Genomic DNA, 139551 nt, shown 5'->3' with positions numbered 1-139551 from the left:
TCTTTTTATTCTATTTGAAAGAGAAACACAAAGTGAGAGACATTATCTTCCCTCCCAGCCAGGGTTGGGCCACGCAATCGCCAGGAACTGGGAACTCACGCGTGGTCTCCCACAAGGAGGCAGGGACCCTGAGCAGTAGAACCGTCGAGGAACCATTGAGGTGGAAAACAAGCCAGAATTCACAAACAGATCACAAAGTGCAGGGAACCAGTGGCTTACCACCCTAAGTCAGCAAAAACTCACTTCACAAAATGAAACTGTAACAGCTCCTCCAGCTGACTCCAGAGAAATACAAGTTTTCCTGTTCTGGCTCTTTTGCCCAACACCGTGACCTGCTACCTCCCACCTCCAGAGGTGAGTAGGAACACAAAGCTGAAATCAGAAGTTTAGCTGAGACTCAAACCCCAGCACTTGACTACGGGATGTGTTTATCCACTGCTGTGCCAAACACCCATTTCCATAGTGTAAATTTCTTGTTTTTGTTGAGTACTTTGGTTATGCAAGATATTGATATTCACTTGAAGCACACTGGATAAAAGACAGAAGTGAACTGTGACCTCAGCAATTTTTTTTTTGCATCCCTCTGTAAATCTCCAACTATTTTTAAAAAATTGCAAATAGAGAAGTTCGAGACATTTTCGGTTTGTGAAAAACATGGCTCTCAACTGTTTTTAAAAGCTGAGGATATTAAAAACTGTCACTTCTTATCTGCTAAGCTGTGTTCACTACTTCAGTAATTTCACACATCTGCTCGGCACCTACAAGGCCCTTCACACTAAGTCACAGGAATGAACCCCGAGTCCAGGAAGCACTGCCGTTGTGCTGTGGCATAGTGACTGGTGCTGTGTAACAGAACACACACCCCCGAGAAGGCCGGAAAGAACCTGGAAGGATGCCTAAGGGTGACAGGAAACACAAGTCCTCCTTCAGAACATTGTTACTGAAAAAAAAAAAGGCAAAACATCACATGGTAGGTTTCACTATACTTGCTGCACTTTCACTCTCAGAACACGTGATGTCCCAAAACTTCCCAGAAACCCTAACGCAACAAAGCATTTCTCCTGCTTCCCTTAGTTTACCGTCTAAATTCATTCTGATGTTTATCTTCAAGATATTCCTACCCTCAGTTTGCACTGGGGATTTTTTTTTTTTTTAATCAACATTTGCCTGCTGTTTCCTGGCACTAAGGTAGCCAGGGCAGCACGATCCCTCTCAGCGTGCACAGTCAACTCGGCACTGCTCACTCGAGGTGGCCCCACTCCCACATGACTGGACCACTCCCCGACCCCTTCAGCCTGGGGGTAGTGGCTCAGGGGGCCACGGTCAGTCCCTCCAGTCCCTCGGTGGGAACACTGCACTGTGTCCTGCCTGCGTGCTTATCTGGAAGCGGGCCACTCCTACGGGCAGTCAGTCACTCCTTGAACACTTGCATTAGGTGGAAAGGCAGACTCTGGGACACCAACTGCAAACGCCACGCCTTCGGCGCACTGTAATAACCATAATAAGAATGTCAGCACCCATTTAAACCAGACTGAGAGTGCGCCCAAAGGATTATAATTTTAAAAGTAGCGAGATTACACTTCACATCACTGAATCCTGTAGTTTTACATGGTAAAGGCATTAGGTGGTGTAGGATGGAGTCCCGAGTACTTTATCGCCATTCTGATGGCTCACCATCGTGCTAAGTCTACACAGGGCCGCCCAGAAGGCTCGGCACTGGTGCAGGGGTGTGCACGTCTCCAGGTCAAGAGGCCTGGACATAAAGACTTCCGTATCCAGGCCACTTTTACTTTCTTCCTTTTACCTTTATGATCTCATGATCTCCGACGAACACGCTTTATAAAGGCCTAACCGGATGAGAACAGAAAGCCTGGAGAAACCAGGCGCCGCCGTCCACCCCAGGACGCCCAGCCCAGGTGGTCGTGAAGACGACACCCACCCCCTTCCCCAAACCCTCTCGGCCCGTCGGGATCACGGCTCGACTGCCCGGGACCGGGACGCAGCCTCCGGGCCAGGCTGGCCAGCCCCGGGGAGCTCCCGCCGCGCCCACGCCCCTAAGGGCACTCACCGGCTCGCGCCGCCGCCCCACACTCGGTGCTCGAGCCGGCCGCGCCTCGCTTCCTCCCGGCGGCGGAGATCACGCATGCGCGCCGCGCCCCCCGCGGTCTCTCTAGGAAGCTGGGAGGCCCTGCGTCTCGGCTTCTCCTCGGCCCCGGCGCGGCGCTGAGCAGGTCGGTGACCGGCGCCTGCTGCCCCCGGGGGCCTGGGGACTCGGAGGACCCGGCCCTTGGACCACGCCGAGCCGAATTCCCACCCTCGGACCCACCCTGCGGCTCGCACTGCTTATCTCTGAGAACAGGATGCCCTCGGGGGCCCAAGTTCCTCCTCAGGCTAACTGGCCAGCGCCAGCAAGTCTCCAGGATGACTTGTCTCGGCCAGCTCCGGCCACCTCAGACTTCACTGTCATTTTTTTGGTAAATTACACAAGCACTGGTCGCCATGACAGAAAATGCCAGACCGTGACGGGAAGAAAAGGAGGTGAAATCCCCCCCCCAAGGAGAAGCACGTGTATTCCAAGGAGAAGCACGAACATCCCTCCCGTCCTAAGCCTATCTCAGCCCCTGGTTCCTCCTGGACTCCCAGAGACGCCCATGTGACCACGGGGCTCCTGCTGGGGAACACGGGACCGCTTCCACTCACAACAGTAGGTACTTCGATGTCTTTCACCGGAGCTCTTCACATGAGGCCGACCTGGGCTTCACCGGTACCCCCACCCTGAGGATACTCTCCCGCCCCTTGGCTGCTGCACGCAACACAACACCATTGGTAGTTGAAACTACAGAGTGTGGGATCGTGTCCTGCTCCACACCCTCTTAGATACACAGTTTCCTGAGGCACAGTCCTCCCTCTAGGAAGTAAAACTCTGCAAGTCTGCTAATCAGTCTGGGCTATCCCTATGGGCTCCTGTTTCCCCATTCTTTGGCCGTTTAGTTCAATAAACGGGTCATGTTGAGGCTCAGCCTTCAGTCCTGCTATTGGCTTTGGGACACCACTGGACAAGATTCCCCACAGGCCTCTCTTCTACGGTCCACAGGGCTACCCTGGATACCTCTCTGCACCCAGAAAACAAAAGTTATTCAGAGATCAGAATAGAAGCAGCAACACGCAGCTGACTGCTTCTGGACAGAAGGAGCGGTTACGGAGGCCACTCATTCCTCCCCGGACTTCCCTGAATGCAGGGAGCCACGCCCGCCAGGACCACCTCATGCCGGTCCACCACCAGCCCCCAAGAGCAAAAACTTCACACTGCCATGGGCTGTCGTCTGACTGCACTCACTGCTGGGTGGGCAATGCTGCAGCTGGTGGATGGACAGCTGTCTGCAGAAGAGCATCAGGAAAAAAACACCCCAATAGGTCAACGTGTCCTCTATTACTAGTACCAGGGAACCTTATCTGGGCACAGCCAGTGAGCCAACAGAGAGCAAACTGCAAGCAGTCACGGCCAGTGCCCAGAGAGCCTGGCAGACCTCAGCACGTGCCACTTGACCTTTCAGATGCTGTCCACCTGTGCCCTAGGCTTTGCTCCACTTGTTACTGAGTCCAAGCTTGTTTGCCCACCCTACCCCCCAACACACACAGTCATTAACTTGAGGGCAGGGTATTAAGAAAGAAATCAAGTTTATTCAGAGTGCTGGCAAATCAAGAGACAAGTGTTACAAAGAATCATTTTTGCGCTAGAGTTGTGACATAATGAGTAAAGCCACTGCTGAGCTATGGCAAGGCAACCTAAGCCTCTGCTTGCAGAGCCAGCCTCCAAACGGGCACCAGTTTGAGTTCCAGCAGCTCCCACTTCTGAACCAACTCCCTGCTTGTGGCCTGGGAAAGCAACTGAGAATGACCCAAGTCCTTGGGCCCCTGCACTCATGTGGGGGACCCAGAAGAAGCTCCTGGTTCCTGGCTTTAGATTGCATCAGCTCTGGCTGTTGCAGCTATTTGAGGAGTGAACCAGCAGATGGAAGTTCTTTCTGTTTCTCCTTCTCTCCGTAGATGTGCCTTTTAATATAAATAGAAAATATTTAATAGAATTCTTTATTTAAAAAAAAAAGGGAGAGAAAATGCTCCCACTAAGAATGGGCATCCCATGTGGGCACCAGTTCCTGTCACAACTGTTCCACTTCTGATCCAACTCGCTGCTAATGATCTGGGAAACATGCAGAAGCTGGCCCACACCCAAATGGGAAATGTGGAGGAAGTTCCTGCCTCAAATGGCCCATCCCTGATTGTTGTGGCCATCTAGATAGTGAGATAGCATGTGGAAGACTCTCTCTCTCTCTCTCTCTCACACTGTCTCTTCCCTTTCTTCCTCTCTCTCTGTAATTCTTTTTGTTTTCAAGCATTTATCTTATTTTTATTGGAAAAGCAGATTTACAGAAAGAAAGATCTTCCATTCAATGGTTCATTCCCCCCCCAACTGGTTGCAACAGCCTCAGCTGAGCCGATCCAAAGTCAGGAGCCAGGAGCTTCTTCTAGGTCTCCCACATGGATGCAGGATCCCAAGGCTTTGGGCCATCCTCTACTGTTTTCCAAGGTCACAAGCAGGGAGCTGGATGGGAAGTGGAGCAGCCAGGACATGAACCAGCACCCATATGATATCCTGGCATATATGCAAGGCAAGGATTTAGCTGCTAGGCCATTGCACCAGGCCCCCCCCCCACCTCTTATTTTTTTTCAAAAGCCCATCTTACCCATGTTCTCCAACAGGCAGTTTTTAAGTACAGGTAGCAGGAAAGGTTTGGGGGATGGGATTGCAAGGTTAAGAGGTAATGAAGATACAGACACCTGGGTACTAGTAAGGGTCCAAGAAGAACCAAGAAACTCCTCATCCTTGAACAGCTAATGATGTGAGTCTGGGCAAACTGATGCTATAAATCCTTTTTAAAAAATCTTTCATTCGGTGCCTAACTTCTGATGTCCTCAGGGTGAAAGACCCTCACCAAAAACCATGAGCTTTAGCAGCAGAAACGCCATTTTGCAAGGCTTTAACCACACCAAGAAAAACAGGATCTCTGGGGGGGGGGGGGGGGGACGTGCGAGGTCAGGACTAGCTTGCCAAACAGGATATCTGTGGTCGAACATCTGGCCCCAAAAGAGGGAAGAAACGTTAGGAAAGAGAGCCAACTCAGCGCCAACTCAGCTATTATCAGACTTCCTGGTACTAAGAAAAGTTGACTTCACAATAACCCTGGCCTCATTTAAATCCGCCAATCAGAACCCTGTAACTATGCATCTCGCTTCTGTACCGCGCTTTTTGCCTCCCTACCCTATAAAAACCCACCGCCCCAACCTGAAGGCGCACAAGTCCTTCGAGAGACTTTGTCGCCCCAGGTACCTGTGTATCTGAATAAACCTCTTGCTGTTTGCATCCGTACAAGCGGTTTCGCTGTTCCTTGGGAGGGGTCTCCTCAAGCGGAAGACACTCCGAGTGAGGGTCTTTCATTTGGGGGCTCGTCCGGGATTCGGAGACCCCCACCCAGGGACCACCGACCCATTCTCGGGAGGTAAGCTGGCCAGCGTCGGTATTGCGTTGTCTTTGTCTTTCTGTGATCTTTTGCGCCTGCGTCCGTACGACCCGGCCGTGTCGCCCAGTATCTGGCGGACTCGTGGAGGAGCCGACGGGCTCGGACTCCCGACCGCAGCCCTGGAAGACGTTCCAGAGGCATCTGGAGTCAGATTCTTGGCTCATTCACATTCTGTGAACCCTACCAGAGTCGGACTCTTTGGGGCTCCCCCATTGTCCGAGGGATACGTGGTTCTTCTGGGGGACGAGAGATCTGGACTCTCATCGCAGTCTCCATCTGAAATTTTGCTTTCGGTTTTGCGCCAAAGCCGCGCTGCGAAGTCGTTGTGTTTCTGTGCCTGCCTGTTGTTTGTGGTCTTCGTATTTAGCGTTCCATTATTCGGGATAATGGGGCAGTCTGTTACCACCCCTCTTAGCCTCACCTTGCAGCATTGGCGGGATGTCCAGGACACAGCTAACACTCGGTCCGTGGATGTTCGCAAGAAGAAGTGGATCACTTTCTGCTCATCTGAGTGGCCGACCTTCGATGTCGGCTGGCCACGAGATGGAACTTTTAACCTTGATATTATTTCACAGGTCAAGAATAAAGTGATGGATCCTGGTCCACATGGACACCCTGACCAGGTGGCCTACATAATTACTTGGGAGGCCCTTGCTTACGACCCACTCCCGTGGGTCAAGCCTTTTGTTACTCCTAAAGTACCTTTAACAACCGTCCCCTCTGTCCCTCTCCTTCCCACTCCGGCCACTCAACCCCCCTCTCAGTCTTCCCTTTACCCAACCCTTGTCAGACCCACACAGATTAAGGATGAGAAAAAGAAACCACCCAAGGTCTTACCCCCGGGAGAGGACCTCTTGATGGACCTGCTGACCGAAGAACCCCCTCCATATCAAGGACCAGGTCACCAGCAGGCAGCAGAAGCTGAACCAGAGAGGTCCCCAGCCGCCGACCCTGCGCCCTCTCCAATGGCAGGGCGGCTGCGAGGGCGCCGGGAGCAACCACCCGACTCCACTTCCCAGGCTCTCCCCCTGCGAGCCGGTCCAAATGATCAACTCCAGTACTGGCCATTCTCAGCTTCCGATTTATACAATTGGAAACATAATAACCCCCCATTTAGCAAAGATCCCTCTATGCTAACCTCATTGATTGAGTCTATTCTAGTGACACACCAGCCCACTTGGGATGATTGCCAGCAGCTACTACAGGCACTGCTGACGACCGAAGAAAAACAGCGAGTTTTCCTAGAGGCCAGGAAAAATGTTTTAGGAGACAATGGCCGCCCCACCCAGCTGCCTAATGAAATTGACGCAGCTTTTCCCTTGGAGCGGCCCGACTGGGATTTTACCACGGCTGAAGGTAGGAACCGCCTACACCTCTATCGCCAGTTGCTCATAGCGGGTCTCCATGGGGCAGCACGGCGCCCCACCAATTTGGCTCAGGTCAAGCAGGTAATACAGGGGTCTGAGGAAACTCCCTCAGCATTTCTTGAGCGGCTAAAGGAGGCCTACCGCATATACACTCCATATGATCCAGAAGATCCAGGTCAGGCCACTAATGTAGCAATGTCTTTCATCTGGCAATCAGCTCCAGACATTAGAAAGAAACCTGAGAGACTTGATAATCTCAAAGAAAGCTCTATCCAGGATTTACTTAAAGAGGCAGAACGTATTTTTAATAAGCGTGAAACTCAGGAAGAAAGGGATGAAAGACTTAGAAAGGAAACAGAGGAACGTGATGAGAGGCTAAGACGGGAGGCAGAGGAGAGAGAAAATGTCAGGGACCGCAAAAGAAACAGAGAAATAAGTAGACTGCTGACCACCGTAGTATCAGGGCAAAGGCAGGAAAGACAAGGGGGAGATCGGAGAGGCCCTGCAAAGAAAAAGGGCATTGGATAAGAGACTGCCCTAAAAAACCTAGGGGACCCAGGAGGCCAGGACCTCAGACCTCCCTACTGACCCTAGAAGATTAGAGAGGTCAGGGCCAGGAGCCCCCCCCTGAGCCCAGGATAACTCTTAATGTTGGGGGGCAACCTGTCACATTCCTGGTGGACACCGGGGCACAACATTCGGTGTTGACCCATGTCCCGGGACCTTTGAGCGACAGATCGGCTTGGGTCCAAGGAGCCACTAGAGGAAAAAGATACCGATGGACGACTGACCGAAGAGTGCAGCTGGCAACCGGTAAGGTGACTCATTCTTTTCTACATGTTCCAGATTGCCCCTATCCATTATTGGGGCGAGACTTGCTTACAAAATTGAGAGCTCATATACATTTTGAAACTAAAGGGATTCGAATAACCGACCCAGAGGGAGCGCCCCTCCAGGTCCTTACCCTCCAATTGGAAGATGAATATAGATTATATGAGACTCTGGAGCCAAATAATACAGAGACAAGAAACCCAGAAATGGACTCTTGGATAAAAAGATTTCCTATGGCTTGGGCTGAAACCGGGGGGATGGGTCTTGCGCTCCAACAGCCTCCTTTGGTCCTTGAACTAAAAACAACTGCAACCTCGGTCTCTATAAAACAGTACCCAATGTCCCAAGAAGCTTATCAGGGTATCAGACCGCATATCAAGAGACTTCTCGATCAAGGCATTTTGGTCCCCTGCCGGTCACCTTGGAATACCCCGCTTCTTCCAGTAAAGAAGCCAGGAACGGGGGACTATAGACCTGTACAGGACTTGCGAGAGGTCAATAAAAGAGTGGAAGATATCCACCCCACTGTGCCAAACCCCTACAACCTGCTTAGCACACTCCCGCCTACTCACATTTGGTACACAGTCTTGGACTTAAAAGATGCCTTCTTCTGCCTCAGGCTTAGCCCACAAAGCCAACCTCTGTTTGCCTTTGAATGGAAAGATTCAGACTTAGGACTTTCAGGTCAATTGACCTGGACCAGGTTGCCTCAGGGCTTCAAAAATAGCCCTACGTTGTTTGATGAGGCTCTCCATCGGGACCTCGCAGACTTCAGGGTTCAAAACCCGACTCTGATGCTCCTACAGTATGTAGATGATCTCCTGTTGGCTGCAGCCACCGAAGAAGCTTGCCGCCAGGGCACTGAGTCCCTGTTACGAACTCTGGGACAATTGGGCTACAGAGCCTCTGCAAAAAAGGCACAACTATGCCAAACCCAGGTCACATATCTGGGATACCAGTTAAAGGATGGACAGAGGTGGCTAACTGCCGTCCGCAAGCAGGCGGTAGCTAATATCCCTGCCCCAAAGAATTCTCGTCAACTACGAGAATTCCTGGGGACAGCTGGGTTCTGCCACCTATGGATCCCCGGGTTTGCTGAAATGACAGCCCCCCTTTACCCCCTTACAAAACAAGGAGCGACATTTAATTGGGGATTCGAACAGCAGCGGGCCTTTAATAATATCAAGCAGGCTCTTCTAACCTCCCCCGCTCTGGGCCTCCCCGATATCGCGAAACCCTTTGAATTATTTGTTGATGAAAAACAGGGCTACGCAAAGGGAGTCCTGACCCAGAGATTGGGGCCCTGGAGGCGGCCTATTGCCTACCTCTCCAAGAAACTGGACCCAGTTGCTTCCGGCTGGCCACCCTGTTTGCGAATGGTGGCAGCCATAGCAGTTTTAACTAAGGATGCTGGCAAACTGACTTTAGGACAATCATTGACTATTTTGGCGCCTCATGCAGTCGAGGCCCTAATCAAACAACCGCCAGACCGCTGACTCTCCAGTGCCCGTACGACCCATTATCAGGCTATGCTCCTGGACACAGACCGGGTGCACTTCGGCCCGGTTGTTGCCCTTAACCCAGCAACCCTGCTTCCCCAACAGGAGGGTGTAGAGCAACATGACTGCCTTCAGATCCTTGCAGAAGTGCACGGGACCAGACCAGACCTAACGGATCAGCCTCTCCAGGACGCGGACTTCACCTGGTATGCTGACGGGAGCAGCTTCATGAACAATGGGGAACGGAGAGCCGGAGCAGGGTAACCACGGAAACAGAGGTAATCTGGGCTAAGGCCCTTCCATCCGGGACTTCGGCTCAGAGGGCTGAACTCATCGCCTTGACCCAGGCGCTTCAAATGGCAGAAAGTAAGAAGCTTAATGTTTACACTGACAGCCGTTATGCTTTCGCCACAGCGCATATCCATGGAAAAATATACCGAAGGCGAGGGTTATTGACCTCTGAGGGCAAAGAAATTAAGAACAAATCTGAGATCTTGACCTTACTTAAGGCCCTGTTTTTACCTCAAAAACTGAGCATCATACATTGCCCGGGGCACCAAAAGGGACATACCCCTGAAGCAAGAGGCAACCGGCTGGCGGATTCAGCTGCCCGAGAGGCAGCACTTAGAACAAAACCCTCATCTTTAGCTCTCCCCCTAACATCCCAGGAGACTCATTCTAATTTGTACAGCCCCCTCCCATACAGCCCAGAGGACATAGAGCTATTAAGAAAAATAGGGGCCAAATATAACCCTGACACAGGATATTGGACATTCCATGACAAGCCTGTCATGCCCATGAAATGGACGCATGAAATGATTACTCATTTACATAAGCTAACTCATCTCGGCAGCAAAAAGATGAAAACCCTCTTGGACAGAGAAGATAGCTGTTTTTATTTACTAGAAAAAGATGATGTTTTACAAACTGTGGTGGATTCGTGCAAAGCCTGCACGCAAGTTAACGTAGGAAGAACCAAGTTAGGATCAGGAGCCCGAGCACGAGGACATCGACCGGGGACTCACTGGGAAATTGATTTCACTGAGGTGAAACCTGGACAATACGGTTACAAGTACTTGCTGGTATTTGTGGACACTTTCTCAGGTTGGGTAAAAGCTTTCCCCACAAAACAGGAAACGGCCAAGATTGTCACAAAGAAACTCTTAGAAGAGATTTTTCCCAGGTACGGCATGCCCCAAACACTAGGGACTGATAATGGACCTGCTTTTGTTTCCCAGGTGAGTCAATTAATAGCCAAACTTTTGGGGATTGATTGGAAATTACATTGTGCTTACCGTCCCCAGAGTTCAGGACAGGTAGAACGTATGAATAGAACCATCAAGGAGACTTTAACCAAATTGACGCTCGCAACTGGCTATAGAGACTGGGTACTCCTCCTTCCATTGGCCCTCTATCGGGCCCGGAACACCCCGGGCCCTCATGGACTTACCCCCTTTAAAATATTGTATGGAGCTCCTCCACCACTTGTTAATTTCTTTAATTCCAATGTTGCCGACTCTGCTAACAGCCCTTCTCTAAAAGCTCATTTACAGGCGCTACAAATTGTCCAGAGGGAGGTCTGGAGACCGCTGACCGCAGCCTACCAAGAACAACTCGAAAAACCAGTGGTGCCGCATCCCTTCCAAATAGGAAACACTGTGTGGGTCCGCAGACACCAGACTAAGAACCTGGAACCTCGGTGGAAAGGCCCTTACACCATCCTCCTGACCACCCCAACAGCCCTGAAAGTTGACGGTATTACAGCCTGGGTCCACGCCTCCCACGTAAAGGCCGCTCGTGCTCCTGAAGAAGCAGAACCCGGTGCATCACCAACATGGAAGATTCAACGCACTCAAAATCCTCTAAAGATAAGACTTACCCGTGGGGCTCCCTGATTATTATAGGGGTCTTGTTAAATTTTAAACTGGTTCACAGTAGTCCCCATATCTCCCGGTCGATGACTTGGGAAGTCATCTCCCAAACTGGAGATGTTGTGTGGTCAATCTCCCAAGTTGCCCCCCCCCGGAACCTGGTGGCCTGATTTAACCCACGATGTGTGCGACCTGGCAGCCGGACTCAAAAATTGGGACATCCCCACAATAGATCCCACAAAAGAAAGACCTAAATGTGTCCCCAAGCCTGAGCATGACTTATGCCCATGCCCACGTACGGACAACCTTATAGGATGTTCCCATTCCCGCTTTCGAGTAGAGTTACAAAAACTCCCATTCTATGTTTGTCCAAAAGATGGGAGAGATAGAACTCAAACACACACTTGTGGGGAGATAGATACTTATTATTGTGCTGCATGGGGTTGTGAGACATCTGGGACAGTCTATTGGAAACCTAATAAAAAAGACTGGATCCAAGTCAGCCGGAGCAAGCATACTCCGACCGGCTCAGGCCCCGGCGCTTGCCTCTTTAACCCAGGAGCAAGAAAGAGGTGGTGGGAAGGTGGAGACTGTAAAGATTTCTCTTGCAATCCCCTTAACATCTCCTTTACTCCTGAAGGGAGAAAAATAAGTGACCTGACAGAATGGCTTAAGGGAAGGACCTGGGGTCTGAGGTTTTATATGTCAGGAACAGATCCAGGACTTATTTTCACACTTAGATTACGCCTGGACCAGGGTCCCCCACAGCCCATTGGCCCCAACCCAGTCCTCCCTAGACAGAGAAAACCATCCTTACCGGCACCCCAAGCCCCACGGGTTCACAATATACCTATGAGGCCACTCCAAAACAAAATTACTACCACATCATCTCCCCAGACTAGCAATAGTGCCGTAGCAGCCACCTTCTCTCCCTATAGTTCTACAACAGGGGACAGGTTACTCAACCTATTACAAGGAGCCTTCTTGACCCTCAACTTCACAGATCCAGATCGGACTCAGGATTGTTGGCTATGTCTGATCTCTAGACCTCCGTACTATGAAGGAACAGCCATCTCAGGAAATTATACCAACCACACCTCTACACCCACTAACTGTGCTACTGTTCCCCAACATAAATTAACCCTGTCTGAAGTATCTGGGCAAGGTCTTTGTATAGGAACCATTCCCAAGACCCATCAGGCATTATGCAGCCAAACCAAATTATTAACCACAGGGACCTATTATTTAGCAGCCCCCAATGGAACCTACTGGGCATGCAACACTGGGCTGACTCCATGCATTTCCTCTATGGTACTCAACATGACTTCTGATTATTGCGTTTTAATAGAATTGTGGCCCAAAATTGTTTACCATGATTCCGAATACATTTTTAACCACTTTAAAAATAAGCCTCGAACCAAGAGAGAACCAGTGTCCCTCACTTTGGCCTTGTTACTCGGGGGAATTACCATAGGAGGAATAGCGGCAGGAGTAGAGACAGGAACTACCGCTCTCATACAGACCGGTCAATTCAAACAACTCCAGAGTACCATGCATAATGATATAAAAGCACTAGAAGAATCGGTTAGTGCCCTTGAGAAGTCTCTGACTTCCCTTTCAGAGGTAGTCCTGCAAAATAGGAGGGGGTTAGACATCCTATTCCTACAACAGGGAGGACTGTGTGCGGCACTAAAAGAAGAATGTTGTTTTTATGCAGATCATACCGGGCTAGTACGAGATAACATGGCCAAACTCAGAGAAAGACTCAAACAGAGACAACATTTACTTGAGTCAGAACAAGGCTGGTTCGAAAGCTGGTTTAACCGATCACCCTGGTTCACGACCCTGGTGTCCTCCATTATAGGACCCCTAATTATTCTCCTCCTAATCTTGTTTTTTGGACCCTGTATCCTTAATAAATTAGTCCAGTTTATAAAAGACAGGTTGACAATCATTCAAGCCCTAGTACTGACCCTACAGTACCGTCCGCTCAGACAATATGATCCAGAAATTACAGAGACCACCACCTAGCCGAATGAAAGATTTCATTCGGAGTTATAAGAAAAATGGGGGAATGAAAGACCCTCACCAAAAACCATGAGCTTTAGCAGCAGAAACGCCATTTTGCAAGGCTTTAACCACACCAAGAAAAACAGGATCTCTGGGGGGGGGGGGGGGGGGGACGTGCGAGGTCAGGACTAGCTTGCCAAACAGGATATCTGTGGTCGAACATCTGGCCCCAAAAGAGGGAAGAAACGTTAGGAAAGAGAGCCAACTCAGCGCCAACTCAGCTATTATCAGACTTCCTGGTACTAAGAAAAGTTGACTTCACAATAACCCTGGCCTCATTTAAATCCGCCAATCAGAACCCTGTAACTATGCATCTCGCTTCTGTACCGCGCTTTTTGCCTCCCTACCCTATAAAAACCCACCGCCCCAACCTGAAGGCGCGCAAGTCCTTCGAGAGACTTTGTCGCCCCAGGTACCTGTGTATCTGAATAAACCTCTTGCTGTTTGCATCCGCACAAGCGGTCTCGCTGTTCCTTGGGAGGGGTCTCCTCAAGCGGAAGACACTCCGAGTGAGGGTCTTTCAAGGGGAGGTAAGCGTCAAACAGAATTCCTCTAGTGACAACATGTCTACACACACAGGGTTAGGCAGCAATGGTCTGAAGTTAAGTTAGCAAGGTGGGGGAAAACACAATATGAAGATGGTGATACGATGGGAGGGAAACAGATGGCACAAGCTGAGTTCACCGAGGAGAGATCAGAATGATTGATAAAAGGTGGCCTTAGCGAAGGAACTGCAACCTGAGGTGGCACAGAATCCCATGACTATAAATATTTTGAATGTGTCACCAGCCTTGGGAGCAGACCATCTGACAGGAACTGTGGCCTTCGGGTGAGCAACATCACCAGCCCGTGGTCCAGAATGAAGGAAGAGGATAAAGTAAGTAGCCTGCGTCTCTCTTCTGAGCTCCAGCCAGGCCTTCCCACTGCCCCAACGCAACTGGATGCCAATGGGCTAGGAGGGGTGGATATAGAGGAGCAAAAAACTACACACAACACGAGCAAAATGGAAAGGTGGAAACTCATAGTCAACGCTAAACTTTCACTAATTCCTCTTGAAAATAACATTCTTAGGTAACTCAGTGTAGGCAGAGGAGTTGAATACTTAGAACCACTCATGATAAAGGGATTTAGAGTTTTGTTTAGGAAATTTTCTTGGGTTTGGCACAATGGCTCAATGGCTAAATCCTAACCTTGCAAGTGCCAGGATCCCATAGGGCCACTGTTTCGTGTCCTGGATGCTCCACTATGCATTCAGCTCCCTACTTATAGTCTGAGAAAACAGTAGAGGATGACCCAAAGCATTGGAACCCTGCATCCATGTGGGAGAACTGGAAGAATCTTTTGGCTTCTGGCTTTGGATCAGCTTCATTCTGGTCATTGAGGTCATTTGGGAGTGAACCAGTGGATAGAAAATCTCTCTTTCTCTCCGTAAATCTGATCTACCTTTCCAATAAAAATAAATAAATCTTCAAGAAAAAAAAAAACTTTTCCCAACATAGATCTTGAACAGGCTCAGAGGGATGTGTTTGCTGATAACACGCACCCTCATTGAGTGTGATCAAAAACATGAGCTAGGGTCTGCATTGTAGCATGGCAGGTAAAACCACTGTGTGCAATGCCAGCATCCCATGTGAGCTCTCTTTGAGTTCCAGATGCTCCACTTCCTATCCAGCTCCTACCAATGGCCTGGGAAAGCAGTGGCAAACCATTCAAGTACCTGGGTCACCTATCACCCACACGCTCGATCCAGAAGAAGCTCCTAGCTTCAGCCTAGCCCAAGCTGGTTCTTGCAATCATTTGGCAGGTGGACCAGCAAATGGACGATCTTTCTAGTAACTCTGCCTTTCAAATAAACAACAAAAAATCAGGTGGTGTTAGAGCTTACAAATTTCTAGAATAGCTTACTTAGTCTGTAAGCTGTTACTTTTAAAAAGACTCAAACCAAGAGATAAGAAATTCATTTGACAGTACACTTCACTCTATGGTTTACAAAGCAGAGCAAGTATTCTGACCTTTTTCAAGGACTGACTGTTAAGACATTCAGATTCTTCTTGAAGAAATTATAGCTGAAGCTTATCTAGCTGAGAGGTTTGATTTCACTGAATCATGCTGACAAGGAAACAAAGCTTTCATTTTGTGTCTACTTACAATCAGAGATAGTGTTGCAGGGAAAGCAGGGTGACTGAGTTTTGGTTAAATGGTTGTGGGGGCTAGCCTTGGGGTCTATCTAAAACCTGTGGCTTCCACTCTAAGTTTCCTTTAACAGTATCTACAAAAAGATAAGCAGCTTAAGAACTAAAACCATCCTGAAGGCTGCAATAACCAGGCATTCCATTTCCATTGGAGCCCAGCAGTAGGCTACAAGTTGGTGAGCAAAGGTAGTGTAACTGGTGACCAGAGTAATTTATATATCCCAATCCTGAGATGCCTACATAGTTTCTTGTTGCCACTTGCTCCAATTGGCATGGGTGAGAGTCAGCGAGATCTCTAATTACATAGAATTACAACTCCTTTGGCCCTAACGGCAGACTCATGCTAATGCATACTTGCATACTTCTGCTCAGTTATTACTGGGGCCCTGTTGAGAAATGGCTGCCATGCAGGTAACTTTGAACAACAGAGGTAAAATAATATCCAGCTGCAGTACATGTTGACTCCAACAGTCAAACATGCCTACCACTGCTGAACTTTTTGGTGGACAGGGGCAGTCAAGAACAACTTTTGATTTTATCAGAAATACTCCTCTGATGACTGGCGCAGAGGCTCCAGAGACTTCGTTTGCTGAGCAAGGTAGAATCTCATCAGGACTAACAGCCTGCATGTGTCAGAATGTCCTTAACTTTATGTAGTAACTTATTAACTTATTTCTTAGGTTGGCAATGAGAAACTCATCAACATAGTGAATAACAAGTTCTTTTAGCTGTAACTGGACATGTGCAGATCAGGAGAACTGAAGTATTGCTATGACTGAATTATGTTTCCCAGAATTCAAACACTGAAGCCTTAGTGCCACTGGAATGCATGTGGATTAGGTCCTGAAGCCAGGAAAGGGGAAGCCTAGAAACATGTACTGTTCAACGCGAGCAAAGAACAACCCTTCTCTTGGCTATCCAGAGACCATCAGAGACACTATCTGAGTAGATGAGAAGGCCTGCAAAACCAAAGCCAAGGGAACAACCTCTACCTGATAGACCGATAGGATCAGTCCATCAACCCAAAGATCCTGGAGGGGACAGCCCCAAACCACAGAGAATTATTTCTAAGTCTTAAGATTTCATAGGATTTGCCTTGTTAAGTTTTGAACATGGATGGGACCCATCACCCCTTATTTCCTTCCAAGTTCTCCCTTTTAGAATTCAAATGTCTATAATCCATTCCTATCTCACCACATCTGGTAGCTTCACAGTTTCACAGCTGGGGAGGAATTCTGAGTCAGAGAAAGATGTAGTTTCACCTCTCTAGGTGAGACATTAAGCTTTACCTGACACTAGAATGAGTTCAAACTTCTGAGGTTTGGAGAATGGAATGAATATATTTTGCACACAAGAACATGAACGGAATGTTAATCAAAGTAGAATTGTTAGGGAATGAATGTTTCATGCTCAAGTCCTAATCCTAAAAGTGATGGTATTAGGAGGTGTTTTTTGACAGGCACTTTAGGAGAAAATTAGGGTTAGATTTGGTCATGAGCCTGGGGACAAACACAATGAGATTAACGCCTTTAAAAGAAGGGTGAGGGGCACCAGTGATCTTGTTTTCTCCAAAACATAAGGACAGAGCAGAAAGGCATCATCCACACACCAGAGCGAATCCTTACCAACACTGGCCCACACTTGCACCTTCACGTTTCACTTTCAAATTTAGAGAATTGTGATGAACAAATAACCCAATCCATGGCATTTTGTTACAGCAGCATAAACAGACTACCACAGTTGTTAAAAGATACATCCCTCCCAGTTTTCTACCCATGGCCAAATAGAATGATGCATTATTTGTAAAATGGATTCCAGGAATAATGTCCTAGTTATGTAAACTATCTCAAGTAATAAAAAATAAAACAAACCCCAAACACCTTCTAAATTCATTTCTCAGAGCCTCCAAAACACTACCAAAATAAATCTAGATCTGTAGTTAACAAAAAAGAAGCATATTTTATTCAACATGTGTAGACATTTCAATTACGTACAAAGTTGTCAACAAACTGCATTACAAAAAAGGACACAGCTCATAAAATTATCACAAATGTAAAAGACTTACTAGAACTTAGCAATCATTCTTAATTTTTTTAAAGTATAATAATTGCCATAGTGTGTGCATATTATGGTCTAAATATGGTTTTTAAGTACCTTACACAGAATCTTGGCTTGCTCTTGGAGGGCTTGGAGGGCTTGGAGGTCTGGACGCTCAAACAGAACCCCTAACCTAATCAGCCACTTCTGCTGGTCAGGGTGGGATGGTGTGGTCTAGCCTGGCTACTTGGAAGTGGCTGGAGCCATCTTGGCTCGGGCAGTCAGAGTGCCAATCAGCGCCCGGCTCCATCCTCTGGCTGCCTAGGGGTGAGCTCTGGGGACTTGGGATTGTAGAATTACTACCAAGGACATCCACGGATAAGGTTACCATCCCTGTAGGTGAGTAATGAATCCTGAGGGACTCCTTATGACAGGGCCACTGTACTTGCAGGTAAGCAAGAGGACTGAGACCTGGTGTTTTGGAGGGGGAGACACCAGAGTTCTGTATGAGTCAGAACAATCACCTGCCCACATGGAAGTCATGAGAAGGGCTTGTCAACACAGAACATTGCTGACCACCACACGACAGTCTACTCGAAAGCTAGGGCTGAGGGTCTATCTAATAGGACTAGATCTCAGTACCTAAGGGCAGGAACAGGGGATGGGTCACATTAGGCAGGGCCATGACACTAACCAGCACGAGAGAAACCCAGGTTCGGAGATAGGTTCTGTAGGGGATATGTGGACCCAACCTTCTGGAAATACAAGTCCCACTGGTTCACTTAAGAGTTGGAGTGGTGATGGACTGAGCTAGGAGTGACCACAAATCCACCAACACTCACGGGTACTGGGAACAAGAATAGGCTGGGCAGGTCCAGGCTAAAGTACCTGCATGTATGCAACATTCATCAGCTCATCCAAAGGCCAAGATGGAGGGGCAGACTATGCCGGACAAAGGCCTAGTACCGACTGGCATGCGTAAGATCTGGGTCTGGGAGTGGGCCGAGCGGGAGAACTTGAAAAATACCCCTATGGTGTCATAGAGCCTACTGGTGAGGACGTGATCCAGGCCTGGGGTTTGGGCAAGCTGAGCAAAGCAGCTCCATCAGTTGGCTAGTGTTTGGGTTGGTTTTGGAAGGGGGTGGACTGGGCAGGGCCAAGCAAACCTTATGTCACTGGCAGGTGCAGAAACCAGACTGGAGCATGGGTCAGGCCGGGCTAGGCTATCACACCTACTGGTTTGCATGAACCAAGGATGGGAGCAGACTGAGCAGGACCAGTGTCCAGAACCTGCCAGCAAGAGTTGGGACTGGGACAGGCCAGATCAGGCCAGTCTACAGCATCCAAATGCAAAAGCCAAATCTCGTGGGGGCTATGCCAAGCTGGATCAGAGCAACCACTGGCACATGTGAGATATGAGGCTGGGAACAGGCCTGGTTGGGGAGCAAAGGGTACACCCTGGCTGGGTTGTGATTTTTAGTGGTGACTGCAAGAGCCAGAATGGGGGCTGTGGTCTGATCTGGAAATGATTGCAGTATCCCTCAGCACAAGTGTAGGCTGAGTCTGGGGTACACCAGACTGGGCTAGACTCCAGCAACCACTGATGCTTGTGAGAACCAGGGTGGGTGTAGGACTAGGTTTCTGCCCCTGTTGAGCCATGCATGAGCTGTGTCTGGGTGTGAATCAGGCTTGGATGGGATGTAGCACCCAACCAGAATCACTAAAATAAACTGCTTCTTCAAAAAAAAAAACCCGAATAAAAGGGAACTTCCTAAATGCAATGGTGTGCTTATCAGAACCCAAGAATAAACACATATGAAACTGCAAAATATTAAAAACATCCTTCTATTGGAGTAAGACATGGACTGTTCATAATCCATTATTCAACATTTTTTGAAGTTTTGGCTAATTCTAATAAAAGATTAGCAATGGAGATAAACCGATAATTATATAGAGAGATCCACAAAAGGTAGGACAAGAAATTAATATTAAAATATGTGTGTATGCATCAGGATCACTGGCTCCAGACAAAATTTCTTCAAAAGCAATTCCATTAATTCTATTTCTATTAGCAATAACCAAAAGGAACTAAGGTATATTTTTCAAATGCAGGCATTTTTTTTTCTGTCTCAGAGTCTCAGGCTTTCTCAGAATGCCAGGACATTTTTTTTTTTGAAGATTTGTTTTATTTATTTAAAAGGCAGGGTAGAGAGAGAGACAGAGAAAGATCTTCCACATGCTGGTTCACTCTCAAAATAGCCACAACAGGGTCTGGCTTAGGCCAGCTTGGACCAAGCCAAAGCCAGGAGCCAGGAGCTTCTTCCAGGTTTCCCACATGGGTACAGGGGTCCAACCACTTGGGCTATCTTCCATTGCTTTCCCAGGCACATTAGCAGAGACCTGGATTAGAAGTGGAGCAGGGTCTGGAACTGGTGCCCAGATGGGATGCCTGCAATACAGGTGGTGGTTTATCCCACTGTGGCATAACACAGGCTCCTAGGACATCCATTTCTACTGAACACCTACTTCAGACTGGTGGCAGCGGGCTAATACCATATGAATAATGCAGGTCTCCACACTCCAGAGGCTTAGGGGAAGAACAGACAAGAATCAAAAGGTAAAAGGCAGCAATCACCACAGAGTGTAGTCCTAATAAACACTTGACAGAAACACCCAACTCGAAGGTGCAAGGCTACAACTACATGCTCACACAGAGTTGGCCTCTTCTCTGGAGTCTGGTAGTTCCCAAACTAAAATTAGTCTTTAAAAAGTCCACCTGAATATATTTTAAATATGCTTATTATATATATATATCCTTATTTTTATATGTCTGAAAGGCAGACCAAGACAGATCCTCCAGCCACTAGTTCATTCTCTGTAACACCCAGGGCTTGGCCAAGACAAAGACAGAAGTAAAATCCTGTGATAAGATACCACTTCCATCTTTAAAACTTTCTTATCCAGTGACTATATGAGGGGAAAATCAAATTTTAAAAAATCATTTAACAATAAGTGATAAAATATTATCCACATGTTAAAATTACACCATCATCAATCTTACGAGGCTACTTAAGTTGATAGAGCAGTATACTCATACACATCAAGAACACTTAACAAGGCAACTTGAAAGAAGTATACAACAGTACTGCTAACTTGAAGAACTGAGGTCCAATCAGCAGAAGTTTAAGAGCAATCAAAAAGCATTCAAAAGAGTCTTTCAGAAATCAGATGGATTTTGGGAGGAAAAGAGATTAGTCAAAAGAGGTTTTCTAAGTAGGGAATACAAGAGAAGCTAATAGATTACCATTAAGTTTAAAAAGCAGTTGTGTTTGATCCTAGGTAAGAAGCTGTAAGGATCAGTGTTCAAACAGTGACGCAATCTGCTCCTACAAGTCTTGTGGAATGACTTCACATCTGAGGAGTAACTGCAACTGAACAAAGCTGTAATCAATGCACTAAAGAAACACACAATCTAGGTTAGTGGATTAGGATCCCTGAGGATGTCTGCATTCCATATCAGGTTGCCTGGGATTGCATGTCCCTCCAATTCTGATCCTGTTTCCTGCTAATGAGTTTAGGAGGCGACAGACGATGGGTCAAGCACTTGGTTCCTTGCCACTCGTGCTGGAGATCTGGATGGTCTCCAACAAGAACGACTGCAGCCATTTGGGAGTAAAAACGCAGATGGAAGCTCATTCCTTCCCTCTCTGTGCCACCACCTCTGCCACCCCCACTGCTTTCTGTAATTTGCCCTTTCAAATAAACAAATATGAACAAAAAAACACAATTATGGAAGGAATACTAATAAATGACAGATTTCAAAATAAAAAAAAAATGGAGATAAAAAGGTCTAAAAGTAAAGTAAATAAAATGTGAAGTCTCTATTTTCCTATGAGTAGGGAAGAGTTGTACTAAGATAATCCTACTCTCCAGTGATGTAACACAGAGCAGTTCAGAAAATGGTCCACTTTGCTGAGTGGTTCCAAGAGAAGCAGTGTGGGCATCCTTCTTACAAAGAAAGCTGAAGGCAACGTTTTTGTTCCCTTTCTCAAAGAACCATGGCTTAGGAAACTGACCTAGCCAGATCTGAGGACTTTTCTCCACTGTGAGTTCGCTGGTGGTAATTGAAAGTGGAACACTGACTAAAAGCTTTGGCACACTCAATACATTCAGAGGGTTTCTCTCCAGTGTGAAGCCTCTGGTGAATAATAAGCTGTGAGTTGTCACTAAATGCTTTCCCACAATCAGTGCATTTATAGGGCTTTTTCCCAGTATGAGTTCTCTGATGTAACTGTAAGCTCTGATGAAGCTGGAACTGTAACTGAAGACCTTCCCACACTCATTGCATGCATATGGCTTCTCACCGGTGTGAATTCTCTGGTGTATGATGAGATGAGAGTTATGATTAAAGGATTTTCCACACTCCTTGCACTTATAGGGCTTTTCCCCTGAATGAAGTCTTTGGTGCTAAATAAGACATTTACTCAGACCGAATGCCTTACTACACTCACCACATTCAAATGCTTTTTCTCCAGTATGAATCCGCTCATGGTCAAAAAGTTGAGAGATCTGACTGAAGGCTTTGCCACATTCACTATATTTGTATGGTTTATCCCCAGTGTGGAGGCTCTGATGGCGAGTAAGACATTTACTCTGGCTGAAGGTCTTGCCACACTCATTACGTGCATAAGGCTTCTCCCCACTGTGGATTATTTGATGGTCAGTAAGATTTCTATTGGAACAAAAAGCCTTCCCACACTCATTGCTCTTGTAAGGTTTCTTACCAGTGTGAAGAACCTGATGTCTCAAAAGACTTTTACTACGACCAAAAGTTGCTCCACACTCCTTGCATTCATAAGGTTTCTCCCCTGTATGGGTCCTCTAATGATCCAAGAGTTTGGAACTCTGGTTAAAAGTTTTTCCACATTGATTACATTTACAAGGTTTCCTCCCACTGTGGAGTCTCCAGTGTTGAACGAGATGGGAGCTGTGCCGATAGGTCTTGCCACACTCTCTGCATTCATAAGGCTTTTCCCCTGTGTGGGTTCTGAGGTGAACAGTAAGCTAGAGGTCTGCTGGAAGGTCTTCCCACACGCATTACACTCATAGGGCTTCTCTCCAGTGTGGATTCTCTGGTGGCCAAGGAGGTGGGAATACCAACTGAAAACTGCCACATTTACCACATGGATAGAACTTCTGGTCCTTCATGGCTACCCCAGCCATGTATTGGCAGTGAAAACCTGGGCAAACAGAGACTCTAAATTGGACCATGTCAGCCAGTGGATTCTGGAGAGATTTCAGCGTGCTTGGAATGGCGAGACTGGCAGCAATTCAGAACTGCTGAACTATCAAAACCACTTGAGCAGTGCCTTGGAGTATGCCCCACGTCGGGGACCTGGGATGGGTGAGAGGCTGGGTGGGGCTTCTCCCTTTATCTCTCCCCCTACCCCAGATACAGAAATAATAATAATGTGGAAACAATGGTCTTACCCACTTTCCTGTAGCCCTTGACCCTCTGTGCCCTAATAAACTATGTAAAGATTATCAAAATAAAATCATTACAAAAAAGGGAAACAAACCAGGTGTTCAGGTAGGTTTTCATATTTAATGGCATGAAGCTATTTAGTAGATTGGCATTCTCTTAAAATTTAAGTTATAAATATATCTCCTTTTTGGGAACACTTGGCAATTTTAGAAATATCCTTAAACTACAAACACTGACACTAGGAACAGCCCAAAAAAATCTACAGCAAACATGATACTACATGTGGTAAAGACAGAAAGAAGAAGAAAAAATTACCACCAGTAGACTCGGGAAGAACCACACAATGTCAACCTTGCCCATTGGATTAAGGCAAGAAAACTGAAAAACGCAGAAAGTTGTCAGGAAAGAACAGCTAATATTGCTGCTAACATTTATGGAAAAAAAAAAAAAGTTACAATCAACTCCTAGATGGTTAGACCCAGCGCAGCAAAGCAGGCTGAAGGTACAATCAGCGATGTTCCAATACAGCTAATCAGAAACCAACATGCTCAATACCTCGGGATCACAGTTTTCAACAGAACGGTAGATTTTTGCACATAGTACCGTGAAAGTCATGTGTATTTCATTATAAATCGCTTCCTTACAACAGAACGGTTAAAGAGCAACAGCAAAATGCGCCCCCACACGTGCCGTCGCGTGCCGATTTAGGCGCCGGAGGATGCTTTCCCTTGCTTCCACTTACCCCGGGATCCTAACGGTCTCGAACCCACACGCTTCATTTGCGTTCCTGACAGGAATCGCCTCAGTGAGCCACGAGGCTGCGGCTGACAGGATTCCCGGCCAGACCACCCTCCCCGGGGCGCAGCCTCCAGCCGGTCGGGCCGCAGAGCCGGCCTCCACCGAGGGTCTCCGCAGCCCCTCAGCAGTGTGGCCCCAGCGCCCGGCGCCCCGAGTCAGCTCCCTCAGGCGCCCCCGAAGCGGCTCCCTCACGCGCGCCCCCCGCCGCACGGCCAATCAGGGGCGCGCGTGCGCGTCGCCGCCCCGGCCCTCCGCGGGCTCTCTAGGATTGTGGGCGGGCCAACGTCTCGGTTTCTCCAGCTTGGCTTCATGTGTTCTCCCCATTGTCCTCCCCTTGTGCCTTCAGGGACTGTCCAGCAGGGCCTCCATGGGGAGGAAAGGAATCCAAAGCAAAGGGTCAGTATAAAAATGGGAAGCCAGAAAACATCAAACTCTGGAACAGGAAGAGATATTCCTCAGCAAAGCCATGAACCCATGCCAGGCAGTGAGGATGGGGAATCCCTTTGTAATGAAATGTTCCAGGCAGAGGCACGCGTTTGCCAAGTGTTCGCCGGAGTGTCAGGCCCTACACAACAGCCTTTCCCAAAACTCACACCCGGTTACCCACTCCAGCGGATGGAGCCACGGCTTTCTGGGGGGATATTCCTGCTGTCCACCTACAGCCGCATCTGCCAATCCCTGACCCCCACATTCCCTAGCTGCCTACTCCAAGGCCATAAAAGATGCCTCTTGCATTTGTTCTCTTTTTTCCTCCTGCTCTCTGTCTCTTTCTCTCTCTGCTCTGCTTCCTTTCGGCTCTCTGCTCTGCTCTCACCTTCTCCCTGGCCCACGCTACCACCCTCGCTGAAGTAAAGGCCTCTTGTGTGTGTCCGGCGTCTTGGGTTTCTAGAAAAAAGCTAGCAAGTAGAGCTTTCCACAATGAACAGCCATGTCTAAAACAGCCACTACTTCCTCACCCTCCTTCTTTCTTGCTTCACAAGCCAAACCGGTTTGCACAAGTGCCTGCAGTGGCACGGCTAGTCAGATCCACCTCCATGTGCCTACGGCACTTGTGAACACAAGTAAATCAAATCCAAACCACTGCATGCTCTGGCCCAGGGCCCTCATCCAATCCAAGCTGCCTCATATTCTGCCTGTTACCTCCTGAGAGGTATAAGCCGAGGAAGAAGTCAAACTGCCTCTGAAAGACCCAGGGTTCCACTTTCCCCAACAGACTACTGGCTCTGGGCTCCGCTCTGCATTCCTGGTCTCCAGTGACTCAGACAGCTTTGGTGCTCCTTGTTTGCACAACAACTTCACTGTGTGCGTTCTCCTCAGATCCTTTCTGTATTTCTGTACTGAAGGAAGCCAAGAACCAGGTAACACTCTCCCAACATGACACAACCACCGAGGCCAAGCCTTTTGATCTAGCCACTGTTTCCCTGCATTAATTCTCTCCTGTCCCACCTCCCTGTAGAGGAAGAGTGGGAGATACCCTGGCTCTAAGCCGGGATTCTGGATGCTGTGGGTTGGGAGGTCAGATGGGCTCAAGGACAAGGTCTCAAGAAAACTAAAATCCATGTCCACACTGGGCAGTGGGGGCTCTTCAGGCGCTCCTCAGCTCCCTGCAGACTAGTACTGGCAGTTACTATTTCAAATCTCAGCGCTGAGTGGAAGATGCTAAATTTGTTCCATCTGTCAGCTGGAAGGAAGTACCTGAAGAGGCTGATTTCCTTCCTGCAATTCCTCCTCACAGGTAGAATGAGACCAGGTAGGAGAAGAGCTCCTGCAGCCCCATCGCCAGGCCCCAAATTAACCCCTTAGTGAATCATACAAACGATTCACAGTTGGCCTCGCTGTAGAGCAAGGGAAAAGGAAACAGAATCCCTCAAGCTAAGGACAGTTGGTATCAAAGGACCTCATGCTCACAAGGTCACACATAGCCTCGCCAAGGAGAGTGAGATAAAAGAAACATGAGCAAATCAAATGACAAATACGAGTAAAGGGAAATAAACACAACCTCAATATGGGTATTTCAAAAAGTGTGTGGATGCATGGATATTGTGCATAGTGTATTGTCAGTGCTTGGGACATCCATATCACATACTGGAGTTCCTGTTCAAGTCCCTGCTGCTCTGCTTCCAAATCCAGCCTCCTGCTAATGCATCCTAGCAGGCAGCGGATGATGGTTCAAGTGCTCAGATCCCTGTCACCAGTTTGCAAGAGCTCTAGCCCCAGCCTGGTAGCCCTGGGCATTGTGAGCGTCTGAAGTGAAGTAACAGATGAGTGAGCTCTCTTGTATACACTTACACCCCTATCCTGATGGCCTGTTCTTAGGATCTTACACAATGCCTGGCGGTGCCAGCAAAAGGTGAGATCGGCAACTGTCCATAGACGGACGGTACGTAAGTCCCTTCTTTCCTCTCTGCGACTGCCCAGCCAGCAGTCTGAAAGACTGAAAGGCTGCCCCTCTTCCTCGTCCCCTCTCACCGGCCGGTCACCGTCCTATCCGTGTCCCTTGCCCTTTTGCTTCCCTGCCCCTCAGCGCTCAGGGCCGAGCCCGCGGTACCCTGAGGGTACACCTTGTCCAGGCGCCACAGTCGCAGTTCAGCAACTCGGACGCTCGGGCGGCTCCGCGCGGGCCTCGGTTTGGGACAAGCAGCTGCTGTGGGATTCAGAGATTAGTCGGTTTTCTCCTGGCCCAGACCCGGCGGACTGACTTTCCGCCACTCCCAGGAGTTCCCGGAAGCAGCTGGTTGCCATGGTGACTGTGTACACAGCTAGGCCGCCGCACCTGCCGACTCCCGGTCTTTTGCCAGGCTTAGGTCGCTGCCGAAGCTGCCCTGCGAGCTGTGCGCGGGCGGTGGAAGGGAGTGGAAGGGAGAAGGTTGCACGATGTCGACCGGGCGGCGGCAACGGCTGGGGTTCGAAAACCGCTCTCTCAGGGAAACCTCTACTGGATCGCTCATTTGCAAAACCTGGCACAGAAGGTCTCACAGGCGGCTACTCCATCCTTGACGGCGACTAGAAGTCTTCGGGGTTAATATTCTCAGGGCCCACGAGGGGTCCCACTTAGCCCCAGAGGCTGTGAGGTGGAGAGCACCTTTTCTGCGCTGGCGACTTCTCCAACTGGACGGGGCTTCGGGATTGCAGCTCCAAGCTTTTCGCCCTTACAGGTGAGACAAACCTTCCAGAGAGGAGACAGGAGGAGTGGCTTACAAGAACCCTAGGCACTCTGGCTTCATACAAGGGTCCTGCACGTTGGGTAGGCAAAAACAAGCTGGCTTATTGTGGATCCCAGGCTGGGTGAGGTTCGATCCTGAGTTTTGGACTCGGACAGTGAAGCTGCTGTCACTATGAGGGCTGTCACTATGGGGCTGCTGTCATTTTAATCAAAGGAGAAACCCGCGGGGCTCTCAATGTGCAGGGGTGTCTCATGGCCACTCAGATTCACTTTGTTGTACTAGAAAAAAAAAAAAGTAAGGATGGGATCCAGAAAGAGGGAGCACATCTCGCAAGGCTCTGGGAAAGTGTCACTAAAAGGGAAGGTAGGACGAGCACTTCTTGCAGCTGGCAGGACTGTGAGCTCAGGGCTGGAAATGGCATGGAGGGAGGGAGTGACATCATACACCCCTTGCGACTCTCTCAGTAGTGACCAAGGTTGGACACATACGTGGAAGTTCAACCGTGCTCCGACTTCCAACCATGCCCATCATCACCACCAGCCACCACTGCTTAAGCACCTGCTCTGGGCTGGACACTGTCCTGGACCTTGTGATGAAAGACCCCCGAAACGGGTGTCTTCCCTCTTGAGAGGCCCCTTCCAAGGAACAACGAGTCCACTCGTGCGGATGCAAACAGCAAGAGGTTTATTCAGATACACAGGTACCTGGGGCGACAAAGTCTCTCGAAGGACTTGCGCGCCCTAGGTTGGGGTCTAGGGGTTTTTATACGGTCCAGGAGCAAAAAGCGCGGTTACAGAAGCGAGAAGCATAGTTACAGGATCCTGATTGGTGGATTTACATGTGGCCAGGGTCATGGTGAAGGCAACTTTATTTTAGTACCGGGAATTTTCAACAATGACTAAATTAGCCTTGAGTTGGTTCCCTATCTTTGATAACAGCTGAATTGGCGCTGAGTTAGCTCTCTTTCCTAATATTTCTTCCTTATTTGGGGGCCAGATGTTTGACCACAGATGTGAGGTAAGCTTGTCCTGTCCTTGTCCGCTTCCTTCCCAGAGATCCTGCTATTCTTAGTTCTAAGCCTTGCAAAATGGCGTTTCCGCTGCTAAAGCTCATGGTTTTTGGTGGGGGTCTTTCAGTGGGGGGACTCAAAAAGGAGAAAAGACATGGCCCTTGCCCTCCAGCACCTTGTAATTTATTTCGGGAGCTGAAACCCACTCACATGAAGCGGCATAAGAACACTAAACGGAAGTACTTCAGTAAGTGCAGGTGCCTGGGTATTGAGGGGCCTCGGAGCAGCAGGCTGGTGGGAAGGTGTGGTTCGTGTAGAAAGCTTCCCTCCTGTGGTGTGTGTGGCTCCTGGCATGTGCATGCAGAGGGCTGTGGGGAGCACAAGGGTGACCCTAGGGGCAAGTGCATATGCATGTCTGTGAATGGCATGGGGAAAGGCCGGGGCCCTGGGGAGGTGCTGGAAGCCGGCCTGTGCTACAGTCTTGCTGTGTGTTGTCTGAGGCCTGGAAACCTGCTCTCAGAGCTCCCTAGCTTCTTCCTGGTCCCAGTCAAAGGACAACCTGAGGATGCTGTCTCATCTCTCCCGGGCAGCAGGCTGGGCCCCTGGGAATGCCATGCCAGTGTCCCTCAGAGCTTTCCAAACAGAACACTTGAGTCAAAACTCACCTCCCAACAGCCAAGATCAAAGTGAATGTAGGGTTGAGATGTTCCCCATTTGGAATTTGTGGCGGAACTAATTGTAGCATTTTATTTCCACAGTTGAACTTAACAGAAAAAAATAATGGGACTTAAGGTAGACATGCCATTTCCTTGCTCATCCCAGTACCTTTTAGGTGTATTCGCTAAAACCCAGATGTCTAAGGGATCTCATTGTAGCTAGGGGAAGACTTGCAAATAACCTAAGATGTGTAGGAAGGATATACACATACTCTAGGTCTCTCCTAATACTTTGGGCTGTCCTCCACTGCTTTCCCAGTCCACAGACAGGGAGCTGGATGGGGGAAGTAGATCAGCTAGGATTAGAACTATCATCCATATGGGATGCCAGTGCTACCAGGTGAAGAATTAGCTTGCTGTGTCACCAATCCTAAGAGGGCAAAAATTTAATTTAACCAAGACTAGGAATGGGGTATGTGGGTATAGGTTAGAGTAGAGTGAGGTCCCCATGATTGAATCCTGGCGGCTTTATGGGAGACCACACACACGAACACACACACACACTTGCTATGTGATGCTCTGGACCTCCTTGAAATCTACCAACAAGAAAGTCATCATCACTGGAGCCTACCTGATGTGCTCCTGGTGTTGAAGAATGAACCTCCAGAACCACAAGCTAAAAACAAACAGGCAAAAAAAAAAAAAAAAAAAAAAACACTTTTCCTTTATAAAGTTAAGTTGCCTTGGGTATTTCGTTATAGTAATGAAAAACAAATACAGAAAGCATTTTTTTCGCCTTGTAGCTTGGTCTCATGCTGTCACTGGTAGCACACTGATCGTTGAACAGTGTCTTAGGCAGAGCGCTGATGTAGTGAGGGGCAGGAAAGGAAGACAGGCCCTCCGAGGGCTCTTCCTGATCTCATTAACGAATGACTCCTCCCCCTCCCCCACCCCTTTGCCAGTTACTATCTTATGATGACTACTGAAAGTCTCATTGTTCTCTCCAGCTAAAATGGACACCAGGAAAAAAGTTCATGCGTTTGTGCGTGTCAAGCCCACTGACGACTTTGCTCATGAGATGATCACATATGGAGATGACAACAAAGTAAGTGCCGTGTGTTTGCTTTCCCCTGTGATGGGCATCTTATCTACCGCCTGGCAGGTGCGTTGCCCAGGAGTTGCATGAGAAGCGAAGGAGTTGGGACTTGAATCAGCACTCTCATTTGGTATGCGAGCATCCCAAGCATCCACTTCACCTGCACCACAAGTACTAACATCTTAAGTTGATTCAGGTTAAACCTACCCAATAATGGGACAAACTGACATAAGAACTGGAAAGGTTTATCAGCACCTGTAGCCTCAGCACTTTCCTGAGCATCCTCTTGAAGCCCCAGGCAGGTGCTGGTCAGCAAGAGAATGTGAGATGTTTTCATTTAGCAAACACTTATGACATGAGACATTGTTTAAAGGAAGAACTCCAGGGCAAAGTGCTGAGGCCTGGAAGGTCCCAGGATGCAGCAGAGAGGTCCAGTGCAGCCCTGTGAAATGTGCCAGCCTGGACACTGTTTCAGGGGACACAGACACACAGGGCATCTAAGGAGTAAATGGACCACACTTGTCTTTCTCAGTCTTTGTGTGTCCGAGGCTCAGCCACTAGATTAGAGCAGCCAGTGCAACACCTCGGTGAGAGCTTGTTTACATCAAAGTCTCCTCCTGGATGCTTAGAATCTGACGAATATTGACTTTACCCAGTTATGTCGCTAAGCCAGCTGCTGCCACAGCTGCCAGGGAACACGTGTGTAAGGATCTGCTGGTCATCATTTACTCTGATGCCAGCCAGTGTCTCTGGGAAGTTTAGGGTCTTTTCTGTGGCTCACACTGGCCACAGCGTGCGAGGCAGGAGCCCACAACAATGCAGAGCTGAAGGCAGCCTCACACCGGTGAGCAGAGGATGGGACTCTCCCCCAGACCTGCCACCAAGCTCACAGCTCCCTATGGCCTAATTCAGGACATCCAATGAGCTTGTCTAATTTAACTCTTGCTTAGTAAGAACAGGGCACGTTTGCTCGACCTCATATCCTAGATGGGGGAACCAAGACACAGTATATTCTAAACTGTGTTGAGGAGTACAGAAACCAGTGGGTGCCCCGGGCTCTTGGCCTGTCCACTATTGAAGATCGTGAGGCCTCCGTGCCTGAACTCCCATTTCCAATCCAAGAAAATTTATCCCAATCATTAGTCCATATGAGGGACTCAAGTTCACTGTTATCTTTTTAGAGGGTAGTAATTTTTTTTTTTTTGCACAAATTTCACAACACAAATAACCTTCTCTGTTTTTCCTAGAGTATTGATATTCACTTTAAGAAAGATACACGGAGAGGGATTGTCAATAACCAACAGACAGACTGGTCATTCAAGCTGGACGGAGTTCTCCATGACGCCTCCCAGGACTTGGTTTATGAAACAGTTGCACAGGAAGTGGTTTCTCAGGCCCTCGATGGCTACAATGGTAACTTGCTTAACTTAACTGTTGCCTTACCAGGAATCCTTCCCTGAGGAAGAGAGGCAAGGACTTTATGGTGACTAAAATACAATAAAGCCTCACTTATTTCTTAGCATCTGTATGCTTCTTTTTGTCTTCCAATGCCGTAGGCTTTGGTGACACAGTGGGCATAATGGGAGCCCATGTTATCTGGGGTCCTGATCTCCAAGAAAGACTGAAAGCCCAATCGAAGATTTCTTTGTAATGAGTTTGGTGGAGATCATTTTTTTCCCCTCTCAGCTACCTGCCGGGAGCTGTTGCTGTCCTACAACATTATCGACGTACTACTGTTCATGTTCTGTTGTAGTCTTTCCATTCCACCAAAAAGTTGACTAGAATTTGATGGGGTTTTTTAATCAATTAAAAGTAACTTTTGAAGTTAATTAAAAGAAACTTTTTGGGGGAACTTTTATAGACTTATGCCACTTAAGATTGTTTTAAAATCTTAAAAAAAAAATCAAAAGCCTTAGGAAGAATACATTGCAGTTTGAAGGTTTTGCTGTGTGGTGGTTGCTAACTAGAATGTTCCGTGGCTTTGCATATTGTAGATTTTCTACTCAAGTCTGTTGAGTGTGGGTGTACTGCATGTTATCCGTAGAGTCTCACTGACCCGTGGATACTTCGGTCGGTTTTCATGATGCTCTGAGGAGGTGGAGAGAGGAAGTATGGTTCAGGGAAGTTTAAAGTGTCGGAACCACAGATGGACTATGAGCCAGTAGAAGTACCTCAGCAGGAAGTGACTCTTTCCTGCAGAGTTTCTTGGGCTACTAGATACTGTTTGTGGTTCCAACTCAAATGCTAAATCCTGGTCTCTCATGTCAAACCCACTACCAATCCCAGGCATGAGAGCCAACGTGACTTCCACAGCCCACCGTGGCCACAGCTGGTCTGCTGTGTGAATGCCCAGAGGCAGCTTTGGGGATGGGGTCTGGCTCAGACCAGTCAAACCAGGAGGAAGAAGAGGAAGACCCCAGGGTGACTGAATGATTCCCAAGCCTGGTGGGGACATTGCAAGAGTAAAAGGAAGCCTTACAGGGTAGGCAGTGGGACCAGACCATGGCATGACCATAATGGTCCATTTCTGGACCAGGAGTCCTCTTTGCTTGTCTGCAGGGAATTCTCCCGGAGGACAGGAAACGTCCTTCCTGCTCCATCTCTCCCAAGAAAGCCTTTGCCTCTGGAGACAAGGTGATGTCTCTAGCCAACTTTGAGACCCTGGCAGTGGATGGCCTTGATAAAAAAAAAACGGCTCCTTCCTCATCCTATTAGGAAGCATTCCAGTTCCTGTGTTCCCTGAGAGTCCACAGTGAAGGGGGCAGTCAAATACTCCATGGCCCAGACTTAGGGCAGATTCTGTTTCTGCGTTGCAAATGTCCCAGCTCTCCTGTCCACCCACCACCCTCCATAGAAGCACTCCTGTTCTGCTGGACCCTTGCTGACCTCAGACTTGCTAGGAAAAGAGAGAACTGTCTTTGTAGCTATTTTCCTGGATGTCACTAAAACATGTTTTTGCAATGTTTGCAGGCACCATCATCTGTTACGGGCAGACGGGAGCTGGCAAGACATACACCATGACGGGGGCAACTGAGAATTACAAGCACCGGGGGATCCTCCCTCGTGCCCTGCAGCAGGTAGGGAGGGATGCCATACAGATGTCCCGTTTCTGCCACAGATGCTGCTAAAACAGTAACATCCGGTCCTCAGCAGGATTGCAGCGAAGCTGGTACCAGAGTTGGGAGACATAGGACCAGAGGTGGAGTTAAAGACATCAGCAAGCAGGGTTTCACACTCTCCCACACCCACCCTGAGCCTGTGTCCTGCTTCATCAAAGAGCCCTGCTGGTTTGTGATCCTGCAATTAAGGATGGGACGATCTAATTTTGCCGCTGGGCTTTTTAAAAGTTTTTTAAAAGTTATTTTTTTGAAAGATTTATTTATTTTATTGGAAAGGCAAATGTACAGAGAAGAAGAGAGAGAGGAAGATCTTCCATCTGATGATTCACTCCCCAAGTGACCACAACGGCCGGTGTTGCGCCGATCCAGAACCAGGAACCCGGAACCTCCTCCAGGTCTCCCACATAGGTGCAGGGTCCCAAGGCTTTGGTCCGTCTTCGACTGCTTTCCCAGGCCACCAGCAGGGAGCTGGATGGGAAGTGGAGCTGCCAGGATTAGAACTGGAGCCTATATGGGATCCCGGGGCGTTCAAGGCGAGGACTTTAGCCGCTAGGCCATGCCGCCGGGCCCAAAAGTTGTTTATTTTTATTAGCTTGAAAGTCAGAATGAGAACAAGAGAAAGAAAGAAATGGTTATCTTCCATCTGCTATTTGCCATCTCCCCAAATTCCCACAGCTGCTGGTACTGGGGTAGGCCAAAGCCAGGAAGAGCCTGTAACTCCATGTAGATCTGCTACGCACTGGCATGTAATTGATCTGTCATCTGTTGCCTCCCAGGGTGCACTCCGAGTAGGAAGCTGGACTGGAAGTGAAGCAAGAACGCGAAAGGTTCAGTACAGGCTCAGGTGTCCCAAGCAGTGGCTCCACAACTGTGCCAGAGGCCTGCCGTGCTGTTCCTGGTTCCAACAAAAGGAATATGAACCCTGGCCTATTGCTATGATTGGGCTGCTCTGGTTTCTTTCACCATCCCAGCCCCTGAAGGAACCAAGACAAGAAGCAGGGAGGGACTAGACCATTCAGGACTGTGTCGGCCTTGGGGTTCTAAAAGTACAACTGGGGTATGGTAGAAGGGCCTGACTTTGGCGCCACCTGGTGTGGGTTCTGAGAGTACCCTGTGGGTGGATGTAGCATCCTTGATTTTGCAGCCCTGTCCTGTAAGAACAGGTCTGTACGCCATCCAGGCTCTGATTTTTGAAATGCAGTGTGAGTTTCTTACTCGGAGCACATTTCGGTTTAGTCACTAATCATCAGGAATGCTGGATCTGTATTTACACTCCACGCAGTTTAGCGTTGAGGAAAAATTTACATACTCAGGTTATTCCAAACATACCCAAAAAACTTAGCAATAACCGAGTTGTTCATTTTTAATCAAGATATAATTAAAGCAAATACAGTTTAAGTTTGAGTTCATTGGTGCTGGTAACCAACTGCCCCCAGTATCTGTGGCTTTTACAGCGGGAAAGTGGAACTCAGGGATTTTACAGCCCAACTCCCTTCTTGACAGATAAGAAAAGTAAGGTCCAGCAAATGGGGAAACGTGAGTCCAAAGATGCTTGCTTGCTAAGTAATTGGGAGAGGATGAACCACGGGGGGGATTAAGAGGGAGAGATTAAATAAAAGATGTGAAGGAAGCACTTCGATGGTGAGATCCCATGAATCTAGAGACTTTCACACTGCTCGTGTCTGTACTTCTTGGGATTTCACAGATGTTAGCCCGTCTGTGAAAAGAAGCTTCCAAAGACTATATGATGAAAATGAATGCCAACAATAATGCTAATAACACTAATAATAACAATACTAATAACTGCAACACCACCTAGACTGCGGATGCCTGTAGGAGAACAACCATCTTACGCTTCCCGAATTTCCCTCTCCCAACGCCAGCTGGTCCGTCCTGACTGCTGTCCAATCTTTGGTCTAGGTGTTCAGGATGATCAAAGAGCGCCCCACACACGCCATCACTGTGCGTGTCTCCTACCTGGAAATCTATAACGAGAGCCTGTTTGACCTCCTGTCCACCCTGCCGTACGTGGGACCTTCCATCACACCAATGACCATCGTCGAAAAGCCCCAAGGAGTCTTCGTGAAGGGCTTGTCTGTGCACCTCACCAGTCAGGAGGAGGATGCCTTCAGTCTGCTTTTTGAGGTGAGGTCACCAAGTTTCAGGGACCCTCTGCTTCCTCTCCCTCCCTCCTGCCCTGTTGGCTTTTTTGTTTTCTTTGATAATCAGAATGTAAATGCTAATATATGCTCATCTGGCAAGTTTAGGTAGTGCTGAGAAAAAGTAGGACCAAAAAAGAATTCAATCTCTCTCTCTCGCTCTCTCTCTTTTTACATAAGACAGCACCGATGTATACTTTAGTTTGTCTTCTTCCAATCTTCTTTCATGTGCATTTTTTCTATATAGGATTGGAATCATTCTTTTGCTCCCATCTGCAGTTCACATTAAATCATGAGAACCTGTAATATAGAAAAATAAGGATGAACAGCCACAGTACATAAAGGATATGCTGTTTTCTTCAAAACCATTTTATACTGGAACTCACACATGGCTGGTGGAAATGTAAGCTAATGTCAGCACTTTCTTAAAACATTACCACCTAGCGATGGCTCTGGTGATCCACCCAGGAGGCATCATGAAGGACAACAGTGTGCACAAAGCCTTGACTGCTCTGTTCTGAACAGCCAAGGACAGGAGAACATCCATAACACCTGTCAACCACCGCATGGGTGAGCACAGGCGGGTCCACCCAGGTGATGCAAGGGAGTCAGGTACCGATACATGCTCCTTGGCGAATAACCCTGAAAACACACAAATGAAGCAATGCAGTCCCAGAAGTACACGTGTGGATGATTCTCCTGCATGGAGAACCCGAGCAGATCAGTTGCTTGGGGAAGGGAGCCCGCAGGGGGCTGAACCGGGTGATGCACCATTTCTGAAACAAGGACATGCTGGTGAGGGCACCGTTCTGTAAGGTGGTTAGAAATCATTGAACTGGACACTGAAAACAGATTGAAGGTGCTTGGATTATGCATTAATAAAACAATATCATTTAAAGTCATGCATAAGAGGACTTCAGAAGTGCCCGAAAAATAGAATTAAAGTTTATTGTGGTGTAGAAAATCTTGAAAACCATGCTAAGTTTTGGCATGATATATGTATTCCATGAACATTTTTTAAGAAACCAGTATGTCTGTCCTCAGAGGTGATTGTTGCCTGATCCTTGTGTTTATAGTGAAAAGCAGACCCCTTCATCTCCCACAAATGGCCACAGGGGAGCATCCTTGTCTTGCTACTCCTCACGGTTCACCGTGGACAGTGATGCTTGCTGTACGTTTTCTGTGACTTAAGGATGGTTAAAGAAGACCCAAGTGGGCCTGGTACAATAGCCTAGCAGCTGAGGTCCTCGCCTTGAACGCCCCGGGATCCCATATAGGTGCCAGTTCATGTCCTGGCAGCCCCGCTTCCCATCCAGCTCCCTGCTTGTGGCCTGGGAAAGCAGTAGTGGAGGATGGGCCGAAGCCTTGGGACCCTGCACCCGCGTGGGAGACCTGGAAGAGCTCCGGACTCCGGGCTTCGGATCAGCACAGCTCCAGCCATTGAGGCTGCTTGGGAAGTGAATCAATGGACAGAAGATCTTCCTCTGTGTTTTGCTTCCTCTCTGTATATCTGACTTTCAATAAAAGTAAAATAAATCTCAAAAAAAAAGGACATCCAAACCTGTGATGAGCTCTTACTATAAATACTCATATTAATTCTATCAGAATTAGCCACTGTGCTGACTTGGTTTTTATAGGTTTACCACCTGTTTACCTGAATTTTCAAAATTCTTTTTTTTGGAAGATTTATTTTATTTTTATTGGAAAGTCAGACATACAAGAGAGGAAGCGAAACACAGAGGAAGATCTTCCATCTGCTGATTCACTCCCCAAGCGGCCCCAATGACCAGAGCTGAGTTGATCTGAAGTCAGGAGCCAGGAGCTTCCTCCAGGTCTCCCACGCGGGTGCAGGGTCCCAAAGCCTCGGGCCATCCTCTATTGCTTTCCCAGGCCACAAGCAGGGAGCTGGAAGGGAAGCGGGGCTGCTCGAATTAGAACCGGAGCCCATTGGGATCATGGCACATGCAAGGTGAGGACTTTAGCCACTGGACTAGTGTGCCAGGCCCGAATTTTTTTCAATTCTTAAAAAAAAAATTGTGTAGAAGATGTCGTGTGGAATTAAACTGTGTCATTTTTGCTTGCTTTTTATGTGAATTTCAACCTTATTCATACCATACTTTTTTTTTTCATTTCATCATTATAGTCCATTGTGGAAAGTATTACAATGTGGCTTTCTGTTCTACTTCTGAAGGCATTTGGGTTTTCCCAGTTTGGAGACCCTGCAGACAATGCCACATGAATTTATATTAAGCTTTTTCTAGTGTCAACTGTTTTTAATCATACACTCCCATGCCGAACTGTCAGACTTTTCGTTACTCTGCCTTTAAAACTTTCACCAATCTGGATAGCATATAGTGCTTCCCACTATGATCTAGACAGAGATGGAGAGAGATCTTCCATCCAGGGTTTCACTCCCCAAATATCTGCGACAGCTGGGGCTGGGCCAGACTGAGACCAGGAGCCAGGAACTCAGCAGGTTTCCCTGTGGGTGGCAAGGACCCAAGAACTGGGATCTTCATCTGCTGCCTCCCAGACATGTTGGCAGAATGCTGAATTAGAACCAAAGGCAGGATTCTGTCCTGGGCACTTGATATTGGATGTTAGTGTCCCAAGCAGCAACTTAACCCACTGCAGCTATAACATCTGTCCCTGTTGGGCATCTTCGACCTTGGGCTTGCTAACCACCATTATAGGAAATTCTGCACCTGCCCTGTCTCCAGTATCTTCTTCTCCTGGTCTCTTGCTCATCTCCTGAACTCTTCTGAACTCTCCTGTTTCTCTAACCCACTTTTCCATTTTCCCTATGACTTTTTCCCTCTATTATTCATTGTAAATTCCTTCCTGTGATCTTATGTGAATTCATTCATTCTATCTTCTTTGTGTCTCACCTGCTGGAAATCACATCAACTGGGTTAATAATTTTGGTAGTCTAGAAGTTCTGTTTACTTCTTTTAAAGAAGAAAGGATTTACTTAATTGAAAGGCACATTTACAAAGAGAGAAGGAGAGAGAAAGAGATCTTCCTTCCACTGGATCACTCCCCAGATGGCCACAATGGCCTGATCCAACCTAGGCCAACGCCAGGAGCCAGGAGCCAGGAGCCAGGAGCTCCGTCTGAGTCTCCCACATGTGTGGCAGGAGCTCAAGCAGTGGAGCAACTTCCACTGCTTTTCTAGATGTGTTAGCAGAGAGCAGAGTCAAAAGCTGGGTCAGCCAAGACTCAAGCTGGTGCTTCTATGGGATGCCTGTGCTACAGGCAGTGGCTTCACCCACAGTACAACAAGGCCATCTTCTTAGTTTTTTTTTTTTTCACAAGTGCTAGAATTTGTAGTTTTCTGTTAAATAAAGATAACTTGAAGCTTCTTATTTAGATTTTTTTTTTAATGGGCACACATACATACATGGAAATGCCTGGGCCAGAATTGAGGACTTTCTTACAGCAACAGTGCCTACAGCAATACCGAGCCCGCCACCCACCCAACCCCGGGGGTCCCTCACGCCCGGACCCCGCAGCAGTGAGCCACACGGGAAGGGCAGGGGTCTGTGATCAGGGGGAGACGTTCCCAAGTTATGAATCTCAGAGTTCATAGAATTGATGCCGCACTGACCCTCCTCCCCTCCGTGGGAGGAGAGAAAAAGATGAAGGTTGAGAGTAGGAAGGAAGAAAAGAAAGAACAGAAAGTGTGATGTTGTTTGGGAGTGTTTGGCAGTTCTGTGTTGAGAAACTGGGGGAAGGTCCCCCCGCTGGGGCGGAAGCATTCCAAGCTCTGAGGGAGGAAGACAGACTTACCACCCGGAAGCAGCAATAGAGCGCTTGGACGAGCAGGGAGTCTGAAAGTGGACGGCTTGGGGGTGGGGACCAGTGGCTCCCAGTCTACCCCCACCCTTTAGAATATGAAACACAGAAGGAGGCTTCCTCTGTAATACGTCACTACCCAGAACACGAGGGGACATCTGGAGAGAGCTGCTCCACCACAGGTGGGCGCAGCTGCCCTCAGGGTACCGAGGGCCTTGGTTCTGGCCTTACAGTCCCCGGGTTCCTGCTTCCATCCCACAGCTGGTCCCCGTCTTCCAATTTGGCCATCGCCTTTAGGTGTCTTGCAGTGGTGGGGCTTCTGGGCACTTAGCTTGTGCCACTGGCATGAGTGAAGATGGAAGCCTGCCCCATGTTGTGGATGCAGACGCAGGACAGACGGAAGACTTAGCATGTGGAATGGGGGCTCATGAGGGCTCAAGTTCAGCCCTGAGCTTTAAGTCCATGAAGCTTTAGTTCCGAGCAGATCACGTCTCTTGGCTCAGTCCCCGTGTGCACATGTGTAAAAGCGAAGACACTGAGAATGCATGTCCCAAAAGGCAGTCCTGAGAATGGTGCGGGGGTCAGGCATTTTGCATCCCCTCCCCCAGGGCTTAGCACGTGTGAACTCTCGCTGCTGTTCAGGAGTGCGGCTGCTGTTGCTTGAGAACCTAGGGATGAGAACTGATATGAGCTCTGTATGCTTGCTGAGCTCCGCGGGGGAGAGGACACAGCTGAGGTCCAAGGAAGCAGCTGCTGTGGTACTGAGCTGGCTGCTGGCATCCACATAGGGGCCAGTTCGAGTCCCAGATGCTCCCATCCAGTTTCCCTGCTGGTATGGCCAGCAGGGGTTGTCCCAAGAGCTTGGGTCCCCTCACCCAGGAGGGAGACTTGGACAAAGCTCTTGGCTCCTGGGATCTGGCTTCAGCCTGCTTCAATGCAAAACTGCCAATCCAGAAATGACTGTCAATAAGATTTTGGCAGCAGCATTCTGCCTGTCTCTTCTACGGTTGCTTTCATCTCTCTTAAACCCTGCTACAAAAAGATTCTGGACTCTTTATCGTTGAAGACTACCTGTCAATATTTTCCAGGCTGTCTAATATTCTACTGCACGGACGGATCACGATTGTTGGATGTGGCGCTTGAATCCAACGCACTATTCATGAATGTTTTCTTGAGTCCTATAATCACGTTGCTTTTCCAGGAGCTGTACCTCTTCACACCTGTCCTCCAGCAGGTGGCAGCAGAGAGCCAGCCACCCCAAGGCATCTCCTCTGGTGGTTTCCAACCCGGTCTTGCGTGGAAGCCCAGCTGCTGGCAGTGACACAAGGTTCCTCTTCATTTTGGTTTTTCAAACTGTTGTCTACGTTTCCCTTCCTCTCTCAGGGAGAGACCAACAGGATCATAGCCTCGCACTCGATGAACAAACACTCGTCCAGGTCACACTGCATTTTCACCATCTATGTGGAGGTGCGTGTGAGCTCTCTGGTGAGATGGGAAAAGACAATCGACCAACTCCCATGGGGCCTGGAAACCATGATGGTCAAACTTCCGCTCTGGGTGTTTTTGTAGGCCCATTCTCGGACCTTATCTAACGAAAAGTACATCACTTCCAAAATCAACCTGGTGGACCTGGCAGGCTCTGAGAGGCTGGGCAAGTCTGGGGTAAGACAAGGGAGCCAGGGGAACCTTCTCACCAAGTTCTGAAACTGTTTCCAGTCACGTCCATGGTGCCTGTGCCCATCCCTGCTCAGCCACCTGTGAGCACAGCCCTGAGCAAGGTCAGGTGGAACCCAGGGAACGTACCAGGAGGCCAGAGTTAGCACAGATGCAACCTCGCAGCATGTCATGGCATGTCCTGCCTCACAGGGTTCCATGAACCTTGGGTGAAATGATGCCACCTGTATCTTTAGCAAGGTGTGCTCTGTGCCAGTCAGATTTGTCTCTGGGTGTGAGCATGAGCGTTGCACTTGCAAGAGCAATTCATGCACCTGCGCTGCTACAAGAAGCCTTAGGAGCGTGTGCATTGGTACAAGCACATTGGCGTGTTTGTAGGGTGATGCGCCCAAATATTCACCCATGTCTGCTGACACGTATTCACTCTCATGGGACAGTGATTCATATTCCCACAGCGTTCATATGAGCATTCCCTGCGCATTCCTCCGAGTTTGAGCAGAGCCCATGGTTGCCCACACTGGAATGCAATCGCCAATGTGGAGGGAAGACACTGCAACATGGTGGGAAGTAGGAGGGAAGCTGCCCTGCCTGCCAGTGCAGTTTGGAGTAAGTCGTGCTGGCCTCTGGTTTCTAGTCCGACGGCCGAGTCCTGAAGGAAGCCACCTACATCAACAAGTCGCTGTCCTTCCTGGAGCAGGCGATCATCGCCCTAGGGGACCAAAAGCGGGACCACATCCCCTTCCGGCAGTGCAAGCTCACCCACGCCCTGAAGGACTCCTTGGGTGATGACGGCTGGTGCCAGGGAGGGGACTGGGTTCCAGGGAGGGAGTCTTCTAGGGGCACCTGGTGGCCCTTCCTGCTCTCTGCCCAGCCTTCACACATTTGGCGTGTTCCTGCTGACCTGTCTTAGCGCTGATGCCAAGCACAGCAGACACTTCTTTCTGGTTGTGGGCAGTCCAAGGCGGAGGAGCCAACAGGTTCGGCTCCTGGTGAGGACCCCTCTTCCTGATCGGCAGATGTCTGCCTCCTCACTGTGGCCTCACATGGAACCAGAGAGAACTCCCATCATGGGGTCCACCCTCATGACCTCATGCAGTCCTTGTCACTTTCCAAGGCCCTGCCCCCTCAAGTGTTTTTGCACTTTGTTTGTGGGGATGAATATTTAGATCCCGTCAGCCCCTGACCCTGCAATCCACCCCCCGCCCCGGGAGCCACCTGTGAGAAAGCCCACATGACTCATGGCTCTCTGTGTCTCACTGCCCACAGGGGGAAACTGCAATATGGTCCTTGTGACGAACATCCATGGAGAAGCCGCCCAGTTGGAAGAAACGGTACGAGAGGGTCACCGTGGTGGCTGGGCCAGGATCTCACAACCCCAGGCGCCAGGGCAGCCAATGCCAGCTGCAGCTGGCTGAGCTGAACACCAGCCTGGGACACTGTCGGGGATGGAGGAACCCAGAGGATAAGGCCAAGGTCGAGTTTCTGAGGGGGTCCAGGGTCAGGATGCGAGCCCCAAGTTAACGCTGTGCCTCCTGGCAGGGGGAGGGAGGGATGCTCCAGTGATTCAAGGTGGTGAAGGCGGTTGGTTCCTTGTTCTTCCTGACCATAAGGATTCAAACGTATTGCAAAGCAGTACAGTGTCCAGGACACGGTTATGGCCTGTAGGAGGAAACAGATGTTAGCCACCTGCCACTGTAAGGGAGGGGGAACATCTCAGAAGACTTGAAAGGCACATGACCTTGGGCCCCCCAGAGTCCCCAGCCCAGGAAGAGAGAGAAGCCCAGGACTCTAAGTCCTGTGAGAGTCCCACATGGAAGCCATTGCCAGCTGGGTGGAAAAAGAGACACAGGATCAGCTGGGGCAAGAAGGCTGGTGATGGGGTGAATGGAGGTGCTCCCGGCAGGGATAACATGGGGCAAGGTGTGATTCCATCAGGAACATGTGGCTGTCATGGGGAAGGGCTGGAAGTGAGGAGAAGGGAAATTGCAGGGCCTGGTAGCTCAGTGGACAAGGGCCTTGGTGCCTGGGACCCTCGCAGGATGTGAGGAGGGGAGAGCTGTGGCTGGAGGTGTGGCTTGTGGAGTTGAGTGCAGGGGCAGGCAGGACACAAATGTGGGCCGCACCCCAGCTTGCCCCCAAAGAGCCTGTGTCTTTCAGCTGGTTAGAGCTGAGCTAGCTGCCTGCAGGGTGCCCTTCAGGCCCTCCAGGCCGTGTGCCCCAGGGTCCTGGCACTCAGGATGCCCAAGCAGGGGTGCCAACAACATGCTGGCAGCCTCCCCAGGGAAAGCTTTAGGGAGCAAGTCGGGGCTAAAAGGACGAAACATGGGCCTCCAAGCTGCCTTGCTAAGAAAGGCTCCCACATTCTTTTTGTCATCCACCACGCGCCCTACACCCTAAAGTGTTTTTTGGCTGGGCCTTGGAGAGAGCTGTAACATGGGATGGCAGACAGGGTATGGGGAGAAAAATATCAAACCAGGCAGCCCAGATACGGGGCCTACAGGTAGGCAACGGTCACGTATGACTGAAGAAATAGACATTGCACATCCTGTGGTATAGTGAGACCAGGGCTGCAGAGAGAGAGAGCGCTTCCTGCTTTCCTTGCTCCATCCACCAGAGGACAGCACTGCCACGAGCTGAGCTGTGGGCCCTGGGGTCTCACTGCTGTGGGGAGCCATCTGACGGGGGCCTGTTCTATGTTTCAGCTGTCCTCGCTGCGGTTTGCCAGCAGGATGAAGCTGGTCACCACAGAGCCCGCCATCAATGAGAAGTATGACGCAGAGGTAGGGAGGGGCTGTGGGCAGGCTTATGTGGGTTTGTCACTTGGGTTCATGGATCCATTCCTCCAAGTGCCCACAACCGCTGGAAGTGGGCCAGGCTGAAGTCAAGAGGCAAGAACTAGGAATTCCATCTGGGTCTCCCATGTGGGTGGCCAGAACTCAGTTCCATGGGCTGCTGTCTGCTGGCTGTCAGGTGCATCAGCAGGAGGTTGGACTGGAGGCCAAGTACCTGGGCCCTGATCAGTGCTCCCAAGCAAGGTACAGCCAAAAGCAAAGATAGCAAATTCATTTTTTAAAAGATTTATTTATTTTTATTACAAAGTCAGATGTACAGAGAGGAGAAGAGACAGAGAGGAAGATCCTCTGTCCGATGATTCATTCCCCAAGTGACCGCAATGGTCAGTGCTGCGCCTATCTGAAGCTGGGAACCAGGAACCCCTTCCAGGTCTCCCACGTCGGTGCAGGGTCCCAAGGCCTTGGGCTGTCCTCCACTGCTTTCCCAGGCCACAAGCAGGGAGCTGGACGGGAAGTGGAGCTGCTGGGATTAGAACCGGTGCCCATATGGGATCCTGGCACATGCAAGGCGAGGACTTTAGCTGCTAGGTCACGCCACCGGGCCCAAGATAGCAAATTCAAATCCAGGCGCAGGCCAGAGCTCCAGGGTCCACGACCGGGATCACTTCCCACATGAGGTTTGACTTGCACTTCACTCCCTCAGCCACGCCGGCCACATCTCAAGGATTCTGTAGGTGCACAAGTGGCCCTCTGTATCCATGGGCTCCGAGTCTGAGACTTCAACCCCTCCTTCATGGGAAACACAAGGGCACTTGAAAAATGTTCATGGAAAACAGAAAGTTAAAAAAATAAAAAGCAAATGGAAAGTTTCTTTGGTGCCAGAAATGTTGAAATCCACTCAAAGATTTTTCCTAGCATCTTCTTTTTCAAAATGCCTTGTATTTGGAAAATAAAAACAAGCAAAAGTAATGATGCAACTGTATGTTAGAATAGCTACTTCCATAGCATCTCTATGGTATTGGCTTTACAGGTGACCTGGAGATCACTTAACGTATGTGGGAAGTTACATATAGGTTCCATGTGAATACTAAATCACTTTGTTACAGCCTTGGTTGTATGGTCTTTGGTATCCACAGAGGTCCCAGAGGACCCAGTCTTCCATTGACCGAGGAACAAGTGCGTGTAGTTTGTGGCTGCTGTCATTGGACAGTATACATGTCCATCACCGCAGAAAGTTCTGGTAGACAACATGGGGCTGGAGTGTGTTAGAACATGATACAGCCACCTACTGCACTGGCATCCCATATAGGCACCAGTTCAAGTTCTGGGTGCTCCACTTTCGATCCAGCTCCCTACTAATGCACCTGGGAAAGCAGCAGAAAATGGCCCTTGCAAACCACGTGGGAGACCTGGAGGAAACACCTGAATGCTGACTTTGACCTGACCTAGCACTGCTGTGGTCATCTGGGGAGTGAGCCCACCTCCTAACTAAATAAATCTTTAAAAAGAAAGTGATATACACTGTGGGAAATATGAGAAACAAGATTTTTAGAGCAGTGCTGGGTGGTGCCAGGTGGTGGGGCAAGACTACATCTAATTTAGCAGTTTTTGAACAAAGATTTGAGGCGGTTTGGGTGTGAGCTATGGGAGCACCTGGAAGAAGATCCCTGGAGCCCAGGGGGCTGTGGGCAGAGGTGGGGACATCCCAGCCTGGTGGGAGGTGTGTCAGGAGCAGGCCCCTGGTAGGTCATCCTGCTGCTTCCCTTACACACATCATGAGGATGCCAAATTCCAAATGCAGGGCTGTGCCCATCACACTGCAAGCAGCCACAAACATCAGCAGGACCATCAGGATGGCTCTTGAGGGGCCAACTGTCTACACCATGGTTGTGCACAAGCAGCACCCTAGAGCCCAAGGGCCACCCAGGAGTGGTCACTGTCCTGGCAGAAGGGGAGGAGCCTGGAGCCCTGGGCGTCAGGGGTCAGGGTGGCCCAGGGACCAGTGTTCGCTCCACTCCCAGTCTCCCTGCAGGAAGTAGCCAAGGCCCCAGGGGGTGCAGTGACCCCTCTCAGACCCTACACTCACCCCATCTGGGAAGTGTGGAGGGAATGGCCCAGAAGCCAAGGGCACAGCCCTTGAGGTACCCAGATTTCAGGGTACAGAATGAGCAGTTGTGCCCTTAACATGGAAGGGGCAGATGGTATTTCTGACAACCCTGTCTGTCACCCCCGGCTCCCTCCTCACTGCTTCTGGGCAGCGGATGATCAAGAACCTGGAGAAGGAAGTGGCACTGCTGAAGCAAGAACTGGCCATCCATGACAGCCTGGTAAGATGCCCAGGTCAGGGGAGACTGTACAGCATGGGCCCGGGCACAGGCTGCATGATGGCTCAAGGTCGGAGCAGTAGGACAAGCTGAGTAGCTGGCAAGGGTGGAGGTGCTTGGTGGCCTGCCTGGCCTCATATTCACTATGCAGAGGGACTTCAAGGCAGAGGCAGCAGTGTCCCCCCACACCCTGCAAGCACACACCCTGCCTTACCCTGCAGAGTCTGCCAAGACAGGGCCAGTGGGCACCCCTCAGCAGCCAGCACCATGTCCTGTGGCTTCCCTCTCTGCCCGTTGTCCTCTCTGACCCAAGCGCCTGGCCTGGAGGTCAGGCCCTCTCCCTCAGCATGACGATGATAAAGTTGCGGAGCCACTTGGGCCTGGACCCAGCCTCAGAAGGGCCACTGCTCATCCACGTGTTCTCTGTCCTCATTCAAGGCCAACCGCACCCTCGTGACCTATGACCCCATGGATGAAATTCAGATTGCTGAGATCAACTCCCAGGTGCGGAGGTACCTGGAGGGGACACTGGACGAGATCGACGTAAGGACCACTATATCTAGCTTGCCCTCACCCCCGTCCTGGACACAATTCCTGTATGTGTGCGCACAGCGGGTGGGGGATGACACTGGTCCCCTGGGGTCAGGGCCCTTGAGCCCATCACAGCCTCAACTTACAAGACTGGGCTGCACAGAGCGGCCAGTGGCCTTAAACACATGCGTTACAAGAGGTGGTCTAGCCTTGGAGCCAGGCTGCCCAGAGTCAAGTACACACTGACCCCAGCTACCTCATGGCCAAGTGACTCCAGAACTTTGGTGGCATGGGGACAATGAGCAGAGGTACCAAGCTGGGCCCAAAAGGCAGCCACTAAAGTATGGTGGTGGCCCTGGCTGTCTATACAGCAGGTCCCAGGAGTGGACCAAGGTGGGAAAGGACAGCCTTGTCAGAGAGACACGCCTTGTTTCTGCAGGGCAGGCTGTGTGGACTGCCCCTATGCGCAGCTGTGTGAGATGGGCCTGAGATTCCTGAGGGGTGGGGCAGTTCCCAGACAACCCTTGATCAAGGGTGAGCCCCAGGGCTTAGGACCTTAGGGCCGATGAGCCCCCACCCACAGCTGTAGTCACAGACATGGATAAGTCCGTGTATACTCAGGCGGGGTCAGAAACGGGCTGCATGTGAAGATGGGCAGCTGGATGTCCAAGCAAAGAGGTTGTGTTTGAAGCTGTGTCCTTCGAATGTGTTTCCAGGCCTTAGAGCCGCTTCTCTAGGGTAGAGACCTTCCCTTCCGGAAGGTGGCCGTCACAGCCTTGGTGGACACTGGGAACCTGCCCCTGAGCAGGGCTGGGCTGCCCTCCACTGAGAAGCCAGCCCCAGGTGCCCCATCCTTCAGATGGCTCTTGCTCAAGGGGTCAGCGGGGCGGTCAGGGGAGGTCAGGGGAGGGCCTACTTTCCACACTGCCCCAGATGCAGCCTGGTCCCCGGTGTCTGCACACTGACCACTGCCTGCTCCCTCCCCAGATCATCAACCTCAGACAGATCCAGGAGGTCTTCAACCAGTTCCGGGTGGTTCTGAGGTGAGGACGCTTGCGCATCCCTCCTCACTCCCCACAAGCACTACCAACCTCCCTGCCTGCAGTCTGGGCTTTCGTATCCCAAGGCACCCCTTCTTTGCAGAACAAGAGTTGAGTCCTCAGGGTATGCAGAACCCTGGTTTGGGTGGAGGTTGGGGGAGGCCACTGAGTTCCCTAATTGAACAGTGTGCTCAAAGCAGGTCACACGAGTAACCCCTGACCCTTGGTCTTAGGTGAGGTCACGGAGCGGGGTGGGAGTCACGTGGTTCTGAGGGACCTGCTAGAGATAGAACCAAAGCAGGGACACATGATTCAAGCCAGGCTGACAGTTCCTGTTGAATGTCATCTTGGAGCAGGTGCCTCTGGCACAGAAGAGTGGTCCTGGCAGGTGGTGGGGCTGGGCAGTGGGTGTATGCCCTGGGGTGGGTGAGCCCTGTCCTTGGCTTTCCCTGCTCTACCTCATGGATACATCTCAGGGAGGCTCCCCCAAGCAACTTTAACTCCAGGATGCGGTTTTCGCCCCAGCAATTCAGCGCAGCCCCAGGAACAAGGCATTCTCTTGCTCTCTCCCAAGCCAACAGGAACAAGAAGTAGAGTCCACCCTGCTCAGGAAGTTCACCATCACGGACAAGAGTGACTTCACGACCATCTCTGCTGTCCAGAAGGTAGACATCGTCACCCCTCCTTGCTCCTTAGAGTCTCTGCTCCAAGACCAGCAGAAGGAGCAGTGTTAAGCATTAAAGGCAACAGGCAGAGGAAAAGTGCCACTGTACAAGAAAGAACTGCTTCTGCCAAGAAAATGATTTTCTGAACTTGAAGACTAAGTTAATAGTAAGACCCGAGTACTATACCCGAGTTAGCTTGGTGCCAAACGTTCCAATCCTTCGTATGTGAAGTCAGGGACCAGAGGACAAGGGAGTTGATGTGGACGGTAGACATTTGGTAGGCAGACCCAGGACAGAGCTATTGGGGACAGTCAGCAGCAGCAGCCAGCATGCGTATGGGGGTAGTATGCTGACCTGAAGGTTTGTGTAGGTGCAGGGTCATGTCTGCTTGTTCCTCGAGGGACCCAATCCCTTAATGTAACCCCCAGCCCTCCGGCTGGCCTCTCCAGGCAGGACTTGTGGATGTCGATGGCAACCAAGCAAGTGAGCCTGACGAGCAAGCCTTTGGACTCGGTGCTGCCCCTTCCTCCAGCAAGCCCGGGAAGAAGTCCAAGGCCAAGAAGACATTCAAAGTGCCGCCCAGGTGAGAGGACCATGCTGCTTGACAGCTGGTTCTCCTCAGGGAGGGGAGGAGAAGTCCTGAGCCCTGTCCCTCTCCCTTCGGTGTCTCTGCTCCTGGCTGGTCATGACAGGCATCAGTAACTGCTCTCCTGAGCCAATCTGTAGGGCCAAGGCTGGAGCCAGCTTGGAACCAGCTATAGCGCAGGGGTCACCTCTGCCACCTGTCTGCACACAGCAGGTTGAGAGGGGACAGCCACTCCCTAAAGTCACCCCACAACTGAGCATTCAAGCTGCAGTGAGAGGCCAGCTAGCACTGCAGAGCCCTTGGCTCCTGGTCCTCCAAAGGTTACCCTGCTTTGCTGAGAGTTCTCTGCTGGCTGGTGTCAGGCCACCGAAAACCCTAGTGCACTGTCATACCAGACTTGAGCCCACCGTGTCCTGGGGCTGCTGCTAGCAAAGGGCAGAACACCAGCCTGGGGATGAGGCCTCTCTGTGCCTCAGTCACAGATGGGTGACAGCCTGGTCCTCCAAGCTACACTCATTGCAAACGGAAGAGGGGAGGGGATGGTGGGAAGAGCTGGGGACATCTTCCTTTAGGTCAGTCTCACCTGGGGGCTCCTTCCTGCAAGGAAAACCCACGAGATAAGGGAGCAGGGGTGGGGCCTGGTCAGAGCTGCTGGGCACACACCATTTGCTGTCAGTGTCCTTGTAGGATCACTCTGGGAGGAGGCCCTGCCAGGCCTTCCCAGGGATGCCCTTGTGCCCAACCCTCAGCAGCTTTCAATCTGTGGGGGGCTGTGCCAAGACTGCTGAAGCCCCCATGTTATGATTAAAGGGAAGAAAGTGCTCCCCTCTTCCTCCCTGGCCACATGGCTCAGGTCACACTCTGTCCCCTGCCACCACCCCACCTTGACCTAGGCACATGAAAAGGACAGGGGAGCAGAGTGGGATGGGTGCCTGTGTCACCCATAACCACTGCCCACGAGCAAGTGTCCAGGACCTGCCTGCCTCCTCTCAGGTCTTCAGCAAAGAAGAAAGGTGCCAGCAGCCCCGTGAGCAGCCGGGACCTGGACCTGCCTTCCTCCTCCAAGACCCAGCTGGTCCCGGGGGAAGTCAAAGACATACTTATGCAAGACCATGAGATGTCCAGCATGGAGCGCCTTCCCTCAGACTCCCCGAAGGAGGAGTTACGCCCACCCAGGTAACCGTCATTAGCTCCCATGCTGGTCAGCTCACAGTGCAGGGTGAGTCTCGATGTGTGGCTGCGAATGGAAGAGAAATAAAAGAGGGGGGTGGTGTGCAGTGATGAGGAGCAGAGCCCAACACGAAGACAGGGCAACTAGTGTGCATGCCAATGACCCGGCCTCCACACCCCTGCACGGAGCCCCCTCTCAGTTCCATAGGTTTTCTTCTGCATTGTTCCTATACCTGCTGCATCCTGCGTCTATCCCACCACCTAACTCTTTGATGTGTTTCAGTGTAACACATTAAACCACTTTCCCTTCACCAAGGCTTCATCTAATGTGTCAGAAACTAACATTCGCAGAGATTTGTGTTCATTTGTCAAGATTTATTTTATCTATCTGAAAGGGCTACAGAGACAGGGAGAGCCCTCATTCATTCCCCAAATGGCTGCAACAGCCAGGGCTGGGCCAGCTAGGAGGCAGAACCCTGCAACTTCTTCCAAGTCTCCCATATGGATGCAGGAGCCCAGGCTCTCAGTACCTCTTGTTCTGCTTTCCCAGACTATAACCAACATAACCAGGGAGCTGTATCAGAAATGGAGCAGCCAGGACATGAACTAGTGCCTGCATGGGATGCCAGCACCACAGGCAGAGGAATAGCCTTAGCATCCACTGCGCTTGCCCCATTTTTTTTTTAAGATTTGTTTATTTTTATTGGAAAGGCAGATTTACAGAGAGGAGAGACAGAAAGAAAGATCTTCCATCTGTTGATTGACTCCCCAATTGGCCCAACGACTGGGGCTGAGTCGATGCGAAGTCAGGAGCCAGGAGCTTCCTCTGGGTCTCCCAAGCAGGTGCAGGGTCCCAAGGCTTTGGGCTGTCCTCTTCTGCTTTCCCAGGCCACCAGCAGGGAGCTGGATGGGAAGTGGAATAGCCGGGACATGAACTGGCACCCATATGAGGATTTTAGCCTCTAGGCCACTGTGTCAGCCCCCGCCCCCATTGCTTGCTATTTCTCATCTGCTCTCATGCCCTTGTTTGCTGAGAAACACACAATCTGTCTCATATGAGGGGCAGGTGGCACTGAGGGCTTCTGCCTCCTGCACACAGAAACCCAGGGAAGCAGGCTGAGGGCCTGGCAGCTTCCAAGTTCTCTCTCTTCCCTGGCCCCTTCTCCTGACTCCAGACCCAGCACCCCACCCTCCAAGGCCGTGGCCTTTGAGGAGTTTAAGAAGGAACAAGGGAGCATGATCAACTGTATCTTTAAAGAGAACAAGGCCATCCTGAACGAGCGGAGCAGGAAAGCCAGCGAGGTCACACAGCGCATCAACGCCATCAAGCGGGAAATTGACGAGACCAAGGAGGCTCTGGAGTTCCAGAAGTCACTAGGGGAGAAGCAAGGTATGTGGGGTGGGGAGGTGGCCGGGACCTGGTGTGTGTGTTGCGGGGCAGGGTCTCAGGTCCTCCTGCTCCACATGGGGCAAGCCCCGGGCCCTGGAGGTCTGAGAAGGCAGCAGGGAGGGGGCTGTGGGGAATCTCTGAGATGCCCGGTCCTTTCACAGGGCGCCTGAGAACCTCACTGTTGGCAGCCCTCCAGCATGGGTCCCAGTTACTGCCTGACCTCAGACCTGGGTGCTGGGTCCCCCAGTATGTGCTGCTGTCTGTGGGGAGCAAAGCTCTCGGTCCTGCAGAGATGTCCCCAGGAGAAGGGAAGCTGGTGATCCATACGAGGTCCCCTGAGTCCTGCTATGGTCTCCGCACAGCCCAGCGTGGTCAGACTTGGTGGGGGGCGCGGGGAGGACATGCTAGGAGGGACCATGGGAAATGAGAATGTGGATACTAGAAGGCTGAGGGGCTCACAGTCGGTCAGACCATGCCCCACACCGGACCCCTGGCACCTGTGCAGGTGTGCTGGGCCGAGGGGCCCCCGGCTTGCGTGTAGAGAAGATGCTCGCCTGGTTCCCATGACTTGTGGGCCAAGGCCTGTCAGGCTGCAGCGTGCAGAGGATGCACCTGGCAGGGCTGCTCGGGGCAGATGCCAGGCTCCAGCTGTGGCTCTGATCAGGAGCAGGACCTGGGACTAGCACTTCAGTGAGCAGGACATGGAGGACCAGGGGCCACAGTGCTAGCTCTGCCCAGGCTCACTCCCATTTCCTCCTTACCCCGACCCCTGCCCCGTGCAGGGCCCCTGCAGACCACAGGTGAGCAGACCAGAGGTGGCATGAGTCCCTTGGTCTCTCCTACTCAGCTCCCACGCGGGAGGATTGCCCTCCTTTACCCCTCAGAGGGCAGCTTTATTGCCAGATCCTCAGGACCCTTCTGATCCCAAGATGCGAGAGACTCTGCTCACATGTGACAGACTGTGACACTCCGCTTGTAAGTCTGCCGTGAGTGAGCAGAATGTCACTGTTGCTGTCTGTGTTGTAATAATTCTGTCACATATGAGCAGAATGAATAGACTGACAAAGACGCTCTGCTCACGTGCGACAGACCGAGTGTGACATTCATTCATACGTGACAGACTGTGGCGCTCTGCCCACACACAACAAACTGACAAACTGACCGTGACATTCATCTGTACATGACAGATCAGTCGTGACATTCTGCTCACATGCCACAGTCTGTGACAGCCTCTTCTAGACACTGCCCTTCGAGGGCCTGGGAAGCCAGAGAGGTCGGTGGTGTGGCTCCAGACATCCCTGCAGGGAGGGGACGCAGTGACCAGCGAGCTCATCTTTGACCCTCTGCCTGCACCTTGGTCCGTCATTACATGTTTACATACTTAAAACTGGATGCGTGCCTGGGACAGGCCACATTGAGGCTGAAGGACCTGGTAAGGGAACTCCGGTTCCCTCACCTCCACTGCCCACCAGAAGCTTTGCACCTGCAGCAGTACCAGACACCGTCACCCACCACTTCTGTTTGTCCCAAATTGCCAGTGTGGCTCCCCCAAACAGTCCCTACCCAAGGGACATGCCCTAGAGGCCTTGGCTTGGCTCCCCTTACCCGCCTCCTCGCCTGGCTCCCGCCCCCCGCCCTCCTGATGCGTCAGCACTGGGCCCTCTTTCTGGAACACCTTTCCTCCCCCCACCCTCACCCCTGTGGATATCGCCTCCTCTCCGACCTCCTCTGCCTCCCCCTCAGGCCAGTATGAGTCCAAGGGAGTGCTGGTGGTGGACGAGGAGGAGTTCCAGCTGATCCTGAAGCTCAAGGAGCTCAAGAAGCAGTACCGCAGCGAGTACAAGGACCTGCTCGACCTCCGGGCCGAGATCCAGTACTGCCGGCGCCTGGTGGACCAGTGTCGCCACCGCCTGCTCACGGGTACGTCCGCTGTGAAGGTTGAGGCAGGGCGCCTGGGTTCGCGGGTGGATGCACCCTCAGAGCTTCTCCCTGGCAAAAGTAGAGGCTGGGCAAGGATTTCAGCTGTGTGGTTTCCACAACTGTGGAGGGCCGGGGTGGGCCGGGCCCGGGTCGGAGCCTGGAGCGGAAAGTGTGCAGGATTCCTGGACAGTTGTGGACTTGCAGCGCTTCTCTTGTGCCCTCAGGGCTCCCTCATGCCTCACAGGGATTCCTTCCTGCCCCCTTGCAGAATTTGACATCTGGTACAACGAGTCGTTTGTCATCCCTGAGGATGTGCAGGTGGCGCTGAAGCCGGGTGGCAGCATTCGGCCGGGCATGGTGCCCTCCAGCAAGATCACATCCCTGGTGAGCAGCACAGGTGGTGGATGGTGCCACCCTCCCTGCAGGGCCCTCTGTTCTTTCCATGAGCAGGGCCTCGTGTGGAACACTCCCAGCTCCTCCCACAGCTGCCCAGGCAGGTGTCTCTGCTCAGTGGTCCAGGGAGGGGGACTTAGACAACGGCCACTCAAGTGACAGCTGCAGGGTCTCCAAGAGGAAACGAAGGTCCGGAGGCTGGGAGATGTCCCAGAAGGGGCTTTGCAGTCCCAGGAAGGGACTGTTGTGATAGCCAGCACAGGCCCTGACCCTGTGCTGGGTGGCTCTCACAGGGAGAAGATGATCTGGACAAGTTCACCCAACTGCAGCAGACGGTGCTGCCTGAGGGTCCTGATTCCGTTTCCTTCTACAATGCCAAAATCAAGACAGAACAGAAGGTAACTCGGGGGCAGAAGGCAGCCCCTGCACCCAGAGGCCTTCTCAAACAGCAGGTGGTGGGTACCTGTGGGGTAACTACTCAGTAAGCTCATCCTTTTAAAATTATATATATTTATATAATAATTACCTATGTAGTGTTTTTGAATAGGTGATGCGCTTGAGTGTTGTAAACATTGAGCAGAGTATGAAAAGGAAGTGGGTGTTTAGCCTGGTGGTTTCGATGCTGGATCAGATGCTCTTGGGCCCTACAGGAGTGTGCCTGGCTTCAGTGCCTGGCTCCGGCTTCCTGCTAATGAGACCCTGCTAATACAGAATCCCATCTCATCATGTGGGAGACTCCCAGCTGAGTTCCTGGCTCCTGGCTTCTTATCCAGTCCAGTCTTAGTCATTATGGACATTTGGGGGAATGAACCAGCAGGTGGGAGCACCTCCCCCAACTATGTCCCTCAAAGAACTCAAAGAGTTTTTGAAACATAAAAGCCCAAATCCTCTGTCCCTGCTCAACGGGCAGCCCCTGTCACTTGTTGCCAGTGTTCCCCTGCAGGTGTCTCTGCTTTACCCCTGTGACAGTGCTCACTGAGGAGGAATGAAGTCAACCTACATGCACTTCTTGTTCTTTCTGACCCCTGCCCGGTAGTACTTGATTGTGAGGACGTAGCTAACCTATCTCATCCCAACAGACATCCAGAAGGTTCCCTTCTTCATTAATACAAATATTGCTGCGGTGACTAACCTTGTGCAAAGGTGAACCTGTGCTTAATATGCCAGTTCGTGGAGAGTCGTTTTATAGAAGTGAATGTTTTGGTTAAAAGGATATTTGTCTGTTTGTGGGTGCTACCTGCCTAAAGCTGAACCCATCTGCACCCCCGGAGCAGTGGATGGCGCATGCATCCAGCATTGCCTGCAAAAATGTTAGCTCATTTTTAAATCCTTTTCCAGCCCAATATGGGAAAAATGGCTTTCATTTGAATTTCTTTTGTTATGAGTGAAATTGAGCCTCTTTATACTTGTAAGAGCCATTTTAATTTACTTTCCTATAAGCTATTTGTAATTTTTAATTGGTTGATTTTTATTTGCAGTAATTATATATAGGAGAATATTCAAGAAGTTCAATAGAAAATGCTTATTTTGAAAAAGCATTTTTGCACCAAAATAAGCCTGTCTTTTAATCCCATTTTCCACAAACTTTTTGAATTACTCTTGTATTAAGGAAAGTAATGGGGAAATTATGTAATTTTTTTGTTTGAGAGGCAGAGTGACAGAGGGGGGGAAAAACAGAGGCAGGGGGAGAGACAGAAAGAAAAAGAGGTCTTCAGTCTGCTGGTTCACTCCCCAAATGACCACAACAGCAGGAGCTGGACCAGGCAGAAGCCAGTAGCCTGGAACTCCATCACAGTCTTCCATGTAGGTGGCCACCTACTTGTAGTACTCAGGCCATCTTCCACTGCCTTAGCAGGTGCCTTAGCAGGGAGCTGGATCAGACATGGAGCAGCTGGAACTTCAACCAGAGCACATCCAGCAACAGATGAAATGAGGAGGTGTCAGGGTGAGGTAGACCTGCTCTGAGCTCCACAGTCTGGGAGCCTTCATGAGTTCTGTTCCCAGCCCTGTCCTCTGGTAGTTTTGTAGATGTGTCACTGCATACACAAGGCTGCTGAAACATAGGGTGAAGCAGCCCCACAGGGCCTGTCTGTCTAGATTCCCCAGCAGTCCTCCCTCAAGGGTGTGGACCAAGGAGCATCTTGGACCCCACTAAGTTTGTCTGGCCTGCCTGGGTGAGGGAGTGATAAACCAAGAGCTGCACACAAACACCAGAATCTAGCATAGCAGCACCCTTAATTCCACCCTTCCTAATTCCCCTTCTCTCCCCTTTCCTGTGTCCAGCACAATTATTTGAAAACTATGACAGGCCTGCAGCGGGCACACAGAAAATAATCTCGCCACCAGTACCTGGAAGGAGAGGACCAGCAACTCACTCCAACCTGCTCTTGCTTCGACCCGGCGTTGCCACCAAGCTGCCTGCTCAGAGCGCCAGCACTCTACTCCGAGGCTGGCCGCTGCCCGAGAACACACAATGGCCTGCCTTCTCAAAAGAGACATCATCGCTTCTCTGCACAGAACACTGGCTACTTTGATTTTCTGCCTTATGTGCCAGGACAGAATCAAAAAAAAGACTTTCAAGTATAGCGTTCATCCAAGAACTTTTTCTCCTGTTTGTGAGGACATTTGCCCTCTGCTGGAGGCGGGGTTGAAGCTGAGCTCTTGAACAGGGAAACAGAACCTGAGGCGGAGCCAAGCTCCTGTGGCAGCCTTCATCCGCTGGTCAGCCTCTTCCTTTGCAGGATGGATGCCCTGGGGTGGGCTCAGGGGAGCTGTGTCTGAGCAGCCCTGCTTCTCTCAGCCCTCTCAGACCCCAAGTTCTCTTGGGGTTGCTCCCTCCAAGTTTCAGTGAAGGCAGGAGGAAGCGACCAGGACACAAGCAGGTCTAGCCACTAAACCCAGGAAGGGGTGAGCCCAGCTGGGTCCCTACATCAGGGAAGGAGGAAACAGTTCCCAGAGCCTTCCCCACCCACCACAAACGTGGGCTTGGTGTCCCTCCTCCCTTTTGCTTTCCCCAGTGGAGCCCGGGATCACACATGGAACCGAACAGGTTGCTACACCAGCAGCCAGGACCGCACATTCAGCATTGAGCAGAGAAGAAATTTGCTCTCAAATCGTATTCTTGGTGGTTCGTGTTCTTGGTGATGCTATCAAGGGGAAAAAGTTCACTTGTTGACTCAGAGAATAAACTCAGGCTCTCTGGGTTAATCTTTCTAGACTGGTTAATCTGCCCCTCGGGTGCGAAAAGTAGCTTTCATTGCATGAAGTTTCATAGCTTTCTGGGGATCTTCCTTCTTGTCCACGAGCACACCCTCCATTTGACATCCTCAGCCAGCCCTTGGTGTTGCTGTGAGATTGGGGCCAATGGTGGCAGAGGGGACACTAGTCACCCTGTCGTGTGAAGTTCTATGAGAAAAAGCATCCATACCTAGGGAATGATGTCCACCTTTGGAGTCATTTTATAGGAAAACAGGTGGGAGAAGCCAAGTCTTCTTATCTCACAAGGAAGAAAAGATAACAGGACCCTGGGTGCAGCGGACAGATAAAAGTAAGAAGGGATTGGTATGTGTATGTGGTTCCCAAATTGGGCTAGATAATTAGGAGTAGACATTTTCCCAAAAAATAGAAATGAAACGAGGGTGGGCCTGGCAAGAGCCCCTTGGCAGCAGGCTAGGAGGGAGCTCACACCCAGGAGACAGCATAGTGTCTCTCCATGCAAAGAGCTCATGTTCTGTTTTCCATCCCAGAGGTGAGCAGATGCCTTCGGGTTTTGGTGATAGGAGGAAGCAGAAAGGTTTCCCTTGAGGTCTCTGCCCTCTCCCCTGTCCAGCGCCTTTTTCTCAAACTGAAGCAGCTCTCCAACATTCCCAGTGCAAGGCCTGAGATGGGGAATTCTGATTCCTTCCCTTCTTGGCTGCTGCTACTCTTTTTAGAACATGTTTGGGGTTTTTAAGCCTTTGGGGCTTTCTTAGGGACTAGGGCACAGCACAGAGCAGATACATCTATGTGTTGGGACCATAGTAAGCAGCTATATATGGCACCCCAAAGCCCTTCCCCATCACTGGCTCCCATCATGGGCTGGAATGGCATAGCCCTGATGGATGCCATGACCACAGGAACTCAGCCAGCCAGTCTGAGGCTGGACTGGCCGAGACAAACCCAGCCTCCAGAATGGCAACCAGTCAAGGGTGCTGCCACACTGCTGTCTGGTTCAGGCCTCTTTGGTCGGTTCAGGCCTCTTTGGTCTATGCAGGTGCAGACTGAAACAGGTGCCTCTCAGGATGGGTAGAGGAGGAAAGGAGGCTGGAATTCCACATAAGCTCCTCCAGGAGCACGTGTTTCAACACAACAGGGCGGAGGGGCCTGGCGCCCACTCAAGTGGGTCTATCATCCCAGCCAGCAGTTCTTCCAAGTTCGCCTGACCATCCACATCGCCTTAAGGGACTTCCACTCCTATGGGATGGATGAAATCATGTGGAATCATTCCCCCTTCAAGCAGGGATGCTGGCTCAGTGTATCATCATCATGCATGCCAAGTTAATCTTCAGAAAAGGAAAGGAACCGCCAAGAACTAGAGACAAAGGAAGAAGTGAAAACCAGAATTAAAAGTATATTAAAGGGTCTTAATTTCCAGGGACTGTGAGAAGGTGTTGGAGTATATTGTTTTTCTTGAGTGTTGACGTCCACACCCACGCAAGAAGGAGAGCTAAGATTCTGGCCCAGACCAGATAGGAAGTTGGGAGTCTTACAAAGATGGCACCATGAAGGGCCAGCCTTGTGGATGGCACCACCTGCACCACCAGCATACTTTATGCGCGCTGATTCAGCTGCTCCAATTCTCACCCAGCTCCCTGCTAATGTGCCTGGGAAAGCACATTAGCTTGGGCCCTGCACCTATGTGGGAGACCCACATGAAGTTCGTGGCTTCTAACTGTGGCCATGGCCCAAACCTGCTCATTGTGGCCATTTAGAGGACTGAAACAGTGGCTGGAACATCTCTCTGCCTTTCAAATAAGTTAGTAAATCTTAGAAAAGTTGGCACGACGACCTCTCCGCTCCACGGTCCCAGTCGGGTACACGACTACAGAGCGTGTCCACATGAGAAATGCAGCCAGGACGCGACACCTCACGGCTCCCTCAGCCAGAGCCGGCCACACCCTTTGACCAGGCTCCACCCCTTCCAGGGCCCTCCTCCTCACATTGGCTGAACTTCCCAAGTCCTCCCGTCCTTCCAGCCAATGGTAAGGCACAGGCTGGGCGGGAGGCGGGACCCGAGCGCACGCGACTCCCGGGGCGGGGGGACTTTCAGGGGGGCTGGCGGACTCCGGCCGGGGGGGCACAGAGATGCGGAAACCTCCGGGTGCCTAGAAGGGCCGGAGGGTCACAAAGGGAGCCCGAGAGGACTCACTGACGCAGTTCCTCCTGCGCTTTGTTCTGAGCTGGGGGTCTGGTGCTTTCGGTGAGGGGTGCGCCGCAGCGTGGCGTGGGGGCTCGGGCGGGCTGAGGGGTCCCAGGCCGGGTAGCCGGCCTCCTCCGCGGCTGCCCACTGCTCAGGCGGGCGCGACAGGCGGGGACCTTCGTGGGTCGCCTCTTTTTCTAGTTCCTCCATCCTCCCTCCTTTGTCCGGGGTCTGGTCTCCTGTCGCTCGGACCAGGCTGCTGGTCATGACCGATCCGGGGCGTCCCTGTCCGGGGCCAGGGGAATGGCGGCCGGCCTCTCACAGCCTCTCAGCTGGACGCGACCCCCGCCCATCCCCGGCTGTACTGCCAGAGGGGACCCCAGGACCCCGGAGGGGGACGGACTCGCCCAGGTTTGCCTCCTTCGTTCTCTTCTTCAGTCAGTCTGTGCGCGCCAGCTCCCGGGGTTATGCTTGTGTGCAATGGGCAGACCCAACACACCGTGTTTAGGCTGCAACGCCGAGAAATGGGTCCCCAGAGTAAACGATTCTCCTGGGGGACCTTCAGAGCCTCCTTTCCGTCTCTTCTAAAGACTGCTGACACAGCGAGTGTCCCACCCCCCCACTCCCACTTGGGTGAAGTCTTAAAGCATCGAACTTTCCAGTAGGAGGCCCTGAAACCTCACAGATGTCCACCCAGCAGGTGAAAGGGAGTGACTGTAGCGCAGTTGAACACAGGCACAATGGTCCTCCAGGAAGGGGGATTCTCGGGGCATGGCCCCTTCCCTGAGGGTCTCCTGGGGCTGGGCTCTCAGACGAGACTGTCCTTTATGTCCCTTTACAGTGATCGGAGACCCGTTAGGATGAGATGATGCAGGACCCTCGGTGTGAAGCCGCTGTACTCACAGGTGAGGGTGAGTCTCAGGAAAATTAGCCTCTTGGACGGCCGCGTTGAGACAGGGCTGCCAGAAATGTGCATGTGCTGTAAGGGGGTTTGTCAAATCAAAGAAAATGGGGTACCAACGGGAGGAAGGGAAGAGGTGGCGGTGCCAGACAACGGATTTCCCAGCCCCCGATCCTGTTGTCCTGAGGCGGTTGCTGGGCCGGCTTTGTGCCGGACACTCGTGGTGTACCCAAGCAGGGATCACGGGCCCTGGTGTCTGGAGCTTTAGAACCTAGTGTGTCCTTGCAAAAGCGGAAGGACGCAACAATCCTAGTGTGGGCCAACTCTGGCTTACTGGTTTGCTCTGTGGTTTTTTCTTTCAAGTGAAGAGACGATAGTACAGGCACTCGTGTCAGCTTTTCGCCTTTGTTTCATGCTGTAGGCTTGGAACTCTTCCTGAGACAGAGGGTCGGTCCCTTGCCATTTTCTTATGTTTTTTTTTTTTTTTTTTTTTCTCCCTTCACTTCCCACATCTCACTCATCTCTCCGACTGGCTTTCAGGTTTCTTCTTACTCCTCACTCCACTGCAGCTCATTGATCAGCAGGAACCGAGTAATCATTCCTCAGAGGGACCTGACGAAGCAGCTGTGATGCTGGCAACAGAACGCAGCCTCGCTGGGTAAAGCATCGCTCGCGCTTCTCACCCGGATCTGGTTCCCTCCCTCCCACCACCACTCTTTCTGGGAAAGGCCTCTCTGCTCTTTGGTTCTCACTGCCTGAAAGGGATGGTCCTGGGATCAAAACAGCCTGTGAGATTTAAGGGTCGGAGATGTGCGGGGCCTCATTCATCCGCATCCATTTGCCCGCCAGCTGAGTGCAGGCCTTTGTTCACAGTTGCCTGGAAACCTAGTGTCCTGGAGGAGGTTGCTTCACGTTCCCCTCAGCCTTCTATTGCCCCAACCCCACCTCTCTGTGCCCCCCAGGATATCTGAGGGTGTTTTCTGCTTGGCCACAGGACAGCAAACAGCTGGGCTTCGCTTCCCTGAACCTTTCTTTAGCCCAGCCCTCCCTGATCTCCTGTCCAGGCTGCTTCATCCTCAGGCCTTTCGGCACCAGCCTGGGCTTCCTCACAGCAGGCATCCTGGGTGCTGCTGTTTCTGCTGCTAACCCAGTCCCCCTCTCAGAGCGTTCATGCATTTTGTGACCTCCTCTGTCATCTGTCTCGCTGTCCTCATATTTGCATTCCTGACAGTCCCTCCCTTGTCCCACGTGCCTCCTGTGCCCCACCCTGCTCAGTTGCACCACCATTCTTGATGCCCAAGTGTGCATCTGGTGGCCTTGCACTGTTTTCCATCAGTCATATATCCTGTCTGATAGATTTGAATGCTTTCTTGGAAGAAGCTGAATTTCACTGTCCTCTCTCTCATCATCATCTTAGATGAGGGTCTTGCAAGCTCTGTCATTGTTTCAACAGCCGCTTACCGGACACCTGGAAAGTGCCAGGCTGTCCAGTGCTCTCTCATACTGCGTTCCTGAAGTTGTCTTCTTGTCATTTCCCTGCCTCTGTTGTCCTCCACATATCACCCTAAAACATCTGGGATAGTCCTCCTAAAGCACTGCTTTCCTAATCGTATTTTTGGGTAGAGTGGTGTAAAATGTATTGTACAAATTGGGATACTTTTGTAAGTTAAGGGGTACAGTATTAAGTCTGATACTAAGATAGCCGGTATAAGCCAGCATCATTATGGGGAAAAAATAGGGCATGTGATTATAGTGCTCCTAGGTGATGCCTCTGAGATGCTTTCCTTTTTTTTTTTTTTTTTTTTAAGATTTATTTATCCCAAAGAGTTAGAGAGAAAGGGAGAAAGAGAGATTTTCCATCTGCTGTTTACCCTCCAAATGGCTGCAACAACCAGAGTTGGGCCAAGCCAAAACCGGAACCAGGGGCTTCATCCCGCCTCTCATATGAGCGCAGAGACCCAGCGCTTGGATCCTCTCAGCTTCTTTCCCAAACGCATTACCTGGTAGCTGGATTGGAAGTGGAGCAGCTAGACTTGAACTGGCACCTATATGGATTGCCGGCATTGCAACCTTAACCTTAACCTGTTGTAACAATGCCGGCCTCTATTGTTTCACTTTCCTCAGTTTTCTCTGATGGGTACCCTCACTGGCTCCCTACTCTGCCTTCCGCTTCATGAAGCTAAGATACACATAAATGTTCTGAGAGATAACTTGGAGCAGGGTGTTTGTTAATTAGGGGAAGTGAATAAAATTTAAAAAACTGTGTTGTAGGGCCCGTTGAACTACTGCTTGCAGCGCTGGCATCCCAAATCAGCGTGCTAGCCCTGGCTACTCTGCTTCCGGTCGGGCTTCTCACCAATACGCCTGCTAAGACAGTAGAGGATGGCCCAGCTGCGTAGGTCCCTGCCATCCGTTGGGAAACTGCGATGGAATTCCTAGCTCCTCGCTTTTGTGGAGTGAACCAGCAGCTGGAAGTATCGTTCTCTCTGCTTGTCTCCCCTGTCACTGGCTGCCAAATAAGTAAATCTTTGTTTTTAATTATTTTTAAAGACTTATTTATTTTTATTGGAAAGCCAGAGCTACACAAGAGAGGAGAGACAGAAAGATCTTCCAAGATGGCTACAATGGCCGGAGCTGAGCTGATCCAAAGCCAGGAGTCAGGAGCTTTTCTGGGTCTCCCATATGGGTACAGGGTCCCAAGGCCTTTGGCCGTCCTTTACTGCTTTCCCAGACTACAAGCAGGGAGCTAGCTGGATAGGAAGTGAAGCAGCTGGGACAAAAACCAACACCCATATGGGATGCCGGTGCTTGGAAGTAGAAGATTAGCCAATTGAGCCATCGCACCAGCCCCCAAAAATCGTAAGACAGCCTATATTGACAAATAAGGAAGAGAAGGAAAGTAACAGAAAATATCAAGGTAGAAAAAAGAACATAGAATGGGGAAAGAAAATTAAGGAGAAATTTCATTCTTAGGAACTTGTTTCCTGTTGATCATCAAGTTATATCTGTATTTTTTGCCTTATAATTTCAGCATTCTGACTGGGATAATTTCAGGTAGCTTGATTCTTTTATTTTTTTTTTAATTCAATGATGAAAAATATCTGGATGTTTACTCCCTGTGTGGAACTGTGTTGGGTGCTGGGAATAGATGTGGGACAACAGAATGAACAGAATTTCTGCCAGTGCGGCGCTTGTACTGTAATCTGCTTATAGACAGCCTGCTTTGTAATGTTCACTTTATTTGAAAGGCAGATTGGCGAAGGGGTAGGGTAGGGAAAGGTGGAGAGAAATCTTCCACCTATGCATTCACTCCCCAAATGCCTACCACAGCCAGGGTTAGTCTTCCAAAGGGATGACAGGGACCCCAGAACTTGGGGTCCTCTGCGGTGTACTCTACAGGAAGCTAGATGAGAAGTGGAATAGCCATGGCCCAAACCAAGCACCCCAATGGGGGGCTGGGCATCTCAAATGGTCACTTCAGAGATGCATCAAACACCCACCCTGCCCATTTGTTTTCAGGTATGCCGACCCTGTGCCTCCTTCCTTTTGGAAACAGTCACTGCTCCTGCTTTGTCTTCTGGCTTTGTAAAGCCGTTTTCCCAGGCCTTGCAAGCCCCCATCATTAATTGCTTTTCCCTTCCTTAGCACCTTCTGCCTCATCTCCTGCTAGGGTGATTTGTGGGTTTGTAATGTCTTCTCTTTATTGTTTTGTCATATTACTACACTGTACATTCCTTAAAGGTGGGTATGCTATCTCAAGCTTGTACAAGTCTGCTCAGGCTGACAAAACACTGTACACTGTATGACTTACACTACAGAAACTTGTTTTCTCACAGTTTTGGAGGCTACAGTTAGGAGTTTGGGGTGACCAGCCAATTCCGTTCCTGTGGAGAGCCCTCCCTGGGCTTGTGGCTGCCCACGTTCTTGCATGCGTCCCTGCAGGGAGAGTGAGAGCCCTCTGTGTCCCTTCATACAAGGAACCTCACCTCGTGGGATCAGCGCTCATCCTTCTTACCTCATTTGTGTCTCCAAGTACAAGCACAAACCTTAGGACTTCAGCATAGGGATTTTAAAGACACACAATAGTCTGTAACAATGTTTCTTTAAATATTCCCTGTTAAGCCCCAGGCAAGGTATATACAGAACATGGTACCAGATAATTTTTAGTTTAAGAAATATATGAAGAAAAGAGAGGTCTCTGACAATAGTATAAATAAAAAAAATATCAGAAAGAACCCTCAGCTTTCTCACAGAAGTCTAAAAGTGAGTTCACTCGCTATGCCCTTCTGTCCTACACATGCACACACAATTTCCCCCAGAGCTTCCACCTCCGACTTCAGCCTGTGAGGTTGGGAGAGGTAGCTGCAGTGACTGCTGCTTGGCAAGAACCCGTCCATCCCACTGTCCTCTCTGCCACTGCTTTGTCTGTGTGGCTGCTGTGGATCCAGTGGTACCTGCCCTTCTGAGATGTGAATTCCAATCTTCACAGTTCCCTTCTTGCTAGTCTTCAACCCTATCACTGGATATGTTCCTCCTTCAGTGAGTGTGGCTCAGTTTATCAGAAAGCTGTGAGACACTGGAAAATAGTGGTCAAACCTCTGGAAACAGCAGAAATGGCTCCTACTAGCAAAATAGCTGGTAAATTAAAATTAATTCAATTAGTGATATGTTGTATAGCTTAAAATGATCATATGAAGATTAAGTAGAAATAGGGGAAAATACAAAAAATTAAGTGGGAAAGGGATTAGGGAAGAAGGTGGTCAGAATAGAAAAGTTCAGATAGAAAAAAAAGTTCAGTTAGGAGAAAAATGTTCAGGGAATCTGTGTACAACAAGATGATTATATTTTATAATAGTGTATCATAATACTTGAAACTTGCCGGTAGTAAATTTTTAGTATTCTCACACCCCCCAAAAAGGAAAGTGTCTATCAGTAATAGCATGTTGAAAACAGGCAGATGAAACTATCACACACAGCTGTGGCCAGCCACAGACAAGCCCCTAGGAAACAGCTGTAGTGTACCCGGCTTGTGTCACCCTCATCAAGGAAGGGCTTAAAAACAGATGTTGGGCCCTGCACAGTGGCCTAGCAGCTAAAGTCCTCACCTTAAGTGTGCCAGGATCCCAATGGGCGCCAGTTCTAATGCCGGCAGCCCCACTTCTCATCCAGCTCCCTGCTTGTGGCCTGGGAAAGCAGTCAAGGACGGCCCAAAGCCTTGGGAGCCTGCACCCACATGGGGGACGTGGAGGAGGTTCCTGGCTCTTGGCTTCAGATCGGCGCAGCACCCACTGTTGGGGCCTGTTGAGGAGTGAATCATTGGATGGAAGATCTTCCTCTCTGTCTCTCCTCCTCTCTGTATATCTGACTTTCCAATTAGAAAAAAAAAAAAGGCAAAGCAAACAAAAAAACAAAACACAGAGATGTTTGGGGCCTGCCACCTGGGCCTGGAGCACCCTAACAGAGAATACCTGTTTCTACTCTGCAAAATAAGTTTTGAACACCTATTACATGCTAGTCATTGTATCACTCACTAGCAGCAAAGCAAGAACCAACAACCAAAGCAACCAAATTAGTCATTTCGGCTGCTGAACGAAGGACCTTTTGGTTCACTGTTTCTAGGAACCACATTATCGTGTTGCCTGCCATGGGATTAGAGCACAGGCTGTAGGAAACAAGGGTAATTTTTCTAGTATGTATTGCTGACTCTGATGCTGGACGTCTTGGGCGCCTCGGAACCTCTGCTTCTCCTTCAGCTTTCACCGTTGTCCTCTGTCTCGCTTCTCTGTCCTGCTCGTTTGTCATCCATTGCCTTGTCCTGAAGCACCTGCCCGTGGTCGACCATAGCTTGTCCTTAAATAATCCTTGTAGTACAGAGAAGGGGTGACGTGCGCTTTCTGTTTCTCTGTCAGATGGCGGAAGTGGGACTGAAGAAGGTTGACTCCAAAGCAGCTTTCCTGAAAACTCGGCATCACACACTGTCAATATATCCCATAGGGGTGTGGCCAACGCAGTGAACATTTGGAAAGTTCCTTAAAAAGGCTCAAGAAGCCACTGGAATGCTTCAAGCAGGAGAAAATGAGAAGAAAGACCAGAAACTTCAAACCTAAGACAGTTAAAGACAGTAAAACCCTCTCAGACCTGACTGACCAAGAATCTGAAAAAGACGACAGCCAGCACTGTGACTCTCCAACATATGAGAGGGTTCGGGCTGCAAAGAAACAGTATGTATGTGCCGAGTGTGGCAAAGCCTTTAGTCAGAACGCAAACCTCACAGTACACGAGCGAATCCACACGGGGGAGAAACCATACAAGTGTAAGGATTGTGGAAAAGCCTTCAGTCACAGCTCCAACCTTGTTGTTCACCGAAGAATCCACACCGGCTTGAAGCCCTACACGTGCAGTGAGTGTGGGAAATGTTTCAGTGGTAAGTCACACCTCATTCGGCACCAGGGAATCCACAGTGGGGAGAAAACGTATGAATGCAAGGAGTGTGGGAAGGCCTTTAGTCGCAGTTCAGGACTGATTTCACATCACAGAGTTCACACTGGAGAGAAGCCTTACACCTGTCTTGAGTGTGGGAAAGCCTTTAGCCGGAGTTCAAACCTTACGCAACATCAGAGAATGCACAAAGGAAAAAAAGTTTACAAATGTAAGGAGTGTGGGAAAACCTGTGGTTCTAATACAAAGATTATGGACCACCAGAGAATTCACACTGGGGAGAAGCCTTACGAATGCGATGAGTGTGGCAAAGCTTTCATCCTGAAGAAAACCCTCAGTGAACACCAGAGACTACACCGTAGAGAGAAACCCTATAAATGTAGTGAGTGTGGGAAAGCTTTCACGTCTAACCGAAACCTGATTGATCACCAGAGAGTCCACACTGGAGAGAAACCTTACAAGTGTAACGAATGCGGGAAGACCTTCAGGCAGACATCTCAAGTTATCCTACATCTGAGAACCCACACTAAGGAGAAGCCGTACAAATGTAGCGAGTGCGGGAAAGCCTATCGTTACAGCTCACAGCTTATTCAACACCAGAGGAAACACAGCGAAGAGAAAGAAGCCTCCTAACTGGTCATGCGTCAGCAGATGGAAGGAGAGGTTCTGGGGAATACAGTGTTGGCTGATCCCGTGTAAACCCCACAGTGTCCTTAGCAGAAACTAAGGCGGTCACAGTGTCCCTGGGGAAATAATCAGTCGAAACCACTGTGTGGCTTGTCCATCATTGATTGAGAGGTCACTGCGCAGTGCTTGATTGAAAGAAACATTGTGGTTAATAGGGCTCATTACTACTTATTGGAAAAGCTTTTCAGTTCCATTAACTTTACTAGGAATTCAAACAGAGAAAAGTAGACCGGGATTGAAAAAAGGAATATTCATGCCAGCATCACATAAAACCGAAAGAAGAAAACTAGATCTTCCGTGGTGCAAGGTTCAAATGCTTAGTGATTCTTCTGTTTAAACAGCCTTCAGGAATGTTTAACGTCACAGGGAAATGATCCAGAAGAAAAAGCAAGGCATGTCATCCAGATTTTTTGAAATGTGTATGCACAGGAAGAAAAGGGAAGGAAGTAAACCAAAACTAAAAATGTTAACAGTGGTTACCTCTGGGCAATAGGTCAGAGATTACTCCTGTTTTCATGTGTATACTTTTCTATGCTTTGTAGGTTTTCTAAAATGAGAGGGCTCTACTTTTATAGTCAGGAGAAGTGTATTTTCTCAATGCATAAGTACCTACTCATTTTCACTGAGCATTGTTGGGAAAGATATGTGAGTTAGAGTCAAGTTCCAAGATTGCAAATCAATACAAGGGGGTACTTCAAAAGGTTCATGGGATGCTAAATGGAAACAGAAGTTTATCTTGGTATGAAACCACTCCGTACATAGCTTTTCCTTAGTATGCACATTCCATACTCTTTTTGAGCAGTATGTGGCCTTTAAAATGTTTCTGCACTCCCATCTTCCATGAACTTTTCCAAGCGTCCTTGTGCTGGCACTTAGCACCAAAGGAACCCTGAGCAGATCACTTGCTATTACCATGAGCAATCGCACATGCCGATCTTTGTCTTTTAAGATGAGCTGACTTCACAGTCGTCAACAAAATAGGTCATCACCGTCAGTTAAAAGTACACTGCATCCTTTCCCTGGTGTGAGATGATACACAGCTATTTGGGCATCCCTAAAAAACAGATAAAAGAAATGTGGTCTCGCAAAATTGAAGCAGTTATGTGGTCAAGATTTTTAAAGAGAATTACTTACCATCATACAAAGCTAGTGGAAGACTCGTGTGTTTTGTAGAGCTTAGTCGCTGAGTGTGCTTCTTTGGAGATCTGTGTTCTAACCCTCTGTCTCCCACGTACTGGCTTGTTTACTTCTGATGAGTCACTTAACTGCTGTGAGGCTCGGCCATGGCTCACAGGGTCATTGTAAGGATCCAGTGAAATAATGCAGGTAACGTAAAACAAGCCTGATACCTCAGCAGCAGTAATAGCTTAAATGTAGGACATTGGCACAGTGTTTCTGAACACTTTAGTGAGAGTGGTTGAAGAAAAGTTTTGCCAAAGGTAGCATCTTCGGGTGTAATGAACAGTGACAAGAAGTAGTGGTGTAGACCTTAATAGCATCTGACTATTCACTTAAGGGGAAGTACGGAAGTGAGGCACTTCAGATTTTGTTTGATGACTTGGCGACTCATCAAGCATCCATCTTTACCCCATAATTATCAGTACGTTGCCTTTCATTTTTTTAAAGGTTGATTTATTATTTGATTGGAAAGGTGATATATAGAGAGAAGGAGAGACAGAGAAAAAGATCTTCCACCTACTGGTTCACTCCCCAGAGGGCCGCAGCAACCGGAGCTGAACAGATCCGAAGGCAGAAGCCCTCATCCAGCTTCTAGGCCGTGGGCTGTGGGAGTAAGCCGTGACAACAGGCCCCCACATCGTCTCAGGGCAGTGTTTTGCTGTGTAGCTTGATCTGAAAGTCCCACTTCATGATGGAGTCTACCAGGACTAGCAGCTGTTAAAGCTGAAGTGTGCAAGCTTTACCATCCAAGCCCTTTCATAAATAACCTCTGCTTCTGACACTTTCTTGTCCTGCGGGAACCTGGCCGCTCCCTCAGGGCAGCGTCCCCTCTGCAGCCCCCAGTTGTTTTGTCTCCTCTAAAACCCCAGATGTTTTGTTGTGAAATTGACAACTATACCATCGCTGCGCTTGTCGGGTGCTAGCATTTATTCACTTATTTTTCTTTTTGTATCCTGGGTATTCCTGGCCACGAAAAAGTGCTTTTACGTTAATTTAAAAAATATATGCCCTTTTTAGTTGAGAAGATGGAAAATAAAATCTCATTTTTTTGCAGCTTGATTCAAGGAAAGTCTGTAAGGCAAGAATTCTGCTTAGAGAGGCAGGCGGCTCCTTGGATCTGAAGATCTTATGCCCTGCTTTAGGTCATGATGGGATTAGATTATAATTTGAAACAGATCTTTAAAGATCCTCAAATATTTGAAGGTAAAATAAACAATCATATGAAATGAAAAGCCCATTGGGAATTATTTTCAATTGATTCAGAGTAAAAAGATAAAAAATTACACAATGCTGTTAAAATAATAGAGGGCAACTGCAGCAGAAAATGCCTATGTTGTAGGAGAACTTAGTGAAAAACAAAACCAAAATCAGCAAAAGAAATTATTCCAAAGACATAATAAAGATTAGAATAGAATCTCTAAACTACATAATAAGAACATACTAGAATAAATAAAGCCACAAATGTCTTTTAGAAAACCAGTGAAAATAAGTAAACCTCTAGCAAGACTTTAGCAGGAAAAAAAAAAAGACATAAAACTATGCACTAAAGGGCATAGATCAATGGAGGGAAAAGACAGTTTCTGGGAATCCTTGTCGATCATATTAAATAGTCACAATGCACAAAACAATCTAACAGAAAAAATGCAGGAATGTGAAAATGAGCCAAAGAGCAATGAATTAGCCATTTTTCCAGAAAAACATCTACAAATGGACAAGAGGTTATGAGAAATGCAAATCAAAACCACATGAGCTCATCACCTTTAGAACAGGTTACTACTGCTGGGGTCCGTGTGGTGGCTGTGGAGGACAGGAAGGTGTGAGGAGTATTGTTCCATTGCAGGCAGGGCTGCAAGGAACTTCCCGCTGCATGGCAGGGCCCGGCGGATGTCTCTACAACCACATGAAGGCATTTCCATATCCCTTTGCATGGACACCGGACAATCCCACTGAGAATTCCGTAGTCTATTTAGGCATTGTCTGCCTCTGCGGAGTTAATGTTTACTACCAATGCGAGCTTGGAAGTTGATGTTGCTGATACTGTTTTAGCCAAAGGGCCTTTTATTATTGCTGCCCCCATTAACCATATGTTGATCAAGGGTGGTAAGCCCCTAGGTGTAGTGGGAATCTATTCTTCCCTCTTTCCTTGATCTTCAGGTCCTTCCTTCTGTGATTCATTTCCTCCCTTAACCGATTCAAGACTAAGTTGTAGTAGGAATGTGTTACTGATTGGTATGTACCATCTATTGAGAACTTCCTGACCACAGGGTCAGGATGGATAACATCCTGCTTTAAGGTGAAACAAACGGCAGAATTATCCTTAGAAACACCCACTTGACAATGACGTAAAAAGTCAGAGCCAGAGTTTGACTGCTTCTGTGTCAGTAAAGTGGACAGCTTTCCCGCATTGTCCATTATGATCATGAAATCGTAGTGGTCCACATCGTTCTTTACGCCTCATCCACGCACCCTGCTCGAGTTCCGAACTCAGCTGGAGCTGGACTGCAGCATAGTACTGAACGAGAAAGTAACAAAAGGAAAACAAAGTCAGTACTGCTGCCAACGTGCAGGGCTAGAATCTTTGTACACTATTGGTTAAGAACATAAGATGTCACAGCTGCTATTAAAACCAGTATGTCGGGCCCAGCACAGTAGCCTAGTGGCCGAAGTCCTTGCCTTGAATGCACCAGGATTCCATTCGTCGCTGGATCAATGCGGCCCCAGCCACTGTGGCCCCTTGAGGAGTGAATCATCAGATGGAAGATCTTTCTCTTTGTTTCTCCTTTCTGTACATCTGACTTTCCAATAAAATTAAAAACAAACACCAGTGCGTCTCTTATATGACATGCTTAAAGAAGTGAAGTTCACAGAAGCAGAAGGTAGAGAAAGCAATCCCCAGAGGGTGAGGGAGACACAGAAGTATCTTCAAAGTGTGTGCTTTTCAGTAGTTTGGACACGGAAAAGTTTTTCAGACAGTACACCAACATGAATGTGCTTACTAGAAGATGGTTGAGATGATAAATTCTATTTTGCATTTGTCTAAAACATGTTTAAAGTTTTTCAAGATCAAAAAGCGAAACAAACTGGTGTGGACGTTCGACCTAGCAGATAAGACACAAGGTACGATGCCCACAATCCACTTGGAGCGCTTGGCTCTCCAGCGCAGCTTCCTGTCGAGTGGACCCTGGCGGGCAGCGCACGTATGTAGCGACAGATGGGGTGTGTCTTTATGTACACAGGTGTCCAGTGTTTCCAGCACCATTTACTTGAAGAGTTTTCATTTCTCCGGAGTGTGTCCCTGGCACCTGTTTTTGCAGAAGGCTCCCTAGTAAGTGATGTTTCTTCTGAGATTTCATGTGTACTTGCTAATGCCACTCAGGTTGAAGAACCCCCTTTGGTGAGTCCTGTGGAAGGTCTGGCGGTGAGGAATGTTCGAAGCTTTTTGCTTGGGAATGTCTTCATCTCACATCAATTCCCATCTCATGTGATTGACATGGGTTTTTTTCTCCCCTTCAAGGTTAGGAATTTCTTTTGACCTGTTAGCTTTCTGATGAGCAGTCTACAGTCTAGCAACTTGAGACGCCTTCAGGCTCCACTTGCTTCTTCCCTCTTGCAGCTTCGCACATCTTTAACGTCAGGGAACTTGATTATGACGTATCTTGGATGGGCTGATCAAGCTTAGATCTGCCCTGGGGCCTCTGATCTCTAAGTGTGGGAAGTGTTTTATGCACCCCTTGAATATCCTTCACCCTCTGGCCTTCTCAAGTCCCCTTGTGTTGAACAGGATTTGTCTCCCCCCAAAACTCATGCAAGACATTTCCAAAAGCTCTGGAGTCTTAATGTCAATTGTTGATGGCTTAAGGTCTGACTGTAGGGTTAGGAGCTGGGTCTGGTGGGAGCATTTAGGTCAAGTTCAAGTTCTGGCTCTCTCTCTCTCCACTCTCCTGGCTTACCATGTGGTTCTTCCTCCACATCTGTCACAACCAGTCTCCCTAGATTCAGACGATGGAGCTGCCTCATCCTGGACTGAACGCTGAACTAAACCTTTTCTTTCCCAAGAAGCCCCTTTTGGGTGTCTTGGGAAAAGTAATGAAAAACTGACTAAAATACTCCTGAACACATTAGGTATTTCTCTTTTAGTACTTCTCAAAGTTCTGTAAGTTTTCCTCATTCCTTTTTTTGTTTTGTTTTGTTTTGTTTTTGCTCTCTCTGCTTGTGCATTTTCAAATTGTTTGTCCTGGAGCTCACAGATTGTTCTACTCTCCTATTGGTGCCTGGTATCATGTTTTAACATTTCTTCAATGTACCTATTTTTTGAAGTATTTATTTGAAAGTTAGAGCCACAGAGAGAACGATGGAGAAACAGAAAAAGAGAAATCTTACTTTATCCACCAAAATCAATGACCAAATAAATGTCCTAAATCGAGACTGGCTGCAGGTCAACTGTTGGAGTGTTGCATTTCACCACCAGAGGGCGTGCCCGACCCGGGTTTGTCCCAAATGCAAGGCCTGGCATTTTGCGCTGCTTGCTTCTTCCCCTGCGGGAGCTTGGGGCTGTAGCGATAGAGGAAGCCGGGTGGCTGCTTCTCTAGACAGCCCAAAGGCTCAGTCCGTAGGCGCTGGCTGCATGGTGGGGGCTGTGAGGCCTGACCCCACTAGGTCTTCCCACGGCTTGTAGGTGCAGGGTTTCAGGTCTAAGTTCTCTTTGCTTTCTCAAGTGGATGATGTGGAGATTCCAGTGGGGAGCAAACGACAGGGCAGCTCTTTGTTCCCTGCCTTCTTCAAGGTGTCATTTTTTTACCAACACTCGGCGCTGTGTTCCCATCCGTCTTCCTCAGCTCCATGAAGGCGGCTTATGCCTGGGTGCGTGCCCCAGCCGGTGTCTCTGGAGGAGGTGACCTCATTGCCCATCCTGCTCCCCCAATCTCAGGCTAATTGAATTAGATAACAGTGGAAGCCAGGAAAGCATCCACAAGCACAGACTGGCTCGCAGCAGCAGCACCCACCACCTCACGTGCGTGTGGCCTGCCTGTGCTGGGTTCCGGGTATACCCGGGGTTCGCACGGACGGGACCCTTGCTCTTTGGGAGCCTGGTTCAGGTTTCAGTCCCATAGAGAGGAGTCAGCTCCAGAAGTCCAAACCCAAGAGACTGAGCACCAAAGGGCAGATCAGATTTGCAAGTCCTCTTGCAAACACAGACAGACAAGTGGCATAACCACATCTTCCAGGGAGAGCGGCGGCCCCACCCTCATGTGACCTCGCAGCCTTCTCTTAGTTACTGCGTGAGGTAGAGCGCATTCAGGCAGGAGACGCAGCCTCCTAGCAGAGGGATTTATAGGCCATGCTACCAGTGAGAACTTAAATCTGGAAGAAACTGGAAGAGCCCCCCACCCAGACACACTGGGATGAGTGATTACCCCTGCCAAGCGCAACCAAAGCGCACACGAGGCAGGAAGGCCAGGCTGGCATTGCAGCACTGCCACCTGCAAGGATGGCATCTCTGGCCTCTGGCTGAAGCCCCGGCTGCTCCACTTCCAATCCAGCTCCCTGTTAACACGTCCAGAAAAGCAGTGGAAGATGACCCAAGTCCTTGGGCCCGTTAGCTCACATGGGAGGAAACTCCTCTTGGGTTCTGGCCTCTGCCTGGGTCAGCCCTGGGCCTTGCTGCCCTTTGGGGGAATGAACCAGTGGACAGAAGAGCTCTCTCTGGTCTCTGTCCCTCTGCCTTTCAGATGAATAAATGAATCTTAAAAAAAAAGAAAGAAAGAAACCCAGAAAGCTCCCAGGCTTAGGAGGCCACAAGCTTGCTGAGGCCCTGGACCCTGTATCTCCTGCGTGCCTCCTTCCCATCAGGAATCGCGCAGCCACTCCCCCCCAGGAACTCCATCCCTGCCTGCCACCTGCAAGAAAAGCGAAGCAACCATAGAGTTGTGGCTTCCTAGAGAGCCAGAGATGGGGGTGCGGCGGGAGCCACCGGAAGTCGCGGGGTTTGCGGTTGGACCGTTATCTGGGGCCCGGCGGCGTCCAGCCCCCCGCGTCCTGGTGGCCCGGTGCCCAGGGCAGGCGGCGGTACCCGAGGGCGGAGCCGCGGCTCGAGGCCCCGGTGAGCGGGGTGGGCCCCGGGGGCGGCCAGGGAGGGCTGGGCAGCTCTGGGGGGCGCTGGGCAGTCTCCGGGTCCAGGCGAGGCCGTGACCGTCCGCGGACAGCTCCATCCCTGGCCGGCGGGGACTAAACAGAGGCGGCTTTGGTTGAAGGGGCTGGCCAGCCGCCCTCTTTTAATTTTGTAATAGAATGAGGTTTTTTTTTTAAGCCACTGATACCATCCTAGCTTGAAAGAACACGTTTTGACACCACAGCACTAATAACACAAATTTGGCATCTTTTGCAAAGTGGCAGCCATGTCATGGCCAACCTGTCAACCACTCACTGTTAGGGTCCCTGGGCAGTGTGAAGCCAGCTTTGGAGTTAGCCTGGGCTAGTCTCAGAGCTCTGTCCTTCGGGGTTTTTGCTCCTGGAGTGATTTTAGACTTTGGGAAGTAAAATCCCTGCGTTGGGAATCCGCCTCCCCGGCTTGACTTTCTAGTGAATCTTGCAGCTTGTATATGTAGGGGTTTATTGTTTTTACTTGCAAAGTAAGTGTTGAATTCTGGCCATTTACTGTGGAAACATACTTTAAAGCCCCTCCTCCTCCCACCCTCCCAAAATTTATTTACTTGAAAGGCAGAGTGATAAGAACCTTTTCATCCGTAGTTTCAAGTTGCAACAGCCAAGGCTGGACCAGGCCAAAGCCAGGAGCCTGGAGCTCCCTGTGGTCCCACATGTGAGGGGCTGGAGCCGTCATCTGCTGTCCCCAGTGCAGTGGTGGGAAGTTTGATCAGAAGCGGAGTAACTGTGACTAACTCAGGCACATTGATGTGGTCTGCAGGTGTCCCAAGAGGTGATGTAACCCACTGTGCAACACAACACCCACCCCAAAAATGTTTCTCCACCTCCAGATGAAGTACCAACAAATGACAAAGTTCCTGGGGGTCATATCCCAAAGCACCACTTCATTTAGAACTTGCTTTGTTTTAGACCACTGCACAAACCCAACTGACCCCTCTGTATACAGTCTGCCTCTCTCAGCCTGCCTTCCTTGGAGAGTCCCGACCCGACCAGACCCTGTTCATGCTCAAAGTAGGAAAGGAGCCATAAAAGTGAAGACGGGCTGCGTGGCAGAGGTGACTGTGGGCCAAGAGTCTTGACGTGTGTGACTGAGTCCCCAGGACTGGAGGCAAGCTGAGGACAGGCTGCAGTTCCTGTTGTCAGCAAGTGACTGTGTGCACATTAGCGAGACCCAGTGCCTGCCTGGCAACATGAGCCAGAGGTAGAAAGTTAGCTCAGTGACTCACTGTACTCATCCACTGGGAATGCCCAACACGGTGGTCAGTGGCTAAATCCTCACCTCTGCAAGCCCCTGGAATCCCATATGGGTGCCGGTTTGTGTCCATCCAGCTCCCTGCTTGTGGCCTGGGAAAGCAGCGGAGGACGGCCCAAAGCCTAGGGACCCTGTACCAACGTGTGGGAGACCCAGAGAAGCTCCTGGCTCCTGGCTTCGGATCAGCTCAGCTCCGGCCATTGTGGCCACTTGGGGAGTAAACCAGCTGATGGAAGATCTTTGTCTCTTTCCATAAATCTGATCAGCCTTTTCAACTAAAATAAATAAATAAATCTTAAAAAAAAAAAAAAAAAAAAAACAACTTGGTGAGGGACCAGACCTGTGACATTGTAGGGAGTAGGGTCTGCCGCCACCTACAGTACCGGCATCTCATATGGGCGCTGGTTCAGGTCCTGGCTCCTGCCTGGCTCCTGGCTCCTGGCTCCAGGCTGGCCCAGCCGCAGCCACTGGGGTCATTTGGGGAGTGAACCAGCAGATGGAAGACCCCCACTCCTTTTCTCTCTCTGTAACTCTGCCTGTCAAATGCCAGTAAATAAATGTTTAAAAAAAATTTTTTTAAAAAAAGGCTTGGTGAGAGAATGCGGGCAATGGGTGCTTCCCAAAGAGTTTGTACTGATGGATGCCTACATTGTAAATCGGTACAATCCCGAGGGTCACAGGCATAAATGACACTAGTTCTACTTCAAGAGCATCAATTTCTGGAAAGCAGTAATCCTAAGTTCTGCACAATAAAGTCATATACAAATTTATCCATGTATTATTAACAAAATGGGTTGTTTTAAGAGATAAACAATATTCTCTTGCATGCAGCAAAGCTACACAGATAACTGCCTTTCTCTGCGAAGCAGACGTCACAATTGGATGCTGTGGGTTCAGGATTGAGAAAGTGATGCCTGTTGACTCTACTGAATACGGGAAGGAGTGCAAGTCACGGGGGGAGGATGCTAACATTTAGGTCGGGGTACCAGGCACTGCTCAAGACCCTGACATGTACATAGGCATCCAGTTCTCAAACATAGCTCTGGACGGTAGGAACTGTTAGCACACCTGTTTTACACTTTGAACAGCTAAGACTCAGAAATGAGAGAGTTGGTAGAGAATGCAGGAGCAGCCAGTATGCCCCCAGACGGGCAGCTGGGGTTGGCTGTAAGTAGAAGGAGACCCTAGGGAGAAGGCAGGTCATGCTTTAATGGCAGCCGTGTCTGTGGCCCCAGGACTTCCCAGGACCTCAGGAAGCCCTACAGAGCCTAGAACCCTTGGCCCTGCTGGGGTTCTCTGTTTGCAGGAGCTGGTGGGGTTTGGAGAGCTTGCCTGTTCCCCTGAGCTAACTGTACCCCTGATCTCTTGAGGTCTTATAGATGATGTGCTCCGAGCGCTGAGAAGCCCAGCCAGGATTCAGGGCCCTGGAGAGGAACGTTGGCCAGAAGATGATCATGACCAGGGAAAGCTGGACTCACAGTGCACTGAGACAAGAGGGTCTCCTGAAAGGAAAGGATGAAACCTGGAAATGGGGGACCAGCTTCCAAGGGAGCAACGCCTCCATTTGGGAAACCTCCCACCTGCACTTTAGACAGCTGCGCTACCAGGAGACTTCTGGGCCCCAGGAGGCACTGAGCCGGCTGCGGGAGCTCTGCCGCCGGTGGCTGCGGCCGGAAGCACGCACCAAGGCCCAGATCCTGGAGCTGCTGGTGCTGGAGCAGTTCCTGAGCATCCTGCCGGTGGAACTGCGCACGTGGGTGCAGCTGCATCGCCCCGGGAGCGGTGAGGAAGCCGTGGCCCTGGTAGAAGAGCTGCAGAGGGACCTCGATGGACCAGCACTCAAAGTGAGAGCAACTCGGGCAGGGGAGGGGAAGATGGAAGGAAGAAAAGAATTGAGGCTGGGCTAGAGGGGACCCGGGGTTGTCATTAGTGGTTGGTGGCCGCTAGCAAACCAGTGTTCACTAAAGCCAGTCCATAAACGGTCCAGACCACAGAATGTCTGCAGAGAAATGCTCACTGGGCTGAGGTATTTGGGCATGACTCAGAGTGAGCCCAAGGCAGCGACTGCGTAATGCTGGCAGTGCTGAGCTCGACCCAAGGGCATGAAGAATCATGGCTGAGCAGAAGCACCAGGCAAATTGCTACATCCCTTGTTTCTGGAATGGAGAGGTCAGCCTGGAGTGGAAAAGGCAATGACAGAGTGAGGCTTTCTGAGACCTCCCTGTGTGCTCCTGAAGCCTTTCTGCAGCACAGGGGATTGGCATGAGTTAGCAGTCTCTTAGATGTGTGAAATTTCTCTTACATATGTAGCCAGCTGGAACCTCCTGTGTAAGTCTGAACCGTGATTCAAACTTGGGAGTGGCGTCAAAGACAGGCTTGCTTGTTTTAACCATAAAAATGAAGACTTTCAGAGCCGTGGGTGTCATCAAGAATTCCTAACCTATCCTCGACGGAGAGATTAGAAAACTGAGGCAGAGCAAAACTGAGTGAGTCAGCGAGCTTGGATACCTGCCCAGCAGTGAGGCAGAGGGTCCTGACGCCTCCCCTGGTGTGACGGGTGGAGGGGTCAGGCAGTGGAAGAGGTGTGATTGTTGAACCCGTGTCTGATCTAGAACTAGGTCTGCAGCTAAAACCCATGCCTTTAATTATTGAATATGACTTTCCATTCCCTCCTAATCCATGTCCAAGTCTGGCTTCTGCTCCCAGCGTTTTGTGTGGTCTCCTCTGGGCAAGGTCACCAGTGCCAGGAGTCGGGTTGGAGGGCAGTGCAAAACTGTTTGAGGTGTTTGAGGTGTGTTTCTCTGTTCTCACAGTTCTAGATTGTGGGCAGAAGGAGGTGCACGGTGGTGAGCTGACTCCATTTGCTGCAGGAACCACAAGAGCCAGCTCACTCTGTTCTGCTTGTCCCCAGGTTGCAGTCCCTTCTCAGGACCCGGACCCTCTCCAGGAAGGGGTCAACACTGCAGGGTCCTGCCTTCCCCCTGGGCCCACGGGCCACCACATGGCAGCTCAAGTCTGCCCACATCCTCGGCCTGAGCCGGAGCTGACGAGCCTCCGGGGCCCTCCCCTTGGTACTGACTCTGGCTCCTTCCCTGTACAGGAACCCCTCCCGGTGTCGTTCTCCTGCTGGTCCCACTGTTCTCCCTCTGATCCCGCCCAGGGCCCTCCGACTCCAGGTGTGTTCTCACTGCTACCCGTGGGTTAGTCCAGCCCTGCCCTGGGAGTCACTCAGACAAGATTTGAGGGTCCTGTTATAGCCATTGTTTGCTAGGCCTTGTTCTGAATTTCTGGTGGGTAGGGGTTGTTAGACTTGCAGGGTAGGTAAGAACAGTGGTCGTCTCAGACAGCTTTTTTTTTTCATTCCTCAGAGTCTCCTGCCCCTGAGGTGTCTGCCCTTTCCCAGGAGGAAAACCCGAGAAATCAGTTAATGGCACTTATGCTCTTGACAGCCCAGCCCCAGGTAAGGTCTGTGTCCCAAACGGAAGTGCCCTCTGGCATCCTAGCATTTGGGTGTCCGGTGGTTCCCACTGTACTGGGCAGGAGGACTGCCTTCCCGCGGGGTCTCCTAGTGCAGCGGGGTCTCTGTGCCGCCTCCTGGCCTCACAGTGAAGGGAGCCTTTCCAGCAGAGAGCTGTCGAGCATGGCTTGTCTCACCTGCACCTGTTACTTTAGGAGTTGGTGATGTTTGAGGAGGTGTCGGTGTGCTTCACTTCGGAGGAGTGGGCGTGTCTGGGCCCGATCCAGCGCGCCTTGTACTGGGACGTGATGCTGGAGAATTACGGGAACGTGACGTCCCTGGGTGAGGCCCCATCAGCCCCCGCCAGCGCTGGGAGGGGCTGCCTTGCTTACCTGCATGCACAGTTCACATGCATGTGTGTGAGTGCGTGTGTGCAAGTTTTATAGCTCGCCTTCCCTGTTTTCACCCTTACACAACTGGCTACACAGTTTATACCGTTCTCCGGGCAGCCCTTCCCTTATTTGGGATAAGTGTCATGATGATGCCCTCTGTGCCTGTGGCTGTTCTGGACGTCTTGGCCAAGCCCCAGTGTTGGGCTGAAGGCTCCTTGTGCACCCACTCCTTTCCAGCGATCCCTACCTTCTTGGGCTTCAGGTTGGCTCAGCTCTCGTCACTGTGGCCATTGGGGAGTGAACCAGCAGATAGATCTTTCTGTCTCTGCTTCTCTATATATATCTGTCTTTCCAATAAATAAAAAATAAATACATTTTTAAAAAATTTAAACGACCGCATAGTGTTCAATTGTGTTTCAAACTTCTTTTTTCTAAGACTGGAAGGAGTTTTGTGTGGATTCTATGGATCAACTTGTCTTTCTAATGGATTTTTTCTATAGGTTAATTGCATTCAATTAATAAAAAAGATTTCCTGCGTTTGACTTTTCAGAAATTGCCTTGAAAGCTGCGTCCTCTGCTGTAAAGCTCTCGTCCTCCTAACAGGAGGCAACAAACAGAGCTGCCTCTGAGCGAATGCCTCTCTGTGTCCGACTCCCGGGGCCTGAGCCACCTACTGAAAACCCTGTGTTCCTTCTCCGGTTCTTCCTTGCATCTACATTTTCAGCTTCATTTGGGTTTTTCCATCTGCTTTCTGATCATACAGCCCTTAGGAGTGTGAGTTGTGTGTTGATCCATTTGCAACACCCTGTCAGTGTAGCGTTCTCCTTTGTAGCTGCATTCAATCAGAACTTTCCCCTTTTGTAAGTGTGGAAAGTGTGCCTGTTTCGCATGTCTTCAATTCATTTGAAGTCCCTATTTCCACAGAAACGGGGGCGTGGTGATATTTTTCTTTTTCATTTCCTTTACCAGAATGGGAGGCCATGGCCGAGAATGAGGAGGAGACGGCCAAGCCAGGTGTGACTCAAAGAGCTGATGCGCAGAAAGGCGTGTGCAGGAGGCTGCAGAGCAGCGCTCCCCAGGCCCTGGACTCCAAGGAAGAGTGTGAATGGCAAGCCCTAGCAAGTCAGTGGAGAAATGAAGCGGAGGACAGCCTGGACCCAGCAACAGAGGGCGCCCTCTGTGAACGAGATCAGAGGACAAGGACTCCACCAGAAAAACGGGGCCAGGGCTGGAAGGGATTTGCAGAAAACTTGATGTCTGGGGCAACTATTCCTGAAAGTTTAACAGGTGTCGAAGGAAAGAAATTCTTTAAATGTGATATATGTTTGAAACATTTCAGCAAAATCTCCCATCTCATAAACCATCGGCGAATCCACACTGGTGAGAAACCCCATAAATGTAAGGAGTGTGGAAAGGGCTTTATTCAGCGCTCGAGCCTGCTCATGCATTTACGGAACCATTCTGGGGAGAAACCTTACAAATGCAATGAATGTGGAAAAGCATTCTCTCAAAGTGCTTACCTCCTAAACCATCAGAGAATCCACACTGGGGAAAAACCTTACAAGTGTAAGGAGTGTGGGAAGGGCTTCTACAGGCACTCGGGCCTTATCATCCACCTGAGACGCCATTCGGGGGAGAGACCCTATAAATGTAACGAGTGTGGGAAAGTTTTCTCCCAGAATGCTTACCTCATAGATCACCAAAGGCTTCACAAAGGGGAAGAACCCTACAAGTGCAGCAAGTGTCAGAAAGCCTTCATTCTCAAGAAGAGCCTCATTTTGCACCAGAGAATCCATTCTGGGGAGAAACCCTACAGATGTGATGAGTGTGGCAAAACCTTCGCTCAGACCACTTACCTGGTGGACCATCAGCGACTCCACAGTGCAGAGAACCCTTACAAATGTAAGGAGTGTGGAAAAGTCTTCATCCGAAGTAAAAGCCTCCTCTTACACCAGAGAGTCCACACCGAAAAGAAGACCTTTGGTTGCAAAAAATGTGGGAAGATCTTCACTTCCAAGCCAAGCCTCGTTGACCATAAGAGGATGCACAGCAGAGAGAAGCCTTACAAGTGTGCCGAGTGTGGGAAGGCCTTCACCCAGAGCGCTTACCTCTTTGACCATCAGAGACTGCACAACGGGGAGAAGCCCTACGAATGTAGCGACTGCGGAAAGCTGTTCATCCTGAGGAAGAGTCTCCTGCTGCACCAGAGGCTCCACACCGGGGAGAATCTCTACGAATGTAAAGACTGTGGCAAGGTCTTTGGTTCTAACAGAAACCTCATAGACCACGAGAGACTGCACAATGGGGAGAAGCCATACGAATGTCATGAGTGCGGAAAAACCTTCATTATGAGCAAAAGTTTTATGGTCCATCAGAAGCTCCACACACAGGAGAAGGCCTACAAATGTGAGGACTGTGGCAAGGCCTTCAGTTACAACTCAAGCCTGCTTGTGCACCGGAGGATCCACACGGGGGAAAAGCCCTTTGAATGCAGCGAGTGCGGAAGAGCTTTCAGTTCGAACCGGAACCTTATTGAACATAAGAGAATCCACAGTGGCGAGAAGCCCTATGAGTGCAATGAGTGTGGCAAGTGCTTCATTCTGAAGAAGAGCCTCATTGGGCATCAGAGGATCCACACGAGGGAGAAATCATACAAGTGCAATGACTGCGGGAAAGTCTTCAGCTACCGCTCCAACCTCACAGCCCATCAGAGAATCCACACCGGGGAAAAGCCATATGCATGCAGTGAGTGTGGGAAAGGCTTCACTTACAACAGAAACCTGCTCGAACATCAGAGGATCCACAGTGGGGAAAAAACCTATGAATGTCATATATGCCAGAAGGTCCTTACCTCAAGCAGAAATCTTACGGTGCATCAGAGGATCCACACTGGAGAGAAACCTTATAAATGTAATGAATGTGGGAAAGACTTCAGTCAGAATAAAAACCTGGTTGTGCATCAGAGAATGCACACTGGGGAAAAACCTTATGAGTGTGAGAAGTGTAGGAAATCCTTCACCTCTAAGAGGAACTTAGTTGGCCATCAGAGAATCCACACAGGAGAGAAACCCTATGGGTGCAATGATTGTAGTAAAGTGTTTAGACAAAGAAAAAACCTCACTGTACATCAGAAAACTCATACAGATGAAAAGCCCTGTGAGTATGACGAATCTGAAAGAGAATTCTGTCGCTCTTCAAATATACATCTTCAACAGAAACTCCATACCATAGAGGAGTTCTCTTGGCTACAGCATACTAGTGAGTCCAAGATAAAGACTCAGAAAATCTAGCGTCGTAAGTAAAATAGAATACAGTCCCTGCCTTCTGAGTAACTGGCAGAGGAATAACATATGAAGGGAAGTTAGTGGTTAACCCTTTTATAGGCAGGTGAGTAACTTTCAATCTACAAAAACATGCAATTTTGTGTTGAAAGATACTCTATTCCAGACCGTTTGTTATGACCTTGGAGTGACTGAAAGCTCGGAAGAAACTGGGTTTGTGTCTTACAAGATGTAATGATGTCATTACTAACAAGTAGATGTTATTTCTGAAAATTTGTATAGTGTATATTTTAAAGATAGCATTACTGCTACAAAAAGTCTCATTTAGATGTTATGATGCAGACAGGTCACATGTTGAATTGGGCGGGGCAGGAGTCTGTGGTGGAGGACAGCCAGGAGGATCGCTAACTGGAGTCAGGAGATGTGGGTTTGGTCCTCGCTCTTTCCCCACCTGGAGGTGTTACGTTGTTGTCAGCCTCCGAGCCTCAGTTCGTGTGAGTCAAATGTTGATGTATGCCCACCTCACAGGGCTGTTGTGAGGGTTAAGCGAAAGAAGCTTTGTGAAAGTTCTTTGTGAAATATTCAGTTGTCAATAACATTGGATAAAGGTATTGTCAGCTTCTGGAGCTGCACCGAGTCAGTATTCGGATGAGAGGGATCCCTTGAAGCTCAGAGTTTCCCATTTTGTAAGAGAAGCTATGGTGAATAGGTCACTTTGTAATTTAGCGATTTGGTAGAACTTTAAAGATATAGCAGATGGAAGATGGAAGATCTTTCTGTCTGTTCTCTCTATCTGCCTTTCCAATAAAAATAAAATCTTTAAACAAATCTTTCCAATTAAAAATTTTAAAATAATGGGTGTGAGGGCCTGGCATGGTAGCCTAGTGGCTAAAGTCCTCACTTTGCATCTGTCAGGATCCCATATGGGTGCTGGTTTGTGTCCCAGCTGCTCCACTTCCCATCCAGCTCCCTGCTTGTGGCCCGGGAAAGCAGTGCAGGATGGCCCAAAGCCTGGGGACCCTGCACCTGTGTGGGAGACCTGGAAGAAGCTCCTGGATCCTGGCTTTGGATGGACTCCGCTCTGGTGGTTGCAACCATTTGGGGAATGAACCAGTGGATGAAAGATCTTTCTCTGTCTCTCTTTCTCTCTGTACCTCTGCCTTCCCAATAAAAGCAAATCTTTTTTAAAAAATGATAAGAAAGAGGGATGTGGTCGTAGTTAAGGCTGGATATATGGGAGGGGGATTCACTATACTGTTGGCTGTTTCTGTGTATGTATGAAATCTTCCATAATAACAGATATCAAAAAGTGGGATTTCATAAGTTACTAAAGAATCCTAAGATACCAAGTGTCATAAATAGACACACAAATGCCTATTGATTTCCAATAGGTGTGAAAGGAATTCCATGAAAAGGAATGATTGTTTATTTTTTCGGTGTTATTTAATTTTCATTTGAAAGGCAGAGTTGTACAGAGAAGGAGGGAGAAAAACATCTTGTTTGCGCTGGTTCGCTCCCCAGATGGCCACAACAATCGGAGCTAAGCTGAGCCAATCAAAATCCAGGAGCCAGGAGTTTCCTCCTGGTCTCCCACGTGGATGTAAGATCCCAAGAACTTGAGCCATCTTCTGCTGCTTTCCCAGGCCATAAGCAGGTTACTGGACGAGAAATGGCCAGGACTTGAACTGGTGCTCACATGGGGTGCTGGCACTGCAGGTGGAGGCTTAGCTCACTATGCTATAGTACTAGCCCAGTCTTTTTAAAATAATGGGTGTGAGGGCCTGGCATGGTAGCCTAGTGGTTAAAGTCCTCACCTTGCATCTGTCAGGATCCCATGTGGGTGCCAGTTTGTGCCCGGGATGCTCCACTTCCCATCCAGCTCTCTGCTTGTGGCCTGGGAAAGCAGTGCAGATTTATTTATTTATTGGAAAATCAGATTTACAGGGAGAAGGAAAAACAGAAGGATCTTCCATCCGTCGATTCACTCCCCATGTGGCTACAACAGCCAGAGCTGAGCTGATCCAAAGCCAGGAGCCTTGAGCTTCTTCCAGGTCTCCCACGCGGGTACAGGGTCCCCAGGCTTTGGGCCGTCCTCAACTGCTTCCCAGGCCACAAGCAGGGAGCTGGATGGGAAGTGGAGCAGCCGAGACATAAACGAGCTCCCATATGGGATGCTGATGCATGCAAGGTAAGGACTTTAGCCACTAGGCTACTGTGCCAGGCCCTAAAAACCTTTTGAACAACTGCTGGTAGAGCAACTGGATATGAATAGGGTAAAAATAAAGACAAAGTTGAAAAATAACACTGGGACCTAGGGCCAAGCAGGGAAATCTTAGATGAGCAGACAGTTCCCAAAGTGTACATGGCAAAGTAGTCGATGACAAGATTCCACCAATAGTCACTAGGGAGATGCAAATTAATATGAGATCCACTATAAACCTTTCAGAAAAGAAAAAAAACTACAAATTAGTGATGACACCAATGCTGGGAAGAACACAGAAAAACTGAATCTTTACATTGTTGGGTGTGAAAAATGTTACAGCCACTCAGTAAAAAGTTTAGCAGTGTTTTTCGGAAGCCGATTCTGCACTTGGCATCTTAGTAATGGTGGCCCTGAGCTTTTGTCCTGGAGAAATGAAAGCGCTTACCCGAACGTCCACAGCAGTTATTACCTGTAATAGGTAAAACCTGTAGGTGACCCAGACAACCTTCATCAGGTGGCTAGAACAAGCTGTTGTCTTGCCATCAAGTGAAGTAACCTGTTGGCAGCTGTAAGACTTGGATCCATTGCAAGGGAATGAAAGATGTTGCGTAACAGCGCCAACCTCAGAAGCCTACACACTGGAGGTCTCCATCCACAGAGCGTTCTTTTAAGAGGGGAAGGAGAAATTCGTGGTTGTCAGAGGTGAGGGAAAGTGGGGGCTCCCCGGGGGGGGGTGACTGCTTGGCACCCGGTGGTGAGCATGCCAACCTACCACTGTGCACACAGTGTGGAACGTTCCTGACTTGAGATGTAAGCACTGAGGGAGACAGACTATTGTGTCCTTGATTACAAAATAAAGAATCAACGAATCAAGGAGATGAAGCAACAATGGACATGCAGTGCTGTCAAGGCCATCTGGGGGAGATCTGAATATGCCTGGATACTAGCTGGTGTTGTCATTACTTTTCTTACCTGTGAGGGTGAGGCTGTTAATTTCGATGTTATTATTATGGGATGCCTGCTCAACTAATTTGGCATGAAGCATTTTAGCGTTCACAAGTTTCAAAAACCTGTTTTTAAGTACAGATGGATAAGGCAAACGTAGTTCATTGTCGGCTCCAGGTGTGGGACACAGGTATTTGCCCAACTCGTTTTCACATTTTATGTACCATGCCATGTTTTCGAAATACACTGCTGGGGAGAAGTTATCAGGACTTGCTACAGATTCATGTCTTGTGGCATCCAGGCTGCAGGGGAGCACCTCTCGAGAACCCCGCCCAGCCTGGGCATGTCCCCAGCCTGGGCAGCCTGGGGCGTCCACGCCATCCCTGGGTCCCGAGCTATCACAGACTCCCATCGAGAAGAAAGCACCTCCGAGATTCCTAGAGAGGCTGGCCTGGCGACTTGGGGAGCCGGAAGCCCATCCCGAGGCACTTCCTGTCCGGTCATTGTTCTCGCGCCGGTGGGAGCCGGGGGTCCCGGTCCTGCCAGTGTCCTGGTCCGGAGCGGTGAGCCCCGCCGGGTCCTCCCGGAGGCCCAGGGCGCGCGGGTCGGAGGGAGGAGGGGAGCCGGTCTCGGGCGGCCCGCCGTGGCCTTCCCTCGGGGGTCCCGGCCGTCCGAGGGTCGCGGTGCCTCTCGGCGACGGCCTCCCCGGCTCGGGGACAGCAGGTGCGCGCAGCCCGAGAGCCGGGCCGGCCAGGTGGGCGGAGGCGGCCGAGGGCCACGGCTGGGACGAGGGAGAGGGCTTCGCGAAGGGAGACGTCGTGCAGAATCCGTCAGGGGCAGGGCTAACGGTGCTGCCTCGAGAGACACGCACAGTGTCCGCTAAGTGTCCCTTCAGTGGCCGTGCGGGCCAGGCATGTAATCTCGTCGATAAACACGAAAGCAAATGCAATAAAGCTGCGCCCTTCTCTAATAGAACCTCCGAAGAGGACTAGGAAGAATGCTTCTCCCTCTTCATATTTACTCACAAATTAAAAACAAAACTACTGGCCCCGCCGCGGGAGAGAGCACCTGGTAGCTACGGGTGCTGTGGCTTGGGAGGGTGTTTCTGGAAAGCTATATGACAACACATAGCAACCATAAACTCATTGACCCAGTCACCACTCCCAACCCCGCATTTATTTCAAAAGTAACAGGGCAGCAAAAGGAAAATTTGCACCAAAAAACCTCTGTGAATGGTTATTATCAAGAACAGAAACTAGGGCCCAGCGAGATAGCCTGAGGGACTAAAGTCCTCACCTTGCATGCGCCAGGATCCCATATGGGCACCAGTTTTAGTACTGGTGGCCCGACTTCCCATCTGGCTCCCTGCTTGTGGCGTGTGAAAGCAGTGGAGGACGGCCCAAAGCCTTGGGGCACTGTGTCGGTGTGGGAGACCCAGAAGAGGCTCCTGGCTCCTGGCTTCAGATGCTGAGCACAGCTCTGGCTGTTGCGGCTGCCTGGCAGTAAGTCAATACATGGAAGATCTTCCTATCTGTCTCTCCTCCTCTCTGTATATCCAACTTTGCAAAAATAAATAAATCTTGAAAAGAAAAACCAGAAAGGACTTGCCTTTGAAGGGGTGGCTGGTCACTGGGGCGTGCGTTAGGATTGCCGCTGGCCATGATTTACAATACTGTGTCAGGAGGAGGAAGCCCCACACTTACTCTGCATTCAGATTACTAAGAATATGTGTAAAGTGTGGAAACCGGCATCAAAAACCAAGCCAGGCATGTTGCTGAACAGGGTTAAGTGTGACCTGAAGTGTGTTTTTAAAAGTAAGCAACCAGCCCCAGCGTAGTATCCTAGTGGCCAAAGTCCTCGCCTTGCATGCACTGGGATCCCATATGGATGCTGGTTCTAATCCCGGCAGCCCTGCTTCCCATCCAGCTCCCTGCTTGTGGCCTGGGAAAGCAGTCGAGGACGGCCCAACGCCTCGGGACTCTGCACCTGTGTGGAAGACCTGGAAGACGCTCCTGGCTTCAGATTGGCTCAGCTCTGGCTGTTGCGGCCACCTAGGGAGTGAATTGTTGGAGAGAAGATCTTGCGCTCTCTCTGTCTCTCTTCTCTGTATATCGGACTTTCCGATAAAAATAAAATAAATCTTAAAAAAAAAAAAAGAAAGCAAGCAACTTATGTGCCAGTGTTGCATGTAAATGAGGAGAAAGTTCTGTAGGATTCCCATGTGGACTGATGGAGTGGGTATGACTTTATCTAATTTTATGTGTTTCTGTGTTACTTGATTATTTGAGTGAACATTTATCAATATCAGGTTTTTTTTAAGATGTTTTTTAATTGGGAAGTTAGATTTAGAGAGGAGACAGAGAGAAAGATCTTCCAGCCACTGGTTCATTCTAAGTGGCTGCAATGTCCGGAGCCGAGCCAATCCGAAGCCAGGAACCAGGAGCTTGTTCCAGGTCTCCCACACGGTTGTAGGATCCCAAGCCTTTGGGCCGTCCTCGACTGCTTTCCCAGGCCACAAGCAGGGAGCTGGACGGGAAGTGGAGCTGCTGGGATTAGAACCGGCGCCCATACGGGACCCCAGCACGTGCAGGCTCGCTGGACTCCTGGCAAGTCCCTGCTCCCAGCTCACAAGTGTTTTCTGCTTTCTCAGTAGACTGTTCATCTGGGCCCCGAGAGGAAACTCCAGCAGAAGCTTTTGAAGTTTGGGGATTAGATGGGGTTTGGCCTCAGCTGGGCGTCCTGAGCTCGTGCAGTTCCTCCACTGAACAGAGAAGATGACTGCAGAGTTGAGAGAGCCCTTGGCTCTGACACCCTGGAGCCTCATGAAGGTCAAGGAGGAGAACGAGGAAGAGGAAAGCTACCCGAGTCAGGCAGCCAGCCAGCAAGTGAGTGCTGAGAGCGTCGGCACTCGGGCCGCGGTGGAGGGTTGCCCGCCAGGCCTCGAGGTGGCAGAAGAGGAGGAACAGGTGAGCCGCACCGGGGAAGGGAGCAGGGAGGAGCCTCCCCAGGTGGTTTCGCCGGACACTTCCCACTGCTGCTCACACTGGGTGTCTGGTTGTAGGGCTAGGGCGCCGGCCTTTGGCGTGAGATGTGGTATTTGGTCCTGTCTGACCCAGTGCTTCCCACTGCATTCCTGCGAAGCTTATGGAGTCTGCCATCTGCACTGTGCTGCTTTCTAAGGGCGTCACAATCCACAGGTGGACCTGACTGGCTGTAGTTTGAAAACTCTGCAGGCAGCCCTGCTCGGGGTTCCAGAACACCCACAGCACCTGCTGCCCTGTGGTCTTTATCACTCTGATCTGGAATCCTGGAGTGCACAGAGTGCCTGTGTCTCACAAATTCCCAGGTGATACAGGTGCTGCCAATCTACAGACCACACTTGAACTTTGAAAGATTTGTTTGAAAGAGTGACAGAGGCAGAATTAAAGAAGGTGAATTTCCATCCACTGGTTCACTCCCAAATGGCCTCAGTGGCCAGGTCTGGGCCAGGCAGAACAAGCCCAGAATTCCTTCTGGATCCCCCACGTGAGTGCAGGGACCCAGCACTGAAGCCGTCTTCTGCTGTCTTCCCAGGTGATTCTGCAGGGACCTGGACTGGCTCCCCAGAGCCTTTCTGTAACATCTGTCATTTTGCTTCTTTGATCTTCAGAACCTAGGAAAGTCAACTCCGGAATCTCTGCTGGTGTCCCCTTGTCACAGGCTCACACACAGGGTAGCCTGGATGCTTGAGTGAGCAGTGAGGCCGACTCCAAGGGTTGGGAAAGTGACAAGCTGGCTTCTCTGAATGGGGGGAGACCTTTGTGTCCTCTTCCATTGTTTATTTTACTGTGAGTGGCCTCCAGGAATAGGTGCCTTTGTCTTCCTTCTGCAGGTTGTGATCACCAACTGTCCCCTCCTAAATCACCTCTACCCACTTGTCTCTAGGGCCGGAACATGTTCTGGAACAGGGCAGTAGTCCTGAAAACAACGCAAGATGCCCCTGCTGCCCTGCCCCTCAGCGGTTACTCGTTACCGGGGACCCTGTGCAGGAGCGAGACGCTGGAGAGCCACGGGGGCGGGAACTGTCTCGGTAAGGTTCACCTCACTGTTTCAGAGTGTGCACCCCGGGGTTGGAGAGCTACGGAGAAGGAAGTCTTCCGTCAGCTGCTTCACTCTCAGATGGCCGTACGGCTGGAGCTGGGCTGGTCTGAAGCCAGCAGCTGCTTCTGGGTCTCCCACATGGATGCAGTTGGCCAGACACATGGACCATCCTCTGCTCTTTTCCTAGGCACTTTAGCAGGGAGCTGAATTGGAAGGAGAGCCGCTGAGCTTGCATTGGCACCCATTTTTGATGCCCCTGCTGCAGGTGGTAGCTTTAGCTGCTATGCCACAGCAGTAGCCCCCGGTTTTACCTTTTATGCTGTCTGCTTAGTGGAGACTTCTTTATGTGCCCACAAGTAAACACATGTGCTGTCCATGTGCTTTCTGGTTATCCCGAGTCTGTGAGCCTGCAGGAGAAGCCAGAGCCATGGCAGGGGCGGTGACCTTTTGCGTTGAATTTGAGGGAATGTTTGAAGATATTCTGGTGTCGTGGACTTTTGCACAGATTCTAGAGGCTGTTGAGGATCTGTGTCAAGCAAAATGGTGTCACAGTCCATGTCTCCTTAAGGGTGCTGGTGTCTTACCGCCTGCTGCTCCTAAGCTGAGCCTCAGGGGAGGGCAGCAGAACTGAGCAGTGACCAAGCTTGCTATGGCAGAATGACACATGCCCACAGATCAGGAGTGTGAGGGGTAGGAGTCGGGAGTGCTGCAGGGTGCTCACGGTCTCCTGGAACCCACTCTGCTCCTTGTGAGATTCCTCGGGCTTTGGGTGACCAGTGCCATGCAAAGGTTTCTTGTCATTAATTGTTCCTCCAAGTGTCAGTACCTGCTCTTCCTGATGTCCAGCTTTCTGTCACACTGGGTCTGGCGCATTGCTCCATGTCACTTTTCCAGCTCACATTACCAGAAGATGTACTCGTCCACTCCAAGCGCTGCCCCTTCACTGGAAGGGCTCTCGGTCTTCTGGACACTTTGCCTATTTCTAGTGAATTTGTTTGACAGGTGGAGAGATGGGGAAGAGATTTCCCATTCTGCTGGTTCATTCCCCAAGTGCCCGCAGCAGGCAGAAGTGGGCCACACTGATAGCAGGAAGTCAGATCTTCCACATGGGGTGCCGTGCTACCAGAGCCCTCCCCGCTGCCTCCCGGAGTGTGCATCGGCAGGGGCAGAGCTGGCACTCGAGCCCAGACACTGCATTGTGGAAAACGGGCATTCCAGCCTGCAGCTAAGCAGCTAAGCCAACACCTGCCTCAAACATATCTTTGAATTCTGTCTTCCACAGACTTTGAAGTATACTCTTATAAAACATAATTGCAGGGGCTGGCAGTGTGGCATAGTACGCAAAGCCTCTACCTATGGCGCCCACATCCTATGTGGATGCCAGCTCACTTTCCATTTCCTGTCCAGCTCCCTGCTATTCCAAGGGAGGGCAGTGGAGGGTAACTCAAGTCCTTGGCCCTTGCATCCACATGGAAGACCTTGAGGAAGCTCCTGGCTCCTGTAAAGAAAGAGTATTGATTTCTTTTTTTAAAAAAGATTTATTTTTATTGCAAAGCCAGACATATATAGAGAGATGGAGAGATACGAAGGTCTTCCATCCGATGATTCACTCCCCAAGTGACTGCAAAGGCTGGAACTGAGCCAATCTGAAGCCAGGAGCTCTTCTGGGTCTTCCACACGGGTGCAGAGTCCCAAGGCTTTGGACCATCCTTGACTGCTTTCCCAGGCCACAAATGGGCTGGATGGGAAGTGGGGCTACTGGGATTAGAACCGGCAACCAATGGGATCCTGACACATTGAAGGCGAGGACTTTAGCCACTGTGCCACCACACCGGGCCCAAGAGTATTAATTTCAAACCCTAACAATGTACCTGTGTTCTGGTTAGTCAGGTAAGTTTTTAGTTTATTTCTCCACTATTTCTGTGCTTCTGGGTTTTTTTAGAGTTAGAGCAATCCTACATGTTCCACAAAGGAAAAACCATTTCAGAAAACCAAAATTATAGATCCTGGGTCATTGACCAATTAGTCTTTTTGCCCGAGGAGATTGGAACTTACGCACACAGAATGAACCATAGTTTTCTTGTGTTTAGATCAGATATTTATAAACTATTAAATAACCACTTGCATTGAAATCTCCAAGACTGTAATTGTACCTGGTTCTGTGATGATTATGCCAGAAGACATTGTTGAGATATGTCTCATTACTGGCTGCGGTCACTTTAGTTCCTGTGGGCTTGAGGGTGGGGGTGCAGCCGGGAGCTGAGGTGTCCATTTCCTGGGTGTCTGCGAGGCCCTGGGCTCAGCACGGTGAAAAGAAAGGTTAGAGGTAATTGTGGTAGGCATCAAAGAGACGGGATACTGGACATTCAAAGATGTTGAGATGTTTCATGTAAAAGTTAAAATTTTTAAAAAATAATAAAAGCCAAGAGAGAAGAAAGATGAAGAGGCAGTAGGGGGATGGAGTAGTGAGAAGAAAAAAAGAAAAAGACACAAGGGCAGTGAAACTACAGGAAGAAATACTAGGTTTATGGAGAAGAACCATCATGTGGTGAATGGAAGTGACAAGGACAAGTTTAGTAGTTTCTGTTTGTTGTTGGCACTGCAGCGTTTCTTATCTCTGACGCTTGTCCGTCTTGTCTGAGTGGGATGGAATGTTGGGATTCTGTGTTGGTTTTTTTTTTAAGATTTTATTTATTTTTATTGGAAAGGCAGATATACAGACAGGAGGAGAAACAGAGAGGAAGATCTTTCGTCCAATGGTTCACTCCCCAAAGCGGCCACAACGGCTGAGCCAGTCTGAAGCCAGGAGCTCTTGCAGGTCCCCCACGTGGAAGCAGAGTCCCAAGGCTTTGGGCCGTCCTCGACTGCTTTCCCAGGCCACAAGCAGGGAGCTGGATGGGAAGTGGGGCCGTCAGGATTAAAACCAGCGCCCATATGGGATCCTGACGTGTTCAAGGCAAGGACTTTAGCCGCTAGGCTATCGTGCCGGGCCCCAGAATTCTATGTTCTTAACTACACAGTCCAGTCATGCTGCTGTCCTTTCCCAATAGTGTTTTGTACTTCTTGGACATTCTTGTCCTGCGCACTCCTGTCATTGGTTTAAAGTCATTTTGTGCTGGTAGGAGTGTCCCCCTCGTGCATGCCAGGTTCTCCCTGGGCAGTGGACAGCTGCAGCATGACCTGCACTCACAGCTCCGCTTCTCCCTCCCAGTTGACGCTACCAGTGGAAACACCTCCCTCCCCTGCAGGCTTGCCACCTGCTCCTGCTGGCTCTTGCACCGCTTGTCCTGAGCTTGGTTTAATTCACAAGCATTCAGATGGGGTTCCTTCTACGTCTGCCAGCGTAGATGCCCATTTCGGGTGATAGGACGGTGGACTGTATCTGACAGAAGGGCTCCTCGCATACCGTGAGCATACACAGGCAGTGTGGAGGGCCCAGGGACTAGTGGGGGTAGGACAGCATCAGGCTGCTTTGGTGTGCTCATGGTGCTTCCTGGCACTGTGGCTCAGGCTGTGCCATATTTCAGCAAGGATGACTTTCCTTGGCATAGTGCTAGGCTGGCCCCTTGACATGAGGCTGCGAGTTTGCTGTTCTTTAAAGCTCTCTAATTTAGCTTCTCATCACCATAGCAGCTGCCACCCTTCAGGGTTCATCTCCTGGCCTCCACCGGACCCTCATCAGATTGAAAGTCACCACAGACATGTTCCATACCCTGTGCTGTGCACTTGGCATAGAGTAGCTGTGTTAGTCATGCAGTGTTCAAGGGCAGATACTACAGTATCCCTGTTTGATGGCTTAGAAAGCTCCAGTTCAGAGAGGTTAAGTAGGCTGAAGTCATGCTGCTGGGGTAGAGGCAGAGCGGGGATTTGAAACCACACAGCCTGACCCCAGGACCTCTGGTCTTCACCTCTGTGCTGCTTAACTCCTTGGTGCAGCTGCTTTTGGCCACCCTGCTGTTTTGACATCTAGTGTAATCCTTCCTGGGTGTGCTTGCTCTTCCTTCAGTATCCAGCCTCCTTAGATACTGGCCTAGCAGGTCTTTGGTTACGGGTAGAGAATCTCCCTAATTCACTGGTGGGTTGTAAGTGGATCCACACCACATGGCTAAGGTAAGAAGGCAAGCCTAGGCAGAGGATGGTGGCCTCTGTGATTGGTCTTCACTAGGTCAGTTGTCAGACCACTGGAAGAGCACCAGCTGTGTGCTGGGACCACGGAGCCTGCAGCAGTAAGCTGTGAGTCCAGTGAAGCAAGTCCAGTGCTGGAAAGCCACCAACCCCATGGATTCTTTCCTTAGATAAAACCACGTTATGGAGGCAGTGACCTCACATGCCTCCTGACCTGTGTGACTGGATGACCTGTTTTTTCTGTAACTGGAGAAAGCTAACATCTGCATTTTCTGTGTCTGGTATCAGGTGCTGAGACGAAGAACTTACAGTTACTGGTTCCAAAAACTGAGAAATGTGATGAAGCTGAAAAACCACTCATTGTGACAGGAAGAGTTCAGAGAGCTGAAGGACCTGAGTCGGGAGAAGCCTCCGGAAAGGGGAGCTTGTTAAAGAGGCAGAGAATAAAGAAGGAAAAGAAGGATTTGGGACAAGGCACAGGGAAGGACTGTCACTTACTTCAAAGCCTCAAAGAAGAGGAAGACCAGAAATGCAAGAAGTCTGGAGGGAGATACAGCCTTGGTTCTGGCCCAGCTAGAAACCAGAAAATCCATCCTGGGCAGAAGCCCTTCACATGCAGTGTGTGCGGGAAAGGCTTCAGTCAGAGCGCCAACCTCGTCGTGCACCAGCGAATCCACACGGGGGAGAAACCCTTTGAGTGTCACGAGTGCGGGAAGGCCTTCATCCAGAGCGCCAACCTGGTCGTGCACCAGCGAATCCACACTGGACAGAAACCTTACGTCTGCTCAAAATGCGGGAAGGCCTTCACTCAGAGCTCCAATCTGACTGTGCATCAAAAAATCCACTCCCTGGAGAAAACCTTCAAGTGCAGTGAATGCGAGAAAGCCTTCAGTTACAGCTCACAGCTGGCTCGGCACCAGAAGGTCCACATCACAGAAAAATGCTATGAATGTAACGAGTGTGGGAAGACGTTCACGCGGAGCTCCAACCTCATTGTCCACCAGCGGATCCACACTGGGGAGAAGCCCTTTGCCTGCAACGATTGTGGCAAGGCGTTCACTCAGAGTGCTAATCTCATTGTGCATCAGCGGAGCCATACTGGCGAGAAGCCATACGAGTGTAAGGAGTGTGGGAAAGCCTTCAGTTGTTTCTCACACCTTATCGTGCACCAGCGAATCCACACGGCGGAGAAACCCTATGACTGCAGTGAATGCGGGAAGGCCTTCAGTCAGCTCTCTTGCCTTATCGTCCACCAGCGAATCCACAGCGGAGATCTTCCATACGTGTGTAATGAGTGTGGGAAGGCCTTCACATGCAGCTCGTACCTGCTCATCCATCAGAGAATCCATAATGGGGAGAAACCCTACACATGCAGCGAGTGCGGCAAGGCCTTCCGGCAGAGGTCGAGCCTCACTGTGCACCAGAGAACCCATACTGGGGAAAAGCCCTACGAGTGTGAGAAGTGTGGCGCAGCCTTCATTTCTAACTCGCACCTCATGCGCCATCATCGAACCCATCTGGTTGAGTAATAAGTACAAGAGGAAGCCCTCTCACCTTTGGTGGGAACCTGCTAGCCCCCCCAATGAGACACCCCTTTGCTCTCTGCTAGAAACAAAGCCCGTGGCCTTGCGGAGTTACTGTTTTCAGGAATGTAGCACAAAAGACAGTCATTTCAGAGGCTGATTTAAAAATAAGCACTAAAGGCAAAGACCACACTTGAGCTGGAGCCTAAGCACTTACATTGTCTGAAACTGCATGTGGCTTCCTGAGGAATGAGTGAGCCATACAAAGCTGACTGATAAAGATCCTATTTGAAGAAAGGTCTTTTTGCATAACTTTGTGTTTTAAAATTCTGGTAATTGTTTAAACAACACCAGACAGATTGATGAATTCTGAAGTTTTGAACCTTATATTCTGTCCAGTGTTTCAGGTTAAACAGTTTCTATTTAAGGAAACCACTTGGGGTAGCAATTCAGCAACTCCCCTATAAAAATGTACAAGCTCTCCATTCCCTAGGTAAGTTCTTAAATAACCAGTCAAAGCAAAACCTGTTAGCCACCTGTCATTCCTAAAGTAGATAAAAATAGAACACGGTCTTCTCCCCTATGTGTGCACCTCCTAAACCTTGGGACTTAAAGACACGGAGACTTCTGTGGATCTTTTCCGACTGTCCCTCAGTCTGCCTGGCCAGCACGCAAGGACTGACGGAGACACACCCTAGCTGCAATCATTGGCTAAGACCAACAACTCCGTACCACTCAAGTCCCCAATTCCCATCCCATTACGTTTGGGTGAGACGCAACCCAGGGCCCCTTTCCTGGATAGAAGAGTCAGGGTAGAGCTTGCTTGGTGACATGCCCGGGTTGTCCCTGCTTGTTCTGCCCAAGCCCAGCCAGGGATCCTCATGTGGGTTTCATTCTCACATCTTGGGTAGTGTTAGGAGAAGCTGTGATGCCCTTCTAGTCCTGAGAAGACTAGGAAGGGAAGTGGAGGGAGGGAGGAGGCAGAGTTAAGGTCTTAGTTTTCGGGGAAGCCTGTGGGTTTTGGAATAAGCAAACTTACAGGGAAGAGACTAAGGTTAAGATGATTTTGTTGCTATTGAGCATTTATTCTCGGGAAAATTGTTGATGTGTGAAACTATGCAATGGATACTGTTAGGTGATAATATTGCCTTGTATTTATGCAAAGCTTGTATCATTTGATGTATGCTTTTGTTGTATAGAATTACCATACCTGGCAGTTATCTCCTGCTTTTTTTTTTTTTTAAGATTTATTTATTTGATTACAAAGTCAGATATACAGAGAGGAGAGACAGAGAGGAAGATCCTCCGTCCGATGTTTCACTCCCCAAGTGAGCCGCAATGGGCCGGTGCGCGCTGATCCGAAGCCGGGAACCTGGAATCTCTTCCGGGTCTCCCACGCGGGTGCAGTGTCCCAATGCATTGGGCCGTCCTCCACTGCTTTCCCAGGCCACAAGCAGGGAGCCGGATGGGAAGTGGAGCTGCCGGGATTAGAACCGGCGCCCATATGGGATCCCGGAGCATTCAAGGCGAGGACTTTAGCCGCTAGGCCACGCCGCCGGGCCCAGTTATCTCCTGCTTTCACAGAAATCATTACCTCAGTCCTCTGTCACTGTCAGAGGTTTGACTCATTTGCTTGAGAGTGGTTGTCTGACACGAGGCCATTGGTAACCAGTGGTGGACCTTAATCCAGCCTCCCTTCTGCCCTGCTGCTTACCCAACTGCCCATAGCCCCCGCTCAGACGAGTACAAATGTGGAGCCTTGTTTTCTGTCAAGGAATTGAGTTCAGGGTATGTCGCAGGCCCTGAGGCTGGAATTCAGAACTCCTGATCTCTGTTTCCAGCCCATTGCACACATCTGAGTGTGCAAGAGCCTTTGTTATAAATCAGCCACCTGCTGAAACTCGGAAGGTGTGCACATTGCTTGTGTCATTTCTGTAAGACTGAGTGACATGAAATCAGAATGCACAGCAGGCATGCATTAGAAATGTCATTGATTTTCTGAACTTTTGTTTTTATTCAGATCTTGTCAAAACATGCAGCTTTTCTCATGGAGGAACAGATAAAAGGATTCAAAACTAGGAATTCAAACCCACTTCCACCTGACTAGGGGTAGAGAGACCCCCGGGATCAAGCCATCCCTGTCTGTGAAGGATAAGAACAGGTGAGGTGTTCTCCCTTAATACCTCACAGCTTGGGACGTGAGGAGTGCAAGTCTGAAGGTTTAGGGCAGCTCCATGACCTTGACCAACCCACTAGCAAGAGGCCGGAAGTGTATTTTTCTCAAAAGTGACAGGTAACAGGTTAGCAGTTCTAGTTTCACGTCGTCTCCGTCCTCTCACAGAGCCAGGAGTGGTTGAGGTGTGCTGGCAGAAGCTTCTGTAAGTACCTAGGCACTTGAGAAAAGCTCAAAGGGGATTCTGAGTCCACTCCCAGACCTCAGTATTTTTAAAACTCTGGAGAAGATTTCAGTGTGCAGCCAGGGACTTGAGCCACCAAGGAAGGCCTGCGGGCCAAGAATGTGTCATCAGAGATGGGGGGCTGGAGGGGAGGCGGAGCTGCAGGATAGGAATCTGTTTGCGCAATGTTCTCTGTGTGCACAAAGCGAGACACCTTTGGGTGTTAGGATTCTGAGGCCCAACTTTTGTATATTAAATGCACATAGCAGACAAATTATTTGTATGAACAAACCAGGCCCTGTGTGACATATCTATAAGTGTGTATTAGGGCTTTGCATATTTGTGCTTGTATTTCATCTTGGGATCTGAGTTTTGCACGAATCTTTATCAAGGTTCAGGACCTTCGGTCCTTCACAAACCTTGTAATGCAAGTGGATATACCCAGCTGATAACTTTTTTCCAATTCAGTCCCGGCCCTCAACATAGGTGGCAGCCTGCTGTAGGCTTTCCGGCTTCTGTCAGGGGAGAAACGAGTCCTCCTGTCTCAAGTGGCTCAGGTTCCTGGTCTTTTGAGTCATTCCCCCTCTCTCTTGGCTGGCCTCACCAGAAGTGGTTGTATCCTCTGGGGCCCTGGCCAAGGGCTCTGTGTTGTGGGGCTGGTGAGCGGCAGTATCTCCCTGAGATGAGACTTAACAGTTGTATGTGACATGGGGCACAGACATGGGAAGCTGATAGTGAAACTGGGCAGGTGCTGGGAGAACACAGGTTCTTGGAAAGACTGAACCCACCCTCCTTTTTTCTTTCATTCCCACGCAAGCACAACTAGCTGTGAGTTCCTCCAGGCTCAGGAGGAGGTGTCTGGGCACCACTGCTCTGGACCCCGTCTGCCTGGGCAGTTGTCATTGCCTGCATACGTTGCATTTCCACTTGCTGTTTTCCTGAATTGTGCGTAACCATTATGGGGCTGCAGCCCCTTTGGGAGCCTTGTGGAAGTCGTGGATGCTTTCCCCGAAGCAGTGCACATTGCACATTGAATTTTGTGTGTGTTTGCGTAGCCATAGAAACTCCACAAAGCCAAGGGTCCTAGTCTCACCTGGGGATGTAGGACCAGTGACAATTCAGAAAAGACTGGAATCTCTAAGAATGTGACCCAGACACATAACCTTTAAGCCCTACCACCTGGAGCACCAGACTGGATACACAGAAGGCATTTCTGGTTGCCTGTGTATCGTATTATGCAGTCTTCCTGTACCAAATGAGTTACTAACCCAGTTCTTGGGGGAGGGCGGCTTTCTGAGCTCTGTCCAGCCTGCAGTTTGAGTTCCTTGTGTTTTTTTCTGTAGCCTGAGGCACTTCTCTGTGCCTTGTGCCCACCTTGCTCAGTGCCTGTCATGTCCCAGCACCACTGCCTACCCAGTCCTCTTCTCACTTTTAAGTCTTTTTTTTATTAATTACATTGCATTATGTGACACAGTTTTATAGGTACTGGGATTCCCCCCACCGCTCCCCAGACCCTCCCCCCATGGTGGATTCCTCCACCTTGTTGCATTACCACAGTTCAAGTTCAGTTGAGATTCTTTCATTGCAAGCATTGATTCATATTTCATCGCTGAGAAACTTCTCATCACCCTGAAACCAAGGATATAATAAGAGATTCAGAAGTATAAAAAAAAAAATCAGGATGTGGATCTGGAGGCTTACTTTATGCCATAAAGTGGGAAAATATCTGAATTCAGAATTGTGTCTATAGTACAGTTGATTCCCTCATGCTATTATTACTTGTTACATGTACTGTTAAAACCTATTACCCGAAAGAAGTAATAAGAAAGTGATTTCAATGAGTTGGTCACAGCCATAGCGATGATACATTCCAGAGCTTAGACTCAAACTTCGGTTCCCTAAATGGTCAGATGATGGTTAAAGGAAATGGTTGGGGATAATTTCCATTTTTCTGCAAGGAGCAAGAATTTTATGATTGTGAAAAGTTTTATTTCCATATTTAATTTTATTATATCAAGAGTCAATACCCCGTAAGATGTTAGATGTACCCCTCTCTTTCTCCTGCCCCTGCTTCCCTGCCTTTGACATAATCCAGTCTGATCATAAATTCAATTCTATAACCATAGTTGGACTTTTATTTATGGATGTGTCTGGAAGTGGAAAATGAACTGCATGAACATTGTTATCATTTCGTGAATCCTGTTCACTGCAGATTTTAATGTGTTTTGTATTTCCTCTTTGAAATGGCTTTTTGTCTTTACTGAAGTTTCTAGTTGCCTTTTGTTGGGTCCTCTCTCTGCCCCCTGTGTATTTTTCTTCCAGAAAGCTCGGCCTTTGCTATAGTTCGGTTTTGACACCTTTTCTGTTTGCTTCCCTGTTATGCTGGGCTCCGTTGTTTCTGGAATCCATGTCTTTTTGCTAACTTCCCCCCTTTCACTTCATCTGTTCTTCAAATCATTTACTAAGAAAGAATACTTAGAAGGAAAAATTACATCAGTTTTTAGATGTGAGCCCATACTTGAGTGGTAGTCTGACTGAATCTGGACTTTGACTTTGGAAAATATCCCTAAAAGCTTATAGACATCGCTTTGCTGACTTACAGCAGCCTGGTTGTTAATGAGCTGTCTGATTCCTGTTTCTTTGACAGTCAGTAAGCAGGCTTTTCATTATAGTGGCCTGTGCCTTCACTCCCATTGCTGGAAGCTTTGAAAGTCTCCTTCTGGGGCAGGTGTTTGACGCAGCAGTTTAGACACTACTTGGGGTGTCCACATGCCGTATCGGGATGCCAGCTCTTCCACTTCAGTTGCACTTCCTGCTGAGGAGGCAGCAGGTGATGGCACCGGTCCTCGGGTCCTGGCACTCGTGGGAGCCCCGGATTGAGTTTCAGCTTCCTGATTTTGGCCCAGCACAGCCTTGGCTGTTATAGGGCATTTAGGAAGTGAGCCATCAGATGGAGGGAGATTTTCCCAAATAGAGAGGATTTTTAAATGATAACAATTCCCCTTTTTATTTTTGATATATGTAATTCCCTACTGTACTCAATGGAATTTTGGGGTTTTTAAATTGTTTTATGGTACAGTTTATTAGGCACTAGGGCTTCGCTCTGTTCTCCAACTCGGTGGAATTTTTAAATATAGCAGTTCGGGTGTATCTGCTCTTGGAAATGTTGTTAGCTGTGTGACAATTCCTCCTTTACCTTTTTGTTGTCGTTCTTTAAACCCTCAACTGCTCTGTTTCCATTACTCCGTCTTGTGCCACTCTAAGAACCTTGTTTTCTGGCCTTTCTAGTTGATTGTTAGTTCTCAGAGTAATATAACAGCTAAGAGCTCTGCTGTCTGATTTTTCCTCTGTTGTAGCACATGCTTCTCCTGTTAGAAATATCTTTCAAGTCTCTGAGTATTCTCCTGAATTCCCTTATGTGCATACTGTGTTTACCCCTGGGTTCTTTTTTGTTTTGTTTACTCTGGGAACATTCCTTAAATATATATGTATATCTTACTGACATATATTCATACATATAAGCATGTTTGTGTATATTAAACACCCACGTGAAATCTCTTTTTAAAAAGATTGGTTTTTATTGAAAAGGCAGATCTACAAAGAGGAGATGTAGAGAAAAAGATCACCTAGTGATTCACTCCCCAAGTGGCAGCAACAGCCAGAGCTAAGCTGATATAAAGCCAGGAGCTTGTTCTGGGTCTCCCACACGGGTGCTGGGTCCCAAGGTTTTGGGCTGTGCTCGACTGCTTTCCCAGGCCACAAGCATGGAGCTGGATGGGAAGTGGAGCTGCCGGGATTAGAACCGGCGCCCATATGGGACCACGACATGTGCAAGGCAAAGACTTTAGCCACTAGGCTATGGCACTGGGCCTCCCTTTTAAAGAGAGATTGAGATAGCAAAGCACTCATCTGTGAATGTGGGCAGCCTTACAGGTAGAATTGCATCTCCCTCAGTTCAGTGGGTGGGGTTCAGCACCCATGATGACCTGAAGGAAAGCTCTAGGGCAGCCCCATGTGGAGCTTGGCATCATGTGTCCCTACTGGTGTCTTCTGTGTGATGGGGGAGTTCAGGGGCTCAATTGGCATGGGAGGGAGTGGAGGTTTCCTTGTGCAGGGCAGAAACTGCTAGAAACCACTAGCTCCTGGTACCTCACCAGCTCCATGCCCAACTCCTGTCAGTCTCTGGCCGCAGGCGGCCCTAGTGCTGGCGTGGTTGGCAGGGGCTGGCAGGAGGCACCTTTCCATCCACCCTACTGGGCATTAATGTGTGTATCTGAAAAGCAGGATGTCACAGAAAGAGAAGAGACACAGCGATGTTCCATCTAATTCCTTACTTGAATTTCCACAACAGCTAGGTCTGGGCCAGGCTGAAGCCAGCCACCAGCAACTCCCTGTGTGTCTCCCGTGTGGGTGGTGAGGACTGAGGTGGCCCAACAGTTATCTGCTGCCTCCCAGGGTGATTCTCAGAAAGCCAGGTGAGAGGTGGAGGCTTGATTTAAACCAGCAGCCCTCTGATGTGGCGTTCAGTACGGGGTAAAGGCACCTCAAGCAGGGATTTGTATGCTGCCCCACAGTGCCAGCCCCCTGTTTACTGGCAGGTCCTGTGGGCAGCACATGGCCTGGACTTCCATCCTGTACCTCTTAGGTGCAGGGGTCGGAAGAACGCAGCAGATCTTCCCTTTGCGCATATGGTCATGTGTATGTAACATGTGGTACTTTCATGGTGGGTGCTGATCTGTGCAGATACTAGGTTAGGGTGACTCAGCATTCCAAACATTTCTGGATGGGCGTGTCCCCTTTACTACAGCAGGGTGGTGGAGTCACTTCTGCTATGCCCAACCTAACAGGTGAGAGGTGCGGCAAGGCTAGTTTAACCCCCAGCACCACAACTTTGGCTGACCCCAGTAAAAATGTTTTCTAACTAGGAAAAAAAATGTCTAGTGGACCGCAATGTGGCTTCTCATGTGGCGACTGAGGTCTGCCCTCCTGAGTCAGCACTCTCTGGTCCTGCCCTCCCAACCACCAGCCTCTTTGATGAGGTCGGAAGGGGAGTGTACATCCACGCGGGACCTCCCCACCCAGGTCCCAGGTAGAGATTTACAGCGAAGGAGCTCAGGGGGCTCGTGGCCTCCAGACCCCTGGCCCTGGGCTAGACATCCCATACCAACAAGACAAGGAACTTTAGCCCACAGGAGGGAGACTGCGCATGCGGGAGGCTATAGCCTGACGGCGTGTCGTCATCCAGGCACTGTGGAGGGCTCAGCTTAACACACCTGCAAGTTGCAAAGCAAGACCAAAGCATCCCCACGGCCCCGCCACCCATTTCAAACCGTGGGGCCTTGCCCACACCCTGAGCTCCCTCCAGGCATAAACAGAAACCACCCCGCCCCCGCCAAGGGTGGCAAGGGGAAATATCCTGGGGTAGGCAGCTTTGCAAGCCCTCCAGGGGTGCTGGGGTGGTAAGCAGGGGGCCTGAGCCCACCCAGCAGAGAGGCACCGCCCCCTTCCGCTTCCCCGGGCGCGCGGCGGCGCAGGCCGATTACGTCAGCGGGATCCGGGCCAGGCGCCCTTGGCTGAGGCTCCGGGCAGAAACCGGGCAGGGGCCGGGCAGGAGCCGGGCAGGAGCCGGGCAGGAGCCGGGCAGGCAGTTCGGCATGATCGGCTGCGGGTTCCTCCTGCGCGCGGCGGCGGCGGCGCGAGCCTGCCGGGTTCTGGCGGCCTGCGGCTTGAGCCGGCGCCTGCTGCACGCCAGCCCGCGAAGCGCGGCTTTCGCCAAGGAACTCTTCCTGGGGAGAATCGAGAAGGTGAGGCGAGCCCCGGGGTGGACCCCTGCTCGCCGGCCGCAAGCAGGGCCGGGGGCGGAACTTTGTCGGAGTCCACACGCCCGCCCGGCAGGTGCTCCGGAGGGCGGATTCTGAACCCCCACCCCAACTCCGGCTTCTTCCCGGGACTTTGACCTCCCCGACGCTCGTAGGACTTTTTGGGAACGCCTGGACGAGGGGGCCGCTGAGCATCGCTCACCTGGGCTGCGCGGGCCCGGAGCGTGCGGGGGTGGGTTAGGCGATCCGCCTGGGACGCTGTTCTGTCACCTGCTGCCCCCCCACCCCCGCCAGGTGCTCCACTGTTACCTGCCGCACACCCCACCCCATCCTGTGCTCCACTGTCACCCGCCAGAGTCCCTGTACTTGCTCTGCTGTCACCTGCCGGACCCCCACCCCCGGGGGCTCCGCTGTCAGCTGCAGTGGTCAGGTGGGAGGCTGGTTGGCTGTCTTCCTGCTGCTGAGTCCCAGCGACTCATCCTGCCTTGGGGAGAGTCACAGCTGCTCCCTCAGCGACGGCTTTGGTTAGATACCATCTTGGTTGGAAGATTTAGAGTTGATCTTTGGCGCTGTGACTTTGAACCTGGTCTCTAAATGGAGCTCCTAATGGATGCATGCCCCTCACGCGCGCCTAGTGGGAGAGCCCGTGGAAATGTAACTACAAGGGGATCTATTCATTTATTCATCTGTCTGCACATTCTCCCAGAATGCCCATAGTTTCCAGAGCTGGGAGCCACAACTCAATCCAGGTCTGGGCTGAGCCCCCTCACCCCAGCCTTCCGGGTCATGGACACGCGGCTGCGTTGGTCGTTGTCCATCCCAGCAGCTGGAGGCCCATCCACCTGATCGCAGCCTCAGGCCACGGCTAATCTATGAGCAAGTCGTCTGTTGTGTTGGGAAGCCGACCACTTTCAGGCCCACGTGCAGCCTCTCCCGCGCGTCAGGCCTACACCATCTCATAGCATGTCTGGGCTTCAGCAGGGACGTGGCAGGACGCTGAGCCTCAGTGAGGACACCTTTCCAGGGACTGAGTGTTATCCTGTGCCCTAGGTTGGGCCTGGGTTAGTGAAGGAAGTGTCCTAGGATCACTGCAGGCTTGGGCCCAAGAGGACTGGGCCCTTCCTCCCTGGGAGCAGCCTCAGGCCAAGCCACCTGGCTTCCTCTGACTGGCCTCCATGGCTTCTGTTCTGGGGTTGTGTGACCAGCAGGCCCCACCGCCTCACAGCTGCGCACACTGCACTGCGGCCAGGCCTCGGGCCCTGGCACCAGTCTCATTTGAAGGGGTCTGACTGTTGGTGTCCAGGCACCTGAAGGCCACCAAGTAGCCAGGCTGTCTCTGTTCTCCTGTTTTCTGCCCTCTTGGTGTCAGTGGTCAGCCCCTCCCGGGCCCATTGCCCAGCTGACCAAGGAAGCTATGAAGGAAGAGGAACGGGGCACCTGTCTCTGTTGAGCAGAGAGGGCTTGGTCCCAAGTGCTGATGGCTGTGCCTGCATCTGGACGAATTGGGGAGCCCATTTCTGGAGGAGACCAGTCAGGCAGCTAAGGAGCTGTGCAGAGGCTGGGTGAGGACCCCCGTGACGCCTGGCAGCTTGTGCTGGGTGCCTCCAAGTCCGCTTCCTGGACTGCCGCTGGTGCAGGGGTGGCTAGCGTCCTAAGGCCAGAGAGGCTTGTGATACAGTGGAGCGATTTCCGGGGCCATCGCTTTCCAGGCCTGAGGTGGGGCATCAGCAGAGCCAGAACCTGAGAACAGTTAAGGAGTTCCTGCTGGTCTCGAGCACATGAGTTTTTTTTGTTTGTTTTTTAAGATGTTATTTTTTTTTTTAAAAGATTTATTCATTTTATTACAGCCAAATATACACAGAGGAGGAGAGACAGAGAGGAAGATCTTCCGTCCGATGATTCACTCCCCAAGTGAGCCGCAACGGGCCAATACGCGCCGATCCGAAGCCGGGAACCTGGAACCTCTTCCGGGTCTCCCACGTGGGTGCAGGGTCCCAAAGCTTTGGGCCGTCCTCGACTGCTTTCCCAGGCCACAAGCAGGGAGCTGGATGGGAAGTGGAGCTGCCGGGATTAGAACCGGCGCCCATATGGGATCCCGGGGCTTTCAAGGCGAGGACTTTAGCCGCTAGGCCACGCCGCCAGGCCTAGAGGTTATTTATTTTTATTGGAAAGGCAAATATACAGAGAGGAGAAGAGACAGAGAGGAAGATCTTCCGACTGATGATTCACTCCCCAAGCGGCCACAATGGCTGGAGCTGAGCCAATCGAAAGCCAGGAGCCAGGAGCTTTTTTCCAGGTCTCCCACGCAGGTGCAGGGTCCCAAAGCTTTGGGCCGTCCTTGACTGCTCTCCCAGGCCACAAGCAGGGAGCTGGATGGGAAGTGGAGCAGCTGGGACACAAACCAGCACCCATATAGGATCCTGACAGATGCAAAGTGAGGACTTTAACCCCTACGCTATTGCGCCAGGCCCTCACATGACCTTGAGCCTCAAAATTACCTTCTAAGATAAATAAGGTCATCTGGAGAAGAGAAACTGCAAGAAGGCGATGGTGCTGGTCCCGCCTGCAGGAGTGGCTGTGCCTGCTGGAGTTCAGGTGCAGCTGACTCTGGCCCAGACCCCAGCATGCTGAGCAGCAGGAGTGGCTATCGGGGCTGGGAAGAGACTCCCAGATCAGATTGGACAAGCATGCTGTGCTCCTGTGGGTGGTAGCGGTGAGGCACAGTGGCTGATGGAGAACTTGCCCCTCCCGAGGCACTTTTCTCATTCTGTCTTCCACAGTTCTCACAGGGAATTTGAGTAAAATGGAAGTGGGTACAGTGAAGGGGTTTGACGGTGGAAACAGTTAGCAAGCAGCAAATCCAGGAGCTTCGGGAGCTGCTGCTTTGATGGGACAAGCCTCATTCCTGCCACTGATAAGGAAGGTGGTGAATGCGGAGGGAGGTGGCCCTGGGAGGTGCTGGATCTTATGCGCTTGGTGAAGTCCTCTTGGTAGTTTCTTCAGTGGGTCGTGTCCTGCTGGCTAGATGCGGAGTTCAGGATGTCTTTCCTTCTCTTTTTCCGGTGTTACTGGGAGTTGCTGCCTGTTCGATTTGCAGGGATTAGCGTTGTAACCCTGCAGATTAGGCTGCTGCCTGTGACGCCAGTTCCAGTCAAGGCTGCTCTCTGATCCGACTCCCTGCTGTTGTCATTGGGAAGGCAGCAGGAAGATGGTCTCCGTACCTGGACCCTTACCAGGGTGTGGGAAGCGTAGGTGGAGTCCCAGGCTCCTGTGCCCAGCCCTGGCTCTTGTGGTCGTTTGGGGGGTGAACTTGGGGGTGAAAGATCTCTCTCTTTTTCTCTCCCCTTTGTGTGTGTGTGTCTTCCTTTCTTTCTGTAACTCTGCCTAGCAAATAAATAAATATTCTAAAAAATAACTTCTCAATAAATGTTTATTGTTTTTTTTTTAGAAAGAAGTTTTTCCATTTCCAGAAGTTAGCCAAGATGAACTTAATGAAATCAATCAGCTGGTGGGACCGGTGGAAAAATTCTTCACCGAAGAGGGTATGTGTGTCTTTCCTGTGCGTCTCGGACCGTGACGGGAGGCGAGGATGTTGGTGTTTTAGTAGAAGCAGCACACCCCGGGGAAGCCCTCTTGGGTGTCGTGAGTGACACACGGGTCAGTCCTGCCTGAGACTCTGCTTCGGCGGTCATAACTTCCAGTTCCTCGCTTCTTGATGTGTCTGGTAAAGGGCCCTGCGTGAACATTTCCACGTGTATTGCAGGCTGCAGTAAGATAAAATGAAAACAGGAAATACAATAAAACTGAGTAACTACAGAAATGAAGTGCAGAAAGCTGAGGACACATGCAGCCCGTGCCCGTGGCTCCTGCGCAGTGAGGGTGTCATGAGTGTTGCATGTCTGTGGGAGCTCTCTAGGAGGCGGTCAGGGTTTGAGGACTTGCGGCCCTCGAGACCATTGAGTTCCTCGCTTGGCATCTTTGGGGTCCTCCCAGTAGAGTGTAAGGCTGCTCTTGCAGCCGCCACTGCCGAGTTCCCTGATGCGAGAGTCACAGCGCCACTTTCCCAGCAGTGAGGAGCCCAGAGAGCTTTGCTTTACGTGGGTTTTGCCCACCAGTGTTTGGCCTGTTCAGAGTTAAAACTGAGACATTTAAAAACCACACTCGGGGCTAGGGCTCTGGGGTAGTGAGTTAAGCCAGTGCCTGCAGCATGAACATCTTACATGGGCACCAGATCCAGTCCCAGCTGCTCCACTTCCCATCCAGCTCCCTGCTAATGCGCCTGGCAGTGCGGTGGAGGATGCCTCAAGTGCCTGGGCCCTTGCACCCATGTCAGAGACCCGCAAGAAGCTCCTGGCCCCTGGCTTTCGATCGGCTCAGCTCTGGCCGTTGTGGCCATCTGGGGAGTGAACCAGCAGATGGAAGATCATTCTGTTTCTCACACTCTCTGAGATTTCTGCCTTCCGCACCCAGTGTCACAGCGCTGCGGGAGAGGACCAGGGTTGCTCGGTCAGCAGCAGTCCTGTCGCCGAGAAGATCCCTCTGTTGACACTGTTTGGCTTTCAGCCCTCAGTGGTTTGGCTCCACTCATTCTGGCTTACTTGTTTCCTAGAGAAATGGTTGTGTTCACTTATATTGTATTACCACAGTTCATAGTAGTTTAATCAAAATATATCTTCTTGGCAGTGGACTCACGAAGAATTGACCAGGAAGGAAAAATCCCGGATGAAACGTTAAAGAAATTGAAGGATCTGGGACTCTTTGGGATACAGGTCCCAGAAGAATATGGTAAGTCGACTGGCTTGGCTCTTAGGGACACACTTCTGCATCTGTCCACAGGAGGGTGCTGTTGAGCAGGGGCTATTAATCCCAGCACCTCCACTACTTTGCTAGGCCACAAGCAGGGAGCTAGATGGGAAGTGGAGCAGCCAGGACATGCACTGGTGCCCAAATGGGATCCTGGTGGATGCAGGGTGAGGATTTGGCCACTAGGCTATTGTGCTGGACCCTCTTCCTTCACTCTTAGAGTTGTGATTTCCAGCTGGGGGCAGTCTTGCTGCTTGGCGGAGATTTGGTAGTCACCGCTGTGGAGTTGGAATGAGGTTTGAAATTAGCATTGGTGGGCCCAGCGCAATAGCGTAATGGGTAAGGTCCTTACCTTGAACGTGCCAGGATCCCATATGGATGCCGATTCTAATCCCAGCAGCTCCACTTCCCATCCAGCTCCCTGCTTGTGGCCTGGGAAAGCAGTGGAGGACAGCCCAAAGCTTTGGGACCCTGCACCCACGTGGGAGACCTGGAAGAAGTTCCTGGTTCCCGGCTTCAGATTGGCGCAGCACTGGCTGTTGCGGCCACTTCGGGTGTGAATTATCGAACGGAAGATCTTCCTCTCTCTGTCTTCCTCTCTGTACACCTGCCTTGCCAAAAAAAAAAAAGAGTGGCGGGCCTGGCCTTCCAGGGACACTTCAAAGTCTCTGGACAAAGAGGAGGAGGAGGCAGTCGCTCTTGCTCAAAAAAAAAAAAAAGAAATTACCACCGGCAGGGTGCAGGGAATGACACTGTTCAGCTGCTGCAGCCCTGAGGAGCGACTCACGGCAGACACTGTGGTGGAAGTTAGTCACAACAGGGATTGATTTACAAGGTGGAATTAGAGAGGAAGATGCAGAGATGTTCTCTCCACTGGTTTATTTCCCAAATGGCTCCAACAAGTGCGGCTCAGTCAGGCTTAAAGCAAGAGTCGGGAACTCCGTCAGGTCTCCCACGGGGTGGCAGGGGTCCCAGCGCTTGGACCTTCTTCCATCGCGTTCACAAACGCATCAGCAGGGGCTTGAGCTCACGCTCACATGGGGCGTAGGTGTTGCAAGTGGCCGCTCAACACCAACCCCAGCATGTTCGGTGATCTCGTGTGAGTCTGCGGGTTCTGTGTGTAGAGAGATATATGCACGTGTGCCTCCTTGTCTGGAAAAATGCAGAAAGGCACAGAAGTACTCTTCCTGGGGCTGGCACAGTGGCATACCAGGCTAATCCTCCTGCAAGCCTTGGCAGCCCGTGTGGGTGCTGGTTCACATTCTGGCCACTCCACTTCTAATCCAGCTCCCTGCTTATGGGAAGGCAGTAGAGGATGGCTCTGGTCCTTGGGCTCTGCACCTGCACGGGAGACCCAGAGCTCCTGGCTCCTGGCTCCTGGCTTCAGATAGGCTCAGCTCTGGCTGCTAGTGGAAGATTCTCTTCTCCCTCTGAAACTGCCATGCAACTAAAAATAAAAACGAAACATCTTCCTGAATGATAGAATATGGGCAGTTTTTTTGTTTGCTTGTTTTTTTTACTGTCATGTATGCTGTGAGCTTTTTTTCTGTTTAACTGGTGGTCTGATGTTACTTTTTAATTAGAAATATAAGTCCCAGTCTACCCAAACTTGGCTTTGCTGTGATCCCGCTGCTCTGTGTCTTGTAGGTGGCCTTGGCCTGTCTAACACCATGTATGCACGCCTCGGGGAGGTCATCGGCCTGGATGGCTCCATCGCCGTGACCCTGGCGGCACACCAGGCCATCGGCCTCAAGGTTGGTGGGGGAAGAGGCTGTGGGGGACAGTGAGCCAGGCTGCTCATGCAGCCTTTATTTGTCCCATGTGAGCAGTGGCCCTTGGTACACTCTGCCCCTTGCCTTTGACCCTACAAGGCCCACATCTGTCTTCACCTGGGGATACGGGGACCCCCTGTCGTTTGCACGTACCTTTCTCACTCTCCTGGGCTCTGAACATTTGAGAGCAGGCGCAGGGCCGCACAGCTCCAAGCAGCAGTCCTAGTACTTGGATTATTCCTGCTCAGCGTGGGTGACAGAGAGCTATGTGAGCACCACGGCCAAGAGCATGCCCACTGGTCAGTGGTGAGGAGGGACAAAGCCACTTCCATTTAGCTGATCCAGCACCTGCTGGATGCTGGATGTGGCTGTGGCAGTCTGTGCCTCCATATCCATTGCGCAGCCCACCCTGCCTGTGCGTGGGAGAGCTTCTGTTTGCAGACAACAATGTGGGAGTTTAGAGAAGACATGTTCCTTGCCAGGGCTGCCTGCCTGGGCCCTGGAACAGCCATGCTGAAAACGTTCCGGACCCTAACTCTGAAGCTCTGCTGGTCATGTAGGCCTGTGGTCCTGCTGCGTGGGCAGGAGGGGATCCTCTCAATGGCCCGGCTCCCCGTGTACTGCCTGAGGCTGCTGGCTTGAGCTCAGGGTGTCTTCTGCATGGAGTAAAAGTATTTTCCTCATCAGGTGACTGTTTCACGTGCATGTGTTGTACTGTCTTCCTCCCTGTGGCTGACTTGGGCTGTGTGTGTTTCATTTAGGGGATCCTCTTGGCTGGCAGTGAAGAGCAGAAGGCCAAATACTTGCCCAAGCTGGCATCAGGGGAGGACGTTGCAGCTTTCTGCCTGACGGAACCAGCCAGGTCTGCCACCTGCAGCACCGTGAGCCACCCTGAGATTCCTGGCACAGGGACCGTTGTGCCTGTAGAGGAGCTGGCACTCCTTCCTCCCTCCCTCCCTGGGGCAGGTAGCACTGTCCCACTTGCAGTTAGAATCCGAGGTCTAGGGCGTCCGTGTGGTCAGCCCAGGGTCACAGCTGTGGCAGGAGGGCTGGGGTAGGACTCAGGGCTTCTGACGGTAGGTCCCTCGCCTGGATACACTCATTCGCTTCCCTTCCCTTGGGAACCTGGGAGCGGTCATCCTCTTGGGGTCAGGTAGCTCCCCCTCAGCATCTCCTATGAGCACATAGTCCTGTGTTTAAGCCCAAGCCCACCCTTGTCCTCATTGCCCGTTTGTTACCTGCGGCGCTGAAGCACAGGCCGACCGCGTCCAGGATGCCACCTGCTTTTGTGAATGAACTTTTACTAGACATGCCCCATGTTTGTGGAATTTGCTGGCATGTTCTGGGAACAGAGTTGAAGAGATGGGCAGGCATCTACTGGCTTAGAGAGATGAAGATGTTCGTTGTTGGGCTGTTTTTTTTTTTTTTTTTTTTTTAAAGTTTGCCAACTCCTATGTGAAATTCCTGAGAAACCTCCCTTTCCAGGCACACAAACCTTTCTGATTTGTTTATTCCCGGTCTTACCCTCCGTCATCCATATCTTTCTGTCCCTACAGTGGGAGTGATGCAGCATCCATCCGGACCCGAGCCCAACTGAGTGAAGATAAGAAGCACTACATCCTCAATGGCTCCAAGGTATGGGCGCAGGCTCACGGCGTTGTCAGCCTTGTCTGGCCGTCCGCGGCAGGACCACTTCCCATGAGGTAGCAGTCCTTGGCGCCTGCCAGTGTCTGTGCATTGCTGCCCTCTGCTGTTGGAAGAAGGGACTGCGGGGGCCACCTGTGGTGCAGTGGGTTCCACTGCCTTTCAGATGGCCGGCGGTGTCCCACGTCGTCGGAGTGCCTGGGATCGAGTCTTTCCTCTGTCCCCCTATCTACTCTGCTAACACACACTCTGCAGGGCGGCAGATCAGGGCTTAAGCACTTGGTAGATCTGGATTGAGTTCCTGGCTCCTTGTCTCAGCCTGGCCCAGCACAACTTATTGATTGCACTTGGGGTGTAAACCAGAAGGTAGCTGGCTGTCTTTCTCTCTTTTTAATATGTCACTCCAGCCTTCAAATAAATAAAATTTTTTAAAAGAAAGAAAAGATGAAACTCGGTGAAGACAAGTGACTGGTCCAGGTCCCATGTCTGTCTGGTGGTAGGCCAGGACAGGATCAACGTATCCTGGCTTTAGGGTCTCCATGCTCCTATAGTACCAGCTCTTTCTTTGAGCTGTGTTTGTTTATTTATTTATTTAATCACTAGGCTATCATGCCAGGCCAAGGAGACAAATTTTCTATCTTCTGATTCACTCCCCACATTGCCACAACATCTGGGGCTGGCCCAAGCTGGAACCAGAAGCCAAACAACTAGACCAGCCTCCACTGCTTCCCCAGGCACATGAATAGCAGGGAGCAGGAATGGAAGTAGAGTAGCTAAGGTGCTAAGGTGCAAGCCAGTGTACACGCAGGATGCCGTGTTGTGGGCTGGGGCTCTATGGCTACGCCACAACATCACCCTGCCATTGTCATAACCTGTTGAGGGTCACTGGTATATATGAATTCAAAATTTTTGGTACCAAAAATAAATTTATCTTTCAGTTCAGTTTTCCATAATCATTTGAGATACCTGTATATACTTGTGAAATTATTAAATCTCTTCCTTCTTGAAGAACTCCCTTCGCAGAAGGGGTATTTGGCCTGACAGTGAAGACCCCTTTGTCCTGGGGCAGAGTGCTTGGGCTCGGCGCCCAGCTCTAGCAGCTGCCCCTGCTAGTGCAAGAAGCGGTGGTGATGGCTCATGTCATGGGGTTCCTGTCATCCACATGGGAGACGGGGATTGCATCCTGGGCTCCTGACTCCTCTTTGTCCTGACTCAACCTTTGTAGGCATTTGGGATGGAACCAATTCATTGGCGTTTGCTTCTTTTGTCTCTCAAATTAACAAAGTCTGAAAGAAGAACCCAGCTGTCTGGAGGTACAGACTGAGCCATTTCATGTCATTGGAGCTCTTCTCCACTCCTGTCTGTCCCTTTTCCCTGTCAGCCACCTGTGCCTCTTGAGAAAGTCCTCCCTTTGGGGACCTGGAGTGATCCTCATCCTTTGTTATTACAGGCTGGGATGCCCTGGAGCCAGGAACTGTCCGTGTCCGAGCTGAAGTGGGATGGACAGCAGGAGCTGGACAGGTGGAGCTGGAGCGGAGAGGTTTGGCCAGGAGTTTGGTTCTCCAGGTCCTGTTACTCTGTTCCCTCAGGTCTGGATCACCAATGGAGGACTGGCCAATATTTTTACTGTGTTTGCGAAGACTGAAGTTGTCGATCCTGCTGGCTCAGTAAAAGACAGAATCACGGCGTTCATTGTAGAGAGAGACTTTGGGGGAGTCACTAATGGGAAACCTGAAGATAAACTAGGCATCCGGGGTTCCAACAGTAAGTACTGTGTGTGTGTGTGTGTGTGTGTGTGTATGTGTGACAAAGAGACAGACAGAGACAGTGGCTCGCTGCTTCGTCCAAATATCGAGATAAAATGAGATTTAATGGTTTTGATCTTTTTGTATCAAAGTCAAAGCAAATGGCAGAGACTTGTGTGGCGATGACAGTCAGTTTCTTGACATTGATTCATTGGTTGAATAGACAGTGATGTGCACTGTTCCACACCCTGAGTGATTTCACAGTGAGGGAGACTGGAGCTGGAGGAGATTGGAAGGGCAGGAATAGGGGTGTTGGAGTTTGGCATCCTGTTGCAGGAAGGAAGCCCCAGGGTTCCACCTGGCACCTCTTTCCTCTCGTTCTCCCCTGCAGGCACAGGCACACCTGCCATGCCAGGTGGGCTGCTCGGGCTGCTCGTTCCTGGGCCCGGTGGACACTCAGGCTCCTGGAGGAGCCACACACTGCCCTGGAGCCCACAGGCCCACTTCTGTCTGTGCCTTGACTTCAGGGACTCTGTTCTCACAGCTGATCTGTACCTAACCTGAATCCTGCCAGTTAGGAGCTGTGTGACCTGGAATAGACTGCTTTGCTTCTCTGAAGCTGCCCTGTGGTGCTGGCACGAGAGGAAAGTGCCAAAGTGTGCCAGGGGCTTGATACCGGAGACGTGCGGCACTGTGAGCAGTCGCTGTGTCTGACCCAGGACAACCAGAGCTGCCATTGAGTCCTCAGAATGTACCTGGCGGGGAGAGGCGTGTGTGTGGGGCCTCCGGAGGCCTGCTGGTGGCCAGTGGTGGAAAAGACGGGGAGGGAACTGGGCTGTGGCCAGCACCACTGCCAAGGCACAATCCACTCTGGAGTCTGTAGGCCTCGTACAGTGGCCTCACAAGAGATGGTCGAGGGGTACAAGGTGAGGTCAGAGGGGAGAGGGACCCTGCCCTCACCCAGCAGCCTGTGGAGGAGCAAAAGCCTCTGGTGGAAGGGCCTTGTCGTGCAGTCCTAGTACTGTATATGGATCCCGAGTACAACCCAATGGTGACCAACAGGGTGCTCCCCACCAGGCTGTCAGGGCACAGTGGTGAATGTAGAATCAAAGATCCGCACCCCTGACCCCTGCCTGGTGTGGCCGCCCTTGACCTGACCTTTCCCAGCCCGCGCCCTCTTTCTCTGGGATAAATTGCCAGGAGTTGCTATGTTTATAAAGTATGAGGTACAGAACTCTCATTACAGGAAAATATCACCCAGAGCTGCTGTTCTTTTTGTCCTCAGCTCTCCACCTGCGACCCATTTCCTCCGACCTTGGCATTGGTCCTCATTGTTCACCCAGCAGGCCAAGCACTTCTCCCCCTGGAGGCCTTGCTTATCCCTTGCTGTGGCAGTGGCTCTGACAGGCACCTTATGACGCAGCTGATGCCAGCCTCTTCCGGCTGTGGGAGGGGTTCTTTACCCTCCTGGGGCTGGACCCTCAGTGCCAGCAGGTCTCCAGGCCAGATCATGGAACACGGTTGTAAGGGCCCTGCTGCTGGTGGGCAGCTGCATCCTGTGGGCCGCAGCAATTCATGTGGCTAAACCTGGCAACAACAGGCGGGGAAAGGGGAGGAGGGTCCTAGAGGGACCTTGCGGGGGTGTGGCTCTGTTAGAGGTGGCCAGTGGGCCCTTCTCCTTTCAGGCCTAAGAGCATGCGACCCCATTCAGCTTGCGTGATCTGTGGCTGTTTCTCATCCTTTCCACTGCTACTCAGTGTCACCTTGGAAAAGTCAGCTACAGCCTTAATGAGAGTGCCATCCTCCGCTCTCCGCCTCCCTGCCACTGTGCTCCTTGCTCCCCGACAGTTCGGTCTGCGGTGTCATCTGCCCTTGCTTAGACTATGTCTCCTCAGGCAGGTGTGAGTCCCACAAAGACTAGGTCTCAATTTTCTGTGTTTCAGCTTGCGAAGTCCATTTTGAAAACACCAAGGTGCCTGTTGAAAATGTCCTTGGGGAAGTTGGAGGTGGGTTTAAGGTAAGTTGCCGACTGTGCTCCTGTGTAAGCACAGCCAGTTTTTTGGCTGTGTGAACACAGCCCTGGGTCTTGATTCCCCGTCCTGTTTTTTTTTCTTGATGTCAAATTTATTTTCTCCTTTATTAAGAGGTGATTCATGTAACATTCAGTTTTAAAATATAGAGTTAATAATTCCAGAACCTTTCCTCCATGCCAAAACCAAATGTCATTCTTGCACCCACTTTTCCCTTGGCTGCTGCTGGGCTTTCAGATCCATCAGATCACATGCAGTGTTAGATGTGTGGTGACTACTGTCGACCAAAATAAAGTGAGGCCATTAGAAAAATTGAGGTTCAAGTTCAAGAGTCCTGGGTGAGGAGCCAAGCCCAGGAGGAAGGGCTGTCAGTGTGACCAAATGGCTGCTCCGAATGCTCGGGTCCTAAGACAGCTGTTCATCACCTTTCCCGTGTGATCCGTGCAGGGACCACGCAGACACTGAGTGTGCATCGAGTTATTTGGAAAATTTGGTTATGGCTTTAAAGAGAAGAGCACTTGGTAGGGAAACACAGCCTTCCTTCTGATGCTGTCTGTATGGGATGCCGGTGCCACAGGCCGAAGATCATCCTGCTATATGGACTGATACTGTGGCTCCACGGGTTAAGCTGTACCAGCATCCCATATGTGCAGCTGTTTGAGTCCCTGGTGCCCCACGTCCGATCCAGCTCTGTGCTTATGTGTCTAGGAAAGCAGCAGATGACCTAAGTGCTTAGGCTCCTGTACCCACTGGGGAGGCCCAGATGAAGGTCCTGGCTTCTGGCTTTGGACTAGTCCAAAAGTGGCCATTTGAGGAATGAAGCAGAGGATAGAAGATTCTCTCTCTCTCCCCCACAACTCTTTCAAATGAATAATTGAATATTTTAAAAGATTTACTTATTTTCATCTACTTGAAACATGGTAGAGAGAGACCGGAATAGAAAGGGAGAGAAAGAGCTTCTGCCTACTGGTTCACTCCCCTAATGCCTACAACAGCCAGGGTTGGACCAGAACGAATCCAGGGACCAAGAACTCAACCCCAGTCTCCCATAAGGATAACACGGACCCAACTTGGAGCCAAGCTGCCTCCTAGGATGTATTAGCAGGAAGCTGGATTGGAAGTGAAACAGCCAGAACTCAAACCAGCACTCCAGTAGGGGATGTGGCAGTCCCCCTGGTGTGCAGTTTAACACAACACTCACCCCATAACACTGTCTTTTCATGAGACGTGAGGAATGATTGTTGTTTGAATATGCAAAGAGTAGCAGATTCCTAACTTAGTACTAATAAGATTGCTTGCCAAGTGACAAATACTAAAAAGTATTCTCAAGCGATCCTGAAGACCATGAAAAGCTGAAAGGCCAAGTGAAGTTAAGGGAGCTGTTGGGAGCCTGCAGGCAGGGCTGCTTGCCCAGGGGTCACCAGAAGGTCTTTACCAGGAGTCGGCAGCAGGAGCTGGCAGTTGGGGCTGAATCTTACTTTTTCGGAAGATTATAGAAGCTGTTGAGTGATGGGGAGTGGGACACATGCAGGTGTTGAGGAGGCTGGTGGAGGGGCCTCTGGAGAAGTGACTGGGGGGATGAGTCTAGCACAGTGGTCCCTCTGCCTGCAGGGGTCAGCTAGGCTAGCCGTCCTCTGGGGAATGAGGCCTGATTCCATACCCCTTTTCCTTCTTTCTCTATTTAAAAAAATCCGAGGCAGCGGTGGCTGGAGGGAATGAGTCCTTCATGAGCAGGCCGAATGGTGGTGTGGGAGGGCAAGCTGTGGGAGCCAGTCTGTGAGGATGGAGCCCCTTCAGCCCTGGGTTTCCCAGCTATGCCAGGGAGAGCGGTGGGAGTAGGCCCACTCAGGACCTGCCTGATGGTCCGAGAAGCCACATGGGTTCTATGCAGGTGATAGAATTAGTGTGGTTTCAATTTTGTTGTATTTATTTGTGGGTTTTTTTTTTTGAAAGATTTATTTATTTTATTGGAAAGGCAAATGTACAGAGAGGAGGAGAGACAGAGAGGAAGATCTTCCACCTGTGGATTCACTCCCCAAGTGGCCGCAATGGCCAATGCTGCGCCAATCCAAAGCCAGGAGCCGGGAACTTCTTTCTAGGTCTCCCACACGGGTGCAGGGCCCCAAGGCTTTGGGCCATCCTCGACTGCTCTCCCAGGCCACAAGCAGGGAGCTGAATGGGAAGTGGAGCTGCCAGTATTAGAACTGGCGCCCCTATGGGATCCCGGCGTGTTCAAGGCGAGGACTTTAACCATTACGCTATCGCGCTGGGCCCTATTTGTGTATTTTAATTTGAAAGGGCGCGTCCTCAGGGTCAGGATTGCCTGTCCTTCTGCTGCTCACCCACCACCTGTCTCTGCGGCAGAGATGCTGCGGGAACCATCAGGTCCTGCTGGGGGCAGTTGACCGAGCTCCTTGGGCTCATGTCGGGGAGGAACTAGCATGGGGCAGAAACAGACTTGTGTGTCGGGCAGAGGCTGGCTGCAGGGCCTGGGCTGGTCACCACCCCACTCTGAATCTCAGGGTCTGCTTCGACAGCCTTGCTGGGAGAGTGCACACAGCTTGGGATGCGTCTCGGGCTCTGGTCCTCTCTGAGGATGAGTCTGCGGGTGTTTGTGGAACATCACTGTTGGTCTTGTTGAGGCACCGGAGGTGACTGGGTCCTGAGGCAGGCTTTTACTGAGGTGGCTTTTACTGGATGCTGACTCAGCATTCTCTAGCCCCTCCCTTGGGAAGTGGACATGTGCTATTGGGGTCTGTGACCTCTGCCCCGTTCAGTGCCCCTGGACTTTCCGGCTCTCTGCAGGTGGCCATGAACATCCTCAACAGCGGGCGATTCAGCATGGGCAGCGCTGTGGCTGGGATGCTCAAGAAATTGCTTGGTAGGTAAGTGGGGACCAGGAGTCCTGTGTGGGGCCCTCCAGGCTCCTTCTGCCCCACTGCAGCCTGGGAGACTCTGCCATTCCCCTTCCCCTGTGCCCCTGGGGTGTCTGCTGATGTCTCCTGGGACACCTTGCATGGTACCCGCCCGGTGCAGCATCTGGGCTGTGCTTCAGAGTGAAGAAGCTACTCTTCAGGCCTTGTATTCAGCTTCCTGTCTCAGCTGCACACAAAGGACAAGGTAGAGGACAGACGTCCTATCAGGGGCCAGGAGGGACTGTGGCTGTCACCAGGTCCCGGCCCAGGGAGACTGCCATGGGAAAGACCCACATCCCTCTGCTCCCCTTGTGTTTTGCTATCAGGACAGAGGAAATCTACATCTTCCTTTGCAGTGAGCTCAAAGCCATTCTCTTTGTAGGGGTGACAGCACACAGGGGTTGCTTGGGGACTGTGTGTTCCTCTGGGTTTGGGACAAGATGGCCCAGGAAGCCAAGCTGAGGATCTCACCTCCTTTTAACACGTGAAGGCCACTCTACTTGTGAGGTGGCTAGAAGACCCGTTAGTGTCTTGAGTTTTCTAGGGCGTTTGTGATCAGTGTGTTCTCCAAAGGAGGCAGAACCTGCAGTCAGCACGCCAGCTCAGAAAGTGTGCGTGTGGAGGCACATTCTGGGAGCTGAGTGATTGGGCTGCATTTGGCAGGTGGGCTTGGTTCTCTGAGCCTGCAGAGCCCAGCCCTGTTCACAGCCGGACACCTTCAGGCCAGGCCTGTGCCACTCCCACCCCTGTTGAGCACAGTTTGCCCTAACTTCTTATCAGGCATCCCTTACCTTCCATCTGATTTCATCTTTGCAGCAAGTCTGTGAGCCAGATAGTGCTGTTCAAGGAGGGTGGAGCGATTGGCATGTCCCCAGTTGGTGAGGACGGTGTAGGATTCTAACCCAGGTCTGACATGGAACTCTGCGCCCCTCCTGCCCACTCCCTGCGGGAGCCATGCCCAATGCCGAGAGGGCTCTGGTTGGGGGCATGGCTGTCAGTTGCTGTCTGAGCGTTGGAAGCAGTAGCCTCGGAAGCCTTGCTGCACAGCCGGACATGCTCTAGCTCTTTCCCACCGCTCTGTTCTTCTGCAGAAATGACCATGGAATATGCCTGCACGAGGAAGCAGTTCAACAAGAATCTGAGTGAATTTGGATTGATTCAGGTACTGATGGTCATGAGTGGAGGAGCCAAGTGCTCTCGCTTGTCCCTGCACCCGTGATCCTGTGTGGGATGTGGGAAGGTGACCAGGAATTGGGCATGGTGAGGTTCCTTGTAGGAAAGCCGGAGCAGAAGCTTTTCTCTCTCTTTAAAATGTATTTTGTTTGAGAGTTAGCGGTGGAGAGAGAAGCAGGGACTGAAAGATCGATTCATTCCCTGAATGGGCACAGTGGTCAGTGCTAGGCAGGACCAAGGCTTCAGCCGTGTCTCCTGCCCAGGTTATGGGAGCTCAAGGACTTAGGGCTACTTTATTCTGCCTCCTGGTATACTGTAGGAAGCTAGATATGAAATAGAGCAGTCAGGGATACTGGCATTAAGCCACTGTGCCACAATGCCAGCCCTGTGGGCATGGCTCTCCCAAGCAGTGAGGTTCTGACTCACTGCCACCGTGCTGGTGGAAGGTCGGGGCCCCGCTAAGCAGGGGGCTTCCTGTCCATGTTTTGAACCTGCAGGAAAAGTTTGTTCTGATGGCTCAGAAGGCGTACGTGATGGAGAGTATGGCCTACCTCACCGCAGGGATGCTGGACCAGCCAGGCTTCCCCGACTGCTCCATCGAGGCCGCCATGGTGAAGGTAACCATGGTGCCTGAACCAGGGGTGGGTGCTAGAGGGAAGCTCAGGGAAGCCCCCTCACTGGGGCCTCCCACCCCCGGTGCCACTCTCTGCCTGCCTCTTGTTGGTCCCATGTTGATGATGCGCCTTTGAGAAATGTTCTGGGGGTAGGCAGGTCCTGGGGTCAGGTGGCAGAGGGGGCGTTAGAGCTGTTCCTGAGCCCACACACGGGCACACAGGGCATGGGGTGCGCTGGGAAGGTTGACCTTTTTCCTAGTGTGTGCCCCCTAATTTTTGGCATCACTCTTCCTGTTTTAAAGCAGTTGACTGAGGGGACACCAGAGTTTCCTGTCAGCCTTGCTTCAGCAGGTGTCACTTTTAGGTGGCATGAGGAAGGTGGCAGTGCCTCTCTGGCTCCCCAAGGTCGTTCTCACACTGGTCTCTGGCGTGGGCTGGAGAGGCAGGGCGAGGGGTGGAGCACCTAGAGGAGGGCTCGCCCGCTGAGGCAGGGCCGTGTCCTCCCACACCCAGTGACTCCCTGGGACGCAGCCTGTCCCGGGCATGTCAGGGCCATGTCCCCTTCATCGCAGCCACTGACCTCGCCTGTGCCCGGGAGCTGCCCCTCTTCTGGGTGTGTCTGCCCCCACATCACTCGTGGTGTGAACAGATGCGCATGGGCATGCCTGCCAGGGCACAGAGGTGGGTTCAAGTGCAGAGAAGGCATCCCAGGTGGCTGGGACAGGAGTGGGTGGGCTTCCTGCAGAAGGTGGACTCAGGTGGGTTTTTAGCAAGCAGGAGTTGTCACAGACTGAGGATGGCCCAGAGGTGTGGGAAGGAATGCTATGATGGGCACCATGGGCTGGTGGATGGGCGGAGGAAGGTTAAGGATTCCAGGGTCCTCCAGTCAGTTCCCCACAAAGCCCAGGGTCCCGGCCCAGAGCCCCCCACTCTGTCTTGGCCACCTGCTCATGGTGACTTGGCTTCTCTGGGAAGTAGCTGTGCACTGCTCCCCAGGCGAAGCTCTCCCCAGGGCCCTGGGAAGAGGTTGCTGCCCCAGGCTGAACTCTCTCTGGGGCCCTGGCAGGTGTTCAGCTCCGAGGCCGCCTGGCAGTGCATCAGTGAGGCCCTGCAGGTCCTGGGTGGCTCGGGCTACATGAAGGACTACCCATATGAGCGCATGCTGCGGGACTCTCGCATCCTCCTCATCTTTGAGGTAAGTGACCTGCACCGCTGGCTGTGCCCACTCTGCTGCTAATGCCCAGCAGCACCCCCACGGGGTGTGGAGATGCTGCCCCACAACCCAGGGCAGGTTGTATGTCCTCACCCTGGTCCCTCTAACAGCCCTCTGTGGCCCGTCTGCACAAGGAGACAAGGCTGAGCAGCTGGCTCAGCTCGCTCCTGAGCACCTGCAGCCCTCGGTACCTGGGTACCCCCACTGTGGCTCTCCTTTGCCAGGCAGCATCCAGTGGGATGCAGTGGACCAGAATCTGTGGGCTCCCTACGTTCCAGTGCCAGCTTTAGCTCAGCCTCGAATCTACATTCTCGGAGTCTCAGTTTCCTTCCCAGTGAACTGAGGCTTCATGGCAGAAACCTTTGCTCCCCACGGCCTGACTCCTCCAGTCTGTAACTGCTGCCTTCTGAGAGCACACCTGCGGTCAGGTGGCTCAGCACATGCCTGCAAGGGCCACACTGAAGACCTGTCACCAGGCCCTAATGGGTTGTGTTTGTTCTGGGAACTCGCCCAGGACTGATAGAGCAGGACGTGGGGATGTCATCCAAGGCCTCGGGCCCTCCTGCTGGGAGGGAGGACAGACTTGAGAGACTGTAGCCAGATGGACAGTCCTGGACCATGGCTGTGGAGTGGACAGGGCAGACTCTCATGCCAGGAAAGTTGTAGCCTTAGCCGGAGACCTGGCAATGAGGGGTGTTCGCTTTCCACCCCAGGGAGGGCCTCCCAGGCTGCTCAGTTCCCAGGCAGGCCCCATGCATCCCAGCTGTCCTTGCTGTCTCAGTGGACAGACCTGGTGAGCGCAAGCCTGGGAGCAATGGCCGCTCCTCCCATGGACTGGGGGCTGCAGCCCTGCAGGCCAGGAGGGTCAGGGTGACAGGCAGGGAGCCCAGAGGCCATGGGCAGAAGGGCGCAGAGCCTCACAGTGTCTGGGATAGGCTCGGTGCCCCGTGCTTCTGCCTGGAGCTCCCAGCTCCCATCGCCTCTCCTGTAGGAGCCTAGCGGTCCATGGTGCCAGCTTAGCTGCAGGGCGTCGTCTTTGGTCCCCAGTGCTCGCAGTGTGGCCTGGGCGAGGCCTGGGCCCTTTCTGGCCTGCAGTGTGATGGTACACGGTGGGTGACGGCATGGGGGCACGGGCAGGGCAGCGGCTGCCCTGGGGAGACAGGTGTCACCCCGGAGCCAGGGAGTCTCCCCATCAGTGCCTTGCCTCTAGTGTCATGTTCCTCCCCAGGCAGGGAATGCTGATTTCAGGCTTGGGATCTTGGAGAGTAGTGACACATGCAAGGCTGGTCATGAATGGTGGTGGGTCCCATGGGAGGCCGTGGCTGTGTGCTCAGCTGCCCGCCCCGGCCCCTGTGTTCCTGAGCCCTGGTCACCACCCTGTTCCAGTTCATTAGGTCCTGTTGCAATGTCATGCCCTGTGCCCCAGGGGGCGGCTTCTGACCCTCACATTGCTGGCCACAGGGAACCAATGAGATCCTGCGGCTGTACATCGCCCTCACTGGACTGCAGCACGCCGGGCGCATCCTAACCACGAGGGTCAAGTAGGTGCCATTCCCTGTGGATCTCGGGTACACCTGCCCAGCAGAAGCTCGCCTGGGGCAGAAATAGGAAGGAACTGGCCTGGTCTGGGCTGGGTGTGGGGCGGGCACAAGGCTGCTGCACTCACTTGCAAGCTGGCGGAGGGGGTAGCAGCTTGGCTCTGAGTAAGTGGCTGATTTCTTAGACGCTATGGGGAGATGTCCCTCAAGCGAGTACCAGTCTTCAGGCCACCACGAGACTGGTCCTGTCTTCTCTGCCACATGCGCCCAGGGTAGAGCCATCAGAGATTGATGCTGGTACCCAAGGACAAAGACTCCTTAAGAAGGAGTCAGCCACTATGGTGTTATAATAGCTTGGGAACAAATAACAGAACAGGATCAAAGGGAGGGAGAAGGGGAAGGAGGGATGGACCCGTATGCATGTAAGTCTGTATCACGAAAAAAATTAATTTAAAAAATAAACAGCTAAATACGTTAAATGTCAAAATGTTATTAAAAGATTTGTCTTGAAGAAGGAGTCAGCCAGGCCGGCCATGGCTACACACACAGGACGGAGCACATGTGGGCTCCCAGAGGGGGCTGGCCTTTCTCTGCCAGCACTATAGCTAAGAGCTCCGCTGGTCATCTTGGCAGACTTGGAGGACTGAAGGGATCATGTCAGTGGGTGTTAGTGGGCAGAGGGAGCTGGTGGCAGGGCCTCAAGTGATAAAAATGTGGACCTTCTGCAGGGAGCTGAAACAGGGCAATGTGACCACAGTTATGGAGACCATTGGCCGGAAGCTTTGGGATTCCCTGGGGCGCACCGTGGACCTGGGGCTGACCGGCAATCTGGGAGTCGTACACCCAAGCCTCGCGGTGAGTGGATGCAGCGGGTGCCTTCGTGGCAGTATCCCTGTCCCAATATATTCTGGACTCAGGGCTCATCCGTGGCATCCCAGATGTCCCCACCCCGTCTGGACCCATCTAGGCCCTCGCTTTGGGAGAATGCTACAGGATGATAGTGGATGCTTGACCCTCAGAGCCCTAGGCCTTGGGGCCTCAGTCAGGCTGTGTGCTGGTGAGGACAGACTGGGCACTGTGGGCAGGAGGGTGCAGTGAGCCCTGTGCCCTGGCCTGTAGGACGGTGCCAGGAAGCTCGAGGAGAACGTGTATTACTTCGGCCGCACTGTCGAGACCCTGCTGCTCCGCTTCGGCAAGGTAGGCAGGACCCTGGGGCCAGGAGAGACCACTTTGTGCCAAGTACCCTGGGGACAGGCTGGGACAGAAACCTCTGCCCCTGGGTGTTGGGGGAGGTTGGGTGTTGGTGCATCTGTGTTTGCCTGGTGGCCGCTCATCTGCCAGGTGAACTCTCCAGGATTTTTGTCCCAGGCACCTTCCAGGTGAAGGGAGGCTCTTCTGTCTGAGTTCAGGGCTCTGGTGGGTAGGGCTTTTGCTGCTCAAGAGGACATGGAGTCCACTCGGCCCCTGCTTGTGGCCCAGCCATTCCCTGACCTTGGTCTTGACCCCTGTCCAGTCTACACAGAAAAAAAAGCAAGGAGAACAGAGGCTGCAGGGGCACAGCCTCCCCCCGCAGCCCTAGTGGAGATGAGTTGTGGGCCCCACCTTTCCCAGCACAAGGGGAGACGCCAAGCCTGGGCTGGCAGGGGAGGCAGCAGGCGGAGGCGGCGAGTCTCCACTCAGCCTGTGTCTGCAGAGCATCGTGGAGGAGCAGCTGGTGCTAAAGCGTGTGGCCAACATCCTCATCAACCTGTATGGCATGACGGCCGTGCTGTCCCGGGCCAGCCGCTCCATCCGCATCGGACTCCGCAACCACGACCATGAGGTGAGGCCCTGCAGCCTCATGAAACTGAGGGTGGGCAGGAGGGAGGCGATGGGTGCTGTGGCTGTCAGGGAGTCCCAGGAGGCCAGGACTGCATGGGTCAGTGCTGCCACCTAGTGCTGGTCGTTGAGAAGGGGAGTCAGAGTGCCTGCAGATGCCACCTAGGGGTGCTGTGCTGGGGCCGGATGGGATTCCTGCCACTCCCTTTCATCTCACGTTTGAGAGCAGAGAGGAGACAAGCGCCAGGAGCCCTGGGACAAGAGCCTAACATGCATATGCCTGTCCGTGCTGGAAGGAGGCTGAAGGGGTCACAGAACTCCCCCTGTGCACGGGCTGCCACGGGTGCTGTCCCAGTTACCTGCAGCTGTCAGCATCGTGCTGTCGGCAACTCAGAGGAAGCCGAGGCTCAGAGATGCTGAGGAAGCTGCCCTTGGGGACACTGTTTGCACTGGGGCTGGGTTACAACCCCAGACTGGGGCTGCTGGGCCAGGCCTTTCAGCCCCGGCCAGGCTGCCCTGCGTGGCTGACAGGCTGTAGTGGAGGGGTCGGGTTCTCAGCGTCACCTGTGCCCACCTTGGTCCCGGCAGGTCCTGTTGGCCAACATGTTCTGCGTGGAAGCTCATCTCCAGAACCTCGCCAGCCTGTCTCAGCTGGACAAGCGTGAGTGGGCACCGCAGGGGACAGGGCCCCACTCCGGGAGGGCGGGGTGGGAGCCGTCCCTGGGACCCAGGTCAGCCTGGGCTGGTGGCAGCGGTGCCTGCCTGGCAGGGCACACACTGGTGGGCCTGACCCCTCCCCGGGACAGCTGTGGGTGGAGCAGAGGTGCCCACACATGGCTGCTTGTGTGTGCTGGCCCTGCTGGGCAGGCCCGGCCGTGTCCTTGTGTCTGCCAGGGGTGACACTGCACAGGCTCTGGAGAGAGCACTCGCTCTGCTGCTCAGCCGCCTCACGGCAGCCAGAGAACGCCCGGCTCTGCCCGCTCAGGCTTGGGCCCCTAGAACTCGGGCCTTCCTGCCTTTCTTGTGTTTGTCTGCTTGCACTGCTGCTTCCTTAGCTCCCGACCACCTCGCGGCCCTGCATCTGCCAGTCTCCTCCTGGCCCTCACAGTCCTGCGGGCCTGGAGACTGCACTGGCCCTGTTGCCAGGGGACGCTGGAGAGGCTGCTGACCTTGTGTCCATTGCTGGGGAGCCTGGCCGTTGGCTGTGGGGGTTGGCTGGGCACCCCTTCCTGCTCCCAGCCTACAGGGCTAGGACGTGCTGTGGAAGAAGGTGTAATGGTTTCCCCAGTGCTTGTGCCTAGTGCCCGTTTGACTCCCAGACTTTGCAGTTCTCAGAAAACAGGCTGAGGCCTCTGTATTCTCCCCGTGGGGCAGAAGCAATCCCTGGGGTGTGGAGCACCGTGGTTGCCTCAAGCGGAGGCCTCCGGTACACACACCAGGACTGTCCTGGCATTGGATACGGAAGTGACGGCCCCTCTCTCATCCTCTTAGATGCACCAGAAAACCTGGATGAGCAGGTTAAGAAAGTGGCCCAGCAGATCCTTGAGAAGAGGGCGTACATCTGCACCCATCCTCTGGACAGGGCGTCCTGAGGCAGGCCATGGCTGTGGCTGGACAACCCTCACTGTTTCGGCAGGAGGTGGAGAACCTTGGGGCAGCCCAGGCTGGAGCAGGTGTGCCAGGCTGCACCAGAGGGAGTCCCACCATCCTGGCCTGCAGGCCCTGTTGTCTAATGGGATCCCACTTGTAGATGGCACGGTGGGGAGCTGGGGCCAGGGCTGCTGCCTGATTTAGCCATCAAGAGCCCTTCCTGTGCGATCATGCATTCTCTAAGAAATGGCTTGACAGCTGTGTGGGTGTCCTTCATCCAAATCAGGGGCCAAGTGGGGTGTGGTGTGTACCAGGAGCCGCTGAACAAGGAATGTAAAATGTCACAGTTTGTGTGGTGTCTTCTGGCTTTCATGGCACTTGTCACATGGTTCCTCGAGTGTGTGTAGGTGGGACCCTGAGAACCATACATGGGTGATGGTGTCGGTCCTCTTTGTCCTCAGCTAGACCCTGGAGGGTGGCCGTTATCCCAGCTGGGGCGGCAGAGGCAGGTCCAGGGCTCCCCAGTGAGCCCTTACCTTGGCCCCTTGGCTGGTGACAAGCTGCTCCCATGTGCAGCAGCTGTCCCCTCCAGCCCGGGCTTTCCTGTGTGTCTGCAGAGAAGACTGGAGGCCCTTCAGGGGCTCTGGCAGGCCTTGGCCTTACCCTGGCTTCTTCCCCGTGCACGGGAGGCTCCCTCTGGCAGCCACATCTCTGCTTTTGGAGCCTGTGCTGTGGGAAGCCCGTGGTGGATGCTGCCTGGAGTGGGAGGCCGTGGCCAACTAGCTCTGGGTACCTCGGGCCACACGTGGGTCTCTGGAGGGTGGAGCGCCGAGCTGGCTCAGCAGGGCTGCCATGCCACACGGTTTGGGTGGCTGGTTAATCTTAAAGGGAAAGTCAGCAGCCAGTGTTGAGGGGTTGCAGGGGAGGCTGCACCCCTAGGTGGCGTCTGCAGGCACTCTGACTCCCCTTCTCAATGACCAGCACTAGGTGGCAGCACTGACCCATGCAGTCCTGGCCTCCTGGGACTCCCTGACAGCCACAGCACCCATCGCCTCCCTCCTGCCCACCCTCAGTTTCATGAGGCTGCAGGGCCTCACCTCATGGTCGTGGTTGCGGAGTCCGATGCGGATGGAGCGGCTGGCCCGGGACAGCACGGCCGTCATGCCATACAGGTTGATGAGGATGTTGGCCACACGCTTTAGCACCAGCTGCTCCTCCACGATGCTCTGCAGACACAGGCTGAGTGGAGACTCGCCGCCTCCGCCTGCTGCCTCCCCTGCCAGCCCCAGGCTTGGCGTCTCCCCTTGTGCTGGGAAAGGTGGGGCCCACAACTCATCTCCACTAGGGCTGCGGGGGGGAGGCTGTGCCCCTGCAGCCTCTGTTCTCCTTGCTTTTTTTTCTGTGCTGGTTTGAGTCCTGACCAGTTAGCCTCTCGTCCAGCTGCCCTCTAATGCAGATGACCCAAGGGCCTGAGTCCCTCCCTGTCGTGGGAGACCCGGATGGGGTTCCAGGCTCCTGGCTTCAGTCTGGCCAAGCTGTAGCTGTTGTAGCCGTGTAGGAAGTGAACTGGGGAGAGAACCAGTGGTTGGTTTGCTCTCCCTCTCCTGCTCGCTTGACACTTCACCATCTCCTTCTACGTTTCAAATAAATAAATATTTTTAAATGATTTGTTTATTTTTATTTGAAAGGCAGATTTGACAGATCTTCCTAAATGGCTGCCACAGTTAGAGCTGAGTTAGCCCAAAGCCAGGAACCCGGCGGTTCTGAATCTCCTACATGGGTGCAGGGGCCCAAGGACCTGGGCCGCCCTCTGCAACTCTCCCAGGGAGCTGGATCAGAAGTGGAGCAGCAGGCCGTGAACCAGCATCCACAGGGGATTTTGGCTCCACAGGCAGAGGCTTAACTGACTGTGCCATAGTATTGGCCCCAAATTAATAATTCTTAAAAAAAAATGGTGGTAACTACCTGTGCTATTGGAAGCTATGTTCCAGTGGCACCCGAAGTTGTGTTGCCTGGAAAGCAGTGGTGGCCACGAGGCGTGTGGCCGGGTCAGTCCCTGCTGCTGTGATCAGGGAGCCGTCAGGCCATCTTCCTCCAGGGAGCTTCTGCCTGGTGGCCTGGAGGGCCATGTCGGCCCGTGTTCTCCATGTAGCCAGTTGGGCTCGGAAGGCCTGGTGGCGGGTTCGGGTCTTGCGTCCTGCTGTTTCAGGTTTCTCTCTACATGGTGAGAGAAACATGGGCGACCTGGATGCAGTTACAGGCTGCTGCGAGCTCCGGCTGGGGTGGTCCAGGTCAGTGAACCAACACGTGCAAGGTTTCTTTATGTCCCCGTCACTCTGTCATTCAAATAAAAATTTTTTTAAGTAAAGCTTGGTGTCGCACCTGAAATAAATCCACTTACCAGGTCTCCTATTCTGACAGTTTGGAGCGCCTGCAAAAGGGCCCTGCTCCTGGAGGAGCCCCAAATCACTGGGGACACAGAGGCCCTTCCACAGTCTGGCCTAAGGGGCCAGGTGAGGACGCCCCCATCAGCGCCTCCCGCTCCTGCCAGCAGAGGGCGCCACGGGCTGAGGAGGGAGGCGGCTCGGGCCGGGCGGGGAGGGCCCGCCTCAGGTTCATGGGGCGCCCCTGAGGAACCCGGAAACCTGCCCCCTTCGCGTGTTGCGGCAGGGCCGTCCTGCACCCTCCGCCCGAGGAAGACACGGAACATTGTGTCCACCTGAAAAGCTCCTGCCTGCTCCAGTGCATGGAAAAGTCTGGAAATAAATCCGTCAGAAGTCACCCCAGCCCTCCTAAGTGGCTAAAGGATGAATGCTTTCTGCTTGAACTTTGAAAGCTGAACAAAATACCATTTGAAATGGCTCCAACGCTGACTTCAGCAATCAGGCATTTTGGGGTGTTTTTCGCTGGGTACTGGACTGTTCCACCCCCCCAGCTCAAAGGAACGCAAGGAGACCCCTGACTCGGCTGACCTTGAACCTTCAAGGTCCAGCTGGGATAGTTCATGAGGTTGGGATAGTATCGGGATAGTTTATGGGCCAGGCCCGTAGCAGGGTCTGATGCCAAGTGGGGTTGAGGCATGAAGAGTACAAAGCTTTCCTGTGAGCACTGGCCCAGCCAAGTGTCCCTGCTGAGGGTTCCTTCCGTGAAAGCCACTCCCATGGGTGGGGATGGCTGACTGTTGCCTCAGCCACCAGCTCTCAGCGCCACCTGAGGTGACTGCCACATAGGGGAGCTGGTCTGCATGGTGGGGGAGGTGCGCAGCCTCCCAGCAGGCCCTGGCACCCCAGAGCTGAGGCTGTGCACCCCTCACCTCCGCCTGCCTCTCATGCCCGAGGCCATTGATGACAGCGGAAAGCCCTCGGGTCGGAGGTGTGGGCATGTGAATCAGCAGAGCCCCCCTTGTGTTCTTTACTCCAAGGTGAGGTCAGCGGCTACACTCTTGGGCGCCGTTCCCTGCCACCTCCGTGCGCCCCCAGAGCCTTCGCACCTCGGCCTGGCGGCCCCCGAGGACAAACCAACCGACCGTGATGCTGTCACGGAAAGCCGCTGCCAACAAGCGACCGTGGGCAACGTTAGCGCCCAGGACAGGTGTGCTGGCCAGGCCAAGAGCCGGAAGGAGCTGGAAGAGACTGCCAGGAGAGGAGCTCCGTGAAGACAGGCTGCAGCGGCCCCCAGCCGCACCTGCTGCGCAGATAGCCTGGGTTCTCTGCAATGTGGTCAGCTGAAAGCAACAATTAACATAACATACACACACCACTCCCCGTGCGTGGGGCAGCAACAGTGTGAGGGCGGAGCCGATGATTGACTCACCCTGAGGAGTTTTTATTGGAGATCAAATAAAAGTTCACTTATTTATTACTGTAGAAAAAAAAATAGAGGTAGGGTCTGATAGAACCACAAGGTGGCGCCAGAGAACTCTTCCTCATGCTACAGGTGAGGGGCTTAAAGAGCAAAGCATTAGGCGAATGGAGGAGTAGTCGCAGCTGGGTCCTGAATCTGCGGGCATCTGGTCCGCCTTCGGAAGGCCCGCCCCGGCCGCAGTCCCGCCCAGCTCGTGGCCCGTGCCGGCTCCCGAGGCCGCCGGGCAGCTGGTGGGGGAGCGATGCCGGCGCGGGCCCCGCAGCAAACTCGCGCTGCCGCTCGCAGGTAGCGTAGGCGAGGGAGTCCCTTCTCGCCCGGTCCTGCCGCCAGTGCCGACCCGCTTCTGAGCCTCAGCCAGGTGCCCACCCTCCTGCCAAGCCCGGTCCCCAGCGCCTTGCCCCCTTCTTGTCCCGGCTCCCTCCGCCTCGACGTCTCCAGGCTCTTGCTTGGCCCTTGGGCGTGCGGGGGCCCTGGCCCGCCCGGGGCCTTCCCTCCGGGGACGCAGACGCCTTGGTGGCCTCCTGGACACAGTCCCGACTCCCCCGCTCCCTGGCAGGCCTCCCTGAGCAGGCCGGGGCGTCCTCCCTCCTTCGCCTTCCTGGGCTTTCCGGGAACTGCGTCCACCTGGGGCAGGAGCCGCGGAGGCCCAGGCTCCGAGGCTGGGGGAGGAGGAGCAGCTGGGCCCGCGCTGGAGACCCAGGACTGGCTCCTTAGCCCGACTCCCGCCAGCTCTGTGCGTGCTTCATCCACGGGTGCCGTAACCCAGCGGAGCCCACTGTGTGCCAGGCGGAGCCCCGGCCTTGCCCAGGGAAGGGGAGGCAGGGCAGAGAAAGGAGACAGCCTCTAGCCTCCCAGCACGTGAGGCTGCAGTTGGGCGCCCTGCATGGTCACCAGGGTCTCGTGCAGGAGGACCCGGAAGCTGGACTCTGAACCCCAGCACAGCGGTGAGTGCTAAGCTATGCTAAGTTTCTGCCCACAGCTACAACTCTTGTGTGCAGTGGTGGCCTCCCTGGCTTTCCCTGCAGAGCACGATCCAACACCCTCTGCAGAAAGGAGATGCAATTAGCGGCCTCCCAGGAGCGCAGGGCACGCCGCACCGCTCCCCCGCCAGACATCCCAGTAAGGAGGTTCAGGCCAGCCGGGAGCAGACCTAAGTTGAAGACTGGGCTTGTCGGGCCATTTGGAGAGTAAACCTGCTGGTGAGCGTTCTCTATGAGTCTCTGCCTTTTCAACAAATGAATAAAATAGAAAGGCAGTTGTAGGAGACCCAGCTTTGGGCCAGGCACGTTAAGAGGTTGCTTGGGCTTCAAATCTTAGTACAGGGGTTGTCCATTAGCTGTTACCGTGGAAGTGTAGGGAATTGGCATAGTCAGTCCCCGCACTTAGTGACCCCATGCAGGACTCAGCAGCTTGCTCCTGTAGGCTAGTGTCCAGGGCAGTGGCTCGTGTGTCTCATCCTGCCATGGGCCAGCCCAGACCCTTCTCACGGGAAGACAGACACAGGGCAAGCCTAGTCCACAGGCACTCTTGGGTTGGCCCCTATTGGCCAATGTTTTTTGGCCACAGCCAAGATACAGTTGAATCCCAACTAGAGCGACATAAAAAGATGCCCCTTCTGATAGACTTTGGATTTTTTTTCCCCATCTGTTTAAAATTTCCCACCATGATGATTTTAAACTTTCCATGGAGTTCTGGCCTTTCCTTGAGATATTTGGGAGGTTACTGGCTAGGTTTGTCCTGTATCGTGTTTAAAGTGAATCCGTTGTCTTGGTCAATTGAACTTGCTATGTGGTGACAATCTGTATCCATAATGATGCCTTATGAATCAGATCTGTTGATGTCAAACAACACATGGCAAATACCAAACAGAAAGTGAGAGTTCAGTTGGCTGACTTTAACGCGTATCTTGGCGTGTTTGGGGCAGGTGTACTGTAGGTCTCTGTGGCCAAGCTTTCTGGAGACCTTTGGGCTGGCAGCTTCAGCTGCATACGCCACTGGAAGCTCACTGTTCAGCCCTCAAGACCTACGTGCTTCTAGGTGCATCAGTATACGATAGTGGGTGTTGTTAAATGACAGTTGTGAGAGGCTGTGCCCCATGCCCGCAGAGCAAGCCCGTACTGTGTCACTGCAGTCATGGAGTTGGCCAATAGCAGAAAGCTCCAGAGCCTATGACCTGAGAAGATGTGAAGTGGTGCCTCACTGGGCCATCACTAATGAATTAGTTGGCCAGGCTGCAACCAGCGGAATTGCCTTCAGTGTCCACCCATAGGCTGGCTGCTCACGCTGTTGGTTGGGCCCCGGGACCTGGCCCGGCCCTGGGAATCCTGCTTTGTCTAGCTCTTCACTTGGGTAGACACACTTGGCATGTGTGGCCTAAGGAGTCTGTATCTTTTAATAACGTAAGTTGTTTGTTACAGCTTAAGCATTGTACAAGCTGCTTTTTAAAAACTTGGTGTCTTTGATAAAGGAAATAAGTGCCTACTAGTTTTTTTTCGTGTGTGCCAAGCCGGTGCGGTGTTCCTTGTATGTCTAACTGATGCCACTTACTAGTGGATATTTCTGTTAGAATTCCCTGAAAGCTTCCTCCCCATACCCATGAGTACCTGTGTGCACTTCTGTAGCGTGAATTCCAAGGTGCGCATTTAGTCCTTTTGATAGTGTCAGAAGGGGGGGCTCAGCACAAATGGCTCAGTGGCTTAATCCTCATTTTCCATGCGCCAGGAATCATTTGGGCGCCCGTTCATGTCCTGGCGGCCCCACTTCCCATCCAGCTCCCTGTTTGTGGCCTGGGAAAGCAGTCGAGGACGGCCCAAAGCCTTGGGACCTGCACCAGGGCAGGAGACCTGGAGGAGGTTCCTGGCTCTTGGCTTTGGATTGACTCAGTTCTGGTCATTGTGGCCACTTGGAGAGTGAATCAGCAGACAGAGATCTTTCTCTTTCTCCTTTCTGTATATCTGCCTTTCCAATAAAAATAGTAAATATATATTTTTAAATGTCTCCAGAGGGTTCTGACCGTTTTCTCTCCTGTGGACAGTGTGAGGACCTGCTTGTCCCTGCTGGTGCAGCTAAGCTCAGATGAGCCATGGAGAGACCCAGAGGAGCTGCAGGCTTTGGGGGCAGATGCACTGTCAGGAGTTACTCTCAGGCCTCCCGTGTGTCCCGACCTGCAGGACACGACGCTCAAACCCTGAGGGTGGACTGGGAGTGCCGGGCTGCTGGCCCAAGAAACACACGGACACATGTACTTGGTGCAAAAGAGTGCCTTTTGCTCCTTATTTTACTCCTCGTATATATGTGTGTGTGTGTGTGTATATATATATATATATACCTTCTTCCCTGGGGGAGGAGAGGAGGGGAGGGATTTCCTGGAAGTAATTATCTTCATTGAAGCAGGGAAGGAACTAATCATCTATATTGAAATGGGAGGAACTAATCATCTGAACAGGAACAAGGGTGGAGATTCTATTCCACTTGCTTTGCACAGAATGTTCTGGCCTAATATCCTGCTTGCTGTGGCCCTGCTTGCCCAAGGCAGGCTTTGCAATGCAACAGGCTGTCAGGCCCAGTCTAAGGCCCGGAAGTCTGTGGCTCCTAACACCCGTGGAGCTTTGTTGCTCCGTCAGACAGTGCTTCCTGTCTCCGCAGTGCAACGTGCAGCTGCTTTTTCTTTTTCTCAAAAAATTTTATTTATTTGAAAGAGTGCAGAGGAGAGAGAGTGAGAGATTTACTGGTTCACACTCTAGGTGAATGACTGTACTGGCTGAGGCTGGGCCAGGTAAAGCCTGGAGCTTCATCTGGGTCTCCCACAGGGTGACAGGGGCACAAACACTCGAATCATCTTCCGTTGTTTCTCCCAGTCATTAGCAGGGAGCTGGGTTGGAAATGGAGCAGCTGGGACTTGAAGCTATGATGCTGGCCTTACAGGTAGCAGCTGTGTGGGCTATGCCACAACGCTGAGTGGGATTAAAATCACGCACTTTGGATCATTGTTGTGGCTCAGCAGGTTATAAGCCACCACTCACAGTGCTGGCATCCCATATGGGCACCTGTTTGAGTCCTGGTTGGTTGCTCCACTTACAGTCCAGCTCCCTGCCGATGTGCTTGGAAAAGTAGCAGAGAATGGCCCAGGCACGTGGGCCCTTTGTAGCCATGTAGGAGACCCAGTCGGAGCTTCTGGCTTCCAGCTGGTCCAGTCCCAGGCAACCCTCGTGACCTTTTCAGAGAATGAACCAGTGGATGAAAATTTCTAATTCTTAAAAAAAAAAACAAAACTATTGTCCTTTGAAAGTTGATGGCCCTAGAGGCAGTGATGTTGCATGGAATGTGCATTAACTGTTCCTGGTACTCTTGCAACACCGTCCTCAGAGTGGAGGCCTCAGCCTGGGTGGTTCAGCTTACACTGGAGAGCACGCCTCGGTCCCTGGCTATGCCCGGCTGCTCCTCTGTGGCCTGTCACCCCGTTGCCCCTGGTGGGCAGCTTTGCTCCTGAGACTGTGCTAGGCTGTGCCCTCCACCTGCAGTGCCTGCCAGCTCAGCCCCCACAGGACTCAGTAGAGGGGCCCTTGGGAGGCCTCTCCCACCCTCACCCAGGCCAAATTGACCCCTGCAGTCTGTTGCATTTCAAAACAGGCTCACAGGGTTGACACAGTGATGTGACAGGCTGATCCTCCACCTGCTGACGCTGGTGTCCCATGTGGGCAGCGGTTCATGTCCCGGCTGCTCCATCTCCCATCCAGCTCCCTGCTTATGGCCTGGGAAAGCAGCAGAGGACGGCCCAAGGCCTTGAGGCCAGGCACTCATGCGGGAGATGCTTAAGTTCTCACAGTTTTTGGATGGAATCTTTTTTTTTTTTTTTAATACATAGAGTGATCTCTGAAACAGACTAATTTTACTTTCTCTGATTTCTTTGCGTGTGTGTGTGTGTGTGTGTGTGTGTGTGTCTTGCTTGGTTGGTCTGGCTAACGCTGCCAGTACCATGTTGAACGAGAGCTAGGAGAGCGGGCATCCATGCTGCTTCCCGATCTTAGAGGAAATACTCCATTCAATACAATATTAACTGGGGGCTTGTTGCATATTGTTTTTATTATGTTTAGCTACAACGGCTTTTACAGATCATTCGGGTTTTGATCGTGACTAGATGCTGATTTCATTGAGCGCTTGTTTTGTGTCTGGGGATGATTGTATAATGTTAATCCTTCATTCTGTTGATGTTATCGACTACATTTGTAGATTTACATACGTTGAACCATTGTCACATCCCTGATAAATCCCACTTGACCCTGGTAAATATCCTTTGACGTGTTGTTGATGGTTTTCTAGTATTTTGTCAATATTGGCATCTGTGTGCATTATTAATACTTGTTATTTTCCCTTCCCTCTCCTCCCCGTCTCATCTCCGCTCTCCCTCCCCCTCAGTTTCAGAACCAAAGTAACGGTGGTCATGTAGAGCTTGGGCCACTTGTCTCCCTGGAATTGCTAAATAGTAATTGTTAGTTCTTGCCGAAGAGGCTGATGGAAGTCACTGAGCGAGCTGTCTCGTCCTGGGCTTTTCTGCATGGATCGGCTTCATTACAGATTGGATTCCATCCCTTGTTATTGGTCTCTTCAGATTTTCTTTGTCTTCATGGTTTTTTTTTTTTTTAAGATTTATTTGCTTTTATTTGAAAGAGAGACAGAAACATCTTCCATTCATGGCTCACTCCCCAAATTACAACAGCCAGAGCTGAGCTGATCCGCAGCCAGGAGCCTCTTCCAGGCCTCCCACATGAGTGGGACCCCAAGGACTTGGGCCATCCTCCACTGCTTTCCCAATCCATTAGCAGAGAGCTGGGTTGTAAGTGGAATATCCGGGACACAAGCCAGCACCCACATGAAATGCTGGCACTGCAAGACAGAGGATTAGCTGGTCAAGCCACTGTGCCAGCCCGTCTTCATATTTACAATGTCAGCAAAAATCGTTAACAGTATCTTTTTTAATCCTATTTTTAATTCAAGTTTTTCTTGATTTCTCTCTTATTTTTATTTTTATTTGAAAGGCAGATTTACAGAGATAAGGAAATGCAGAGAATCTTCTATCCGTCGATTCACTAAATGGCTACAAGAGCCAGGAGCTTCTTCTGGGTCTCCCACATGGATGCAGGGACCCAACGCCCTGGGCCATCCTCTACGGCTTTCCCAGTTCATTAGCAGGAAGCTGGATTGTGAATAGAAAAGCCAGACCACAAAACAGTGCTCATATGGGATGCTGGCACTTGCAGGTGGAGGATTACCCAATTGAGCCATTGCATCAACCCCAGTGATTCTTTTAAAAAGACACTTATTTTGTTTATTTGAAAAGGAGAGTTAACAGAAAGAAGAAAAGAGACAGATCTTCTGTATGACTACTCACTCCCTAAGTGACCACAATGTCCAGGTCTGGGCTAAACTGAAACCATGAGCCTAGAGCTCCTTGCACATCTCCCACAGGGGTAGCAGGAGCCGCCTTCTTCAACTGCTTTTCTAGATCCGTTAGCAAGGAACTGGACTGGAAGTGGAGTAGCCAGGACTTGAGCTGGTGCCTTAAGGGATGCTGACTTTACGGGCAACAGCTTTACCCACTATGCCACAACACTTGTCCTTATATGATCTGTCAATCAAAGTCCCCCACTAGTACTATATTGGAGCTTACCTCTTCCTTTAGAGCTAATGTTTGTTTCGCAGCATCAGATACATAAACAGACACAAAGATTACATATTTTTGTTGAATCAGTCCCTTGAGTATTATATAGTCTTTCCATTTTTAGTTTTTAAATTTTTTATTAATATAAAAGAACATATTTCATAGATGTTTTTCTTTCCCCCTTCTCTCAATCCTCCTTTCCTCATTCTTTAATCTTTGCAAAATGTAATTTCAATTCACTCTGTAATCAACAGGCATAATGCAGCATAACTGATATTCAGCAAGTAAAAAGGAAGACTGCTGTGCCACAGGAATTTAAATAAGGACTCAGGTGGGTTTTTTTTTAAGATTTATTATTTTTTTTTTTATTACAAAGTCAGATATACAGAGAGGAGGAGAGACAAGGAGGATCTTCGTCCAATGATTCACTCCCCAAGTGATTGCAAAGGCCGGTGCTGTGCTGATCAGGAGCTCTTCCGGGTCTCCCATACAGGTACAGTGTCCCAACGCTTTGGGCCATCCTCGACTGCTTTCCCAGGCCACAAGCAGGGAGCTGGATGGGAAGTGGAGCTGCCGGGATTAGAACCAGCGCCCATATGGGATCCTGGCGCATTCAAGGTGAGGACTTTGGCCGCTAGGCCACCACACTGGGCCCTCAGGTGGGTTTTTAGCAAGCAGGAGTTGTCACAGACTGAGGATGGCCCAGAGGTGTGGGAAAGGATGCTAGGATGCACACCCTGGGCTGGTGGGCAAGTGGAAGAGGCTAAGGATTACGGGATCCCCCAGCTAGTTCCTCCCAAAGCCCAGGGTCCTGGCCCAGAGCCCCCAATTATCTCGGCTACTTGCTCATGGTGACTTGGCTCCCCCTCTGGGAAGGGGTTGGCACCACTGCCCCAGGCTGAGCTCTCCCTGGGGCCCTGGCAGGTGTGCAGCTCTGAAGCCACCTGGTAGTGCATCAGCCAGGCCCTGCAGGTCCTGGGGGGCTCCTGAGATGACCCACTCCGGGAGACCTCCTTGGCCACTTTGTTCCCAGCCAGGCCCTGCAGGTCCTGGGGGGGCTCCTGAGATGACCCACTCCGGGAGACCTCCTTGGCCACTCTGTTCCCAGCCAGGCCCCATGCATCCCAGCTGTCCTTGCTGTCTCTGTGGACAGACCTGGTGAGCGCAAGCCTGGGAGCAATGGCCGCTCCTCCCATGGACTGGGGGCTGCAGCCCTGCAGGCCAGGAGGGTCAGGGTGACAGGCAGGGAGCCCAGAGGCCATGGGCAGAAGGGCGCAGAGCCTCACAGTGTCTGGGATAGGCTCGGTGCCCCGTGCTTCTGCCTGGAGCTCCCAGTCCCATCACCTCTCCTGTAGGAGCCTAGCGGTCCATGGTGCCAGCTTAGCTGCAGGGCGTCATCTTTGGTCCCCAGTGCTCGCAGTGTGGCCTGGGCAAGGCCTGGGCCCTTTCTGGCCTGCAGTGTGATGGTACACGGTGGGTGACGGCATGGGGGCACGGGCAGGGCAGCGGCTGCCCTGGGGAGACAGGTGTCATCCCGGAGCCAGGGAGAGTCTCCCCATCAGTGTCTTGCCTCTAGTGTCATGTTCCTCCCCAGGCAGGGAATGCTGATTTCAGGCTTGGGATCTTGGAGAGTAGTGACACATGCAAGGCTGGTCATGAACGGTGGTGGGTCCCATGGGAGGCCGTGGCTGTGTGCTCAGCTGCCCGCCCCGGCCCCTGTGTTCCTGAGCCCTGGTCACCACCCTGTTCCAGTTCATTAGGTCCTGTTGCAATGTCATGCCCTGTGCCCCAGGGGGCGGCTTCTGACCCTCACATTGCTGGCCACAGGGAACCAATGAGATCCTGCGGCTGTACATCGCCCTCACTGGACTGCAGCACGCCGGGCGCATCCTAACCACGAGGGTCAAGTAGGTGCCATTCCCTGTGGATCTCGGGTACACCTGCCCAGCAGAAGCTCGCCTGGACACAAGGCAGGGACGAGACAGTCTCCTGAGCTCACTCGCGGAGTAGTTACTTCCTGGACTACCATTAAGTCACGCATCAGAGCCTGGCCCTGCCCTGGGAGGAAGGGGAGGTGCCGGCTGTCCTGGGAAGCCCTCAGCGTCCAGACACTGGAGTGGCACTGCCCTCCAGCCCCTGGGAGTTCCCATCCCTCCCCTCCCCCAGCAGTGCTTCGGTCCCACACTAGGGAGCTGGTTTCTCACAGTGAGGGGGGGTGGTACTCCTTAGGCAGGGTGCCAGCCCTGAGCCCACCGTGAGACCCTGGTCTGTCCTGTGTCCGACCCTTCTGCTCTCACCTAGGAGCAGAAATCACTGCTGGCACCCAGGCATGGGTGCTCACAGTATTTGGCTAACTTCTTGGCCACAAAGCCGGCTGTGCCCTGCACCCTGTAAGGTGGCTGGAGGTGGCTGGCCCTTCTCTGCCAGCCTGCAGCCAGGGAGGAGCACAGAGTTCCAGGCTTCTGAGGGGTCATCTGCACACATCAGGGTGTGGGACTGTGGACTATGCAGTGAGCTTCAAGGATGCTCTGAGCAGTCACACGGACCACTGGCTGGAGACCTCTAAACTCCCCCCCAGCAAACTGTGGACCTAGAGTTGATGGACAGTCCTGGGGTCCTGCATCCTGGTCTCAAAGGATAAGTGGTCCCAGTAAGTGCACCATGGGCGAGGAGTGTGAGTGCAGTCCCATCTCCTGCACGGAGAACACGCTGTGTTTTGCTGGA

The 139551-nt window shown here is 51.4% G+C and overlaps 5 protein-coding genes and 1 pseudogene across 10 annotated transcripts; 5 read left to right on the top strand and 1 right to left on the bottom strand.

Annotated features, from left to right (window-relative positions):
* LOC131482938 (signal peptidase complex subunit 2-like) overlaps window positions 1-26677 on the bottom strand; it is a 37322-nt pseudogene extending 10645 nt beyond the window's left edge.
* LOC101517302 (kinesin-like protein KIF9) lies at window positions 26494-55799 on the top strand. Of its 3 annotated transcripts, none has more exons than XM_058679033.1 (21): window positions 26494-26884; window positions 29570-29663; window positions 30902-31067; window positions 32625-32731; window positions 34694-34918; window positions 40111-40194; window positions 40297-40389; window positions 41036-41183; window positions 41668-41732; window positions 43104-43181; window positions 45452-45520; window positions 45956-46060; window positions 47036-47091; window positions 47663-47753; window positions 48182-48336; window positions 49333-49515; window positions 50685-50899; window positions 52643-52819; window positions 53088-53203; window positions 53506-53610; window positions 55496-55799. In XM_058679033.1, the coding sequence occupies exons 2-21, from the start codon at window positions 29571-29573 to the stop codon at window positions 55544-55546; spliced, it is 2382 nt and encodes a 793-aa protein (XP_058535016.1). In that variant the 5' UTR covers window positions 26494-26884; window position 29570; the 3' UTR covers window positions 55547-55799. The 3 variants fall into 3 exon arrangements, with proteins under 3 accessions (XP_058535016.1, XP_004581390.2, XP_058535015.1); XM_004581333.4 differs by having other exon boundaries at window positions 29566-29663; window positions 48203-48336; XM_058679032.1 differs by having other exon boundaries at window positions 29566-29663.
* A 4249-nt stretch (window positions 55800-60048) lies between these two features.
* Window positions 60049-66584, top strand: ZNF660 (zinc finger protein 660). Its single transcript, XM_004581687.3, has 2 exons — window positions 60049-60169; window positions 65421-66584. The coding sequence occupies exon 2, from the start codon at window positions 65587-65589 to the stop codon at window positions 66580-66582; it is 996 nt and encodes a 331-aa protein (XP_004581744.1). The 5' UTR covers window positions 60049-60169; window positions 65421-65586; the 3' UTR covers window positions 66583-66584.
* A 7195-nt stretch (window positions 66585-73779) lies between these two features.
* On the top strand, window positions 73780-82745 carry ZNF197 (zinc finger protein 197). The gene is made up of 6 exons (XM_058678510.1): window positions 73780-73915; window positions 76609-77073; window positions 78330-78405; window positions 78598-78689; window positions 78902-79028; window positions 80048-82745. Exons 2-6 carry the CDS (start codon window positions 76678-76680, stop codon window positions 82366-82368), a joined length of 3012 nt encoding a protein of 1003 aa, XP_058534493.1. The 5' UTR covers window positions 73780-73915; window positions 76609-76677; the 3' UTR covers window positions 82369-82745.
* A 3122-nt stretch (window positions 82746-85867) lies between these two features.
* Window positions 85868-97396, top strand: ZNF35 (zinc finger protein 35). 3 transcript variants are annotated; one of them, XM_058678563.1, is made up of 5 exons: window positions 85868-86070; window positions 88209-88473; window positions 89432-89576; window positions 94001-95728; window positions 97256-97396. In XM_058678563.1, the coding sequence occupies exons 2-4, from the start codon at window positions 88282-88284 to the stop codon at window positions 95239-95241; spliced, it is 1578 nt and encodes a 525-aa protein (XP_058534546.1). In that variant the 5' UTR covers window positions 85868-86070; window positions 88209-88281; the 3' UTR covers window positions 95242-95728; window positions 97256-97396. The 3 variants fall into 3 exon arrangements, with proteins under 3 accessions (XP_058534546.1, XP_058534544.1, XP_058534545.1); XM_058678561.1 differs by having other exon boundaries at window positions 85869-86070; window positions 88161-88473; XM_058678562.1 differs by having other exon boundaries at window positions 85869-86070; window positions 88158-88473.
* ACAD9 (acyl-CoA dehydrogenase family member 9) lies at window positions 97263-126647 on the top strand. 2 transcript variants are annotated; one of them, XM_058678560.1, is made up of 18 exons: window positions 97263-97396; window positions 106899-106992; window positions 108134-108235; window positions 109901-110007; window positions 110787-110887; window positions 111582-111660; window positions 113259-113433; window positions 115358-115431; window positions 118250-118325; window positions 119451-119521; window positions 120030-120149; window positions 121213-121341; window positions 122821-122900; window positions 123626-123752; window positions 124017-124094; window positions 124591-124719; window positions 125304-125376; window positions 126207-126647. In XM_058678560.1, the coding sequence occupies exons 4-18, from the start codon at window positions 109924-109926 to the stop codon at window positions 126305-126307; spliced, it is 1497 nt and encodes a 498-aa protein (XP_058534543.1). In that variant the 5' UTR covers window positions 97263-97396; window positions 106899-106992; window positions 108134-108235; window positions 109901-109923; the 3' UTR covers window positions 126308-126647. The 2 variants fall into 2 exon arrangements, with proteins under 2 accessions (XP_058534543.1, XP_058534542.1); XM_058678559.1 differs by lacking the exon at window positions 97263-97396 and adding an exon at window positions 103230-103435.
* The last annotated feature ends 12904 nt before the right edge of the window (window positions 126648-139551 follow it).

The sequence above is a fragment of the Ochotona princeps genome, chromosome 21 (assembly GCF_030435755.1).
Source record: "Ochotona princeps isolate mOchPri1 chromosome 21, mOchPri1.hap1, whole genome shotgun sequence".
NCBI classification, from domain to species: Eukaryota; Metazoa; Chordata; class Mammalia; order Lagomorpha; family Ochotonidae; genus Ochotona; species Ochotona princeps.
The sequence above is the reverse complement of the archived record's forward strand: the minus strand, read 5'-3'. Positions and strand labels throughout refer to the sequence as shown.

Coding starts and splice junctions, on each gene's coding strand:
- ACAD9 (XM_058678559.1), top strand. CDS start 103,286: ATGATCGGCTGCGGGTTCCTCCTGCGCGCGGCGGCGGCGGCGCGAGCC. Junction 118,326..119,450: donor GATGCTCAAGAAATTGCTTG/GTAGGTAAGTGG, acceptor GTTCTTCTGCAG/AAATGACCATGGAATATGCC. Junction 120,150..121,212: donor TCGAGGCCGCCATGGTGAAG/GTAACCATGGTG, acceptor GGGCCCTGGCAG/GTGTTCAGCTCCGAGGCCGC.
- ZNF660 (XM_004581687.3), top strand. CDS start 65,587: ATGAGAAGAAAGACCAGAAACTTCAAACCTAAGACAGTTAAAGACAGT.
- ZNF35 (XM_058678563.1), top strand. CDS start 88,282: ATGACTGCAGAGTTGAGAGAGCCCTTGGCTCTGACACCCTGGAGCCTC. Junction 88,474..89,431: donor TGGCAGAAGAGGAGGAACAG/GTGAGCCGCACC, acceptor ACTTGTCTCTAG/GGCCGGAACATGTTCTGGAA. Junction 89,577..94,000: donor CGGGGGCGGGAACTGTCTCG/GTAAGGTTCACC, acceptor GTCTGGTATCAG/GTGCTGAGACGAAGAACTTA.
- LOC101517302 (XM_058679033.1), top strand. CDS start 29,571: ATGGACACCAGGAAAAAAGTTCATGCGTTTGTGCGTGTCAAGCCCACT. Junction 47,092..47,662: donor CAGTTCCGGGTGGTTCTGAG/GTGAGGACGCTT, acceptor CTCTCTCCCAAG/CCAACAGGAACAAGAAGTAG. Junction 53,204..53,505: donor CCAGCAAGATCACATCCCTG/GTGAGCAGCACA, acceptor TGGCTCTCACAG/GGAGAAGATGATCTGGACAA.
- ZNF197 (XM_058678510.1), top strand. CDS start 76,678: ATGATCATGACCAGGGAAAGCTGGACTCACAGTGCACTGAGACAAGAG. Junction 78,406..78,597: donor CCAGGGCCCTCCGACTCCAG/GTGTGTTCTCAC, acceptor TTCATTCCTCAG/AGTCTCCTGCCCCTGAGGTG. Junction 78,690..78,901: donor TCTTGACAGCCCAGCCCCAG/GTAAGGTCTGTG, acceptor CTGTTACTTTAG/GAGTTGGTGATGTTTGAGGA.